General features: G+C 46.7%; 1 protein-coding gene across 1 annotated transcript; it reads left to right on the forward strand.

The window, feature by feature from the left end:
• Positions 1-24572: 24572 nt before the first annotated feature.
• GNB3 (G protein subunit beta 3) lies at positions 24573-113890 on the forward strand. The gene is made up of 10 exons (XM_089661718.1): positions 24573-25009; positions 87555-87621; positions 94087-94125; positions 96172-96278; positions 99748-99811; positions 105059-105221; positions 106810-106876; positions 106956-107157; positions 107775-107991; positions 109712-113890. Exons 2-10 carry the CDS (start codon positions 87565-87567, stop codon positions 109816-109818), a joined length of 1023 nt encoding a protein of 340 aa, XP_089517844.1. The 5' UTR covers positions 24573-25009; positions 87555-87564; the 3' UTR covers positions 109819-113890.
• Positions 113891-119684: the final 5794 nt, after the last annotated feature.

A 119684-nucleotide genomic window follows, 5' to 3' on the forward strand; every position in this document is an offset into this window, starting at 1 on the left:
TAAGCCGGGTTCACATATATGCGGTGCGGTACGTCCAGGGGCGGACTGACAACTCATGGGTCCCCCGGGCAATAGGGGATCATGGGGCCCCAGTGTCCTTGCCCACACTCAAAAAAGCCTATGAAAAAGGTACCAGGGGCATCTCGTGGGGCCCCCTACTGACCCCGGGCCCTCGGGCAGTGCCCGAGTGCTCGAATGGTCAGTCCGCCCCTGGGTACGTCACATGTGATTCGCACAGGAACCGCGCCGCATTCCTGTACCAATCGCATGCGATTTGTGTGCGGTGCGATCGGAGCAGTACATTTTGTATGGCTCTAATTGCACCGCACCCGCAGCAAAAACATGCAGGACCCCTTTTTTGGGTCCATAATAGAATCAGATCGCACGGGTATTCACACCCATGCGATCCGATTCTGCACATCGCACAGCATTTTGCGGACCGCTTTTGGGGTGTTAACATACACACCTGCAGGGGTTCACATGAACGGGGTGCGATTCCAATGCGGTGCGGAATTCGCACAGAAAACGCTGAGAATCCCGCACCGCGTCCGTGTGAACCCGGGCTGAGTCTCAAAAGTCAGATTCTTGCATAAGCTCAATGCTACATTTGCACACAGCAGAAGTGCTTGTTTTCAGACAATGGCATTTCTCAATGTGTTGGAAAATCGCTGTGATTATTTCGCAAACCTTTCCTTTTTGTTGTAGAATAAGAAGCCAGCTTTTAACCCCGTGTGTTGGAGAAGAGAAAAGGTCACCCTGTGCTTCTGGGGTTGGGGGGGGGGGGATCTCTAAGCATCTGCCAATAAAACATACAGTATACAATGCCTTGAAAAAGTATTCATACCCCTTGAAATGTCCCCCATGTTGTCATGTTACAATGTATTTTATTGGGATTGGATGTGATAGACCAACACAAAGTGGCTCATTATTGTGAAGTGGAAGGAAAATGAGAAATGGATTTCGCAACTTTTTACAAATAAATCAGTGAAAAGTGTGGAGGCATTTGTATTGAGCCCCCCCAAGGTCAATATTTTGTAGGACCCCCTTTCGCTGTAATTCCAGCTGCAAGTCTTTTTGGGGATGTCTCTTTGCACATCTAGAGAGGGACATTTCTGCTCATCCTTCTTTGCAGAATCGCTCAAGCTCTGTCAGATTGGATGGAGAGCGTCCGTGAACAGCAATTTTCAAGTCTTGCCACAGATTCTCCATTGGATTTCAGTCTGGACTGTGACTGGGCCATTCTAACACATGAAGATGCTTTGATCTGAACCATTCCATTGTAGGTCTGGCTGGATGTTTTGGGTCGTTGTCCTGCTGGAAGGGGAACCTCCACCCCGGTCCAGGGGCGGACTGACCATTTGGAAACTCGGGCACTGCCTGAGGGCCCGGGGTCAGTAGGGGGCCCCATGAGATGCCCCTGGTACCTTTTTCATAGGCTTTTTTGAGTTTGGCCAAGGACACAGGGGCCCCATGATCCCCTATTGCCTGGGGGCCCCATGAGTTGTCAGTCCGCCCCTGCCCCGGTCTCAAGTCTTTTACAGGCTCTAACAGGGTTTCTTCTAAGATTGCCATGTATTTGGCTCCAACCATCTTCCCATCAACTCTTACCAGCTTCCCTGTCCCTGCTGAAGAAAAGCATCCCCACAACATGATCCTGCCCAGGGGCGGACTGACCATTTGAGCACTCGGGCACTGCCCGAGGGCCCGGGGTCAGTAGGGGGCCCCATGAGATGCCCCTGGTACCTTTCATAGGCTTTTTTGGGTGTGGTTTGAGTGTGAGCAAGGACATAGGGGCCCCATGATCTTTTATTGCCCGGGGGCCCCATGAGTTGTCAGTCCACCCCTGATCCTGCCACCACGTTTCACGGTGGGGATGGTGTGTTCAGGGTGATGTGCAGTGTTAGTTTTCCGCCACACATAACATATTGCTTTTAGGCCACAAAGTCCAATTTTGGTCCCATCTGTCCAGAGCCCCTTTTTCCACATGTTTGCTGTGTCCCCCACATGGCTTCTTTCAAACTGCAAACGGGACATCTTATGGCTTTCTTCCAACAATGGCTTTCTTCTTGCCAGTCCTCCATAAAAGCCAGATTTCTGGAGTGAAATTAAAAAGATACTTTTGTACTGTAATAAACATTACAAACTACTTTAGTTCCGAGATGGAAGAAGACATTTCTGGGGGCAGTTCTGATGATAATAATCTGTTTTAAAATGCTGATTATGAATAAATCACACTGGTTACACCACATTGTAACACCTTCCCCCATCCTGTTCCATGTCCTTGGCCTAATAGGTGGTCATTTCCGGGAATGGTGGACAGCAGTTGACAGTTCTGGCTACTGTATTCTTGGATGTGGAAGAGCTTGAGAAGGAAAAGCTGGGGCACTTTGGCATCTTCACCTTGGTGCCAGAGAACCTCGTCCCAGCACCGGTCACCTTGGCCCTCTTTCTACAATGAAATGATGTATGAGAGTTCAGGAAATGAAGAGTTGGCACAATTTGGCATCTTCGCCTTGTGTGCCAGAGGACCATATCCTAGTACTGGTCACCTTAGTCCTCTTTCACCAATGAAATCATGTATAATAGTTCCAGGAAGGAAGAGTTGGCACACTTTAGCATCTTCACCTTGGGTGCCAGAGGACCTTTTCCTAGGACCAGTCACTTTGGTCCACTTTCTACAATGAAATTATGTATAATAGTTCAGGGAAGGAAGAGCTGGCACACTTTGGCATCTTCAACCTTGGGTGCCAGAGGACCTTGTCCCAGCACTGGTCACCTTGGCCGTCTTTCTACAATGAAATGATGTATAAGAGTTCAGGAAATGAAGAGTTGGCACAATTTGGCATCTTCGCCTTGTGTGCCAGAGGACCATATCCTAGTACTGGTCACCTTAGTCCTCTTTCACCAATGAAATCATGTATAATAGTTCCAGGAAGGAAGAGTTGGCACACTTTAGCATCTTCACCTTGGGTGCCAGAGGACCTTTTCCTAGGACCAGTCACTTTGGTCCACTTTCTACAATGAAATTATGTATAATAGTTCAGGGAAGGAAGAGCTGGCACACTTTGGCATCTTCAACCTTGGGTGCCAGAGGACCTTGTCCCAGCACTGGTCACCTTGGCCGTCTTTCTACAATGAAATGATGTATAAGAGTTCAGGAAATGAAGAGTTGGCACAATTTGGCATCTTTGCCTTGTGTGCCAGAGGACCATATCCTAGTACTGGTCACCTTAGTGCTCTTTCAACAATGAAATCATGTACAATAGTTCACAGAAGGAAAAGTTGGCACACTTTAGCATCTTCAACCTTGGGTGCCAGAGGACCTTGTCCTAGCACCAATTACCTTAGTCCTCTTTGTACAATAAAATGATGTATAGGAGTTCGGGAAAGGAAGAGTTGGCACAATCTGGAATCTTTGCCTTGTGTGCCAGAGGACCTTGTCCTGGGACTGGTCACTTTGGTCCACTTTCTACAATGAAATTATGTATAATAGTTCAGGGAAGGAAGAGCTGGCACACTTTGGCATCTTCACCTTGGGTGCTAGAGGACCTTGTCCCAGCATCGGTCATTTTGGTCCACTTTCTACAATGAAATTATGTATAATAGTTCAGGGAAGGAAGAGCTGGCACACTTTGGCATCTTCAGCTTGGGTGCCAGAGGACCTTGTCCCAGCACTGGTCACCTTAGTCCTCTTTCTACAATGAAATGAAGTACAAGAGTTCAGGGGAGGAAGAGTTGTCACAATTTGGCATCTTTGCTTTGTGTGCAAGATGACCATGTCCCAGCATTGGTCACCTTAGTCCTCTTCCTACAAGGCAGTCATCTACAAGAGTTCAGGGAAGGAATTAGTCCACCATAAATATGGTACAGAGGGAGTTAAACCGTTTCCCTGAACTCATTTGCAAACAAAATGTTTCTGGTTTGTATAACCAAATCACCAACACGCTCTTCTTCATCCATATATTTCTCTGATGTCTTTGTGTGTTTCAGCTGACTTGCTTTTTGATTTCTCCTAGAACTTACAGCGGCCCCAGAGGCCTCTAATTTCCCAGAATCCCCAGGTCCATGCTAAGCATTCACAATGTCCTTGAAAACTCATTAATTATTTATTTCAGGTACTTATATAGCGCCATCAATTTACTCCGCGCTTTACATATATATTGTACATTCACATCAGTCCCTAACCCTCAAGGGGCGTACAATATAAGGTCCCTAACTCACATTCATACATACACATACTAGGGACAGGATTCAATTAACCTACCAGCATGTCTTTGGAGTATGGGAGGAAACTCACACAGGCACAGGAAGAACATGCAAACTCCAGGCAGGTGGTGCTGTGGTTGGGATTCAAACCAACGACCCCAGTACTGCCAAGCGGAAGTGCTAACCATTTAGCCACTGTGCTGCCCATTAATAATTCAACATTTCAGTGGAGCTCAAACCAATTCTCAACCAATCATATTAGGTAATTATAATAAGAAAATCGAAGTGGACCCCTCACATGGTGTAGGATTATAACTTTTTTTTTTAACCCCCCTGGAGGTATTCCTGAGTGTAGCTCGGGGTAAAGTTTCAGCACCACAAGCGGTAACCCCCCCCACTGAGCTACACTCGGGAATACACTGCAGCATTGCTCCGGGATCTCTTCTTCACTTACCTTGTCCTGCGCTCCCGCGATGTCCCCCCTGCAGTGTCCCCGGCAATGTCTTCCGGCTGATGCCGGCATCTGTCGTTCCCTATGACGTCGGGACGTACGGGGGACGGAACTGGCGGGAAATCTTAAAATTTTAAAAGTGGCATTCACTAAATACACTAAAATCACATAGTATAACATTCCTGTATCAAACCATTTCACATACATGTTGTCCCGAGTGCTTTGTCCGGCGCCCTGCCTGCATTTTTACTGTTCTTTCTGCCTGGAAACTGAGAAACGTCCATGGCGTCCAAAAAGCGTCCCTTTAGGTCAGACGCGGTTTTAGACCGGCTAGAGAACAGCGATAGTAAATCAGAACCACTTGCAGAATTGAGTGATAATGATTTGTGGGGGAAATTCCTCATCGGACACTGAAAACGATTCTGCGACTTTACTCAGTGATGTGCGAACTTGGCGCTATATTTCACATTTCAGTGTTTTTGGTTTGATTATATTATTGAATTAATTATTATTATATTATTATTTTTTATGATTATTATAATATAATTTATGATTTTGTGTTTCAAGTTTTATCATACCCGGGGTGAGTTATTCCTAAAATTTACAGGCCTACAATAACAAAACAACATATTTTCAAGCAAAAAAATGTATCGCTTTGAGCACAGAAATACTGACATAATCAGACCGCTAGAGAGGTTAATGGTTGAACTGGATGAACTTTTGTCTTTTTTCAGCCAGACTATGTAACATTCATACATACACATACTAGGGCCAATTAGACAGGAACCAATTTACCTACCAGCATGTTTTTGGAGTGTGAGAGGAAACCAGAGTACCCAGAGGAAACCCACGCAGGCACAGGGAGAACATGCAAACTCCAGGAAGGTGGTGCCGTGATTGGGATTCAAACCAACAACCCCAGTGCTAGAAGTGCTAACCACTTAGCCACTGTGATGCCCAGCACAGGGTCACTGGAGGATGTCCCCACCAGTACCACTTGCTTAGTTTCCTTCACTCTCCTGCTAATCTAATATCCTGTGGGGAGCAAGCAAAACCCCCTGTGTAAGCTCTGTAGACCAGCGTCACTTAGGGCTGAGGGGAAGGCTGGAGCAGGGGTGGACTGACCATTCGGACACTGCCCAAGGGCCCTGGGTCAGTAGGGGGCCCCATGAGATGCCCCTGGTACTTTTCATAGGCTTTTTTGGGTGTGGTTTGAGTGTGGACGAGGACACAGGGGCCCCATGATCCCCTATTGCCCAGGGGCAGTGGCGTCCCGAGGCAGGTGCGGGGGGGGGGGGCACTCCGCACTGAGTGACACCCCGACCCGCTCCAGGAAAAGGTAAGTTGTAAAGCAACTTTCAAGGGTCCGGTGTCACCCCATATAGGTTGCATGCCGACGATCCCCGCAGTGTGACGAGGACACAGGGACCCCATGATCCCCTATTGCCCGGGGCCCCATGAGTTGTCAGTCCGCCCCTGGGCCGGAGTTCGGCTTTAAAGCAAACCTGAGCAGGTGGTAAAGACAGTAAAAACAACTTAAAAATATGCGTCCAAGTCAAACACACCATACTTTCTCGTTAGGGTGGCCTGATAAAAACAGGCTGAACAACAAATTCTGCCGTCACTTGTGACAGCCGGGGATTAAATAGAGCTGGGATGGTGACATCCAAGCCTTAGAAGTGCCCTTTATGACATAAAGATACCCCCCCCTCAAAGGTGGCCGACTCTCCTATCCCCTGACTCGTCCTAATCACTCAGACCAGTCAAGGAACCTTCTCATTAGTGATTTGGAAGCATTCATTAGCTACACTTGTGCTTTGGGGGGGGGGGGGGTGCTCATACATCCTCTTAAAGTTTATATAAACCCTAAGGGGGGTGTTCTGTAGTCCTGTCCTAAGTGACAATGTTACAGTCTGACTGTACAACATCTACACAATCTCCTTTTGGAATGAACAAAATCATGTAATATGAGGACCGAACTAAACTTCCCATTCAATCTCTATACAGGGTCGGAGATACTTTTTTTCATGGGGGGGAGAGGGGGTTCAGCCTCAGATCTTATCCTCAATCCACTAGTAAAGATTCCCCCCCAAGAACAAATCTCACCCTTGATACAGCTTCTGCACCAGCACAGATATCTACCCAAGACAGCTCTCCACCCAGAGCAGATCTCCATCACCCCCCCCCCCATTATAGATTTACTCCCATAGTAGAGATTACCCTTCATTACAGATTCACCCCGCAGTACAGATCTCCCCTTATTACAGATTCCCTCCCCAATACAGTTATCTCCTAGTACATATCTCTCCCCAGTGCAGAATCCCCCAAGTAGAGACCCCCCTACCCAGTATAGATTCCATCCCACAGTACAGATCTCCCCCCCCCCCAATTACAGATCCCTTCCCTCAGTACAAATATCCCCTTGTACAAATCTTCCCACAGCCATATGGATCTCCCCCAGCATAGATTCCCCTCCCCCCCGAAGTACAGATCTCCCCTATTACAGATCCCCTCCCTGAGTACAGTTATCCACTAGTACAAATCTCCCCCATTATGGATTTCCCCCCAGTATTGCTCCTTCCCCCTCCGGAGTACAGATTTCCCCCAATTACAGATCCCCTTCCCCAGTACAGTTGCCCCCATGTACAAATATCCCCTTGTAAAAATCTTCCCCCAGCAGTATGGATTTCCCCCCAGCAGTACAAATCTCCCCCATTACAGATCCCCTCCCCAGTACAGTTATCCACTAGTACAAATTCCCCCCCCCCCCCAGTATTGCTCCCCCCCCCTCCGAAGTACAGATCTCCCCCTATTACAGATCCCCTTCCCCAGTACAGTTATCCCCTAGTACAAATCTCCCCTCAGTACAGATTCCCTCATGCAGTACAGATGTCCCCCATTACAGATCCCTTCCCTCAGTACAATTATCCCCTTGCACAAATCTCCCCCCACCCCCTGTACAGATCTCTCTTTATTACAGATCCTCTGCCCCAGTACAATTATCACCTTGTACAAATCTTCCCCCAGTATCGACCCCACCCCCGCCAGTACAGATCCCCCAATATAGATACCCTCCTGCAGTACAGATCTCCCCCCATTACAGATCCCTTCCCCTAGTACAAATCGCCCCCAGCATAGATCTACCGCCCCCATTATAGATTCCCTTCTTTAGTAACAATATTTCCCCCCTTCCACCCCAGTACAGAGCTCCCCCTATAATAGATCCCCTCTGCCAGTACAATCATCCTCTCCTTAGACCAGCTTACCACCAGTACAGATCTCCCCTTCAAGTATAAGTCTTCCTCTTTCCCCCCCACTACAGATCTATACTCCCAAGTATATATCCCCCCCCCCCCATCCAGTACAGATCTCCCCCCAACCCCTACCTAGTACAGATTTTCGCACCATACCATTAGTACATTTCCCTGCCAATATAGCTCTCCCCCCTCCATGCTATCCACCAACCAGACCAGGCATTTCAGGGTGAGAGAAGTCCTCCCTCCGTTGTATCCTGCAATTGGTGGCAAAGAAGGGATAAGAAGGGCCTCCCTCCCTCTGAACTGCAGTTACCTTTCTCAGAGTTTTGACAGCTGGCAGAAGTGGCAGTTGCAGTGTTTCTGCTGTGCAGTGACTGTTATCGGTAGCTGCAGAACATTTTCAAGTAACTTTAAGAACATTAAACCATGAGAGGAAATACCGTAAAACATTCAATTCCAAGGGAAGGTACCCTAAGGGCATTAAACCACCAGAGGAAATACCCTATAAAAATTTGTTCTTAAGAGAAACTACCCCAAGGGCATTTAAGCCTAGCAGAAAATATCCTAAAAATATTCAATCAGAAGAGAAAATACCACAAGAACATTCAGTCAGAAGGGAAAAAACCCCAAGAATCTTCTCTCCTAAGAGAAAATATCCTAAGAACATTCAAGCCAAGAAGAAAGTACCCTAAGAACATTTGCTCCTAAGAGAAAATACCTTAAAAACATTCATGCCTGTGTGAAAATACGCTAAGAACATTCCAACAGAAGACAAGCTACCCTAAGAACATTAAACCAGAAGAGGAAATACTCTAAAACATTTAATTCCTAGGGAAGGTATCCTAAGATCATTAAACCAGAAGAGAAAATACCCTATGAACGTTCGTTCTTAAGAGAAACTACCCTCAAGAGAATTTAAGCCTAGCAGAAAATATCCTAAAAATATTCAACCGAAATGAAAATATCACAAGAACATTCAATCAGAAGGAAAAACACCCGAAGAATCTTCTCTCCTACTAACATTCAAGCCAAAAAGAAAGTACCCTAACAACATTCGCTCCTAAGTGAAAATATCCTAAGAACATTCATGCCTATGTGAAAATATGATAAGAACATTCCAACAGAAGACAAACTACCCTAAGAACATTAAACCAGAAGAGGAAATACCCTAAAACATTCAATTCCAAGGGAAAGTACCCTAAGAACATTAAACCTGAAGAGGAAATACCTTATGAACGTTCGTTCTTAAGGGAAACTACCCCAAGAGCATTCGAGCCTAGCAGAAAATATCCTAAAAATATTCAATCGGAAGAGAAAATACCATAAAAACATTCAATCAGAAGGGAAAAACACCCCAAGAATCTTCTCTCTAACATTCAAGCCAAAAGAAGTACCCTAAGAACATTCGCTCCTGAGAGAAAATACCCTAAGAACATTCATGCCTATGTGAAAATATGATAAGAACATTCCAACAGAAGACACACTACCCTAAGAACATTAAACCAGAAGAGGAAAAGCCTAAAACAATCGATTCCAAGGGAAGGTATCCTAAGAACATTAAACTATGAGAGGAAATACCCTAAAACATTCAATTCCAACGGAAGGTACCCTAAGAACATTAAACCATGAGAGGAAATACCCATGACATTCAACTCCAAGGGGAGGTACCCTAAGAACGTTAAACCAGAAGAGGAAATACCCTAGACATTCAACTCCAAGGGAAGGTACCCTAAGAACATTAAACCAAAAGAGGAAATACCCTAGACATTCAATTCCAAGGGAAGGTACCCTAAATATTAAACCATGAGAGGAAATACCCTAGACATTAAATTCCAAGGGAAGGTACCCTAAGAACATTAAACCAGAAGAGGAAATACCCTAAAACATTCAATTCCAAGGGAAGGTACCCTAAGAACATTAAACCATGAGAGGAAATACCCATGACATTCAATTCCAAGGGAAGGCACCCTAAGAACATTAAACCAGAAGAGGAAATACCCTAGACATTCAATTCCAAGGGAATGTTCCCTAAATATTAAACCATGAGAGGAAATATCCTAGACATTCAATTCCAAGGGAAGGTACCCTAAGAACATTAAACCAGAAGAGGAAATACCCTAGACATTCAATTTCAAGGGAATGTACCCTAAATATTAAACCATGAGAGGAAATACCCTAGACCAGTGGTCGGCAAGCCGTGGCTCGTGAGCCACATGCGGCTCTTTACAAACTTCAATGCGGCTCTTCTGTGTGCCGGGCGCCCGCTCCCCTCCCTCCCCTCCCTCCTCTCCCTCCCCTCCCTCCTCTAGGGCGGCCGCCCCCTCCCCTCCCTCCTCTCGGGCGGCCGCCCCCCCCCCCCTCCTCTCGGGCGGCCGCCCCAAAAGTCAGGACTCTGCAGCTGTCAGGATGTAGGCGGGGCAGCCAGGATGTAGGCGGGGCAGCGTGACGAACTCCTCTCCTCTCACAGTCCGCCCTGAAGACCAGAACGGCGTGGGAACACAGCGAGAGGAACGTGCGGAGCAAAGGTAAGTGAATTGACACGGGGGGACTTACTATATGGGGGATGAATTACTATAGGGGGGATGAATTACTATATGGGGGATGAATTACTATATGGGGGATGAATTACTATATGGGGAATGAATTACTATATGGGGGATGAATTACTATAGGGGGGATGAATTACTATATGGGGGATGAATTACTATATGGGGGATGAATTAATATGGGGAATGAATTACTATATGGGGAATGAATTACTATGGGGGATGAATTACTATATGGGGGATGAATTACTATATGGGGGATGAATTAATATGGGGAATGAATTACTATATGGGGAATTAATTACTATGGGGGATGAATTACTATATGGGGGATGAATTACTATATGGGGGATTAATTACTATGGGGGATGAATTACTATGGGGGATGAATTACTATAGGGGGGATGAACTACTATATGGGGGATGAATTACTATATGGGGGATGAATTACTATATGGGGAATGAATTAATATGGGGAATGAATTACTATATGGGGAATGAATTACTATGGGGGATGAATTACTATATGGGGGATGAATTACTATGGGGGATGAATTACTATAGGGGGGATGAACTACTATATGGGGGATGAATTACTATATGGGGGATGAATTACTATATGGGGAATGAATTAATATGGGGAATGAATTACTATATGGGGAATGAATTACTATGGGGGATGAATTACTATATGGGGGATGAATTACTATGGGGGATGAATTACTATATGGGGGATGAATTACTATGGGGGATGAATTACTATATGGGGGATGAATTACTATGGGGGATGAATTACTATGGGGGATGAATTACTATGGGGGATGAATTACTATATGGGGGATGAATTACTATAGGGGGGATGTATTACTATGGGGGATGAATTACTATGGGGGATGAATTACTATATGGGGGATGAATTACTATGGGGGATGAATTACTATGGGGGATGAATTACTATATGGGGGATGAATTACTATATGGGGGATGAATTACTATGGGGGATGAATTACTATATGGGAGATGTATTACTATATGGGGGATGAATTACTATATGGGGGATGAATTACTATGGGGGATGAATTACTATATGGGGGATGTATTTTCAGTTTTAAAAATGTGGCTCTCAAAATAAATTTCAATCGTGGTTTTGGTGAGATTTGGCTCAGTTGAAAAAAAAGGTTGCCCACCACTGCCCTAGACATTAAATTCCAAGGGAAGGTACCCTAAGAACATTAAACCATGAGAGGAAATACCCTATGAACATTCATTCTTAAGAGAAACTACTCCAAGAGCAATATCCTAAAAATATTCAATCAGAAGGGAAAAACACCCCAAGAATCTTCTCTCCTACTAACATTCGCTCCTAAGAGAAAATACCCTAACAACATTCATGCCTATGTGAAAATACGAACATTCCAACAGAAGACAAACTACCCTAAGGACATTAAACCAGAAGAGGAAATACCCTAAAACATTCAATTCCAACAGAAGGTACCCTAAGAACATTAAACCAGAAAAGGAAATACCCAATGAACGTTTTTAAGAGAAACTACCCCAACAGCAGGGGCGGACTGACCATTTGGAAACTCGGGCACTGCCTGAGGGCCCGGGGTCAGTAGGGGGCCCCATGAGATGCCCCTGGTACCTTTTTCATAGGCTTTTTTGAGTTTGGCCAAGGACACAGGGGCCCCATGATCCCCTATTGCCCGGGGGCCCCATGAGTTGTCAGTCCGCCCCTGCCCAACAGCATTCAAACCTAGCAGAAAATATCCTACGAACATTCAATCAGAAGAGAAACTACCCTAAGGACATTCGATTCTGCTCCATTCGCACAACAGCCACAGATTTATACATTGTGCACCCCCCCCCCCCCATCATACTAGTGAGTGAATGCTGGCTGATTCACACACAACGAATGTATAAGCAGTTTCCGTGGGTGAATAGCTCTGCAGATTTTCTAGAATTAGCCCCCTTTGTGTGTGTACTGCTGGCTGAGCGGCATTTCTTGCCCCACCTGTCCCCGGCTGTGATCGCTCTCCTTCTCCTTGGGTGTCTCTCCTAATCCCATAAGTATAATCTGGAGGCTTTTACTGCTTTTATCTCCCCGGACTGCCCTCCCCCGCCCTGTACAGGCTGTATATAGATACAATATATACTGTGCAGCGCCTGAGCAGGAAGAGTTGGGTTTTCTTTGGGCTTTTAGCCCGACGGTACTTAGCGCCTCCGAGATTCGGGTCACATGACTCTTTTTCGTTCCTTAGATCGCTACAAATTTTAAAGTGTATTCAAAGATAAGAAGAGAATCTTTAACATTGTATCTTCCCATTCCTGGATTTCTTTTGTTTTTCAGGTAGAAGCAGGTGCGGACTGACCATTTGGAAGCTCTGGCACTGCCCGAGGGCCCGGAGTCAATAGGGGGCCCCATGAGATGCCCCTGGTACTTTTTTCATAGGCTTTTTTGAGTGTGGGCGAGGACACTGGGGCCCCATGATCCCCTATTGCCCGGGGGCCCCATGAGTTGTTAGTCCGCCCCTGGGTAGAAGTACAGAAAATACCTGGTGATCCTGCCAGCCCGTCACTTCCTGTGCACCAAACTGCAATGCAATCTCAGTGCTATCAGCTGTACCAGCTATCTGCTGTGAACTACAAAACACCTCGCACCCAGGGTATGGACAAAGGTTTGGGGATTGTAGTCCTGTCCTAAGGTGACAATGCTGCTCCTCCATAGAAACAGGCTGGTGTGTGACAGGGGCGGACTGACAACTCATGGGGCCCCCGGGCAATAGGGGATCATGGGGCCCCTGTGTCCTTGCCCAAACTCAAAAGAGCCTATGAAAAAGGTACCAGGTGCATCTCATGGGGCCCCCTACTGACCCCGGGCCCTCGGGCAGTGCCCGAGTTTCCAAATGGTCAGTCCGCCCCTGGTGTGTGAGCATTTCTACCCTAGGATAGGAAGTGTGTTAGGACTACAGAACACCTCCCCAATGTTATGGAGATGGGGGGGGTTCTGTAGTCCTGACACATTTCATATCTTAGAGTGATATCTCCATAGACAGAGTATAACAAGTGAGTGTTGTCATCCTAGGACAGATAGTGTGTTAGGACTACAGAGCATCCCCCTTCATGTTATAGGGATGGGGAGAGGGGAAGGTGTTCTGTAGTCCTGACACATTTCATATCTTAGAGTAATATCTCCATAGACAGAGTATAACAAGTGAGTGTTGTCATCCTAGGACAGGCAGTAGGTTAGGACTACAGACCATTCCCCTTCATGTTATAGGGATGAGGAGAGGGGAAGGTGTTCTGTAGTCCTAACACACGTCTCCTTCCAAGTTATGGGGATGGTAAGAGGGGGAGATGTTCTGTAGTGCTAATACACTTTCTATCCTAGGGTGACAACACTTCTCCTCCATAGATACAGTACAATGAGGGAGCGATGTCATCCTAGGACAGGTAGTGGGTTAGGACTACAGACCATTCCCCTTCATGTTCTAGGGATGGGGAGAGGGGAAGGTGTTCTGTAGTCCTAACACACTTCTCCTTCCATGTTGTGGGGATGGTAAGTGAGGGAGATGTTCTGTAGTGCTAATACATTTTCTGTCCTAGGGTGACAACACTTCTCCTCCATAGATACAATACAGTGAGTGAGTGAGCAATGTCATCCTAGGACAGGAAATGTGTTAGCACTACAGAACATCTCCCTCACTTACCATCCCCACAACATGGAAGGAGAAGTGTGTTAGGACTACAGACCATTCCCCTTCATGTTCTAGGGATGGAGAGAAGGGAAGGGTTGTCAGACTAGAACAGAAAGAGTGTTAGGACTACAGAACACCTCCGCATTTTGTGTATTTGTGAACAGGGTGAGGTATTGCTGGAGGAGAATAGCTGTCAGCCTAGAACAGAGAGTGTTAGGACTACAGAACACCTCCCCATTTTGTATAGCTGTGAACAGGGTGAGGTATTGCTGGAGGGGAAGGGCTGTCAGCCTAGAGCAGAAAGAATGTTAGCACCACAGAACAACTCCCTCTTGTCCAGTCCTGTGAGTGCACACTGTCACTTCAGGATAGGAAGTGTGTTAGTACTACAGAACACCCCCCCCCCCCATGTTGTGTAGATGGGAGGGGGTGATGTATTGCTGGAGGAGAGGGATTGTCAGCCTAGAACAGAAAGAGTGTTAGGACTATAGAACACCTCCCCATTTTGTGTAGTTGTGAACAGGGTGAGGTGTTGCTGGAGGAGAAGGTCTGTCAGCCTAGAAAAGAAAGTGTGTGAGGACTACAGAATGCCCCCCCTTCTAGCTCCATACCATGGGGGATGTGTTTTGTAGTCCTAGCACACTTTCTATCCTAGGGTGGCAAAGCTCACTCACTGTACTGTGTCTGTGGAGGAATCAGGTTTTCACCCTAGGAGACGAAGAGTGTTAGGACTACAGAACACCTCCCCATTTTGTGTAGTTGTGAACAGGGTGAGGTATTGCTGGCGGAGAAGGGCTGTCAGCCTAGAACAGGAAGTGTGTGAGGACTACAGAATGCCCCCCCCCCCTTTCCTAGCTCCATACCATGGGGGAGGTGTTCTGTAGTCCTAACACACTTTCTATTCTGGGGTGGAAATGCTCACTCACTGTACTGCCTCTTTATTGGAACAGCATTGCCACCCTTAGGACCAGGGACGGACTGACAACTCATGGGGCCCCTGGGCAATAGGGGATCATGGGGCCCCTGTGTCCTTGCCCAAACTCAAACCACACCCAAAAATGCCTATAAAAAAGGTACCAGGGGCATTTCATGGGGCCCCCTACTGACTCCGGGCCCTCGGGCAGTGCCCAAGTGCTCGATTGGTCAGTCCGCCCCTGCTTAGGACGGACCTATAGCGTGTTGCTGGCAGGATCTCCAGGTGAAAATAAAGGGGGAAAAAAAGCCTGAAAAAAGAAAGATAACGCAGTCACCACATCTAAGCTGCCATTTGTGAGAGCGATTTCTAGTATTTTTCTACTGAGCCCCACACACACAGTCACGGTGACGCTCATGGTCTGCTGTCCTCACCGAGATCACACATCTCCCATCCACAAGCCAGCTCCCCCCCCCCCCCCAGTACGCTTTAACCCAGATTCCCTGCAGTTAGTATGAGGGATGGGAACTGAGCCCATGATCCCCGCACCGTAAGGCGTCATGGCCGGCCGGTAAGCCAGCCCTGGCTGTGCAGAGTAAAGGTAGGGTCGGCCAGAGCTGCTAGAGGAGAGGTAGGACAGGGCAGGCAATCCTGGGGTTATGGAGTATTATCTGCTTTGCTCAGGATAACAGCAGGTTCAACAGATGCAGCTCAAGAGGATTTAGCAGAAGCTAAAATCAGAAAGCAGAAATCGCAGCGGCACAGACCTGTCCTACTAATCAGGGCGCCTCTAATAGCCTCTTCTCCCAGCACCTCCTCATTCACAAACAAAAAACCGCCATCTCTGAGCCCTCCGAAACCACAAACACCAGAGGTGGCCACTGCAGATCCACTGAGTTATCGAATGTAATCATGTATCGAAACTGATAGAAAAGTACAGAAAATGTATCTTCATATACAAAATATAAAAATACAGAAAATGTATCTTCATACATAAAATATAAAAATACCGCAAATGTATCTTCATATATAAAATAAAAAATATACAGCAAATGTATCTTCATCTATAAAATATAAAAATACAGCAAATGTATCTAAATATATAAAATGTAAAAATACAGCAAATGTATCTTCATACATAAAATATAAAAATACCGCAAATGTATCTTCATATATAAAATAAAAAATATACAGCAAATGTATCTTCATCTATAAAATATAAAAATACAGAAAATGTATCTAAATATATAAAATGTAAAAATACAGCAAATGTATCTTCATATATGAAATATAAAAATACAGAAAATGTATCTTCATATACAAAATATAAAAATACAAAAAATTTATCTAAATACATAAAATATAAAAATACAGAAAATGTATCTTCATATACAAAATATAAAAATACAGCAAATGTATCTTCATATATAAAATGTAAAAATACAGCAAATGTATCTAAATATACAAAATATAAAAATACAGCAAATGTATCTTCATACATAAAATAAAAAATACAGAAAATGTAGCTTCATATACAAAATGTAAAAATACAGCAAATGTATCTAAATATACAAAATATAAAAATACAGCAAATGTATCTTCATACATAAAATAAAAAATACAGAAAATGTAGCTTCATATACAAAATGTAAAAATACAGCAAATGTATCTAAATATACAAAATATAAAAATACAGCAAATGTATCTTCATACATAAAATAAAAAATACAGAAAATGTATCTTCATATATAAAATGTAAAAATACAGCAAATGTATCTTCATATATAAAATATAAAAATACAGCAAATGTAGCTTCATATACAAAATGTAAAAATACAGCAAATGTATCTAAATATACAAAATAAAAAAATACAGCAAATGTATCTTCATATATAAAATAAAAAATACAGAAAATGTATCTTCATATACAAAATATAAAAATACAGCAAATGTAGCTTCATATACAAAATATAAAAATATAGCAAATGTATCTTCATATACAAAATATAAAAATACAGAAAATGTATCTAAATATATAAAATAAAAAAAATACAGCAAATGTCGCTTCATCTATAAAATATAAAAATACAGCAAATGTATCTACATATATAAAATATAAAAATACAGCAAATGTATCTTCATATATAAAATATAAAAATACCGCAAATGTATCTTCATATACAAAATATAAAAATACATAAAATATATAAAAACACATAACATGAATCTCAGTGTATATATATAATATAAAAACACATTAAATGTATCTGAACTACAATATAAAAATACATATAATGTACCTAAATATATATCATATAAAAGCATTAAATGCATCTAAATATCTATAATATAAAAATACAAAAAATGTATATTTATATTGTAGTGTAGTAGTTTAGATATATTTTATGTGTTTGTTATCTCTCTATATATATGAGAGATAAAAAATACATAACATATATCCAAACTACTACACTACAATATAAATACAGTCTATCTAACTACAATATGAAAATATATAAAATGTATCTAAATATAAATATATATATGTGTGTGTATATATATATATATATATATATATATATATATATATATGATATAAAATACAAAAAATGCATCTAAACTACAATATAAAAATACAAAAACAAACTACAATAGAAAAACTACAATAGAAAAACACGGCTCCAGAAGGACGGGCTGCTGATCAAGTGACCACTGTGACCTGTCCATTCCACTGATGAGTGGAGTACTAAGGCAGGGTACTGTGATGTTTCCAGAAAGCTATATACAGCACCCTGCCAGCCCCTCCCACCAGCCATGATCTGTCTACTTTGCATAGAGAAACACAGAGACCTGGTGATGACATCACTGAATCTAAAATAAGATATGTCATTAAAAAATATTTTTTTTTTAAGTGTTACTAAACCCCAGACCCTGCACTTACTATATTTGCTCTCCCCGGACCCTGCATTCACTATATCTGGTCTCCCCGGACCCTGCATTCACTATATCCGGTCTCCCCGGACCCTGCATTCACTATATCTGGTCTCCCCGTACCCTGCATTCACTATATCCGCTCTCCCTAGACCCTGCATTCACTATATCTGGTCTCCCCAGACCCTGCATTCACTATATCCTCTCTCCCCGGACCCCGCATTCACTATATCTGCTCTCCCCGGACCCTGCATTCACTATATCCGCTCTCCCCGGACCCTGCATTCACTATATCTGCTCTCCGGACCCTGCATTCACTATATCTGGTCTCCCCGGACCCCGCATTCACTATATCCGCTCTCCCCGGACCCCGCATTCACTATATCCGCTCTCTCTGGACCCTGCATTCACTATATCCGCTCTCCCCGGACCCTGCATTCACTATATCTTGTCTCCCTGGACCCTGCATTCACTATATCTTGTCTCCATGGACCCTGCATTCACTATATCTGGTCTCCCTGGACCCTGCATTCACTATATCCGCTCTCCCCGGACCCCGCATTCACTATATCCGCTCTCCCTGGACCCTGCATTCACTATATCCGCTCTCCCTGGACCCTGCATTCACTATATCCTCTCTCCCCGGACCCTGCATTCACTATATCTGCTCTCCCTGGACCCCGCATTCTCTATATCCACTCTCCCCGGACCCCGCATTCACTATATCCGCTCTCCCCGGACCCTGCATTCACTATACCCGCTCTCCCCTGGCAGTGCTGATTGGCCCTGTGCACCTTCCCAAAGAAAAAAAAAACCTCTCTAGTAATACACGCTAAACCGAGCATGCGCAGAGGGACTCCTAGAGCTCTGTACTATCAGCAGATGGATTGGGGACAGTAGAAGAAGGAGAGGATCAGAGAAGACAGGAACAAACAGCATTTTTTACATACTGCAGAGGGTTAACCCCTTAGGTCCCACAGTGAGTATAACAAGCATGCTTTACTGCATCTACAGACTGATTGTACTGTTGGGGGTTTAGTAACACTTTAATATCATTTGCATGTTGATGAGGGGGGAGGGGAGAAGCCAAGGAAGGCCAAATATAAGCAGATTAACTTCAGCTTAAAAAAAAAAAAATGAAACAGGATTGTTTTGATTGTAGAAAACCAGCAGCAAAAGATCCTAGTTGTAGGCTGGGTGTTTGTCAATCCCGTGAGGGGGGTGAGGTAGTATATTGGGCAATCCACCATCAGAGGGCTACGATCCCCCGCTGTGACTGGTTAAACAGGTCTAGTTAACCACATAACACATACAGTGTGCGGCTGAGAAGAGGTGGCCTTCAATGCTCAAACAATGCACATACTGTACGCCTCGCTAGGCGGATGATGTCACTGCGCAGAGACCGAGCTGTCAAAGACAGCACTCGGTCCACACTAATGCCGGCCATAGACGGGTCAAAAATCGGCCAATTTTCGCACTGTTAGCGGTTTAATTGGTCGGCCGTTTTTCGGGATTTTTGCACATTTTTTTATCGGTCATGTTGGAAAATTTGCGGCCGATTTTGACAATCGGCCGATTTTCCCGGCAATGATTGGCAAATTTTTATCGATAAAAAATCTGCGCATGAGCCGTGACCTGCAAGAAGAAGAAAAAAAAGAAGAAAAAGAGGAATAGGAAGAGAAAGAAGTAGAAGAAGAAGAAAAAGAACAAGAAGAATAAGAAAATTAACAAGAAGAAGAAGAAGAAAAAGAGGAAGAAGAAGAAAAAGAATAAAAAGACTAAAAAGAAGAAGAGGAAAAAGAAGAAGAAGAAAAAGAAGAAAAAGAAGAAGAAGAATAATAAGAAGAAAATAAAAGGAAGAGGAAGAAAAGAAGAAGAAAAAGAAGAAGAAGAAAAATAAGAAGAAGAAGAAAAAGAGGAAGAAGAGGAAGAAAAAGAAGAAAAAGAAGGAGAAAAAGATAAAGAAGAAGGAGAAAAAGAAGAAGAAAAGAAGAAGTAGCAGAAGAAGACAAAGAAAAAGAAGGAGAAGAAGAAGAAGAAAAGAAGAAGAGAAGAAGAAGAAGTAGAAAAAGAAGAAGAAGAAGAAGAGAAGGAGAAGAAAAAGATGAAGAAAAATAAGAAGAAGAAGAAGAAAAAGAGGAAGAAGAAGTAAAGAATAAAAAGAAGAAAAAGAAGAAAAGAAGAAGAAGAAAAGAAGAAGAAAAGAAAAAGAAGAAAAGAAGAAGAAGAAGAAGCAGAAGAAGTAGAAGAAGAAAAAGAAAAAAAAAAGAAAAAGAAGAAGAAAAAGAGAAAAAGAAGCAGAAGAAGAAATTTTATTCTGCTAAAATGAATTGATCATAGAAATGGGAGACACCTGAATCCTTCCTACGAACTGGAAGTCCAGTCCGCTATTATATTTTATATGAAAGTCTTGCGGTTGCAACAAATGTATCCATTTGTATCCAAATAAAACCATTGTAATCCAAATAATGTGTTTGTATTGCTGTCACATTGTATGGTGCGCTCCCCTGTCTCTGTCTAATGCCGGCCATACACGGGTCAAACATCAGCCGATTTTTTTTAACGTTGGTGGTAACATCGGCCGATCGAATGACCGATTTTTCGGGTTTTTTTTTTTTTTTTTAATCGGCCGATGTTCGACCCGTCTATGGCCTGCTTAATGATCAGTGGCCGATGGGAGCGGCTCCCAATCATGTAACAGCCAATCACAGTGCTCACATGATCACTGATCCTTCCTGGCCTCCCGGGCATTCAGAACTTTTTAAAAGGGGCACTGGAGCAGATGGGAAGGGGTTAAAGGCTACAATAGTGGGGGGAAAAAAGCCCTTTATTCTTTTCAATGAGACAAGGAGCTCTGTGATTGGAGATGAATGTCATGGACCTCCCTCCTCCGATCACATAAAGCCTTGCGTTCAATGAAAAGAATACAAGGCTTTTTCTGAATGGAGGAGGTGCTGAGCAAGCGACAGAAGTCACACAGCTAGACATTGGTTGCCGTGAGTGAAGTGCAGAGAGGAATAAAACGAAAAGTTTAAAAGTGACAATAATCTCTGATTAAGAAAATTTGTATTCCAAATTCCTCTTTTTTTGCTGCTGCGATCTGACTTCCTGTTAGAGGGTGGCTACGTCCGTTCTTCATGGTCCCACTGTATGTAGAAACGTAGCTCACCCACCCCCAACCACATATGGACTATGGGATTGTAGTACATAGAGCAGTGCACAGGCTCATTGCAAACAAATGGAAGTGAGGGGGAGAAGGAGAGGATCAGGAGCTCACAGAGGACATTTCGAGAGGCAGAAAAACACAGAGGGAAACAATTTCATGAAAAATGGATTACAGGGGCATTAAGTAGTGGCTGCGTATGGATTATTTTTGGAAAACAAGGGCTACATTAAAGTCCAATACATTTACATGGGACAAATAGTACAACGATTGGCAACAGTTTCGGCCCAAATGCATTTGTCAGACCACAAGATACGTGGAAACAGATAACAATGTATCTCTTTTCATGGGAGATCAACTGTTGCCAATCGTATTATTTGTTCCGTGTTAATCTATGGGACCTCACTGGTGCCTGTTTCCTTTACATACCTATACTGGCTATTATTACATTGGCTATTATCGGAAAAACAAAGTAGCCATTGAACACGGTCTTCTGACTTGTTGGGCCCTTATTTAACCTCACGGTCCTCAGCTGGAGGCAGGGGCGGACTGACCATTTGGAAACTGGGGCACTGCCCGAGGGCCCAGGGTCAGAAGGGGGCCCCATGAGATGTCCCTGGTTCCTTTTTCATAGGCTTTTTTGAGTTTGGGCAAGGACACAGGGGCCCCATGATCCCCTATTGCCCGGGGGTCCCATGAGTTGTCAGTCCACCGCTGGCTGGAGGTCTCTATGTGGGGTATCAGGTACCTCACAGATCAAAGATAATCAAAACCACTGTGTTGGGTGACTGCCATCTCTTGGCTATGGGTACCTTTTCCAATCAAGGCACTTCACTCACCTCTGATTAATAGGGTGCAGGTCCTCGGGCTTGCCTTGAAAGTCTTGGGGGGAGGGCACGTGGCATAATGGTCAGGTTCTCCCCCAACCAATGGGTCTCCTTTCTGAGCCCCATCTATTACATGAGTAGACCTTGCTTCAGAAGAAAGGGATCTGCCTGGTTTCATCTGAACCCCAGTCCCCATCAGGAGTCTGGCACCTTGGGGGCCAGGGTCCTTTCTCTTTGGAGGAGGCTCATATGTGCACTTTTTTGTGTGCTCACTTTTTTTTTTTTTGCACCCAGTCTTAGTTTTGAATGTGCCCACCGCAACACGGAACCTCTTTCAATAAAGGCCCTTTATTCAACTCTATTTAGTAGGGAGTAGGTCCTCGGACATGTCATGAAAGGGAGGGGAGAGCATGTGGTCCTCTGGTCAGGTTCTCCCCCTCCTATGGGGTCTCCCTTCAGGGGAACACTACCTAGTACTTGCGTGGATCTTTCCTCAATAGGTCCCCTAAAGCATGGGGTTCCCCTGGTTTTGGTCAGGTGGACCCTGCGTTCCCCAGTCAGGAGTCTTGCGCCTTGGGGGAACAGGGCCAGGATCCTTTCTCTTTGGAGAAGGACTATGGGAATACCTTGCGCACTTTTTTGCGTGGTCAATTTTTTTTCACACTTGGTGTTAGTTTCGAGTGTGCCAACACAACATGAAACCTCTTGCAATCAAGGCATTTTACTCAACTCTGCTTAGTAGGGTGTAGGTCCTCATACTTGCCCTGAAAGGGAGGGGAGAGCATGTGGCCCTATGGTCAGGTTCTTCCACTCCCATGGGGTCTCTCTTAAGGGTGATCTCCACCTAGTACTTGGTCGGACTTTGTCTTGGCAGGTCCCATGAAGAATGGGGTCCACTTGGTTTCAGCCAGGTGGACTAGGAGAACCCCAGTTCCTGCTAGGAGTCTTGCACCCCAGGGGATCAGGACCTTCACTTAATTTCAGCCAGGTGGACTAGGAGAACCCCAGGGGATCAGGGCCTTCACTTGGTTTCAGCCAGGTGGACTAGGAGAACCCCAGTTCCCGCTAGGAATCTTGCACCCCAGGGGATCAGGGCCTTCACTTGGTTTCAGTCAGCTGGACTAGGAGAATCCCAGTTCCCGCTAGGAATCTTGCACCCCAGGGGATCAGGGCCTTCACTTGGTTTCAGTCAGCTGGACTAGGAGAACCCCAGTTTCCGCTAGGAATCTTCCACCCCAGGGGATCAGGGCCTTCACTTGGTTTCAGCCAGGTGGACTAGGAGAACCCCAGTTCCCGCAAGGAATCTTGCACCCCAGAGGATCAGGGCCTTCACTTGGTTTCAGTCAGCTGGACTAGGAGAACCCCAGTTCCCGCTAGGAATCTTGCACCCCAGGGGATCAGGGCCTTCACTTGGTTTCAGTCAGCTGGACTAGGAGAACCCCAGTTCCCGCTAGGAATCTTGCACCCCAGAGGATCAGGGCCTTCACTTGGTTTCAGTCAGCTGGACTAGGAGAACCCCAGTTCCCGCTAGGAATCTTGCACCCCAGAGGATCAGGGCCTTCACTTGGTTTCAGTCAGCTGGACTAGGAGAACCCCAGTTCCCGCTAGGAGTCTTGCACCCCAGGGGATCAGGGCCTTCACTTGGTTAAAGCCAGGTGGACTAAGAGAACCCCAGTTCCCGCTAGGAATCTTGCACCCCAGAGGATCAGAGCCTTCACTTGGTTTCAGTCAGGTGGACTAGGAGTACCCCAGTTCCCGCTAGGAATCTTGCACCCCAGGGGATCAGGGCCTTCACTTGGTTTCAGCCAGGTGGACTAGGAGAACCCCAGTTCCCACTAGGAATCTTGCACCCCAGAGGATCAGGGCCTTCACTTGTTTTCAGTCAGCTGGACTAGGAGAACCCCAGTTCCCGCTAGGAATCTTGCACCCCAGGGGATCAGGGCCTTCACTTGGTTTCAGCCAGGTGGACTAGGAGAACCCCAGTTCCCACTAGGAATCTTGCACCCCAGGGGATCAGGGCCTTTGAAGGAAGACCACGTGTACCCCCCGTGCACTATTTTTTTATTGGTGTCAGTTTCCAATGTGCACACCACGCCACAAAGCTTGAAAACCTCTTCCAGTCTAGGTTGTGTAGAAACCCTTTTAAGTTAGGTTGGAAATGTTCAGCCAACAGCCACTTGCTCTTCATTGTCTGTGATAGAGTAGAGTGAATCAAGACATTAAACCCACATTATTCCATCCATTGCAAATGTTTTTGAATATTATGCTCCAACCCATTGGCTGCTCTACTGGGCAGAAAAAAAAAAGCATTGAAATGACCGCTAAACATACTCGCATGGCGCGGCGAACTCTGTTATTGCTCTCTTACACAAATACTATTAATAATGGTAATAGGCATTCAAACACGGCCGCGTACACAAACACAAATGCACACACATCCACACCCCTCCCCGCTTTCCTGGCTCCTATTCTCCCATTTGCAAACTGCTTTGCATTTAAGCATTTAACTCCAAATCGGCTTTTAGCCTCATTCCTCCTCCTGTTGTCAGCCTCCCCCCCCCCTCCTGTCTGCCTCCCCCCTCCCCCCTGGAGCACTTTCATACCTTCACAGCCCATAGACATACACACAAGGCAGGTGGGAGCCCAGGACTGCAGAGGGGGAGCCACACTGAGGGCCACTGACCCCAAACATAAGGACCATTGGAAAGGTGGAGGGTGCAGGAGACACGGAAGGGGAGGGAGGCTGCGAAGTGTCAGACTTGGGAGAGTGGGCAGGGGGGGCAGATTTGGAGGTAAACAAAACAGGGCCGGGCAGAAAAGTACTATAGGTGGCCGATAGCTAAGAAACAGGTGGATACAATACAGGAAAAAGTATTCAGAGAGAAACCGAGATTGAGGAGAAGGTGTGCTGGAGAGAAAAGTTTGATCGCTTCGAGAACTTGGATAAAAGATTCAACCAATCACAGGAAAAAGACAGAGTAACAGCGCAGAAGAAGGAAGAATCCTTTAATCAACAGGTAAGCGATTACTATATATATAATATATATATATATATATATATATATAAAATGTTTCATAGATACAATGAGATATATAGTAGATACATTCAGTTTTTTGTTACTTATTTCTTTTAAACTGACAAGTCTGTTTGCTTTGCTTACCTTGAGCAGTGATATATATATATATTTCTTTTGAATAAGGCTATAAACCTAAGCAATCATGAATGAATGACAATTATACTAATCATAATACAGTACTATTATACTCTATACATGGAACACTACACCCCCAACATGACCCACCACTGGACATAATAATACAATTCTATTACACTCTATACATAGAACACTACACCCCCAACATGACCCACCACTGGACATCATAATACAATTCTATTACACTCTATACATAGAACACTACACCCCCAACATGACCCACCACTGGACATAATAATACAATTCTATTACACTCTATACATAGAACACTACACCCCCAACATGACCCACCACTGGACATCATAATACAATTCTATTACACTCTATACATGGAAAACTACACCCCCAACATGACCCACCACTGGACATAATAATACAATTCTATTACACTATACATAGAACACTACACCCCCAACATGACCCACCACTGGACATAATAATTCAATTCTATTACACTCTATACATAGAACACTACACCCCCAACATGACCCGCCACTGGACATAATAATTCAATTCTATTACACCCTATACATAGAACACTACACCCCCAACATGACCCACCACTGGACATAATAATACAATTCTATTACACCCTATACATAGAGCACTACACCCCCAACATGACCCACCACTGGACATAATAATACAATTCTATTACATTCTATACATAGAACACTACACCCCCAACATGACCCACCACTGGACATAATAATTCAATTCTATTACATTCTATACATAGAACACTACACCCCCAACATGACCCACCACTGGACATAATAATTCAATTCTATTACGCTCTATACATAGAACTCTACACCCCCAACATGACCCACCGCTGGACATAATAATACAATTCTATTACACTCTATACATAGAACACTACACCCCCAACATGACCCACCACTGGACATAATAATACAATTCTATTACACTCTATACATAGAACACTAGACCCCCAACATGACCCACCACTGGACATAATACAATTCTATTACACTCTATACATAGAACACTACACCCCCAACATGACCCACCACTGGACATAATAATACAATTCTATTACACTCTATACATAGAACACTACACCCCCAACATGACCCACCACTGGACATAATAATACAATTCTATTACACTCTATACATAGAACACTACACCCCCAACAAGACCCACCACTTTACAATTCTTGTTCATACGTATGTCCTATCATTTACTTGTATGCATTGGAAATTTGCACATTTACCTTTCTGTTGGACAGGTATTACGAATACATGGAAAAGTTTGTTGTGGTGATATTGCGTATGTAGCTGTATAGTTGACAGCCCATGACAGTGTGTAAACACTTTTAGCCCTTTGGAAGTCATGATCCTATTGATATAGCTACGTAGACAAACACAGCTCTTAAAGCTAATATTTGAAGGCAATCCTTGCCCTCCAGAGCTTACAGTCTAATGGAAAAATAGGTTTGCATCATTCTACGAACTGTGCTTTCTGCCTCTTTTCTCTCGAATTTTTCATTTAATATTTGTGCTAGAGTTTTTAGGATTAAAAGGAATTCATGAATGGATATGGTATTATGATTCATTGTCTGTTTAATCCAGTCTGGTCCTGGGCCTCTTTGCAGTATGGCATCATAAAGTCATTTTGTGTGGATCCCTGGGATGTCCTGGTGGTAATTGTAGAGATGTCATCAAATGTTTGGATATATAATAAATGAAACTTCCTGACAAATTAAATAAGCCAGGTAAAAAGTATCATGGTCAGTAATACAGAGAACAAGTATAGATGTCTACAGCAACCAATCCGTTTTCATTTTTACCTACTACATATATAAAACTTAATTTTGTTTAAAATAACGTTAGGAAAACTCCCAAAAAATTGTTTTTTATGACTATAAATGGTAACGACCGATAAACCCAAAAGTAGAAACGATCCAAATAGATGAAACCTTGACTAAAGTGACTCTCACAATAATTAGAATTGAAATAACAGCTATGCCAGTAAAGAAGAGAGTAAATACTCTTGAAGAGGAATTGATTGTTGAAGTTTCCACAGAATCCAACATTCTGGGAGTGTTGGTGCAGCCATTCTCAACCAGGATTCCATAGAACCCAAGGGTTCCTCCAGAGGTTGCTAGGGGTTCCTTGAGCTGTGGCCAATTGACCTCTTATTTGGTGATGCCTATAAAGTTATGGGGTTTACACCACTTGTCAGAACCAGCTGCGTGAATCCAATGATCTTTTTAGCGGTCTATAAGGGTGACATTCTGACCACCACTTGAAGGAGGACATTCTTGCCACTAGCCATCAAAGTAAGGGGCATTTTCTTTCAATGGCCAACAATGAAATCGTTTTTGCAAGGGTTCCCTGAGACCTGAAAATTATTTCATGGGTTCAAAGAATGAGACAGGCTGACCAAGTGCATCCCCTGCTGTATTCTGTGGTTCCTCTTGGTGGCCTCCACATTAGAGCTGAACACAGTAGTGACGTAGGGTTGGCAGGAAGAACCACTGAGAACAGGACACTGGAGACTACCTGTTTCTGAAGAAAGAGGGTGATTTGTCTTCATCAAAGCTGTGCTTGGCGGTGCGGGCAGCAGAAGAGGTAAGTATATACTTTCTTCTTTACAGGTACAGCTGTTATTTCGACTTTAATTTTTGCAACCTAGTTGGTTTAATTCCCGTTTGGTTTACCAATAATGGTCACTCAAGGGACTTGAGTTTAAGTTGAATGAATTGTTCAGAAGGCATGTTTCTTGGAAATTTGGACAAATGGATTACCATTACCGTCTACTTGTACAACGATTTACCAACAGTTGTGTAGCGCATGAGTCTATTTCTGAATCTACTTAATCTGTGCAACTTCTATCTAGTCAGGTAGGTGCCTACACCACATCTGAATGGGATTGTACAATCAGCCTGTAACATATGTGGCCAGCTCATGGATTCATGTCAGTGGGCGTAATCAGCTTTCAAGGGATACAGAAGAACCTCAATTCACCTTTGCAATAATGGACATTCCTGTACATGCACAGTGATAGTCTGTGCTAGGGCCCACTGTGTAAAGGTGACCTCAGGGTCTTTTGTATCCATAGACAGCCACTGATAGCAGTCAATCCAAATGGGTCAAAATGTTCATCAAGACTGAGGAAATAGTGGTGGAACACGACTGAACTGTGGAACTTGGAAAGATCTACTATTGGACCTTTGTTTATTAAAATAAAAAATCAATATGTAAAGTGTACTATAAAATAACAACCTATCAGCAGTCATCTGTCGTTCTAACTGCTTTGTTCTACAGACAGATAATATTTGCATGATAGATATTTGTTTATGCGCCTTGCACATCATCATTTTCTGTTTATTTTTGCGTTGTATTAAGATTTCCATAGACACGATAAGTGTTACCTGGTCTGCTTGACCATGATCATATGGGGCAAATAGTTGTGTACAGGGGCGGACTGACCATTTGGAAACTCGGGTACTGCCCGGGGGCCCCATGAGATGCCCCTGGTACCTTTTTCATAGGCTTTTTTGAGTTTGGGCGAGGACACAGGGGCCCCATGATCCCCTATTGCCCGGGGGCCCCATGAGTTGTCAGTCCGCCCCTGGTTGTGTACTTATGGCCACTCTGCACCTTTTAAAAGCCATGATATCCAGTCTTTGGGGAGAAATTGATCATTTTATCATTGGAACAGTTGTATTTGTTCTCTCGAAAAAAGACTTTGACCAATGTCTACGTGAAGCATAAACACACAAGCTGACCATGTATATTATGCCACTATTGTTGTACAGAATATTTATGTGATATTCATATCTTCGGATCACCACCTCATGTTTATGACTGGCACAGGCCTCTTTGTATGGCTGTAATGGGGCATTCTCTAGTTCAGGTGGATCTAGAAGTCGTCCAAGTATCAATGTACCAATGGCCAGTATAGCCTTGTCCCTCATTAAAAGAAACATATTTTGCTTCCATTAAATTAAAGACAATCCTGCATTGTCCTTCACCAGCGTTACCAGCAATGAATAACATCATCCCGAAAGGCTAGGAATGTTATGCTACCTTGAAATTTCTCTTTCTTGGGTCTTTATATGCTGAAGACCCACCAAGTCCTTATCCATGTCTAAACTGTACAGCCAATTTTTTTAATTGTAATTATACATAATATGTATTATATGTAATTTTGGATAAGGAAGCATTGAACTACCTGTCGTGGTTTTAGTGATGTCTATATCGCGGCTAGGTAGATTCAGCCTCTTCGATTGTCCTGGTGACAATTGCCACCAAGACTAAAACGTGTTGAGAACTAGGTGATGGAAAATCAACCAATGGGGACACCTCTTTAAGCAACAACTGTCTAAGAAGGATATTCCCTTCAGTTTTCTTGAGATTTTCTCCCATTTCCTGTTGAGTCTTTGGGACAGGAAGTGAAATAAGATCTCTCTAACGGGGCACAGACAGCAGTAAAAGAAAAATTGAAAGAAGTTTTTACCCTTTCCCTGGCCTATGCAATACAAAATGAAAAAAAAAGTTTTATTATTATTAATATTAATAGTAAAAAACTTTATTTTATATAGTGCCTTTAAAAGGTAGCTTCTCAAAGTGCTTTAAAAAGAAAACACAAGAAATACACAGGATAAAATAAAGGGAAAAAAAGGACAATCACATGAAAGCTTGTCTAAAGAAAAAAGTTTTTAGATTTGATTTGAATAAGTTTTTAGATTTGAATGAGTCCTCTGATGTTCTTTGGAAGAGAATTCCAGAGTTTTGGGGCGTAGCAGGAGGCTCTGTCTCCCATCGAGTGTAGGTGAGTAGGTGGGACACACAGAAGACCAGAATTTGAGGAGCGGAGGTTATGGGGGGGGGAGGGTAAGTTGATAAAAATTCAGAGAGATAATGGGGTGACAAGCCATGAAGAGACTTATAGGTGAGCAAGGGGTTCTTAAAGTCCATACAAAACCTGACGAGTAGCCAGGATAGGGATAATATGGTCACTTGTACCAGACCTAGTCAGGATTCTGGCTGCAGAATTTTGTACATATTGAAGTCGATTAATTATGGATTTAGGTACACCATTGAATAGAGCATTGCGGTAGTCAAGTGTGGAGAACACGAATGTATGGATCAGCGTTTCAGCTACAGTGTATGATTGCATAGAACACAGCCAAGCTATGGTTCTCAAGTGGAAAAAATGATGTTCTGACAACATTTTGTACATGTGGACCAAAGGTTAAGCTAGCATCAAACATCACCCCTAGATTTTTAAATTTTTGACTATAAACTCACTTTAATTCTGAATTTTGGAAAGCAATTTATTTATCAATACTACTACAAATGCCAGTGGTATTATGTTGGCCCTTCCATTGCCTTTCTGGTGATGTTTCTACACAAAAAACTGACATAAATACAAAGTCACCATGTCAGAATGATCAAGCCTATCCCATACAACTTGACAAATCATGGTAGACTGCTGGCAATGGAAAGGCCAACATAACTTTCAACAAGAGACCGATCTGCAAGGTTCCTATAGTCCATAGTCTAAACCAGCGGTTCCCAGCCAGGGTTCCTCCAGGCTTTGCTAGGGGTTTTTTGAGATGTGGCTGATTTACATCCCATCTGATGGTGCCTATATAGATTGTGAGCCAGTTCCACACGGCAGAGCCAGTGGTGTTACACTGAAGTGTCTTTATGAGGGACACTCTGAGCACCACTGTAAATAAGGCATTCTTCACACTAACCACCAATGTAAGGGGCATTCTTCCCTCTGACCACTAATGAAAGGGGCATTCTTCCCTCTGACCACTAATGAAAGGGGCATTCTTCCCACTGACCACCAATGTAAGGAACATTCTTACCACTAACCACCAATATCAGGGACATTCTTTTCAATGACCATTATTGTAAGGAGCATTCTTCCCACTAAAAACCAATGTACGGAACATTCTTCAGACTAACCACCAATGTAAGGGGCATTCTTCGGTCTGGCCACCAATGTAAGGGGCATTCTTCCCTCTGGCCACCAATGTAAGGGGCATTCTTCCCTCTGACCACCAATGTACGGGGCATTCTTCCCACTGACCTCCAATGTATGGGACATTCTTCACACTAACCACCAATGTAAGGGGCATTCTTCCCACTGACCACCAATGTAAGGGACATTCTTCCCACTGACCACCAATGTAAGGGACATTCTTCCCACTGACCACCAATATCAGGGACATTCTTCCCACTGACCACGAATGTAAGGAGCATTCTTCCCATTAACCACCAATGTAAGGGGCATTCTTCCCACTAGCCACCAATGTAAGGAACATTCTTCCCATTGATTTCCAATAAATTCATTTTAGCAGGGGTTCCCTGAGATCTGAAAAGTATTTTCCTCAGGGGCAAAAAGTCTGGTCTAAATGCAAAATCAGGGCCATCCACTTTTGGGACACATAATAATGGGCCTCCCCATAGGAATACATAGAAATTCTTCTTTGCATAGCCCAGCCAGGAGACCTCTGCAATGGTGGCTCTGCAGTTTACATCAGGCTGCACAGTGAAGATCCTGAAGCAGCAAGGGTAGGTGGGTATTACACTTGAGAGAATTGCTAGGCGGAAGGGGAGTGGGTCATATAAAGGATTACTGGACTAAAAGTAAAGTTATCCTTTAACCTCACACTTAACCTCTAAAGCCATAAATGAAACCCCTTCCTCCTGACCCTGACCCTAATCCTAATCTAAATCCTAATTATAACCCCCAACAATCCACCAAATCCAGTCTTACCTTGTAAAGTACTGGGCTATCCTGAGTCCATACCTCCCAGTCTGTGGCACAGAGAAGGAACTTTAGCTACCCATATCTCTGGATCTAGTGATTGCTTTGACATGTGGCTTTAATTGAAGGCTATGTGTTTTTTTCAGCACATACTTGGTGTAAAACGCTCATTGTTGTGCAGTTTATCTCACCATTGAAAGCATGGAGGTTAAAAAAACTTCAGCACTGCAGATCAAATCTGCAATTGACTTTCACAGCTCCAGTTGATTATTTAAGGTCATTTGTGCTCCAAACATAACTTGTGTTTTTATAAAGAGCCTGTCATTAACCTTAAAAGTGCCCAAACAAATACACTGCTAAAGGAGACCATAAATAGTTGTCTTATTGCGTCATGGACAGGGGTGGACTGACAACTCATGGGGCCCTCGGGCAGTTGGGGATTATGGGGCCCCAGTGTCCTTGCCCACACTCAAAACACACCCAAAAAAGCCTATAAAAGGTTCCAGGGGCATTTTATGGGGCCCCCTACTGACCCCGGGCCCGACTGCTCGAATGATCAGTCCGCCCCTGGTCATGGAACATCGTTCTGTTCAAGAGGACTGGTTCTCCAATGTCTGCTGGGAAACCAATACTTCCAGGAGTGTCAGCCAGTCGCCAGTGCATTGTTACACAATGTCAACAATTTCCTATAGCATCTGGCTCCAGCCAACAGCCAACACTGAGGATTTTATTGCTGGTTGTGCCAGAAGGAGAAGCACCAAGAAGGAGGAGCACCAAGGTGCAGAAGGAGGAGCACCAAGTTGGAGGAACACCAAGGTGCAGAAGGAGGAGCACCAAGAAGGAGGAGCACCAAGAAGGAGGAGCACCAAGGTGCAGAAGGAGGAGCACCAAGAAGGAGCACCACCAAGGTGCAGAAGGAGGAGCACCAAGAAGGAGGAGCACCAAGAAGGAGGAGCACCAAGGTGCAGAAGGAGGAGCACCACGGTATCAGTGGTTCAGGGGGACCCCATTTACATAGACGTTGTCAGTTTGCCCTAAATAGCCAATAGGGATGAGCGAATCTGCATGGGTTCAGTTCCTGAACAGTTCTGCCAATCTCCTTCAAAGGCATGGGAAATTGGGCCATAGGGGACAAGTACCAAGGCCAACATTTGAAAAACCCATCTCTCTCCCTTCACAGAACTGTCAGCTCCCCCTGACAGTCACAACACACACCAACAATATGGCTGCTGTAAGCCCACCCTTTTAGGCACTAGGCATGCTGGGTGTTCACCTCCAGTGTATGTGGCTCCAGCAACTAGGTATGGGTGTAGGCCACAGGTGCACCAGCCAGCCCCATTGGTTGCTGGCAACTCGTCAAACATTTTGAGAGGCTGATAACTGCTGCGCCTGGATTGGGCTGCATGGTGCACCTATTGGTACGTGAACGGCTCCCAGGGATGGACAGAAAGCAAGCAGGGAAGACCCCTTGAGTTCCGGGCATTGGGTGCATACTTAACAGCTCTGCTCTTATCATATACAGGTGTACCTCGGGTTATGAATTTAATTTGTTCTGCTTTTTGTACTGCGAAAAACTCGTAAACCGAAATGTGGCTTCCCATAGGAATGCAATGAAAACAAATGAATCTGTCCCATAGGTCAGAAAAAAAGTATTATCTGTTCAAAACTCTTTATAAAGTGCACTTTAAAGGCATAAATACTCTACAGGGACATGATAAAAAAAAAATCGTAAATGCATTGAAAACCAATTAATCCATTCCAGAGGTCAGAAGAAAGTAAAAAAAAGTCTTTTAGCTGTTCAAAACTCTATAAAGTGCACTTTAAAGGCATAAATACTATACAGGGACATGATTAAAAACGAATTTGTAAATGCATTGAAAACCAATTAATCTGTTCCGGAGGTCAGAAAAAAGTAAAAAAAAAGTCTTATCTGTTCTAAACTCTTTATAAAGTGCACTTTAAAGGCATAAATACTGTACAGAGACATGATAAAAAAAAAATTTGTAAATGCATTGAAAACCAATTAATCCGTTCTGGAGGTCAGAAAAAAGTTAAAAAAAAAAGTCTTACCTGTTCAAAACTCTTTATGAAGTGCACTTTAAAGGCATAAATACTGTACAGGGACATGATTAAAAAGAAAAATTCATAAATGCATTGAAAACCAACTAATCCATTCCGGAGGTCAGAAAAAAGTAAAAAAAAGTCTTATCTGTTCAAAACTCTTTATAAAGACATACTACTGTACAGGGACATGATTAAAAATGAATTCGTAAATGCATTGAAAACCAATTAAACCGTTCTGTAGGTCAGAAAAAAGTAAAAAAAAGTCTTTTATCTGTTCAAAACTCTTTATAAAGTGCACTTTAAAGGCATAAATACTGTACAGGGACTTGATTAAAAATTAATTTGTAAATGCATTGAAAACCAATTAATCCATTCTGGAGGTCAGAAAAAAGTAAAAAAAAAAGTCTTATCCAGGGGCAGACTGACAACTCATGGGGCCCCCGGGCAATAGGGGATCATGGGGCCCCTGTGTCCTTGCCCAAGCTCAAAAAAGCCTATGAAAAAGGTACCAGGGGCATCTCACGGGGGGCCCCTACTGACCCTGGGCCGTCGGGCAGTGCCCGAGTTTCCAAATGGTCTGTCCGCCCCTGGTCTTATCTGTTCAAAACTCTTTATAAAGTGCACTTTAAAGGCATAAATACTGTACAGGGACATGATTAAAAAAAAATTTGTAAATGCATTGAAAACCAATTAATCTGTTCCGGAGGTCAAAAAAAAATAAAAAAAAGTCTTATCTGTTCAAAACCTTTTAGAAAGTGCACTTTAAAGGCATAAATACTGTACAGGGACATGATTAAAAAACAATTCGTAAATGCACTGAAAACCAATTAATCCGTTCGTATAATTTGTAAACCGGGGCATGATGGTCAATGGATTTTCATTCGTAAACCGAAAATGACGTTAACCGAGGAGTTTGTAAACCGAGGTGCGCCTGCACATCTTATCTAGTAATACATAACTTACAAAATTCAGTCCTCGTGCTGAATAGTCCAATGGGGTGAAATAAGTGCCGTCCATACACAAAGTCAGGGGCAGACTGACCATTTGGAAACTTGGGCACTGCCTGAGGGCCCGGGGTCAGTAGGGGGCCCCATGAGATGCCCCTGGTACCTTTTTCATAGGCTTTTTTTGAGTTTGGGCAAGGGCACAGGGGCCCCATGATCCTCTATTGCCCGGGGGCCCCATGAGTTGTCAGTCCGCCCCGCACAAAGTACAATAGTGCCATGACTTTGGATGGTGCAGGGGGACGTGCTGTGCTCCCCTCCTTTGCTCCCCCCGCTCACCAGCCGATGTTGACCCTTCAACAATAAGAGTCAAAATGCACTTGAACCAACAACGTTAGGTGCAGGTTCTTCTCTCCATCGTCCCTCCAATTCCCAGCAGGATTCACAGATAATCAATACAAAGAGGATCGTATAAAAAATATTCTGTTATTTTATTAAAATGGTTTAAAATCAGGATACACTCACAATGATATGGATTATAAAGGCATGTCGTTCTGAACCAGAAGTGCCGCTACGGAATGCATTCCGCTGATCAGATGTGACGTCACCGGATGCCCCTACCTAACGCGTTTTGCCCCTCCCATAGGGTGTCTTCAAAGCTTCTGCCTGTGCAGCTATTTCACTTTATTGGACCATCAGTGGCTGCCAAATCGCCCTGTGTGCATGAGGAGTTAAGCACGTGGACTGAATTTCATAAGTTATGTGCTTCTAGATAAGATATATACAGTGTGATAAGAGCAGTGCTGTTAAAGTGTTACTAAACCCACAACAGTACAATCAGTCTGTAGATGCAGGAAAGCATGCTGGTTATACTCACTGTGGAACCTAAGGGGTTAATCCTCCACATTGTGTAAAAAGGATATTGGATCCTGCCTTCTCTGATGCTCCCCTTCTTCCAGTGTCTACTATCTCCTGACAGAACAGAGGCTCAGGGGCAAGCTGCACATGATCATTTTGGTGTCTGTTGCTAGAGAGTTTTTCTTTTTTTTTTTCTTGGGAGAGTACATGTGATCAGCACAGGGCCAATCAGCACTGTCCAGACAGAGGTCAGGGGTCCTGCACCCTCTTCCTACAGGAGAATGAAAACTCCTCCTACAAACTATAACGTGTGCTCAGTTGGACACTGATAGAAGTTACAAGACTGCTATATACTGCTGATGAGAAAAGGTATTTAGCAGTTTATATTTACAAAAATAATTGCTTTTCCATGTTGTGTGTACATTGGCAGAGCAGATATAGTGAATGCGGGGTCCAGGGAGACCAGATATAGTGAATGCAGTGTCCAAGGAGACCAGATATAGTGAATGCAGGGTCCGGGGAGAGCGGATATAGTGAATGCAGGGTCCGGGGAGAGCGGATATAGTGAATGCAGGGTCTGGAGAGACCAGATATAGTGAATGCAGGGTCTGGAGAGACCAGATATAGTGAATGCAGGGTCCGGGGAGACCAGATATAGTGAATGCAGGGTCCGGGGAGAGCGGATATAGTGAATGCAGGGTCTGGAGAGACCAGATATAGTGAATGCAGGGTCCGGGGAGACCAGATATAGTGAATGCAGGGTCCGGGGAGACCGGATATAGTGAATGCAGGGTCCGGGGAGACCGGATATAGTGAATGCAGGGTCCGGGGAGACCGGATACAGTGAATGCAGGGTCCGGGGAGACCGGATACAGTGAATTCAGGGTCCGGGGAGAGCGGATACAGTGAATGCAGGGTCCGGGGAGAGCGGATATAGTGAATGCAGGGTCCGGGGAGAGCGGATACAGTGAATGCGGGGTCCGGGGAGAGCGGATACAGTGAATGTGGGGTCCGGGGAGAGCAGATATAGTGAATGCGGGGTCCGGGGAGACCGGATTTAGTGAATGCAGGGTTCAGGGAGACCGGATATAGTGAATGCAGGGTCCGGGGAGAGCGGATATAGTGAATGCGGGGTCCGGGGAGAGCGGATTTAGTGAATGCAGGGTCCGGGGAGAGCGGATATAGTGAATGCAGGGTCCGGGGAGACCGGATATAGTGAATGCAGGGTCCGGGGAGAGCGGATATAGTGAATTCAGGGTCCGGGGAGAGCGGATATAGTGAATGCAGGGTCCGGGGAGACCGGATATAGTGAATGCAGGGTCCGGGGAGAGCGGATATAGTGAATGCGGGGTCCGGGGAGAGCGGATTTAGTGAATGCAGGGTCCGGGGAGACCGGATATAGTGAATGCAGGGTCCGGGGAGAGCGGATATAGTGAATTCAGGGTCCGGGGAGAGCGGATATAGTGAATGCAGGGTCCGGGGAGAGCGGATATAGTGAATTCAGGGTCCGGGGAGAGCGGATATAGTGAATGCAGGGTCCGGGGAGAGCAGATATAGTGAATGCAGGGTCCGGGGAGAGCGGATATAGTGAATGTAGGGTCCGGGGTGACTGGATATAGTGAATTCAGGGTCCGGGGTGACCGGATATAGTGAATTCAGGGTCTGGGGAGAGCGGATACAGTGAATACGGGGTTCTGGGGAGACCAGATATAGTGAATGCAGGGTCCGGGGAGAGCGGATATAGTGAATGCAGGGTCCGGGGAGAGCGGATATAGTGAATGCAGGGTCCGGGGAGACCGGATAGAGTGAATGCAGGGTCCGGGGAGACCGGATATAGTGAATGCAGGGTCCGGGGAGATCGGATTTAGTGAATGCAGGTCCGGGGTTTAGTAACACTTTAAGTTATAAATCTTGTGGTATTATAAGGTTTCATACTTTACAAGCAGCGGCAGCCACAGAATTTTCTGCTATTCATATAGCAATTTATTGATCCTTTATTATTGGTATGAGTAATTTAGTATATTAGAAATGTTTCATATTACACTTTGGTTGGTATTGGCATTAATGTACCATAGCGCGGGGATATAATATACAATTTGGTGCATACTGCCTTAAGCATTAGTACTGCTCTTGAAACCCAGCTGACCTGGGGCAAAGGATCTTGTATGGCATCAATTCCTACTCCTCATGGCAGTCCTTGTAGACTTCAATGGGGTCTCCTGCAAAGTTCACCAACTTTGAAAAAAGTGTGATTCCAGGCAGACTCATCAAAGATTACAAGTACTCAGGAGCACAGATCCTCCTGTGTGCCACAGTATTATCATTATACAGGATTTATACAGTCACCGGCCACTGTATTAGGTCCACCTGTTCCATTGTTTGGTAACACAAATTGCTAATCAGCCAATCACATGGCAGCAACTCATTGCATTTAGGCTTCTAGACGTGTGAAGACAACTTGCTGAAGTTCAAACCGAGCATCAGAATGGGGATTAAATGGGATTTAAGTGACTTTGAACGTGGCATGGTTGTTGGTGCCAGACGGGCTGGTCTGAGTATTTTAAAAACTGCTGATCTACTGGGATTTTCACGCACAACCATCTCTAGAGTTTACAGAGAATGGTCCAAAAAAGAGAAAATATCCAGTGAGCGGCAATTGTGTGGAGGAAAATGCCTTGTTGAGGTCAGAGGAGAATGGGCAGACTGGTTCGGGATGATAAAAAGGCAACAGTGACTCAATGTCAATATGGACCAAAATCTCTGAGGAATGTTTCCGACACCTTGTTGAATCCATGCCACGAAGAATGAAGGTAAAGGGGGACCAACCCGGGACTAGCAAGGTGGACCAAATAAAGTGGCAGGTGAGTGTATAGTGCCAACACAGAATATAAAGGGAGACAGTACAGTTACAATACAATAAAATTCAAGTGAATTAGGCAGGCCCTGCTCACAAGAGCTTACAATCTAATAGGGTGGGGGCAAGCGGTACAAAAGCTAATAACTGTGGGGGAGGAGCTGATGGAAGTGCTTAGCATTCAGTCAGGTGGAGGTGTGATAGGCTTCCCTGAAGCAATGAGTTTCAGGGATTGCCCAAAAGCAGGGGTGCTCAAACTCTTGAAGGACAAGGGCCACTTAATTGATTTGTTAACCGGTCACGGGCCACAATGAAATGAAATAGTTCAGAATTTGGAATTTGATATTTTGAATAGCATAATGAGCATTTTCCTCCTTTCAGCAAACACACCAAACCTGCAGGGTATAATAGACGTTTGCTTCCCTAGTTTGAGGTTAAGGGCCACATCAGATGGCTTTGAGGGCCACTGGTTGAGCACCCCTGGCCTAAAGGCAGCTAGAGTAGGAGGTAGCTGGGCAGACTGAGGTAGAGAGTTCCAATGGACGGGAGAAGCTCTGGAGAAGTCCTGGAGACAAGGTATAAAATCCGAAGTGCATTCTGGCACCTGGGGAGTCACAGGAGCCATGTACAGCCACCAATTATTATTATACAGGATTTATATATACAGTTTGTGCAGCGTTTTACAACGTGAGGGCAGACATTACAACTGCAATACATTTGGAAACAGAGGGCCCTGCTAGCGTATCTAAAATATACAAGTGATTGGCTGTACACAGCCTTGCTTGGGTAGACAAAGATGGCTTCTGCTTCGGTGTGTACCCACGCAAGCTCATATGGCGCTTCTGCCCAAATGCAAAAGTGGGCAGAAGCGCCGTATGCACATGCCTACATAAACGGCAATGCAGAAGCATGGTTGGTACAGCTATTCACTTGTATTGGTGGCTGTACCGTGTCTCCTTAAAGAAAACCTATATTCCAACATAATTGTAGACTGCCATTGGCGACCTGGCTACCGTTGACCTCACCCTTTCTCGGGTACTGACCCAGATAAATAGGCAAAGAAGTCCCAATATCTGACCTGTATACCGGTTCAACAGGACAGCCAGGGAAGCGGTTTTTTTTTTTTTTTTAAAGGTCAGCCATAGCAGCAAAAGTGGCACCCTCGGGGAAAAGCGCAGTATGCACATGCCTACGTAAAACAGCAATGCAGAAGCCCGAGCATGGTTGGTACAGCTATTCACTTGTATTGGTGGCTGCAGGAGCGGACTGACAACTCATGGGGCCCCCCGGGCAATAGGGGATGATGGGGCCCCTGTGTCCTTGCCCACACTCAAAGCAAATCCAAAAAAGCTTTAAAAAAAAAGGTACCAGGGGCATTTCATGGGGTACCTGCAGGGCTGTTTGCAGGAGGACCTGGATTTATTTACACAAAAGCGTTACTTTTGCTGATACCATGTGAGTGGGAGATCAGAAGCTCATTAAACATTTTTACTCAGGATAAGACACTATGTTTCTTTTTCCCTTTCCTATGTATGTATCGTTCATGGAGGAATAAGCCAAGCAGATAGAGGAGAAAGTCCTAATTGAGAAAAGCTGAATTGAGGAGAAAGGAGAGGAGGAAGGAGAGAGAGGTTCATGTCATGAACATAGACTTACCACGCCAATCAGATTGATTCACATTACCATCTCAATTCGTATGAACTGAACTATTTTTTATATTTTTTATATTTTTATATTTTCATTATATATCATTATATATTTTTTCACTTTTGAATAGTTTTTCAGGCACGCAGTTTTTTTTTGCATTGATTTACAAATATTAATGGAATTTTTTTGACTCACTTCAATTATGGATTCAAGTATTATGCAATTATGAATTTAAGTATTATGGATATAGATTTTTATTGAATTTTTAGTTATATACTATATTTATTTATTTATTTAGAGCACTTAGATTTATTAATTTTGGAGCGCGGTACAACATAGATATATGAAATTAACATCCATACACCTGGAGAGGGTGTAAAAAGTACCTGGCGATCTAAATACTTAATTATTTAATCAAGCACGTCAATTGATTTATTAGTCGTTCACTTTATTCATAAATTCAATATTATTAGTATTTTTATACACTGAATTGATTGCTTTATAAGTAAGAAAACTTCTAGTGGCTCACAAGTATTTCATTAATTTGCAGTTTTGATTTCATGGGGCCCCCTACTGACCCCGGGCCCTCGGGCAATGCCCGAGTGCTCGAATGGTCAGTCCACCCCTGGGTGGCTATATGTGGCATGTGCTCCCTAAGCATCAGAAAGCGCCGGAACTTCACAGATCCCAGGGATTCATTGCAAGCCCATGGTAGCGGTGAACCTGAGCCGTGTCCCACGGGGCAAGCTGACCGTGTCTCTTTAAAGGAAACCTATATTCCAACATAATTGTAGACTGCCATTGGCGACCTGGCTACCTCTGACCTCAACCCTCTCTTTGGCACTGACACAGATAAATAGACAAAGAAGTCCCAATATCTGACCTGTATACCGGTTCAACAGGACAGCCAGGGAAGCTGTTTTTTTTTTTTTAAAGGTCAGCCATAGCAGCAAAAGTGGCACCCTCGGGGAAAAGTGCCGTATGCACATGCCTACGTAAACGGCAATGCAGCAGCCCGAGCATGGTTGGTACAGCTATTCACTTGTATTGGTGGCCGTATGTGGCATGTGCTCCCTAAGCAACAGAAAGCGCTTGAACTTCGCAGATCCCAGGGATTCATTGCAAGCCCATGGTAGCGGTGAACCTGAGCCGTGTCCCACGGGGCAAACTGACCGTGTCTCCTTAAAGAAAACATATATTCTAGCATAATTGTAGACTGCCATTGGTGACCTGGCTACCGTTGACCTCACCCCTTTTTCAGACACTGAACCAGATAAATAGGCAAAGAAGTCCCAATATCTGACCTGTATACCGGTTCAACAGGACAGCCAGGGAAGCTGTTTTTTTTTAAAGGTCAACCATAGCAGCAAAAGTGGCACCCTCGGGCAGGGGCGGACTGACCATTTGGAAACTCGAGCACTGCCCAAGGGCCTGGGGTCAGTAGGGGGCCCCATGAGATGCTCCTGGTACCTTTTTCATAGGCTTTTTTGAGTTTGGGCAAGGATACAGGGGCCCCATGATCCCCTATTGCCCGGGGGCCCCATGAGTTGTCAGTCCGCCCCTGCCCTCTGGGAAAAGCGCCGTATGCACATGCCTACATAAACAGCAATGCTGAAGCCCCAGCTTGGCTGGTACAGCTATTCACTTGTATTGGTGGCTGTATGTGGCATGTGCTCCCTAAGCATCAGAAAGCGCCGGAACTTCGCAGATCCCAGGGATTCATTGCAAGCCCATGGTAGCGGTGAACCTGAGCCGTGTCCCACGGGGCAAGCTGACCGTGTCTCTTTAAAGGAAATCTATATTCCAACATAATTGTAGACTGCCATTGGCGATATGGCTACCTCTGACCTCAACCCTTTCTCGGACACTGAACCAGGTAAATAGGCAAAGAAGTCCCAATATCTGACCTGTATACCGGTTCAACAGGACAGCCAAGGAACCTGTTTTTTTTTTTTAAAGGTCAGCCATAACAGCCTGCATTCCCCACAGTACAGGTTTTCTGTAAACAGGACAGTGACGGCGTTGGGAGCAGAGAAAGGAGGGCTGAGTGACAGCAGGGGGATTTTGTAATTAAGGCAGGCTTTAGAAAGCACTTATCTGCCTCTGACGTACGTGACTCCGGTGGCTACTTCCAGGAAAAGTTAAGAAGGACAATTAAGAAGATCAGGGGATCTAAATAGGCCTGTTTGTTCCATGGAGGCAAGCAAGGCATTTGCAAAGGGCATCCTGATTTAAAGTGGACCTGTCATTATAATTCACACTTAGCATAAATCCACAGGTCAATGCCAAACCATGAGTTAAAGTCAACCTTCAACTTGTAAAACAGCCCATTTTGTTTAAAATAGAAATGAAATTAAAGGTAAAACATTTGTGTATAGATATAAAAAAAATTATTAAAAACTTTTTTTCCCTTCTTTTTTTTTATAAGTGATCGCATACCCTCTGTAGTGCTATCCGCGAAAGAGCCGCTGGGTTTCAGGCCTTTTCCCCCCACACAGCACTCACAGCCAGGCAACTGTAATTTTCCACACACTCCAAATAGCTCCAGAAAGCAGTCTCTGGGTTTTGGTTTAGGTTGTTTACTTTAAGTCATCTGCCCTATAGCAGAACTATCGCTACAGGCAGGGGCGGACTGACCATTTGGAAATTCGGGCACTACCGAGGGCCCGGGGTCAGTAGGGGGCCCCATGAGATGCCCCTGGTACCTTTTTCATAGGCTTTTTTGAGTTTGGGCAAGGACACAGGGGCCCCATGATCCCCTATTGCCCAGAGGCCCCATGAGTTGTCAGTCCGCCCCTGGCTACAGGGTGGCACGACTGCATAAAACCATGCATATATACGTGATTTTCATTTCCAGCCATGGGACACGAGCGCTCCGCCCTACTTGTGCCGCTATTGGGGGCTAAGGATGTCAATCACCAGGTCCCGGCTGGCACTCGGTGATCGTCGTACTGTGCCCTTCTACCTCCCCTGTACTGTGCCTTTCTACCTCCCCCCGTACTGTGCCCTTCTACCTCCCCCGTACTGTGCCTTTCTACTCCCCCCCGTACTGTGCCCTTCTACCTCCCCCGTACTGTGCCCTTCTACCTCCCCCGTACTGTGCCTTTCTACCTCCCCCCCGTACTGTGCCTTTCTACTCCCCCCCGTACTGTGCCTTTCTACCTCCCATGTACTGTGCCCTTCTACCTCCCCCGTACTGTGCCCTTCCACCTCCCCCGTACTGTGCCCTTCTACCTCCCCCGTACTGTGCCCTTCTACCTCCCCCGTACTGTGCCCTTCTACCTCCCCCGTACTGTGCCCTTCTACCTCCCCCGTACTGTGCCCTTCTACCTCCCCCGTACTGTGCCCTCTACCTCCCCCGTACTGTGCCCTCTACCTCCCCCGTACTGTGCCCTTCTACCTCCCCGTACTGTGCCCTTCTACCTCCCCCGTACTGTGCCCTCTACCTCCCCCGTACTGTGCCCTTCTACCTCCCCCGTACTGTGCCCTTCTACCTCCCCCGTACTGTGCCTTTCTACTCCCCCCCGTACTGTGCCTTTCTACTCCCCCCCGTACTGTGCCCTTCTACCTCCCCCGTACTGTGCCCTTCCACCTCCCCCGTACTGTGCCCTTCTACCTCCCCCGTACTGTGCCCTTCTACCTCCCCCTGTACTGTGCCCTTCTACCTTCCCCGTACTGTGCCTTTCTACTCCCCCCCGTACTGTGCCCTTCTACCTCCCCCGTACTGTGCCTTTCTACTCCCCCGTACTGTCCCTTTCTACTCCCCCCCGTACTGTGCCTTTCTACTCCCCCCCCGTACTGTGCCCTTCCACCTCCCATGTACTGTGCCCTTCCACCTCCCCCGTACTGTGCCCTTCCACCTCCCCCGTACTGTGCCCTTCCACCTCCCCCTGTACTGTGCCCTTCCACCTCCCCCTGTACTGTGCCCTTCCACCTCCCCCGTACTGTGCCCTTCCACCTCCCCCGTACTGTGCCTTCTACCTCCCCCGTACTGTGCCCTTCTACCTCCCCCGTACTGTGCCCTCTACCTCCCCCGTACTGTGCCCTTCTACCTCCCCCGTACTGTGCCCTTCTACCTCCCCCGTACTGTGCCCTCTACCTCCCCCGTACTGTGCCTTCTACCTCCCCCGTACTGTGCCCTTCTACCTCCCCCGTACTGTGCCCTTCTACCTCCCCCGTACTGTGCCCTTCTACCTCCCCCCGTACTGTGCCCTCTACCTCCCCCGTACTGTGCCCTCTACCTCCCCCGTACTGTGCCCTTCTACCTCCCCCTGTACTGTGCCCTTCTACCTCCCCCTGTACTGTGCCCTTCTACCTTCCCCGTACTGTGCCCTTCTACCTCCCCCGTACTGTGCCCTTCTACCTCCCCCCGTACTGTGCCCTTCTACCTCCCCCCGTACTGTGCCCTTCTACCTCCCCCCGTACTGTGCCCTTCTACCCCCCCCCCGTACTGTGCCCTTCTACCTCCCCCCGTACTGTGCCCTTCTACCTCCCCCCGTACTGTGCCCTTCTACCTCCCCCTGTACTGTGCCCTTCTACCTCCCCCGTACTGTGCCCTTCTACCTCCCCCGTACTGTGCCCTTCTACCTCCCCATACTGTGCCCTTCTACCTCCCCCCGTACTGTGCCCTTCTATCTCCCCCATACTGTGCTCTTCTTCCTCCCCCCGTACTGTGCCCTTCTACCTCCCCCATACTGTGCCCTTCTACCTCCCCCGTACTGTGCCCTTCTACCTCCCCCGTACTGTGCCCTTCTACCTCCCCCCGTACTGTGCCCTTCTACCTCCCCCCGTACTGTGCCCTTCTATCTCCCCCATACTGTGCTCTTCTTCCTCCCCCCGTACTGTGCCCTTCTACCTCCCCATACTGTGCCCTTCTTGAGAGTAGGTGTGTACATTGGGGCAGGGGTAAGGGTCTCAGTAGTGCATTACTTTGCCCAGGTGCCTATGATGCTATTAAGACAGCCCTGCTCATGCCTAGTGTGGTCAGTTTTTAACAGGAGAGCAGAGGAACTGACAGGAACACCAGGGTTTTCACACAAAGGAAGCAATACAAAGAGAACAGGAGACTTTTTCATACAAGTACATGGTACAGTAGGGCACATATCAGGAATAGGAAATGTTGGGTTTACATTAGGAAAATTATCTTTTTTATTTTTACATTATTGAGACAAAGTACATGTAGTAACAGTCTCTAACAAACTGAAAACCTCACAATGCTCCTGGTAGATCAATAAAGAGACCATGTGATCTTTGCCTAGGCTTTAGATCAGCCTTTCTCAACCTTTTCAACACAGAGGAACCCTTGACATAACTTTCCAGTTTCAAGGCACATCGTGCTAAAAATGATGCATCCGTGTGATGGCCAGTGTGAAGAATGCTCCTCCCACTTGTGGTCATTGGGAAGAATTACCCCTTATAAATAGCTAAAAATATTATTATTATTATTATTATTATTATTATTATTAATATTAATATTATTATAGAGAATTTATATAGAGCCAACAGTTTGCTCAGCACTTTACAATATAAAGGGGGAAAATACAGAAACAATATAGTTCAATACAAGAGGGTTAGGAGGGCCCTGCTCCTTGGAGCTTACAATCTAAGAGGGAGGGGTTGGTGGTACAAAAGGTAATAACTGTGAGAAATGGACTGGTAGGAGGAACAAAAGATTCCATTATCAGGCTTCCCTGAAGAGATAGGTTTTCAGAGATCGTCTAAAAGTGGGCAGAGTAGGCAATAGATTGAGGTAGAGAGTTGCACAGGATGGGGGAGGCTCTGGAGAAGTCCTGGAGATGAGCATGGGAGGAGGAGACAAGGGAGCTAGAAAGCAGGAGATCGTGGGAGGAGCAGAGAGGACGGTTTGGGTGATATTTGGAGACAAGATTGGTGATGTAATTTGGGGCGGAGTTATAAATGACTTTATATGTTATTGTTAATGTTTTGAATTTTAATCATTGGGCAATGGGAAGACAGTGGAGGGATTGGCAGAGAGGGATGGAGGACACTGAGTGGAGGCCAGTGGAGGGATTGGCAGAGAGGGATGGAGGACACTGAGTGGAGGCCAGTGGAGGGATTGGCAGGGAGGGATGGAGAACACTGAGTGGAGGCCAGTGGAGGGATTGGCAGAGAGGGATGGGGGACACTGAGTGGAGGCCAGTGGAGGGATTGGTAAAGAGGGATGGAGGACACTGAGTGGAGGCCAGTGGAGAGATTGGCAGGGAGGGATGGAGAACACTGAGTGGAGGCCAGTGGAGCGATTGGCAGAGAGGGATGGAGGACACTGAGTGGAGGCCAGTGGAGGGATTGGTAGAGAGGGATGGAGGACACTGAGTGGAGGCCAGTGGAGGGATTGGTAGAGAGGGATGGAGGACACTGAGTGGAGACCAGTGGAGAGATTGGCAGGGAGGCATGGAAAAACACTGAGTGGAGGCCAGTGGAGGGATTGGCAGAGAGGGATGGAGGACACTGAGTGGAGGCCAGTGGAGCGATTGGCAGAGAGGGATGGAGAACACTGAGTGGAGGCCAGTGGAGGGATTGACAGAGAGGGATGGAGAACACTGAGTGGAGGCCAGTGGAGGGATTGGCAGAGAGGGGTGGAGGACACTGAGTGGAGGCCAGTGGAGGGATTGGTAGAGAGGGGTGGAGGACACTGAGTGGAGGCCAGTGGAGGGATTGGCAGAGAGGGATGGCAGATATGGAACAGTTAGTAAGGTGGATGAGTCTGGGCCTAGGCTTTGGACCAGCATTTCTCAACCTTTTCAGGACAGAGGAACCCTTGAAATAACTTTCCAGTCTCAAGGAAGCTTGTGCTAAAAATGACTATATCTACAACTCATGATGCATCCGTATGATGGCCAGTGTGAAGCAAGCTCCTCCCACTTGGGGGAAGAATTACCCCCTTATAGATAGCTAAAAAGATCAATGGTGTCAGTGGGAACTTTTCTGAAAAGCAGAAACTTCTCATTGCTCAAGGAACCCTTAGAAACCTCTGGAGGAACCCTAGGCTTCCATGGAACCCAGGCTGAGAAACCCTGCTTTAGACACTTGGAAACAACAGTTTTATATTTATGGCCAAAAGAAAAATTTATTTTTTTTTTAAAGAAGAATTACCACATGCTTTTTACATGATTGAGTTCCTAATGGGACAAAATGCATGTAGTTCTTTGTTCCATCTCCCTGGGTGCTGTGATGTCAGACTTGGCTTCAGCAGCCCAAGAGCCTTCAACAAAGACCTCATGACCAGCACCCTGGCATTGGTCACATGACTGATTTCTGGAAGGAGTCCACATTCCTGTATTTTTCGTTTGTTTAGCAAAAGAGGTGCGTTTTCACACCCTGAAATGGTATTGATTTTGAAATATCTATACATGGTGTTTAATATATGCTTGCTTTAGGAGTGAGCCCTTCTAACTAACACCTACACTGGTGATGTTTCAGAGAAAGAATAACCCTTCGTGCTCTTTATAGGGTCCCTATGCTTCCAACGGTCTGTATAGAGCAGTCTCTCTGTATTGAACAGTCCTTGCACTGTGAAGTCTCTCTGTAGGAAGCAGTGTCTGTATAGAGCAGTCTCTATATGGGGCAGTCTTTGCACTGTGAAGTCTCTCTGTATGGGGCGGTCTTTGCACTGTGAAGTCTCTCTGTATGAAGCAGTGTCTGTATATAGCAGTCTCTCTATATGGGGCGGTCTTTGCACTGTGAAGTCTCTCTGTGTAGAGCAGTCTCTATGTACTATGCAGTCTCTCTGTATTGAGCAGTCTTTGCACAGTGCAGTTTCTGTATACAGCAGTCTATCTGTATAAAGTAGTCTCTCTGTATGAAGCAGTCTCTGTATAGAGCAGTCTCTCTGTATGAAGCAGTCTCTGTATATGGGGCAGTCTTTGCACAGTGCAGTCTCTGTATAGAGCAGTCTCTCTGTATGAAGCAGTCTCTGTATAAAGCAGTCTCTCTGTATAGAGCAGTCTCTCTGTATGAAGCAGTCTCTGTATTGAGCAGTCTCTCTGTATGGAGCAGTCTCTCTATATCGGGCAGTCTTTGCACAGTGCAGTCTCTCTGTATGGAGCAGTCTCTGTAGCGTGCAGTTGCCTCTCTCTATACAGCAGTCTCTCTGTATGGTACAGTTTCTCAGTATGGAGCAGTCACTATGAGGATGTCTCGCTGTATAGTGCATTCTCTCTGAATGGTGCAGTGTCTATGGTGTTTTCTCTCTGGCAGTTTGTAGTATGGAGCGCTCTCTTTATATAAAGCAGTCTCTATGATACTGTCTGTATGTATGGTGCAGTCTTTGTGGGGCACAGTCTCTCTATATGGTGCAGTCTCTGTAGGGCACAGTCTCTCCATATGGTGCAGTCTCTGTAGGGCAGTCTCTCCATATGGTGCAGTCTCTGTAGGGCAGTCTCTCCATATGGTGCAGTCTCTCTAGAGTGTACTCACTCCATATGGTGCAGTCTCTGTGGGGCACAGTCTCTCCATATGGTGCAGTCTCTCTAGGGTGTACTCTCTCCATATGGTGCAGTCTCTGTGGGGCACAGTCTCTCCATATGGTGCAGTCTCTGTGGGGCACAGTCTCTCCATATGGTGCAGTCTCTCTAGGGTGTACTCTCTCCATATGGTGTAGTCTCTGTGGGGCACAGTCTCTCCATATGGTGCAGTCTCTGTAGGGCACAGTCTCTCCATATGGTGCAGTCTCTGTAGGGCACAGTCTCTCCATATGGTGCAGTCTCTGTAGGGCAAATTGATTAAATACTTGTGAGCCACTAGAAGTTTTCTTACTTTTAGAGCAATTAATTCCGTGTGTAAAAATATTTATAAATAATAAATTATGTGAACTGCTAATTAATTAATTACGTGCTTAACTAGATATTAGATCGCCATGGTACTTATTACACCCTCTCCAGGTGTATGGATGTTAACTTAATATATCAATATTGTACCGCGCTCCAATATATATAACTATGAGTGCTATGATAAATTATAAATAGCTGAAGTGTAACACCAATAATTCAATAATATTCTAAATCCATAATACTTGAATCCATAATTGATATAAATATATAAATTAAAAAAAACCAATTAATATTTTTAAATGAGTGCAAAACACTAATAAAAAGTGAAAATATATAAATGACAAAGTGAAATATGAAAAATAAAATAAAATAAAAAAAATGAAAAAATTAGAAAAAATTAAAAATGGGAATGACAGTTCAGTTCATACGAATTGAGATGGTATTGTAGTTCAATCTAATCTGCGTAGTAGGTCAATGTTCATGGCATGAACCTCTCTCTCCTTCCTCCTTTCCTTTCTCCTCAATACAGCTACAGGGACTACATCCCCCAGAGGAAGCTACGAGTCCCTGTAGCGTAACGCGTAGGGGAGGGGCGGTGACGTCATCACGCATCCACAGAGGAACGGCGAGTATATCGAGTGAACACACACACACCTGCAAGGCTGTTTGCAGGAGGATTTGGATACATTATATACAAAGCGCTACTTTTACTTATACCATGTGAGTGGGAGATTAGAAGCTCAATAAACAATTGTTACCCAGGATAAGACACTATGTTTCTTGTTTCCCCTTCTCTGTATGTATCGGCTATGGAGGAATAAGTCACGCAGCTAGAGGAGAAAGTTCTTATTGAGAAAGCTGTATTGAGGAGAAAGGAGAGGAGGAAGGAGAGAGAGGTTCATGCCATGAACATTGACCTACTACGCAGATTAGATTGAACTACAATACCATCTCAATTCGTATGAACTGAACTGTCATTCCCATTTTTAATTTTTTCTAATTTTTTTCATTTTATTTTATTTTTCATATTTCACTTTGTCATTTATATATTTTCACTTTTTATTAGTGTTTTGCACTCATTTAAAAATATTAATTGTTTTTTTTTAATTTATATATTTATATCAATTATGGATTCAAGTATTATGGATTTAGAATATTATTGAATTATTGGTGTTACACTTCAGCTATTTATAATTTATCATAGCACTCATAGTTATATATATTGGAGCGCGGTACAATACAGTCTCTCCATATGGTGCAGTCTCTGTAGGGCACAGTCTCTCCATATGGTGCAGTCTCTGTGGGGCACATTCTCTATAGGGTGTACTCTCTCCATATGGTGCAGTCTCTGTAGGGCACAGTCTCTCCATATGGTGCAGTCTCTGTGGGGCACAGTCTCTCCATATGGTGTAGTCTCTGTGGGGCACAGTCTCTATACGGTGTACTCTCTCCATATGGTGCAGTCTCTGTAGAGTACATTTTGTCCATATGAAGCAGCCTCTCAGACGATGTCTCTCTGTACTGAGCAGCCAAGAGACACCAACAGGTACATCAAGTAGCATAAAATAACCAAATACATGAAAAGAAGCAAGAGTCCATGGAAGATGACAATACAAATGTAATGTGGTTCTGGAGAAGCACTTCATATACAACAGAGCTGCAGCGCCCTCAGAGGACTGACTGGTAAACACAAACTTAAATACACAAATAATAAGGGCGCAGCTAAGTGCAGTAGAAACGGCTTTATTAAAATTACTTTATTTCATTATTTTAAAAAAAAGTTTCTACTACACTTAGCTGCGCCCTCCCTGGTTGTGTTTTATTCTGTGTATGGTGCAGCCTCTATGACAATGTCTTTCTGTACGGAGAAATCTCTCTGTAATTCAGTCTCTCTGCATGGGAAAGGCTTTATGACGAGGTCTTTCTGACAGTCTATGTGCATGGAGCAGGCTCTATGCATGGTGCTGTCTCAGTATGGAGCAACTTGTATGATGATGTCTCCCAGTATGGAGCAGCTTCTAGGATGACGTCTCCCAGTGTGGAGCAGCTTCTAGGACGATGTCTCCCGGTATGGAGCAGCCTCTAGGATGACGTCTCCCAGTATGGAGCAGCTTCTAGGACGACGTCTCCCGGTATGGAGCAGCCTCTAGGATGACGTCTCCCGGTATAGAACAGCTTCTAGGACGACGTCTCCCGGTATGGAGCAGCCTCTAGGATGACGTCTCCCGCTATAGAACAGCTTCTAGGACGACGTCTCCCGGTATGGAGCAGCCTCTAGGATGACGTCTCCCAGTATGGAACAGCTTCTAGGACGACGTCTCCCGGTATGGAGCAGCCTCTGGGACGACGTCTCCCGGTATGGAGCACCCTCTGGGACGACGTCTCCAAGTATGGAACAGCCTCTGGGACGACGTCTCCAAGTATGGAACAGCCTCTGGGACGACGTCTCCCAGTATGGAACAGCCTCTGGGACGACGTCTCCCAGTATGGAGCAGCCTCTGGGACGACGTCTCCCTGTATGGAGCAGCCTCTGGGACGACGTCTCCCTGTATGGAGCAGCCTCTAGGACGACGTCTCCCAGTATGGAGCAGCCTCTAGGACGACGTCTCCCAGTATGGAGCAGCCTCTAGGACGACGTCTCGCATTATGGAACAGCCTCTAGGATGACGTCTCCCGCTATAGAACAGCTTCTAGGACGACGTCTCCCGGTATGGAGCAGCCTCTAGGATGACGTCTCCCAGTATGGAACAGCTTCTAGGACGACGTCTCCAGGTATGGAGCAGCCTCTGGGACGACGTCTCCCGGTATGGAGCACCCTCTGGGACGACGTCTCCAAGTATGGAACAGCCTCTGGGACGACGTCTCCCAGTATGGAACAGCCTCTGGGACGACGTCTCCCAGTATGGAGCAGCCTCTGGGACGACGTCTCCCTGTATGGAGCAGCCTCTGGGACGACGTCTCCCTGTATGGAACAGCCTCTGGGACGACGTCTCCCTGTATGGAACAGCCTCTGGGACGACGTCTCCCAGTATGGAACAGCCTCTGGGACGACGTCTCCCTGTATGGAACAGCCTCTGGGACGACGTCTCCCAGTATGGAGCAGCCTCTGGGACGACGTCTCCCTGTATGGAGCAGCCTCTAGGACGACGTCTCCCAGTATGGAGCAGCCTCTGGGACGACGTCTCCCAGTATGGAGCAGCCTCTAGGACGACGTCTCGCAGTATGGAACAGCCTCTGGGACGACGTCTCCCAGTATTGAGCAGCCTCTAGGATGACGTCTCCCAGTATGGAGCAGCCTCTAGGACAACGTCTCCCAGTATTAAGCAGCCTCTAGGATGACGTCTCCCAGTATTGAGCAGCCTCTAGGATGACGTCTCCCAGTATGGAGCAGCTTCTAGTATGACGTCTCCCAGTATGGAGCAGCCTCTAGGATGACGTCTCCCAGTAATGAGCAGCCTCTAGGATGACGTCTCCCAGTATGGAGCATTTTCTAGGATGACGTCTCCCAGTATGGAGCAGCTTCTAGGATGACGTCTCCCAGTATGGAGCAGTCACTGTATAGTGCAATCATTTCATACAAAGCAGTCTCTGTGCACAGTGCAGTCTCTCTGTATGGGACAGGCTCTATGACAATATCTCTTGGCAGTCTTTTTGCACTATTGGCAGTCCATATCTGGCATTCTTATATAACGTTTAAAGGGCTGTTGGTATAGTCAGGCCTGGGTGGGCTAGTACTTGTATAGGGCTGGCAATACATACTGTATCTCCATATTGTTGCTAGGATGGCACTTGCTGCTGATGGTGGTGGGGGGAGGGGGCTACTGCTGTCAATCAGTAGTACAAAGCTGGAGAACTGAGCCAACATCTCCGTCCAAGGTCTGGCAAGTTCCTGGGCTACAACTAGACATAAACTGAAATCAGAGTTTGCAACTACTCTGAGCAGGGCCGGAATGAGGGGTGGGCAGGAGGGGCGGCTGCCTTAGGCACGATGGGAGTTTTGGGGGCTTGTGCTATAATGGGTGATTTGGAGGGGGGGATTTGTGATGGGGGGGCTACTGCTGTCCGAGATCCGGCAGGATCATAGTTGGCCCAAACAAAAAGGGCCACAACTAGACCAAAACTGAAATCAGTGTAGGTCCAGGATGAGGGGTGAGCCAGGGAGCGGCTACCCTCTAGAGATTTTTGAGGGTTGTGCTAGAATAGGTGATTTGGGGAGGGGGGATTTGTACTTGGAGAGTGAATTTCTGTTATGAAGGGGTATTTGGGGGGGGGGATTTGTGCTAGGAGGGAACATTTTTTGGGGAGGAGGTTTAGTGCTAGGAGAGGTGATTTGGGGCAATATATGCCGGGGGAAGGGGATTTGGGGGATAGGGGAGAGAATTTATTCTTAGAGGGGAGATTTTAGGAGTAGAGGATTTGTGCTGGTGGCAGGGGCGGACTGACAACTCATGGGGCCCCCGGGCAATAGGGGATCATAGGGCCCCTTTGTCCTTGCGCAAACTTGAAAAAGCCTATGAAAAAGGTACCAGGGGCATCTCATGGGGCCCCCTACTAACCCCGGGCCCTCGGGCAATGCCCAAGTTTCCAAGTGGTCAGTCCGCCCCTGGCAGGGGGGGTGGATGTGGGACGCTGCAAGACATGTGCGATGTGACGCTACAAGGCACTGCGTAGTGACACTGCAAGACATGCACGATGTGACGCTACAAGGCACTGCATAGTGACGCAGCAAGACATGTGCGATGTGACGCTACAAGGCACTGCATAGTGACGCAGCAAGACATGTGCGATGTGACGCTACAAGGCACTGCGTAGTGACGCTGCAAGACATGTGCGATGTGACTCTACAAGGCACTGCGATGTGACGCTGCAAGACATGTGCGATGTGACGCTACAAGGCACTGCGTAGTGACGCTGCAAGACATGTGCGATGTGACGCTACAAGGCATGTGCGTAGTGACGCTGCAAGACATGTGCGAAGTGACGCTACAAGGCACTGCGTAGTGACGCTGCAAGACATGTGAGATGTGACGCTACAAGGAACGTGCGTAGTGATGCTGCAAGACATGTGCGATGTGACGCTACAAGGCACTGCGTAGTGACGTTGCAAGACATGTGCGATGTGACGCTACAAGGCACTGCGTAGTGACGCTGCAAGACATGTGAGATGTGACGCTACAAGGCACTGCGATGTGACGCTGCAAGACATGTGCGATGTGACGCTACAAGGCACTGCGTAGTGACCCTGCAAGACATGTGCGATGTGACGCTACAAGGCACTGCGTAGTGACGCTGCAAGACATGTGCGTTGTGACGCTACAAGGCACTGCGTAGTGACGCTGCAAGACATGTGCGATGTGACGCTACAAGGCACTGCGTAGTGACGCTGCAAGACATGTGCGTTGTGACGCTACAAGGCACTGCGTAGTGACGCTGCAAGACATGTGCGATGTGACGCTTCGAGGCACGTGTGTTGCCTTAGTACCTTGGGATGCAAATTAAAATGAACAGCAACACCAGTAACATATTCACGCATTTTGGCAACAGTTAATGTGCGCACTCCTATAACTTATAGATGTAAATGAGCCCTGATGAAGGGTCCAGGTGGCCTATGTGGCCTATGTTGTTCATTCACAATGCAGATTGTACAGTGAACATCTGGCCAGCAGTTGGGCTGTACGCCAACCATCACGTCTGCTGAGTACTCGTCCTGTAAGGTCACAGGTAGAAATGTCACGTTTTGTAGCCCAATACAACACTTCAGGATGTAAGACCTGTTTATCGTGCTGAGCCTGTACAGGGGGAGGTTTGACTTTTACTTCCAGCAATATATGCAGATGAGAAGGATTTAGCAAACAACTGGTGGTAGCCAAAAGGATCCTGTAATGGCCTTGGGTTCATCTTATTTATTTTGTTTCTTTTTACCAATCTTTTCTTTTTTGCTAATTGTAGCGCTCACCCTCGAAAGGACCCACTGATTTGGTCCCAAGGTTCTTAAATAAATAAATAGTAATTAACCCCTAACCTTAAAAAAAATGAAATAAATTATTATTAATAATATTAATTATAATAATTTGTTATATTTTTATAAGGGTTAGTGGTTATTATTTATTTATTTATTTATTTACTTATTAACACCTAGTATTTATTTATGATGATTTTTTTTACTTGTGTATTTATTTTACATTTGTTTATTAATTTTATTGGTATTATTATTATTATTAACCTAACAAAAAATAAAAAAATTATTAAGTTATTATAGATAATAAGTAAAATACTTTAAATAGAATAATAAATAAATAATAAGAAAATAATAATTAAAATACTAATCCCAACCCAAACCCAACTCTAACCCTAATCTAATCTTAACTAACCACTTACCCTGACAATAAATAAATAAATGAATAATAATAAAAAAAAAAAGCTGATGGAAAAACTAAAAAAAAAGAAAAAACTAGCAACAAATCCCAACCCAAACCCAATCCTAACCCTAATCTAATCTTAACTAACCCCTTACCCTAACAAAGAATAAATAAATACATAAATAAATAATAATAAAAAAAAGCTGATGGAAAAACTAAAAAAAAAGAAAAACCTAGCAGCAAATGATGCAACAGATGATATTTTTCTCTATTGGCCAATAAAAAGCCAAAGTTCAAAAACGCCTAAAAACCGCTGTATGAAAACGCGCAAAAACGATATGCTCAGATGTGAATGAAGCCTAAGAGTCGCTAAAGATTTGGGTCCCCCTAAAGTCCTGCACAGCCAGGCAACACACATTTCCTTCCAGCCTTGCGCTCCAAAGACAGTATACAGTCCTTGAACTTGGTTTTTTGGATTTGTTAGGGGATTTAGATTTGGACAGGGATGAGGGATACATGGGATGCCCAAGGAACTGTTTAACTAATGATAACCCCCTGAAGCTATTTACAAGTGCTCAGAAGGATTCTCTTCTCTTAGAGAGCTAGCCAGCCTCTCCTGGTGTAGAAATCCCTGGACAAGGAGATCTAGAGTCTGACTCTTTAAAAAGCACAGTCCAGCTGGGGCTAGTCAGGTTTCCCACCCAAGTGCCCTTTCCCCTATTCCCATCCAGGGAGTGTAGAGTTACTCACTGTCCCTCTTCTGCACGTTGCAGGTTGGTAGCTGCTTTCAGGCCTCAGCTCCTTCCTTAGCTCCACAGATGGTCCTCTCTCAGGTGGCCGATGAGGTCCAGCTTTCCTTCTGTCCACAGCTCTTCTGGAGGCAGGCCCCTTTCCTTGGACTCCTCCCAGGATCCAAGCTCCAGCTCCCGCTATCACATCTTCCACCCAAACTCTCCTGCTACTGAGCAGGTTCACTCTTAAGGGTTGTCCTGACCCCATGCCAAGCCTCTTGCTTGGGGATTGGCCAAGATCCCTTGAAAGTGCAAATTAGCTCCTCCTCACCAGTGCCCACTGAATACTAGAGACTTCTCCAAGTCTCTAGATCAGGGGGAGTTTCAAAGAGCTGAGCTGAACAGCTTCTCAACCCTGAGACCAAATTTGACTTTCTGTCTATTGCACAGGCTGCTATTCAGCCTCTAACTGAAAAAATAACTGGTAGAGGTTGGATATCATTGTACGCACTGAGGGCTCTCATTGGGTTGGGGGGAGGGGTACTATGGGGGAATGGGGTCTCTCTAGAGCACAGGCGTCAAACTGGCGGTCCTCCAGCTGTTGCCAAACTACAAGTCCCATTAGGCATTGCAAGATTGACAGTTCCAAGCATGACTCCCAAAGGCAGAGGCATGATGGGACTTGTAGTTTCACAACAGCTGGAGGGCCACCAGTTTGACAGCCCTGCTCTAGAGGCTGAGCTCTTTGCAGGGGCACTGTGAAAGACTATAAGGCCCTGCAGGGGCTGGGGGGCATTGTTGGAGTTTGGAGAACCTTGAGAGAACTAGAGGCTCTGCAGCAAACTGGGGTCATTGCAGGGCACTGGGTGGCATTGGTCAAAGTTGGGGGTATATTGTACGAGCTGAGTGCTTGGAAGGTGTCAGGGAGCACCATGGGAGATTGAGGGGAACTGCAGATCACTATAGGAACTTGGAGTCACTGTAGGAGGTTAGGGGATCTGCATCTGAGTGGAAGATCGGAAGGAGGGAGGTTGAGAACCACTGGTCTATACTGCTGATATACACGTTAGCCTGACACATCCAATTAAGATGGCTGAAGATCCCAAACCCTGAGATTCCTGGAGGGGAGGTGAGTATAGTTCTACTTTAACCCAAGGAGAAGTATCTTTATTTTAGTCATGTGACTGTAATTTCCAATCTCATTGGACTCGAAGGGAAATAACAATCACTTTTTTTTTTTTAGATGTACTTGTCCCTGGTGCATTAGCTTCATGAATTGAGCCTATTGTGGCCAGGGGAGAACCCAGATAGACAAGAGGCAATAATGCTGGTGTTTGAGGGGCTTCAGGGATGGCCTCCAGGGGCCTGCATGTGGTTTCTGTGTGTGTATATATCCTACCCTAGTTAAAGCTGAAGTTTAGGTATGGTCATTTTTATATTAGTTTGGACTCAGTAGGCTCAGTTTGAACCAATGTAAGTGTGTATGTGCCATACCTATCGGATCCCCAGGAAACTTGGAGATCACTGTAGTAGCTGGAAGCTAGTGGAGATCACTGCGGTAGCTGGAAGCTAGTGGAGATCACTGCGGTATCTGGAAGCTAGTGGAGATCACTGCAGTAGCTGGAAGGTAGTGGAGATCACTGCAGTAGCTGGAAGGTAGTGGAGATCCCTGCAGTAGCTGGAAGGTAGTGGAGATCCCTGCAGTAGCTGGAAGCTAGTGGAGATCCCTGCAGTAGCTGGAAGCTAGTGGAGATCCCTGCAGTAGCTGGAAGCTAGTGGAGATCCCTGCAGTATCTGGAAGCTAGTGGAGATCACTGCAGTAGCTGGAAGGTAGAGGACGTTAATGTAGTAGCTGGAAGGTAGTGGAGATCACTGCAGTATCTGGAAGCTAGTGGAGATCACTGCAGTAGCTGGAAGGTAGTGGAGATCATTGCAGTAGCTGGAAGGTAGTGGAGATCACTGCAGTAACTGGAAGGTAGTGGAGATCACTGTAGTAGCTGGAAGCTAGAGGAAGTTAATGCAGTAGCTGGAAGGTAGTGGAGATCACTGCAGTAGCTGGAAGGTAGTGGAGATCACTGCAGTAGCTGGAAGGTAGTGGAGATCCCTGCAGTAGCTGGAAGCTAGTGGAGATCCCTGCAGTAGCTGGAAGCTAGTGGAGATCCCTGCAGTAGCTGGAAGCTAGTGGAGATCCCTGCAGTAGCTGGAAGCTAGTGGAGATCCCTGCAGTAGTTGGAAGCTAGTGGAGATCACTGCAGTATCTGGAAGCTAGTGGAGATCACTGCAGTAGCTGGAAGGTAGAGGACGTTAATGTAGTAGCTGGAAGGTAGTGGAGATCACTGCAGTATCTGGAAGCTAGTGGAGATCACTGCAGTAGCTGGAAGGTAGTGGAGATCATTGCAGTAGCTGGAAGGTAGTGGAGATCACTGCAGTAACTGGAAGGTAGTGGAGATCACTGTAGTAGCTGGAAGCTAGAGGAAGTTAATGCAGTAGCTGGAAGGTAGTGGAGATCACTGTAGTAGCTGGAAGGTAGTGGAGATCACTGCAGTAGCTGGAAGGTAGTGGAGATCACTGCAGTAGCTGGAAGGTAGTGGAGATCACTGTAGTAGCTGGAAACTAGTGGAGATCACTGTAGTAGCTGGAAGGTAGTGGAGATCACTGTAGTAGCTGGAAGGTAGTGGAGATCACTGTAGTAGCTGGAAGGTAGTGGAGATCACTGTAGTAGCTGGAAACTAGTGGAGATCACTGTAGTTGCTGTGGCTACTACAGTGATCTCCACAAGCTTCCAGGTCCTGTGCCCAGTGAACTGTTTTGCCTGATGTGTGTGTGAAAGCTCTGGATCGATAGAAGTGAATAGTGGTTCCGATGGATCTTTCATAAACTGATTTTTCCTTCAAAGAATCAGATCTGTGATTGAAGTATAGTATGGGTGAACCCTGTTCTGGTCCTAGGCTGCTGCCACTCTGATGTAGACAAAGGAAGCGCTCGCCAGACTGCAAATCTTGAATGTATACAGAGGAACGGTGCAAGAGTTCATCTCACTTGAAGGAATTTTTGAAACATTTAATTAAAGAGCAACAGATACAGTCAATGTGTTTTGGGGGAAAAAAGTCTCCCTTTCTTCAAGACTTGAGCAGTCAATGTCAATAACATCACAACATAATGCACTAAGGCGGGGGTCTCCAAACTTCCTAAACAAAAGGCCAGTTTACTTTCCTTCTGACTTTAGAGGGGCCGGACTGTGGGCAGTGGGAGTAGAAAATGTCCTGGTGTCAGTGGGCACAATCAATGCCCTATCTTTGGTATTAGGGGTAATAATGTGCCATTGTTGGAACAGTGGCCCATTGTTGGCGTCTGTTAGAGGAACAGTATCCTATGACTGGTTTCAGTGGGAGAAATACTGCCCCATCATTGGTGTCAGTTTGTACGAATAGTGCCCCATCATTGGTATCAGTGGGAGGAATAGCGCCCCATCATTGGTGTCAGTGGGAGGAATAGTGCCACATCATTGGTTTCAGTGAGAGGAATGGTGCCCCATCATTGGTATCAGTGGGAGGAATAGTGTCCCATCATTGGTATCAGTGGGAGGAATAGTGCTCCATCATTGGTATCAGTGGGAGGAATAGTGTCCCATCATTGGTATCAGTGGGAGGAATAGTGTCCCATCATTGGTATCAGTGGGAGGAATAGTGCTCCATCATTGGTATCAGTGGTATCAGCAATCACTGTCACTACTCCCGTCAGCCTTGTAACAGAAGGAAGGCGCTTTTATCCCAATAGCAAACCATTGCGCCCAGTGCAGCCGCCCCACCCGCCCACCCCTTGTCCATGCCCTGCCTGGCAATGTCCATTTAAACAACAGTGCAATTGATTTCAACAAAAAGGTTTCCTAAATCAAGGACCGGTAGCCATAGAGCCATCAGCTTAGTCAACGCCCTATTGGGGACCTGAGGTGTGGATAGAAGTTGTCATAGAAGGACACAAGTGTTAGGAATTAACTTCAAGTTTACTTAGTAGCTCACCAGCATTTTTTCAGTGTCAACTGATCTTTTTTGGAATATAAGATCTCAGGACTTAAGAGTTAATTCTAAGCCCCTCCACTCTCCCAGTAGGGATGAGGTGAACATACCTGGGTTCGGTTTGAGGCAGGTCCAAGGAACAAACTTGGGTGCTGATTCCAAACCCCACTTTGGTCCATGGGAGTCGAGTGATAAAAAACAGTTTTGGCCATTTTCTAGGCAGATAGACAAGGAATTGTTAAACAAATGGCATTGGCAGTTGGGAACTGCCCTGGGAGACATGCATCAAGGCAAAAATATTGTATTTCAATTCTGTTTTGGCAGGAAGTAGAAATTTTATTAACGCTTTAAAAGCTACATTAATAAAGCAAAATTACTTTAAATACCATGCCTGGAGGATGCTTTTAACCTTCCTATGAAATGGATCTGCTGTACGATGTATACAACCTACCTTTTAAATTGCCAGTAAATGACAGCTTTAGCTGCTTTACTTCTCTTTGTAAACAAACAGCTAGGTATTCCCTTCATCTACACCAGATTCATATCCTACATGATGGTCTGATATAGACATCAATGGGGAACCCCCCCCCCCCCATGGTCTGCTATGGCTGAAGTTACACCATTGTCCTGTGAATAATGTTTTGCCATAGTTACATAGTTAGTCTGGCTGAAAAAAGACAAAAGTCCATCCAGTTCAACCATAAAAAAAAAGTTATCACCCTGTACCCATAGTTGATCCAGAGGAAGGCAAAAAAAAACCCCCAGCAAAGCACGATCCAATTCGCTCCTGCAGGGAAAATAATTCCTTCCAGATCCCCAGAGAGGCAATCGGATATTCCCTGGATCAACTTTACCTACAAATGTTACCAGACAGAGAAGTGAGAAGAACTCTCCAAGAAGGTTGAGGCTCAGGGTCACCACTACCATGGGTTCGCATTGCATCATCAGGATTTGCTAAGGTTGTGAATTGCTAAATTTTGGCCAAAAAGGTTTTCAGGTTCACCACCGGAAATTAGGAACAACCTCAAATGCAATGCAAAGCCTCTCACACATTTAAAGGATTAGACCATTTCTATAAAAGGGTGGGCTTACAGAAGCCATGCTGACAGTGAGAGTTGGACTTCTTAGTGAGAGTTGACAATTCTCTGTAAGAAGAGATGTCATTTTTGTTTTGTTTTTAATTTTGGCTTTGGTACATGTCCCCCTTAGCAGTCTCTGGCTTCCCATGCCTTTTGTTTGACAATAGCTTGCTTATTAACCCCATAAGTGGCCAGAATTGCATAACAAGACTCCAGTAGGATTTGCTGCAAAGTGAGAGGAGAATTATTATTATTATTATTATTATTATACAGGATTTATATTATTATTATTATACAGGATTTATGGCGCCAACAGTTGCTCAGCACTTTACAATATAAAGGGGGACAATACAGCAACAATACAGATCAATACAAGAGGGATAGGAGGGCCCTGCTCCTTGGAGCTCACAATCTAAAATCTCTCTAACAGTGCCCTGGATGACAGTTAAAACCCAACAGGGGCTCTAATCCTTGCCCATTCTATTCAAAAGTAGAAATTTTCTTTGTTGGCTTTTTTCTCTTCCCAATCAGGGGTCTCTCTTTTGAAGAGCCCTTAACAGGTACTTGGAGGTCCTGCTTGGGCAAGTCCCTAAGATATAGAGCCCATCTGACTTCAGCCTAGGTAGACCATAGTACGCCTTGCCTCTATCAAGAGCCTTGCACCCTGGGAAGGGGGTTCAAGGATTGAGGCCCTTCTGCTTCGGAGATTGCAATACCCTTCATTCACTGTTAGTGTGCTGTGACTTCACAATTCACAGTAGCACCCTAAGGAGCTGCTGGAATGTTGGGTTCCGCTGCCTTTCCCAGTGGTGACCCACCCTTAACTGGACCTGACAACTTACCGACACACCAGTAGTAACAAAATGGGCTTCATTTCAACAAGAATAAGCCTTGCAAGAGACATATTGGTTAAGCAATTTGAACAATGGCAGGGTTAACCCAATATTAAATACTGAAACAATAATAAGCGCAACAAAGTAAATACTATTCGGCTCCCTAGCTGCCGGTGAAATGGCCCTGTCAGAGCTCCAAGGGGTGGAAGAAAGGGAACCATCCATTCTAAGACAACAGCAACAGCAATAACAAGTACATACCCTCCTAACATCAGATAATAAAGGTGATTATGTGGCCTAGCTACAGTGTTCATGCCTGCCCAGCCATTGAACAGTTGAATAATAGAACACGTCTGCCAGCGGTGGGGCCTTTGGTGATGGAGTGCTCAGCTGCCAAGTGAGCATATTTGTAATCCAAAAGTAAAGGAAAAGTGATAGGGTCCCCTTTACGCAGAACTCTGCTGGTGGCAGAAATCCTCAAGGCAGCAACAATTTCAATAGATATAAGGGTGGCCAAGGGCATCTCACTACGCCGATACTGTGTAGATGTCCCCCAATTAGCAGAGTGTCTCCTAGGCTGGATGGAGGTGCTAAGCAGGTAGACTGCACTGCCCTGGCAGGATGATGGTGGGTGGAAGGTAGGGTCCATTAACTGGCTGTGGATGTGTCTCTGGTGGCCTCCACACTGCTGGCATATCCTGGGGGGAGGGTGGTAGGTCAAGAGGTAGCCTCCATGGCTTGCTACCAACTATCTGTTTCTGGGCCTATTCTGAGATGCACAGTGCCTCTTCGCTGGAATGAGGGCAGCTTCCTTCCCCTGCTGCCGCTCTCCTCGGGATTTCCTTGCTCTTTCGGGAGTCTGGTGGCTGAGACTCCAGTCTGAGGGCCCCAGATGCGGCCAGTCACAATGCTGCCCCTTCCCTTCTAATGGGGGCCTGTCAATTAAGGGCCAAGGGAGAAAAGGGAGGAAATCCTGCGGAACGATTGTGAAGAAAATAGTTCCTTAGCTATGCAGCTTCCACTGGTTTAAGGGGCAGCCAACCAGGGCTGTATAAGCTTTGCTGAGGTGTTAATGTGGAATTCCAGCCAAAACCTTTTTCCTAGTTTTGGGCATGTCTAGGATAAGTCTGGTAAGCTCTCTTCTCAGACTTAGAGGGCAGGTAGAAGGCACAGTACAGGGGAGGTAGAAGGGCACAGTACATGGGAGGTAGAAGTCACAGTACGGGGAGGTAGAAGTCACAGTACGGGGAGGTAGAAGGGCACAGTACAGGGGAGGTAGAAGGGCACAGTACGGGGGAGGTAGAAGGGCACAGTACAGGGGAGGTAGAAGGGCACAGTACGGGGGAGGTAGAAGGGCACAGTACAGGGGAGGTAGAAGGGCACAGTACGGGGGGAGGTAGAAGGGCACAGTACGGGGGAGGTAGAAGATCACAGTACATGGGAGGTAGAAGGGCACAGTACGGGGGGAGGTAGAAGGGCACAGTACGGGGGGAGGTAGAAGGGCACGGTACAGGGGAGGTAGAAGGGCACGGTACGGGGGAGGTAGAAGATCACAGTACATGGGAGGTAGAAGGGCACAGTACGGGGGGAGGTAGAAGGCACAGTACGGGGAACGTAGAAGGGCACAGTATGGGGGAGGTAGAAGGGCACAGAACGGGGGAGGTAGAAGGGCACAGAACGGGGGAGGTAGAAGGGCACAGTACGGGGGAGGTAGAAGGGCACAGTACGGGGGAGAAGAAGGGCACAGTACGGGGGAGGTAGAAGGGCACAGTACGGGGGAGGTAGAAGGGCACAGTACGGGGGGAGGTAGAAGGGCACAGTACGGGGGAGGTAGAAGGGCACAGTACGGGGGAGGTAGAAGGACACAGTACGGGGGAGGTAGAAGGGCACAGTGCGGGGGGAGGTAGAAGGGCACAGTACGGAGGGAGGTAGAAGGGCAAAGTACGGGGGAGGTAGAAGGGCACAGTACGGGGGAGGTAGAAGGACACAGTACGGGGGAGGTAGAAGGGCAGAGTGCGGGGGGAGGTAGAAGGGCACAGTACGGGGGAGGTAGAAGGACACAGTACGGGGGAGGTAGAAGGGCACAGTACGGGGGAGGTAGAAGGACACAGTACGGGGGAGGTAGAAGGGCACAGAATGGGGGAGGTAGAAGGGCACAGTACATGGGAGGTAGAAGGTCACAGTATGGGGGAGGTAGAAGGGCACAGTACGGGGGGAGGTAGAAGAGCACAGTACAGGGGGAGGTAGAAGGGCACAGTATGGGGGGAGGTAGAAGGGCACAGTACGGGGGGAGGTAGAAGAGCACAGTACAGGGGGAGGTAGAAGGGCACAGTATGGGGGAGGTAGAAGGGCACAGTATGGGGGGAGGTAGAAGGGCACAGTACGGGGGGAGGTAGAAGAGCACAGTACGGGGGGAGGTAGAAGGGCACAGTATGGGGGGAGGTAGAAGGGCACAGTACATGGGAGGTAGAAGGGCACAGTACGGGGGGAGGTAGAAGGGCACAGTACGGGGGAGGTAGAAGATCACAGTACATGGGAGGTAGAAGGGCACAGTACGGGGGGAGGTAGAAGGGCACAGTACGGGGGGAGGTAGAAGGGCACAGTACGGGGGAGGTAGAAGGGCACGGTACAGGGGAGGTAGAAGGGCACGGTACGGGGGAGGTAGAAGATCACAGTACATGGGAGGTAGAAGGGCACAGTACGGGGGGAGGTAGGAGGGCACAGTATGGGGGAGGTAGAAGGGCACAGTACAGGGGAGGTAGAAGGGCACAGAACGGGGGAGGTAGAAGGGCACAGTACGGGGGAGGTAGAAGGGCACAGTACGGGGGGAGGTAGAAGGACACAGTACGGGGGAGGTAGAAGGGCACAGTACGGGGGAGGTAGAAGGACACAGTACAGGGGAGGTAGAAGGGCACAGTACGGGGGAGGTAGAAGGACACAGTACGGGGGAGGTAGAAGGGCACAGTACGGGGGGAGGTAGAAGGGCACAGTACGGGGGAGGTAGAAGGACACAGTACGGGGGAGGTAGAAGGGCACAGAACGGGGGAGGTAGAAGGGCACAGTACGGGGGAGGTAGAAGGACACAGTACAGGGGAGGTAGAAGGGCACAGAATGGGGGAGGTAGAAGGGCACAGTACAGGGGAGGTAGAAGGTCACAGTACGGGGGAGGTAGAAGGGCACAGTACAGTACGGGGGAGATAGAAGGGCACAGTACGGGGGAGGTAGAAGGACACAGTACGGGGGGGAGGTAGAAGGGCACAGTATGGGGGAGGTAGAAGGGCACAGTACAGTACGGGGGAGGTAGAAGGGCACAGTACAGTACGGGGGAGGTAGAAGGGCACAGTATGGGGGAGGTAGAAGGGCACAGTACGGGGGAGGTAGAAGGTCACAGTACAGTACGGGGGAGGTAGAAGGGCACAGTACGGGGGAGGTAGAAGGACACAGTACGGGGGGGAGGTAGAAGGGCACAGTATGGGGGAGGTAGAAGGGCACAGTACGGGGGAGGTAGAAGGGCACAGTACGGGGGAGGTAGAAGGGCACAGTACGGGGGAGGTAGAAGGACACAGTATGGGGGAGGTAGAAGGGCACAGTACGGGGAGGTAGAAGGGCACAGTACGGGGGAGGTAGAAGGGCACAGTACGGGGGAGGTAGAAGGGCACAGTACGGGGGAGGTAGAAGGACACAGTATGGGGGAGGTAGAAGGGCACAGTACGGGGGAGGTAGAAGGACACAGTATGGGGGAGGTAGAAGGGTACAGTACATGGGAGGTAGAAGGGCACAGCACGGGGGAGGTAGAAGGGCACAGTACGGGGAGGTAGAAGGCACAGTATGGGGGAGGTAGAAGGACACAGTACGGGGGAGGTAGAAGGGCACAGTACGGGGAGGTAGAAGGGCACAGTATGGGGGAGGTAGAAGGGCACAGTACAGGGAGGTAGAAGGCACAGTACAGGGGAGGTAGAAGGCACAGTACGGGGGAGGTAGAAGGGCACAGTACGGGGAGGTAGAAGGGCACAGTACGGGGGAGGTAGAAGGACACAGTACGGGGGAGGTAGAAGGGCACAGAATGGGGGAGGTAGAAGGGCACAGTACATGGGAGGTAGAAGGTCACAGTATGGGGGAGGTAGAAGGGCACAGTACGGGGGGAGGTAGAAGAGCACAGTACAGGGGGAGGTAGAAGGGCACAGTATGGGGGGAGGTAGAAGGGCACAGTACGGGGGGAGGTAGAAGAGCACAGTACAGGGGGAGGTAGAAGGGCACAGTATGGGGGAGGTAGAAGGGCACAGTATGGGGGGAGGTAGAAGGGCACAGTACGGGGGGAGGTAGAAGAGCACAGTACGGGGGGAGGTAGAAGGGCACAGTATGGGGGGAGGTAGAAGGGCACAGTACATGGGAGGTAGAAGGGCACAGTACGGGGGGAGGTAGAAGGGCACAGTACGGGGAGGTAGAAGGCACAGTATGGGGGAGGTAGAAGGGCACAGTACGGGGAGGTAGAAGGCACAGTACGGGGGAGGTAGAAGGGCACAGTACGGGGGAGGTAGAAGGGCACAGTACGGGGAGGTAGAAGGCACAGTACGGGGGAGGTAGAAGGGCACAGTACGGGGAGGTAGAAGGGCACAGTACGGGGAGGTAGAAGGGCACAGTACATGGGAGGTAGAAGGGCACAGTACGGGGGAGGTAGAAGGGCACAGTACGGGGGAGGTAGAAGGGCACAGTACGGGGAGGTAGAAGGGCACAGTACGGGGGGAGGTAGAAGGCACAGTACATGGGAGGTAGAAGGGCACAGTACATGGGATGTAGAAGGGCACAGTGTGGGAGAGGTAGAAGGGCACAGTATGGGGGAGGTAGAAGGGCACAGTATGGGGGAGGTAGAAGCGGCACAATACTGGGAACAGGAGGGCACAGTACAGGATCTGGGATGCTGCCCGTGCCATCCCAGGACAGCTTGGTAAAAAGCGTGACTGTCCCAGCAAATCCGGGACAGTTGGCAAGTATGATGTAATGTAAGATTATCAAGGGGCCCCCTGCTGCACCCCAAATGTGACAGGAGCGATAGTTTTTGGTCTGGGTAGTAAAAGCAAAGCATTGTAACTATGGCGTGTAAACAACCATGTCTGCTGCCTTTACAACTCAAGGGGGAGGGGGGGGGGCGGTTGGGGGGTGTCAAAGATGAGACTCAAGCATGCATTTTTAAACCCCCCCCCCCCCCCACACACACACACTCCAACCGCAAGTCTAAACAAGTTCTTAATGCTACTGAAAGAATTATAGAAATGATTTTTTATTTTGCCTATAGTTCAACAGTTTAACACAATTCATTCCCTAGTCTCCGATAATTGATTTTATCTCGGCAGTCGTTCGGCAAGGATGCTCAGCGCAACCTCTTCTATAGCGACTAGGAAAAACACCCACCGATATGTACATAAAATACTACTACGAAACTATGGTGCAGCAAGCAGGACAAGATGTAAGGTGATAAATGGCTTCCAGGTAAAGCTTCCAGTAAGGAGCGGCGTTGCGCGCTAGATGAGAGCGTTGCGTGATTTCCCTGTGGCTGAAGCGTGCTGCTCTGTTTTGCTCTCACCTTAGCTTGGCAGCATGCTATGATACGTCATTTCCATAACCCTCGTCTCCAGTAATCCAGCTTTAAAATGACACAGTTAAAATACGCACATGTTGAGGATTTTTAAATGCCCTATTTGCATCCCACGAGCGACCCAGTGTGCAGCTGCTGGGCTCCTTTCCGCCTTCGCTCACATGCTGCGCCTGCAGAAAACAAACATTGCCAGGGATTGGGGGCCACGTACTAGACTGGACGCCAGAGAGAGAAAGAACAGCTGTGGGGCCCTAAATATAATCTGGGGCCCTCTATATCGCCAAAATAAATCGTTACAACGGCATTCAAAATGTTGCAATGAAAGTCCAGGAACAAAAATGCAACACATTGCAGCTCGACATTCCGATCTGTGGGAGTACATTTGCACGCATGTCGCCGACAGGGCGGCCCGTTCCTATCTGCGGGAAAGACGCGGACAGAAGTCCCTGGCCCTTTTTTTTGATCGCTTCTTGACCGCGCTGTAGCCCAGTGACGGGTGCAGCGCGGTCGTCCAGTTCTGGGAGGGCGTCATATGACGTCCTCCCATAACATGTCCCCAGTTCCGTAAAACCGGCGCTCTCTGTGACCGTTCTGTGCTTTGGGCACAGCTGATCACATGACATGGTAAAGGGACAATCACAGCAGCCTTTTACCACGCGATCAGCTGTCTCCCATCTGTACCCATAAGAAATTTTTATCATTTTTTTCACACAGATAGAGCTTTGTTTTGGTGGTATTTAATCACCTCGGGGATTTTTATTGTTTGCTATATAATCAAAAAAAGAACAAAAATTAAGAAAAAAAAAGTTTTTCTTTGTTGTTATAAAATTTTGCAAACATTTAATGTTTATCCTTCACTGATGTGCGCTGATGAGGCTGCACTGATGGGCACTGATAGGCAGCGCTGGTGGGCATTGATGAGGATGCACAGATAGAGAAAGAGAGAACACAGCGGCTCCACTCTGAGTGTAGATGTGTTAAAACCAATGAGGATGCACTGATGAGGCTGCACTGATATGTGGCACTGATGGGAACTGATAGGCAGCACTGATGGGCACTGATGAGGCAGCGCTGGTGGGCATTGATGAGGCTGCACTGATATGTGGCACTGATGGGCAGTGATAGGCGGCAATGATGGGTACAGCATTGATGGGCACTGATGGGCACTGATGAGGCGGCACTGATGGGCATTGATGAGGATGCACTGACGAGGCTGCACTGATGGGCAGTGGTAGGCGACAATTATGGGCACTGATAGGCAGCACTGATGGGCACTGATGAGGCAGCGCTGGTGGACATTGATGAGGCTGCACTGATATGTGGCACTGATGGGTAGTGATAGGCGTCAATGATGGGCACTGATAGGCAGCATTGATGGGCACTGATAGGCAGCATTGATGGGCACTGATAGGCAGCACTGGCGGGCATTGATGAGGATGCACTGATGAGGCTGCACTGATATGTAGCACTGATGGGCAGTGATAGGCGGCAATGATGGGCACTGATAGGCAGCACTGATGGGCACTGATGAGGCGGCGCTGGTGGGCATTGATGAGGATGCACTGATGAGGCTGCACTGATATGTAGCACTGATGGGCAGTGATAGGCAGCAATTATGGGCACTGATAGGCAGTATTGATGGGCACTGATAGGCAGCATTGATGGGCACTGATGAGGCAGCGCTGGTGGGCATCGATGAGGATGCACAGACAGAGAAAGAGAGAACACAGCGGCACCACTCTAAGTGTAGATGTGTTAAAACCAATGAGGATGCACTGATATGTGGCACTTATGAGCAGTGATAGGCGGCAATGATAGGCACTGATAGGCAGCACTGATGGACACTGATGAGGCAGCGCTGGTGGGCATCGATGAGGATGCACAGACAGAGAAAGAGAGAACACAGCAGTGCCACTCTGAGTATAGATGTGTTAAAACCAATGAGGATGCACTGATATGTGGCACTGATGGGCAGTGATAGGTGGCACTGATGGGCACTGATAGGCAGCACTGAAGGGCATTTACTGGCAACACTGAGTGGCCACACTGACTGACAGAACTGACTGGCAGCACTGATGGGCGGCACTGATGGGCAGCACTGTTGGGCACTTTTTGGGCTGCACTGATAACCAGGCCATTGATAATCAGTGCCCTGATTATCAGTGTAGATGTCTGCTTTCACAGTTGCCGATCAGTGGCAGTACTTTCCTCAGGAGGCAAGTGCAGCCGATAATGGGCAAGTGTATTTACATGGCGATCAGCTGTGATTGGTCCCTTAACGAGCCATGTGATCAGCTGTGTCCAAAGGACACAGAGATCACAGGCAGCGCCAGGTGCGTGGGGGGCGGGGCGTGCTCTGGGAGGACATCATATGACGCCCTCCCAGAACTGGATGAATGACGGCTACAGCGCGGTCAAGAAGAGGTTAAAGAAAAATCCACAGGGATCTGAAAGAAGTGTGGGTTCTGAGCCCAGTGATGTGACTGGGCTCAGGTGATGCACAGAGATTAAACAAATCCTCCTATAAGTTGTACCTGTTTATCTACATCCTCCTGTCCCTGACATCCATTCAAAGTGCAGAATTTACACAGGATCTCTCAGCTCTGAAAATCAGGGGGTCGGGGAGCAAAAGTTACATCAGTGAGAGCTGATTGGAGGGAAGGGACACACCCTCCATCACACAGGAACAGAGCTGAAGCTGTCAATCACAGGCTGTGCCCTCCCCTGTCACCATTTTTCTCCTAATGTAAGGAAAACTTGTCAGAAGTGGCTAATGCCGATTGCAGAGGAAGGAGGCAGCAGACAGAAATGACACTTAGTGCTCTGGATTGAGACAAGCACACACTAGAGAGGGATGTGCTTTGTTCATATTTAATATCTGAGGTTTACAACCCCTTTAAGGCCTCATGGACACGGCTGACATTTTTCGGGCTTTTGGTGTTTTTTTTTTGCCTGGGCCCCTGAACACACCTCAATAAAAGCCTATGGGGGTTTATTTACTATAACTGGAGAGCGCAAAATCTGGTGCAGCTCTGCACAGAAACCAATCCAAGTTTTATTGCCAAAGCCTAATAGAGCAAACTTAAGTTGGAAGCAGGGGCGGACTGACAACTCACGGGGCCCCCAGGCAATAGGGGATCATGGGGCCCCTGTGTCCTTGCCCAAATTCAAAAAAGCCTATGAAAAAGGTACCAGGGGCATCTCATGGGGTCCCCTACTGATCCCGGGCCCTCGGGCAGTACCCATGTTTCCAAATGGTCAGTCCGCCCCTGGTTGGAAGCTGATTGGTTTCTGTGCAAAACTGCACCAGACTTTGTACTCTTCAGGTTTAGTTACATAGTTAGTCTGGTTGAAAAAAGACAAAAGTCTAAAAAGTTCAACCATAGAAAAAAAAAAAAGTTATAATTCTACACCCACAGTTTATCCAGAGGAAGGCAAAAAAAAACAGCAAAGCACGATCCAATTTGCTCCTGCTGGGAAAAAAATCCCTTCCTGATCCCCCGAGAGGCAATCGGATATTCCCTGGATCAACTTTCCCTATAAATGTTATATCCAGTTATATTCTGTGTATCCAAGAAAGAATCCAGGACTTTCCTACAGCAATCCACTGAGCTGGCCACAACCAACTCTTGAGGGAGTCTATTCCACATTCTCACAGCTCTCACTGTGAAGAAACCTTTCCGTGTTTGGAGATTACATTTCTTTTCCTCCAGACGTAAAGAATGAGCCCTCCCTAAGGGGTTAATTTACTGATAGCAAATAGACTGTGCACTCTGCAAGTGCAGTTGCTCCAGAGCTTAGTAAATGAGGGGAAGCTCTGCTGACTTCCATCATCCAATCACGTGCAAACAAAAATGCTGTTTTTTTATTTTTCTTACATGTGATTGGGTATTCATTGCAAAGTGAAGTTTCAACCCATTTACTTAGATTGTACGCTCCTTGAACGTTAGGGACTGATGTGAATGTACAATATATATATATACAGGTGTACCTCGGTTTACGAATGCATCACTTAACGTAATTTTCGGTTTAGAAATAAAATGCATTGAAAATAACGGCTCAGTTTATGAATGTTTTTCACAATACGAACGGATTAATTTGTTTTCAATGCATTTACGAATTTGACACCTACGATGGGGCACTATTCCTCCCACTGACACCAATGATGGGGCACTATTCCTCCCACTGACACCAATGATAGGCACTATTCCCCCCCCTGACACCAATGATGGGGCACTATTCCCCCCACTGACACCAATGATGGGGCGCTATTCCTCCCACTGACACCAATGATGGGGCACTATTCCTCCCACTGACACCAATGATGGGGCACTATTCCTCCCACTGACACCAATGATGGGGCACTATTCCTCCCACTGATACCAATGATGGGATACTATTCCTCCCACTGATACCAATGATGGGGCACTATTCCTTCCACTGATACCAATGATGGGGCACTATTCCTCCCACTGACACCAATGATGGGGCACTATTCCTCCCACTGACACCAATGATGGGACACTATTCCTCCCACTGACACCAATGATGGGGCACTATTCCTCCCACTGACACCAATGATGGGGCACTATTCCTCCCACTGACACCAATGATGGGGCACTATTCCTCCCACTGACACCAATGATGGGGCACTATTCCTCCCACTGATACCAATGATGGGACACTATTCCTCCCACTGATACCAATGATTGGGCGCTATTCCTCCCACTGATACCAATGATGGGGCACTATTCCTCCCACTGATACCAATGATGGGGCACTATTCCTCCCACTGACACCAATGATGGGGCACTATTCCCCCCACTGACACCAATGATGGGGCACTATTCCCCCCACTGACACCAATGATGGGGCGCTATTCCTCCTACTGATACCAATGATGGGGCACTATTCCTCCCACTGATACCAATGATGGGGCACTATTCCTCCCACTGATACCAATGATGGGGCACTATTCCTCCCACTGACACCAATGATGGGACACTATTCCTCCCACTGACACCAATGATGGGACACTATTCCTCCCACTGATACCAATGATGGTACACTATTCCTCCCACTGACACCAATGATGGGGCACTATTCCTCCCACTGATACCAATGATGGGGCACTATTCCTCCCACTGACACCAATGATGGGGCACTATTCCTCCCACTGATACCAATGATGGGACACTATTCCTCCCACTGATACCAATGATGGGGCACTATTCCTCCCACTGACACCAATGATGGGGCACTATTCCTCCCACTGATACCAATGATGGGGCACTATTCCTCCCACTGATACCAATGATGGGACACTATTCCTCCCACTGATACCAATGATGGGGTAATATTCCTCCCACGGATACCAATGATGGGGCACTATTCTTCCATTGACACCAATGATGGGGCACTATTCCTCCCACCGACACCAATGATGGGGCACTATTCCTCCACTGATACCAATGATGGGGCACTATTCCTCCCACTGACACCAATGATGGGGCACTATTCCTCCCACTGACACCAATGATGGGGCACTATTCCTTCCACTGATACCAATGATGGGGCACTATTTCTTCCATTGACACCAATGATGGGGCACTATTCCTCCCACTGATAACAATGATGGGGCACTATTCCTTCCACTGACACCAATGATGGGGTACTATTTCTTCCATTGACACCAATGATGGGGCACTATTCTTCCATTGAAACCAATGATGGGGCACTATTCCTCCACTGATACCAATGATGGGGCACTATTCCTCCCACTGACACCAATGATGGGGCACTATTCCTCCCACTGACACCAATGATGGGGCACTATTCCTCCACTGATACCAATGATGGGACACTATTCCTCCCATTGACACCTACGATGGGGCACTATTTCTTCCATTGACACCAATGATGGGGCACTATTCCTCCCACTGATACCAACGATGGAGCACTATTCCTTCCACTGACACCAATGATGGGGCACTATTTCTTCCATTGACACCAATGATGGGGCACTATTCCTCCCATTGACACCAATGATGGGGCACTATTCTTCCCACTGACACCAATGAAGGGGCACTATTCCTCCCACTGATACCAACAATGGAGCACTATTCCTCCCATTGACACCTACGATGGGGCACTATTCCTTCCACTGATACCAATGATGGGGCACTATTCCTCCCACTGATACCAATGATGGGGTACTATTCCTCCCACTGACACCAATGATGGGGCACTATTTCTCCCACTGATACCAATGATGGGACACTATTCCTCCCACTGATACCAACGATGGAGCACTATTCCTCCCATTGACACCTACGATGGGGCACTATTCCTCCCACTGATACCAATGATGGGGCACTATTCCTCCCAATGATACCAATGATGGGGTACTATTCCTCCCACTGACACCAATGATGGGGCACTATTTCTCCCACTGATACCAATGATGGGGCACTATTTCTTCCATTGACACCAATGATGGGGCAAAATTCCTCCCACAGAAACAAGCCATGAGGCACTATTCCTCCTACTGACACTAACAACGGGGCACCATACTTCCCACTGACACCACCGATAGGGCACTATTTCTCCAACTTACACCAAGAATAGGGCACTATTCCTCCCTAATGCCAAAGATGCATCGTTTACTCCCAATGATGTAGGACAATTTCTACACCCACTGGCCACAGTCCGGCCCCCCTAAAATATGAAAACCAGTAAACTGGCCCTTTGTTTAGAAAGTCTGTAGACCCCTGCCGTACTGCGTACTCCTGATCCCAGTACCCCAGTATTGTGCCCTCCTGACCACCCCCTCCTCCAGACTGCGCCCTTCTGCCTCCCCCATTCCCTGGTATTTTGTGTCCTTTGTGTTGATTAGCCTTTGATTTATGGCATATTTTCATATTGTTTAACCCCTCGCCTCCCAGGCACTTATACCCCCTTCCTGCCTACCGGGAACTTATACCCCCTTCCTGCCTACCGGGAACTTCTACCCCCTTCCTGCCTCCCAGGCACTTATACCCCCTTCCTGCCTACCGGGAACTTCTACCCCCTTCCTGCCTCCCAGGCACTTATACCCCCTTCCTGCCTCCCAGGCACTTATACCCCCTTCCTGCCTCCCAGGCACTTATACCCCCTTCCTGCCTACCGGGAACTTCTACCCCCTTCCTGCCTACCGGGCACTTATACCCCCTTCCTGCCTCCCAGGCACTTATACCCCCTTCCTGCCTCCCAGGCACTTATACCCCCTTCCTGCCTACCGGGAACTTCTACCCCCTTCCTGCCTACCAGGCACTTCTACCCCCTTCCTGCCTACCGGGCACTTCTACCCCCTTCCTGCCTGCCGGGCACTTCTACCCCCTTCCTGCCTACAGGACACTTCTACCCCCTTCCTGCCTACAGGACACTTCTACCCCCTTCCTGCCTACGGGGCACTTCTACCCCCTTCCTGCCTGCCGGGCACTTATACCCCCTTCCTGCCTACAGGGCACTTCTACCCCCTTCCTGCCCACCGGGCACTTCTACCCCCTTCCTGCCTACGGGGCACTGTCACCCCCTTCCTGCCTACCGGGCACTTCTACCCCCTTCCTGCCTGCCGGGCACTTCTACCCCCTTCCTGCCTACCGGGCACTTCTACCCCCTTCCTGCCTGCCGCGCACTTCTACCCCCTTCCTGCCTACCGGGCACTTCTACCCCCTTCCTGCCTGCCGGGCACTTCTACCCCCTTCCTGCCTGCCGGGCACTTCTACCCCCTTCCTGCCTGCCGGGCACTTCTACCCCCTTCCTGCCTACCGGGCACTTCTACCCCCTTCCTGCCTACGGGGCACTGTCACCCCCTTCCTGCCTACCGGGCACTTCTACCCCCTTCCTGCCTACAGGGCACTTCTACCCCCTTCCTGCCCACCGGGCACTTCTACCCCCTTCCTGCCTACGGGGCACTGTCACCCCCTTCCTGCCTACCGGGCACTTCTACCCCCTTCCTGCCTACCGGGCACTTCTACCCCTTCCTGCCTACCGGACACTTCTACCCCCTTCCTGCCTACAGGGCACTTCTACCCCCTTCCTGCCTGCCGGGCACTTCTACCCCCTTCCTGCCTGCCGGGCACTTCTACCCCCTTCCTGCCCACCGGGCACTTCTACCCCCTTCCTGCCTACGGGGCACTGTCACCCCCTTCCTGCCTACAGGGCACTTCTACCCCCTTCCTGCCCACCGGGCACTTCTACCCCCTTCCTGCCTACAGGGCACTTCTACCCCCTTCCTGCCTACAGGGCACTTATACCCCCTTCCTCTCCAGGCCAATATCCAGCTTTCAGCACTGTCACACTTTGAATGACAATTGCGCGGTCATGCAACACTATACCCATATGAAATTTTTATAATTTTTTTGTGACAGATAGAGCGTTAATCACCTCTATGATTCTTAAACCAAAAACCACTGAAAATTTGAAAAAAAAAAAAAAAAATTCTTAGTTTTTGTTATACAATTTTGTAAATAAGTGATTTTTCTCCTTCACTGATGTGCGCTTGTGAGGCTGCAGTGATGGGCACTGATAGGCTGCACTGATGGACACTGATAGGTGGCACTGATGGACACTGATGAGGAGGCACTGGTAGGTTGCACTGATGGGCATTGACAGGCATCACTGAAGGGCACTGAAAGGCAGCACTGATACATGACACTGATACATGACACTGATATATGGCACTGATAGGCGGCACTGACTGGCACTGATAGGCGGCACTGACTGGCACTGATAGGCGACACTGACTGGCACTGATAGATGGCACTGATTGGCAGCACTGATAGGTGGCACTGATTGGCATTGACTGGCACTGATGGGTGACATTGAAAGGAAGCTCAGATGGGCACTGATATGTGGCATTGATGTGCACTGGTATGCACTGATATGTGGCATTGATGTGGCACTGATGGGCACTGACAGGTGGCACTTCTGGGGCCACACTGATCATCAGGGCACACTGATCATCAGTGCTCTGATGATCAGTGTACATGTCCCCTCCGCGGAAAGCCGATTACCGGCTCTCCTCTCCTCTGTCAGCGTGACAGCTCGAGAGGAGAGAAATGCCGATAACCAGCATTTCCGTGTTTACATGTGATCAGCTGTGATTGGAAACAGCTGATCACATGACCGAGCCGACATCTTTCCGCATGCACGCTCCCTGAGCCGCGCATGCGCAGTGAGGATGGTAGGAGTCATATGATGTCCTACCAGAACAAGAGAACCACCTTGCGCCCGTCATTGTACTATAGGGCGGGTGGAAGGTGGTTAAAATCTATTCGATTGAAAGTACTAATAAATAGATGTTGAATTCTATCAACTGTTTATACTTTGATTCTTGAGAGTGGGTGCGGGGCAGGCTGATAGGGGTCCCAGTGCATTCCTTCACCCAGGGGCCTATGGTGCTGCTAAGACGGCCCGGAGTGCAGCTGCTCCAGCACTTAGTAAATGAGGTGAAGCTTCCCTTTGCCAAGAATGCCCAATCGCATGCAAGGAAAAGAAAAAAAACTGCATTTTTGCTTGCACGTGATTGGATGATGGAAGTCAGCAGAGCTTCCCCTCATTTACTAAGCTCTGCAAAGTGCACGTTCTAATTGCCTTTAGTAAACCAACCCCATAGCATGCGTCTTCTGCTGTAAGCAAAGGTTCGGAGCAGGCACGCGATAACGATCGGGTAAACGCACAACGTTTGTGACTTGCGTTTGGGATGTTGTTAACACCCGCTGCAGATCACAAGGGCAGTGCGATTTAAATGCAGTGCGGGAAACGTGCACAGATTTCCAGTTTCCCGCACCCCATTCTAGTGTGAACCAAGGTCAAAGAGCTGCCTGCTTCCTGCTTTTTTTTATTACGTTCAGTTCCACTTTAAGGGCTTATTTATACCTGTGACTGAGGGGGGTGGTAAAATTAGGTGGCTGAGTCATGGTTTAACAGCCACTTTAAGCTGCTAAGGCCTCAGGATGAGGTTGCACCCATGCTGTGGCCACAAAGAAAGGTTTTGCAACTGCGGCATGTGTACAACACTGTCCACCTGCTTTTGCCATATAAGAGGGTAGTCCATGGGCGGTAAATCGTAAGAATTATACCTCACTGTTGCATTTGGCGCTGGCCTGCCTCCTTCCCTGCTAACAGGTTGTCTTTCCCCAGTAGGACAGTGGAGATCCTTCTGTCCATTTTCATCCTGTAGGCAGACCCTCCTCCTTTGGGGCCCCCTCCCAGGCTCCACACTAGCAGCACTTCCTCACTCCATCTTCCACCCAATTCCCCTGCTGACCAGGCTCTTTCATATTTAAGGGAAATCCTAGCCACCATGCCAGGTCTCCTGCCTGGGGATTGGCCAGATTCCCCTAAGCAGGGCTTTTTTTCTCAGAGAATAGGTGCACCCCTTGTCTCCATCCTCTTACCCACATCCAAGCACAGTCCTCTACAGCCAGGAACAATAGGCCCCCTCCAGCAATGATAGACCCAACCGCTCAGCAACAATAGCTCCCCCAGAAATAATACACCACCAGCATCAAAATATCCCCTCCCCCAAGAACAATATAGGCCCCCCGCAATAATAGACCCCCAATGTAACAATACAGTAGGTCTGCCAGCATCAATAGACCCTTCAGCAGACAGCAACGATAGACCCCTCCCTCAACAGTAGATTCCTCCCAGCAACAGTTGGTCCCTTGGCAACATAAGATCCCTCCAGTAAAAATATATCACCCACTAGCAACAATAGATTTCCACAGCCACAAATGATCCCCCCAGTGACAATAGATCCCCCAGAAGCTGGCATCAGTAGACCCTCCGGTAAACCCCAGTGATGGAGGTGCCGGAAATGCATTCATCCATGTTTCCACTGAAAAAAAGCCCTGCCTCTAAGTATGTAGATCAGCCCATCCTCACCTCTGCCTACTGCTTCTAGAAAGTTCTCTAAGTCTCTAGAGCAGGGGGAGGTATCGGAGAACTGGCCTGCAGAGCCCTCCAGCCTAACCTGAAGTAACCTCTCTGACTCCTATACAGGCTTCTAGCAAGCCTCTAACTAAACACAGAAACCCCTATATACACTAGAAGGCGTTACAATAGTGAGGAGGTGGCATGTCACCTCCCAGCCGTCTGTCAACCGCCCTTTGAAAAGCATTGGTAGTGCATGTTTTCCAAGTGTTTTTGGCAGAGGAAGGACAAGTCTTTGAAGAACCGAAACAACTTGTTGCACTTTTTACACTGCAATGCAATGGTGTGAATTATCATCAGCTACTATGGATTCTGGACGGTCTATGCCACAGGTGTCAAACACAAGGCCCGCGGGCCGAATCCAGCCCTCCGGGCCATTTCATGTGGCCCTTGCACCTCTCCTGCAGATACCCCCTGGTCTCTGCCCCCGCCTTGTCTTAGCAGTCGGCAGCAGAGAGGAGAATAGAACTCCTCTGCCAAATCCTGCACCTCTCAGTGCAGCTGCAGCACCCCCTCATCTCTGCCTCCCCTGGTCTCAGCATTCAGCAGACTCTGATAACTGACTCCACTCCTCCTCTGGTCCTCCTCCAGACTCTGCACTTTGTGCTTTCCAGCTCCAGGGTACATGGTGATGTTAGGGAGGGTGTGGGATTCTTGACATCTGATGTAATGGGGGGTGGGGTGCACTGTAAATCTAGTCTTACAGATACAACCGGCCCTTGGAGGGCAACCATAACACTGATATGGCTCGCGATGAAATGGAGTTTGACACCCCTGGTCTATACAATGGGAATGCATTTGGTGTGAATGGACCATAATGGTGGACATAGATCTGGAGGGCGGATAATGATTCAGACAGGCTAACCCACAGGTGTCAAACACAAGGCCCGCGGGCCAAATCCGGCCCTGCAGAGCATTTCATGTGGCCCTTGCACCTCTCCTTCAGGTACCCACTTGTCTCCGCCCCCACCTTGTCTCAGCAATTGGCAGCAGAGAGGACAATAGAACTCCTCTGCCAAATCCTGCACCTCTCAGTGAAGCTGCAGCACCCCCTCATCTCTGCCTCCCCTGGTGTCAGCAATCAGCAGATTCTGGGTCCTCCTCCAGACCCTGCACTTTGTGCTTTCCATCTCTTCCTACAGAGGGAATGCACAGTGATGTTAGGGAGGGTGTTGGATTCTTGACATCTGATGTAATGGGGGGGTGGGGTACTCTGGACATCTAGTCTTACAGATACAACCAGCCCTTGGAGGGCAACCATAATACTGATACGGCTCGCAATGAAATGGAGTCTGACACCCCTGGGCTAACCCAATAGACACCACATGACCAAAGTCCTAGGACAAGTACTGGAGGAAGCTTTTGTCTGCATTTGTTCCAGGAAAGGTGTGCTACTTCGTATTTATCTGTCCCAGCCCACCACAGGCTCCTTGATCTCTCTATTAACTGATCCCTGATATTAAAATGAATGTTAGGAATGGGTTTCCCACAACCACCAGTCAAAGTCGGACCTGTCATGGAGATTATATTGGGGTTGGTGATCAGAAAGAGGAGGTCACAAAGCACAGACTTCGGACAGGACACTCCCAGGGACCCTGTGAGGTGCTTTGTGGATTCTTGCTGTACTGGATTACACTTTTAGCACAGCTGCAGCGTCTTCTGGAAAGCTTCAGTAGCTCAATGATTGCTTTCTTAAAAATTCTCGATCAACATCGATTATTATTAATCCTGATGCTGCTAACATTAGTAAATAGATAGGAAAGTATATAATATTGACTTGCTTTTAAACTTTTTTTTTTTTTACATTTCTTCAGTTACTTCCTGGTTTCTTGCCTAGGCAAACAATGTCATACATCCCAGGCGTCTTCGGGAGGGGTTTTCTCAGCTAATCAAACCCTCCTGCATGCATGCCTGAGCTAAGGGCAGATGAATTCCAGGAAGTAAATGCTACATGAATCATCTGCCCTTACACAAGTTGGCCATGGGGGGAGGTTTCAAAGTGATTTCTCAGCAAAATAAAGCAGAGACCTGGATGGATGGGGGAGTTTGCTTTGAATATTAAAATTGAATTAAGTAGTGTTTTTGGCAGTGGCGTCCCGAGGCAGGTGCAGAGGGGTGCGCACCGCACGGGGTGACACCTACCGCATGGGGTGACACTGGACCCGCTCCACGAAAAGGTAAGTTGTAAAGCAAGCCGACGATCCCCACAGGATGGATCGGATCTGTGGGTTGGGGAGGATAATGGATCAGACTCCGATCCATTATGCTCAATACGCAGATCCAAACCATCCTGCGGGGATCGTCAACATGCAACCTATACGGGGTGACACCGGACCCGCTCCACGAAAAGGTAAGTTGTAAAGAAAGCCGATGATCCCCGCAGGATGGATGGGATCTGCGGATTGGGGAGCATAATGGATCGGACTCCGATGCTCAATCCGCAGATTCGATTTATCCTGCGGGGATCGTCGGAGGGGGTGTCACCAAGTGTTATCGCACCGGGTGACACCAACCCAAGGGAGACCCCTGGTTTTTGGTTTAAGGCGCTCAGATGCAGTGTAGTTCCACTCAGGGGCGGACTGACAACTCATGGGGCCCCCGGGCAATAGGGGATCATGGGGCCCCTGTTTCCTTGCCCAAACTCACAAAAGCCTATGAAAAAGGTACCAGGGGCATCTCATGGGGCCCCCTACTGACCCCGGGCCCTCGGGCAGTGCCCTTGTTTCCAAATGGTCAGTCCGCCCCTGGTTCCTACTTTAACCCTTTTGCTGCCAGGTCCGTACACCCTGACAGGGGGTATTACACATATTCCGATGGCTGCAACCACCGGGATTGTGTATAAAATCGACTGGCAGAAGCAGTCGGGCAGCTGCACTGCTTTTCGATTGCCTCCACACACCCCTGGTAGCGCCCCCCCCCAGCATGTGCACCCCTGCTATCTAATCCTGCCTTTGTTTGGCCCGAGGCCGACATGGTGGGTGCCGGTGGGCATAGGGAAGGGAGATCCCCCTGCTGTGACCCGAAAAGCTATGTGCATGACATCACTTCTAGGTCACCCCTGTCACTTTTCAAGCCTGGGAGGAATGTATTGCAATGCGATCTGCCTGGGGAGAGCCTTGGCGGGTGTCGGCGGGTGGTGGGGTGAGAGGAAAGCAGACGAATGTGACCCAAAAGGCAATGTGTGTGACGATCAGGGGCGGACTGATCATTTGGAAACTCGGGCACTGCCCGAGGGCCTGCGGTCAGTAGGGGGCCCCATGAGATGCCCCTGGTACCTTTTTCACAGGCTTTTTTGTGTTTGGGCAAGGACACAGGGGCCCCATGATCCCCTATTGCCCGGAGGCCCAGGGGCGGACTGACCATTTGGAAACTCGGGCACTGCCCGAGGGCCCGGGGTCAGTAGGGGGCCCCATGAGATGCCCCTGGTACCTTTTAGGCTTTTTTGAGTTTGGGCAAGGACACAGGGGCCCCATGATCCCCTATTGCCCGGGGGCCCAGGGGCGGACTGACCATTTGGAAACTCAGCCACTGCCCGAGGGCCTGGGGTCAGTAGGGGGCCCCATGAGATGCCCCTGGTACCTTTTTCATAGGCTTTTTTGAGTTTGGGCAAGGACACAGGGGCCCATGATCCCCTATTGCCCGGGGGCCCCATGAGTTGTCAGTCCGCCCCTGGTGACGATGCAATGAATTGCAATGCGATCTGCATTGCAATACATTGAGTGGAGCCCAGAGGAGACATGTAGGGTCTTTTAGACCTGCATGTCTCATTAAAGAGAACCTGTCACCTACAAATCATCACATAGGGAACCCCTATGTGATGGGAAAAGAAAGTTAAGCAAGAAAAAAAAAGTTACACCCAAGCACATACCATCCCCCCCCAAAACAATGTTGAGGCCGCCCACATGTATGCACGTACGAACATAAACGCACATGCTGGGGGCACCCACGCATGACAACAGCAATGTCCATGTTACACATTGCCGCGCATGCCGGAGTGAGAGCAATAATTCTAGCACAAGACCTCGACACTAAACTTTTGAAGTGTCACCCATAGAAAACATAGGGTACTGAAGTTTGTCAGGCGCACACAAAAGCTTTGACATGTTGGGTATCTATTTACTCGGGGCAACCTCGTCTTTTATATTTTATCAACAAATTGGGTCAATTATTGCATTTGTTTGCCCCAAAATACACTTTAGTGTGTTTGTTACTGACATTTTGGGTTTCCTAGATCTTTGGGGTAATATCGTGTGACCTAAAATATTGGAAGTACCACTATTTTATTCTGGAGGGTGTCTGCTTTCAGAAACAATACAATGTTTGGGGGTTTGGTGTCATCTTAAGCCCTAAAATTATTTTTTAAACGTGTGCAAAAAAAATGCAAAAACAGCTCTGGCAGCAAAAGGGTTAAGTTGCATGGAATTTCCTTTTAAAGTAGATCTAAACCCAATCACTTAACTCCCATAGGCTTTAAAATGTTAACGTCATTTGTTAGTAATCCTTTGAAATCTTCAGCTCACTTTGAAATAACATTTGGTGATTCTGACATGAAGGTCTATATTTCCTGTTAGAGGGTGACAACTATTTCTTAGTAATTTTTTTTTTCTGCTAAAGAGTGCTGGATTGTCAGAGCAAGTTATTGTTTTACTATGAAAAGTTATAAAAAAAAAGTTAATGTAAAGTTTTGTAAAGATATATATATCTATATATATACATATATATATATATATGTATGTATATATTATGTATACTGCTAAAAAAATATGAAAGGAACACTTTGTAATCAGAGTCTAGCATCAAGTCAATGACACTCCTGGGATATTGATCTGGTCAGATAAGTCACAGAGGGAGTTGTTAATCAGCTTCAGCTGCTTTGGTGTTAATGAAATTAATAACAGGTGCATTAGATGGGCAACAATGAGACTACCCCCAAAACAGGAATGTTTTTACAAGTGGAGGCCACTGATATTTTTTTCCTACTCGTCTTTTCTGATTGTCTTTCACTCGTTTTGCATTTGGCTAGGGTCAGTGTCACTACTTTTAACATGAGGCCATACCTGGACCCTACAGTTGCACAGGCAGTCCAACTCCTCCAGGATGGCACATCAATACATGCCATTGCCAGAAGGTTTGCTGTGTCTCCCAGCACAGTCTCAAGAGCATCGAGGAGATTCCAGGAGACAGGCAGTTCCTCTAGGAGAGCTGGACAGGGCCGTAGAAGGTCCTTTACCCATCAGCAGGACCGGTATCTGCTCAAGGAGGAACAGGATGAGCCCTGCCAGAGCCCTACAAAATGACCTCCAGCAGGCCACTGGTGTGAATGTCTCTGACCAAACAATCAGAAACAGACTTCATGAGGGAGGCCTGTCCTCTAGTGGGCCCTGTGCTCACTGCCGGGCACCATAGAGCTGGATTGGCATTTGCCATTGAACACCAGAATTGGCAGGTCCACCACTGGCACCCTGTGCTTTTCACAGATGAGAGCAGGTTCACCCTGAGCACATGTGACAGACATGAAAGGATCTGGAGAAGCCGTGGAGAACATTCTGCTGCCTGTAACATGGTTCAGTATGACTGTATTGGTGGTGGGTCAGTGATGGTCTGGGGAGGCATCTCCATGGAGGGAAGCACCGACCTCTACTGGCTCTACTGGCTAGACAATGGCACCCTGACTGCCATTAGGTATGGGGATGAAATCCTTGGACCCATTGTCAGACCCTACGCTGGTGCAGTGGGTCCTGAGTTCCTGGGTTCCTCCTGGTGCAGTGGGTCCTGGGTTCCTGGGTTCCTCCTGGTGCAGTGGGTCCTGGGTTCCTCCTGGTGCACGGCAATATCCGGCCTCATGTTGTGAAAGTATGCAGGTGGTTCCTGGAGGATGAAGGAATTGATACCATTGAATGGCCCCCACACTCACCTGACCTAAATCCAATAGAACACCTCTGGGATGTCATGTTTTGGTCCATCCGACGCTGCCAGGTTGTACCTCAGACTGTCCAGGAGCTCAGTGATGCCCTGGTCCAGATCTGGGAGGAACTCCCCCAGGACACCATCCGTGGTCTCATTAGGAGCCCCCCCCAACGTTGTCAGGCATGAATACAAGCACGTGAGGGCCACACAGACTACTGAGGACCATTCTGAGTTGCTGCAATGACATTTCAGCAAAATGGACTCGCCTGCTGCATCATTTTTTCACTTTGATTTTCGGGGTGTCTTTGAATTCAGTCCTCTGTAGGTCGATCATTTTCATTTCCATCAAACAATGGGGCGTCCTTACGTTCCTCACACATTACCCCGTCCATGTCAGTATAGAGATCCAGCAGGAGATTCCTCCCCATTGAGATCTGATGGGTTTTCAAAGTGTTCCTTTCAATATATATATATATATATATAGTAAAAAGTTAAAGTTATTGTTTTTTGTGACATTGTTATAGTTATTATGCTTTTGTGTGTTTCTTATTTCCACTATTTTAGTTACTAAACATACAACAGAAATGCAAAACAAAACAAATTCACAACAAAACTTATGCAAAAGAACCTTAACCAAACCCTTTTCAACCTTTTCATCTATGACATGGGGGGGAGGGGAGGTCATAGTTTAAGCTGGCCCTAAACTGTGAGAATTTCGTCTGAAATGTTTAGTTTTAAGAACGTTCAATTTTCTAATTGTTAGTGGGGTCAAACTGACATTAGTTTCGACTATACCATAGTGAAAATTTGGGTTTTGGTCAGGAAATTACATTTATTCCAAAGTCAGATGTTAAAAGCCAACAAAACTTTGAAGTAGTCCAGAATGACGTTCATCAAGTCATTGAATGTACTGAGAATTACGAATGTTCGTTCAAATATCTACCAGTGTATGGCCAGCTTTGAACCTGTTGATCCTTTTTTCTGTACACACCATATGACTAAAGTCCTACAGTTGTGGCCAAAATTATTCAACCCCCACTGAAATTGAGTGTTTTGGCCAGTTTGACATTGCTTTTGATCATTCAGTCATCTTGCTTACATTTACATTAAAGAGGCACTTGTAGGTCAGACAAATATAACATAACAGTTATAATGAAATAACCACAAATGTCTTTTCTGTGCTCACAGCATTATCAGTTTTATTCAACCCCCAAGTGACATTCAATCTTAGTACTTAGTACAGCATCCTTTTACAGTTATAACAGCTTTTAAACGTGAAGCATAGCTTGACACAAGTGTCTTGCAGCGATCTACGGGTATCTTCGCCCATTCTTCATGGGCAAAGGCCTCCAGTTCAGTCACATTCTTAGGCTTGCGCACTGCAACTGCTTTCTTTAAGTCCCACCAGAGGTTCTCAATCGGATTTAAGTCTGGTGACTGCGATGGCCACTCCAAAATGTTCCAGCCTTTCCTCTGCAACCATGCTCTAGTGGACTTGGAGGTATGCTTGGGATCATTGTCCTGTTGAAAGGTCCAACGTCTCCCAAGCCTCAGGTGTGTGACGGACTGCATCACGTTTCCATCCAATATCTCCTGGTACTGAAGAGAATTCATGGTACCTTGCACACGCTGAAGCTTCCCTGTACCTGCAGAAGCAAAACAGCCCCAAAGCATGATTGACCCTCCACCATGCTTCACAGTAGGCAAGGTGTTCTTTTCATCATAGGCCTTGTTCTTCCTCCTCCAAACATAGCGTTGATCCATGGGCCCAAACAGTTCTAATTTTGTTTCATCAGTCCACAGAACACTATCCCACAACTTTTGTGGTTTGTCCACATGGCTTTTGGCATACTGCAGTCGACTCTTCTTATTCTTTGGAGACAGCAAGGGGGTACGCCTGGGAGTTCTGGCACGGAGGCCTTCATTACGCAGTGTGCGTCTTATTGTCTGGGCTGAAACTTCTGTACCCACATCTGACAAATCTTTTCTCAGTTCCTCAGCAGTCACACGGGGACTTCTCTCCACTCTACGCTTCAGGTAGCGCACAGCAGTCGAAGTCAGCATCTTCTTTCTGCCACGACCAGGTAGCGTTTCAACAGTGCCCTTTGCCTTGAATTTGCGAATGATGCTTCCTAAGGTGTCTCTTGGTATGTTTAACATCTTTGCAATCTTCTTATAGCCATTGCCCTTCCTGTGAAGAGAAATCACCTCTTCTCTTGTCTTCCTGGACCATTCTCTTGCCTTCACCATGTTTGTAACCACACCAGTAAATGTCTAGAAGGAGCTGAGTATCACAGTCATTTTAAAGCTGCCTAATTGGTGCTTATTATGCTTGATTGCTGCTCGGTGACATCCACAGGTGTTTTCAATACCTGATGGAAAGCACCTGTATGAACCTCTGTTCTTCAGAGTGGTAGTCTTTAAGGGGTTGAATAATTGTGGCAATGAAGAAACCACATAAGAACCATTTACTACTGTATTACATAAACAATTGATGTCATTTTAGTTGCATTTGGGTAGTTACAACGTCCTTGTAGGATTTGATTCTGAATACAATTCCAAATGTACACTATAGTCCCTAAACCCCTTTACAGCATTGGGGGTTGAATAATTTTGGCCACAACTGTAGGACAGGCACTGGAGGGAGCTTGTAGTAGCATTTTCTCCAGGGAAGGTATGTGTGCATGCCTTTTCTATTTAAGCAATACTGCTTTGTGTGAAGTATTTGGGATACTGGATGGTTGTGACTATCATTTAGGAGATCTGTTGAGAATAAAATTGGAATTCTCTAGAATTGACACAATTATTTCATTATTATTGTACAGGATTTACATATATAGTCCCAACAGTTTGTGCTGCACTTTACATTAAGCGTCCTCTTCTCCTAATTCTCAGTGGCTGTACACCCTAATCTGTCCCTCTTTATCTTGGCAGTGCTGTCAGGATGGGGGAACTCGAGGAGTTGCGCCAGGAGGCGGAAGCACTGAAGAAGCAGATAGCGGTAAAATTGCTTTTATAATTGTATTGGTGTCTTTTATCAAGGATTATTTGTGTTATGTAGATCAGTGTTTCTCAACCACCGGACCAAGGCCTTCCTCCATCCAGGCCTCCAGCCAGTTGCAGATCCCCTAACCTTGCCCAGTGTCCCAGGTCCCATATTGCCACCCAACCTTTCCTGGTGCTCACCAACCTTGCACAGTGCCACCTGACTTCCCCCAGTGCTTGCCAACCTTGCACAGTGTCACAAAAAGGTCCTCCCGTGCTCGCCAACCTTGACCAATCCACCCAACCTCCCTCAGTGCTGTCCTATCTCACACAGTGCCAGCCAACCTCTCCCCAGTGCTTGCTAGTCTTGCGCAATGCCACCCAACCTCCCCCACTGCCCTCCTACCTCACACAGTGCCACCCAACCTCTGCCAGTGCTCGCCAACCTTGCCTAATCCACCCAACCTCCTCCAGTGTTCTCCTACCTCACACAGTACCACCCAACCTCTCCCCCGTTCTTGCCAACCTTGCACGATGCAACCCAATCTCCCTCATTGCTCTCCTACCTCACACAGTGCCACCCAACCTCCCCCACTGCGTGCCAAGCTTGCACAATGCCTCCCAAGCTCCCTCAGTGTTCACCAACCTCACAAATTACCACTCAACTCCCCCAGTGCTTGTCAACCTTGCACAGTGCTACCCAACCACTGCCCTCCTACCTCACACAGTGCCATCCAACCTCTCCCAGTGCTCGCCAACCTTGTCTAATCCACCCAACCTCCTCCAGTGCTCTCCTACATCACACAGTACCACCCAACCATCCCCCAGTTCTTGCCAACCTTGCACAATGCCACCCAATCTCCCCCACTACTCTCCTACCTCACACAGTGCCACCCAACCTCCCCCAGTGCTCACCAACCTTGTCTAATCCACCCAACCTCCTCCAGTGCTCTCCTACCTCACACAGTACCACCCAACCTTCCCCCAGTTCTTGCCAACCTTGCATAATGCCATCCAATCTCCCCCACTACTCTCCTACCTCACACAGTGCCACCCAACCTCCCCCACTGCTTTCCATCCTTACACAATGCCTCCCAACCTCCTCCAGTGTTCACTGACCTCACACAGTACCACCCAACTTCCCCCAGTGCTCACCAACCTTGCACAGTGCTACCCAACCTCCCCCAGTGCTTTCCTACCTCACACAGTTCCACCCAACCTCTCCCTAGTGCTTGCCAATCTTGCACAATGCCACCCAACCTCCTCCACTGCTCACCTACCTCACACAGTGCCACCCAAGGTCCTCCAGTGCTCACCAACCTTGCCCTATCCACCCAACCTTTCCCAGTGCTATCCTACCTCACACAGTACCACCCAACCTTTCCCCAGTTCTTGCCAACCTTGCACAATGCAACCCAATCTCCTTCACTGCTCTCCTACCTCACACAGTGCCACCCAACCTCTCCCACTGCTTGCCAACCTTGCACAATGCCTCCCAACCTCCCTCAGTGTTCACCAACCTCACAAATTACCACTCAACTTCCCCCAGTGCTTGCCAACCTTGCACAATGCTACCCAACCTCCCCCACTGCTCTCCTACCTCACACAGTACCACCCAACTTCCCCCAGTGCTCACCAACATTGCCCAATCCACCCAGCCTCCCCCAGTGCTATCCTACCTCAACAGTGCCACCCAACTTCCCCCGGTGCTCGCCAACTATGCACAATGCCACCCAGCCTCCACCAGTGCTATCCTACCTCACACAGTGCCACCCAACTTCCCCCAGTGCTCACCAACTATGCACAATGCCACCCAGCCTCCCCCAGTGCTCTCCTACCTCAAACAGTGCCACCCACCAACCTTCCACAATGCCACACAATATCCCCCACTGCTCTCCAACCACACACAGTGCCACCCAACCTTCCTCAATTATTTCCAAGCTCACACAGTGCCACACAGTCCTCTGCAGCGCCCCCAGCATATGGCAGAGCCTTAGGGGAGCAAAAATAGAAAAAGGTAGCCTGGCTGCCGCACACCTCACCCGGCCTGAGTGGTAAGCCGATAAAAGCAGCCTCAGCTCGATCGATTATGGGTGCCTCCACCCATAATGCCTCCAACATCCAACAGTGTCCCACACTGCCCCCCAACCTCCCACAGTACCTCCCTTCCCAGCCCCAGCAACACCTTCATGTTTCCCACAGTGCACCTAAAAAGTCCTCAGCCTCCAGGAGAAACCCCAAGCTCTAAGCAGAGGCCATATACTCAGCTGTGTGCCCCCCAACTGCCACCAGAAACCTCATTAAATACAGGGCTACTAGGTCTGCTGGAGGACAGTCTATATTTTCCATATCACATTCACATTTCTTTCTATAAAGTCATGATCACAGCCGTTTGAAGCTTCACCAGGAACATTTCCATTATAATCAAAAGCGTGTGTTCTTGTGGCCTGTCCAAGATCTCTGTCCCACCAGCTTATCATAGGGCCATCAGAGGACCAGAAGGCCTTTGATGACCTCTATGACTGTCAGGAATGGACTTGCCATTGGTGGTGGGACTCACCTGCCTTCTGGGCTGCAGTACCAGGGCTGGCCAGCGGGTGCTCTCAGCAACCAGAGGCTCACTCCTGCAATGAGCCATCACTTGATGCTGATTACAGCAGGTGTATTTAAGGAATGGCCAGGCCTGTGATCAGGGCCTTGGTGTATGTTTCCCATGAGCCCCTGTACCTGCATCCTGTCTGCTTCCTGCCTGATCCTGATTCCTGCTTTAATCCTGACTCTGCATGAACTCTGCCTGTCCTGACCTCGGCTATTCCTGACTACGCTTCCGCATGCTCCTTGTACCTTGCCTGCCCATTTGCTACCGACCCGGCCTGCCCGACTACGTTTAGTATTCTTCTTATTGTTATCTGTTGGAGGTTTGGTTGCACTGTGTTTATGTTTAGTCTTGCACTGCGTTTATGTACAGTTGTGTCCAAAATTATTCAACCCCCAATGCTGTAAAGGGGTTTAGGGACTATAGTGTACATTTGGAATTGTATTCAGAATCAAATCCTACAAGGACGTTGTAACTACCCAAATGCAACTAAAATGACATCAATTGTTTATGTAATACAGTAGTAAATGGTTCTTATGTGGTTTCTTCATTGCCACAATTATTCAACCCCTTAAAGACTACCACTCTGAAGAACAGAGGTTCATACAGGTGCTTTCCATCAGGTATTGAAAACACCTGTGGATGTCACCGAGCAGCAATCAAGCATAATAAGCACCAATTAGGCAGCTTTAAAATGACTGTGATACTCAGCTCCTTCTAGACATTTACTGGTGTGGTTACAAACATGGTGAAGGCAAGAGAATGGTCCAGGAAGACAAGAGAAGAGGTGATTTCTCTTCACAGGAAGGGCAATGGCTATAAGAAGATTGCAAAGATGTTAAACATACCAAGAGACACCTTAGGAAGCATCATTCGCAAATTCAAGGCAAAGGGCACTGTTGAAACGCTACCTGGTCGTGGCAGAAAGAAGATGCTGACTTCGACTGCTGTGCGCTACCTGAAGCGTAGAGTGGAGAGAAGTCCCCGTGTGACTGCTGAGGAACTGAGAAAAGATTTGTCAGATGTGGGTACAGAAGTTTCAGCCCAGACAATAAGACGCACACTGCGTAATGAAGGCCTCCGTGCCAGAACTCCCAGGCGTACCCCCTTGCTGTCTCCAAAGAATAAGAAGAGTCGACTGCAGTATGCCAAAAGCCATGTGGACAAACCACAAAAGTTGTGGGATAGTGTTCTGTGGACTGATGAAACAAAATTAGAACTGTTTGGGCCCATGGATCAACGCTATGTTTGGAGGAGGAAGAACAAGGCCTATGATGAAAAGAACACCTTGCCTACTGTGAAGCATGGTGGAGGGTCAATCATGCTTTGGGGCTGTTTTGCTTCTGCAGGTACAGGGAAGCTTCAGCGTGTGCAAGGTACCATGAATTCTCTTCAGTACCAGGAGATATTGGATGGAAACGTGATGCAGTCCGTCACACACCTGAGGCTTGGGAGACGTTGGACCTTTCAACAGGACAATGATCCCAAGCATACCTCCAAGTCCACTAGAGCATGGTTGCAGAGGAAAGGCTGGAACATTTTGGAGTGGCCATCGCAGTCACCAGACTTAAATCCGATTGAGAACCTCTGGTGGGACTTAAAGAAAGCAGTTGCAGTGCGCAAGCCTAAGAATGTGACTGAACTGGAGGCCTTTGCCCATGAAGAATGGGCGAAGATACCCGTAGATCGCTGCAAGACACTTGTGTCAAGCTATGCTTCACGTTTAAAAGCTGTTATAACTGTAAAAGGATGCTGTACTAAGTACTAAGATTGAATGTCACTTGGGGGTTGAATAAAACTGATAATGCTGTGAGCACAGAAAAGACATTTGTGGTTATTTCATTATAACTGTTATGTTATATTTGTCTGACCTACAAGTGCCTCTTTAATGTAAATGTAAGCAAGATGACTGAATGATCAAAAGCAATGTCAAACTGGCCAAAACACTCAATTTCAGTGGGGGTTGAATAATTTTGGACACAACTGTATTGTTTAGTAAATTTAATAAATTGTATTGTTTATACTATACCTGGAGCCTGTGTTTCCCTGTGTCAGTCCACACATTTCTGGTCATACCCGGATCCCTAACAATAACGTAGAAAATCGGAAGCAACGAGTACTATTGTCACTTCTGGTTTCCATAGAAGTAAACTGCTCCATTACAGGAAAGAATGTGATTACACCGATCTTGGTGTGATCAGATGCTTTTAAGGGCAGAGGAAACATCTGGGGTCTAATAGACCCCAGATCTCTCCATAAGGACTGCCTATCACAGGCCTATTGCTGTCACAAGGGATGTTTACATTCCTTGTGACAGCATTAAAAGTGATCAAAAAAAAAAAAAGAAGTGTAAATAAATAGAAAAAGAAAAAAACAATTTTTAAGCATCCCCCTTCCCCTCTGCTCACATGCAAAGATGAATGCACACATCGATCATGCAATCATGCATGCATACGTAAACGGCGATCGCACCACACATGTGAGATACTGCCACAAGTGGAGATTTATAAATAGCATGTTTGGTGCCATTCCACAAGCATGTGCAATTATAAAGCATGACATGTTTGGTATCTATTTACATCTTTTAAATTTTACCAAAAAATTGGGTATTATGTTGTGTTTGTGTGCATTAAAATTCATGAAAGTGTATTTTTTCCCCAAAACTTACATTCGAAAAACAGCTGCGCAAATACCGTGTAACATAAGAAATAGCAGAACTCACCATTTTTTTTTATCTCTAGGGCCTCTGCTAAAAAAAAAAATATTGTTTGGGGGTTCTAAGTAATTTTCTAGCAAAAAAAATACTGGTTTTTAAATTTAAACAAAAAGTGTCAGAAAAGGCCGGCTCTTCAAGTGATTAAGGTCCAACCCTTCAGTTCAGCATTTCAACATATCTGGCTATTGTGTTCCAAGCATAAAATTTACTGGGACTCCATATTTGAAATAATATTAAAAGTGCTTAAAAAAAAAGTTGGATATAGAAGAAAAAAATATTTTTATTCATACACAAATTTAGAATTGTATCAGCTGAAATGTGTATTGCTAATTCCATACTGATAGCAGCAAAATCATTAGTAACCAAACAATGGAGACTTGAAATCAATCGCACGTCATTATTATATATCATTATATATATATATATATATATATATATATATAAATTTTAATTTATTGTCATTTATTTATTTAAATACCTCAATCAGGAAAATACTGCCTTATGGCCACTAGTTGGAGTTGATGATCATAGGAAATCAATGTATTAAGCAAAATATGGCCAGAATTCGTAATGGCTGACTTTTTATTTTTTAATAAATCGACCCCAAAAGTTTTCTCTCATAACTTTTTTTGGAATATTTTAAAGTGTTAATATAGCTCCCAAATATGACTTTTTATAGATTTTATCTTTTTATTTCTATCCTATTATTCTACAGAATTTCATAGAGCAAGGTTGCAGAGGGCTAGCTACTTTACCTCTTTATATGTTGTATTGATTTTATATTGTGATTACGTTTTCTTTATTATTCAGCTATAATGTTCTCCGATGTCTGTAAGTTTATTTTAATTCTAATTATTAAAAATATAATTTACAAAAAAGTATTGCATACTTGGGCTGTGCATGCTTTCAGAAACGTTGTGGCTGCAGAGTCAAGCTGGGTTTAACCAATCAACTGTTGCCTATGAATCCTTCATGGTGTATGTACCTGGGGGGAAGGATGGGGCGTGCCCTCCATCTGTGTTGGGAGGTGTGAGCCTATTGGATGCATTGTTCCATTACTGCTGTTTAGTGCCTCAACTCACCTCCAATGTCCTACTTACCTGATGATTAGATGTAATATACATTTTGTTTATCTCTAATCTTTTATTGTCATTTTCTTTATTTTTCAGGATGCCAGAAAACAATGTGCAGACACAACTTTGGACCAGGTACATATTTACCTACAGTACCTATCTCTCTCTCTCTCTCTCTCTCTCTCTCTCTCTCTCTCTCTCTCTCTCTATCTATCTATCCCCCCATCCACAGCTCACTTCTGCACCTCCTTATCCTTAGTTCACCTCTGCATTCCCCCATCCACATCTCACCCCCCATCCCCAGCTCACCTCTACAACCCCATCCACATCTCACCTCTTTACCCCCCTTCCTCCCATCTACAGCTCACCTCTGCACCCCCCCCCCCCCCCCAGCCACAGCTTATCTCTGCCGCCCCCCATCCCTAGCTGTACCCTGCACCTCTGTACCCCCAACCACAACTCACCTCTGCATCTATATCTACAGCTCCCTGCTGCAATTCTTATTCCCAGCTCACCTCTGTACCCCTCATCCATAATTCACCTATGCACTCCCAACCACAGCTCACCTCTCCACCACCCATCCCCATCTCACCCCTTTGCACCACCCCATCTACAGCTCACCTCTGCACCAGCCAATCCGCAATTCACCTTTGTACCCCCCATCCACAGCTCACCTCTGCATCCCCCATCCCCAGCTTTCCTCTGCATCCCCATCCAAAGCTCTTCTCTGCCCCTCCCCTGTCCACAGCTCACCTCTCCACCACCCATCCCCATCTCACCCCTTTGCACCACTCCATCCACATCTCACCTCTGTATCCTAATCCAAAGCTCACCTCTGCACTCCCAACCACAGCTCACCTCTGCCCCCCTCCCCTGTCCACAGCTCACCTCTCAACCACCCATCCCCATCTCACCTTTGCACCACTCAATCCACAGCTCATGTCTGCACCCCCCTATCCACAGCTTACGTCTGCACCCCCCCCCATCCACAGCTCTCCTCTGCACCACTCCATCCATAGCTCACCTCTGCACCACTCCATCCATAGCTCACCTCTGCACCACTCCATCCATAGCTCACCTCTGCACTCCCCATCCACAGCTCACCTCTGCACCGCCCCATCCACAGTTCACCTCTGCACCGTCCCCATCCACAGCTCACCTCTGCAACCCCCATCAACAGCTCACTTCTACATCCTCCATCCACAGGTCACCTCTGCACCCCCCATCCACAGCTCACCTCTACATCCTCCATCCACAGGTCACCTCTGCACCCCCCATCCACAGCTCACCTCTACATCCTCCATCCACAGGTCACCTCTGCACCCCCCATCCACAGCTCACCTCTGCACCCCCCATCAACAGCTCACTTCTACATCCTCCATCCACAGGTCACCTCTGCACCCCCCATCCACAGCTCACCTCTGCACCCCCCATCCACAGCTCACCTCTACATCCTCCATCCACAGGTCACCTCTGCACCCCCCATCCACAGCTCACCTCTGCACCCCCCATCCACAGCTCACCTCTACATCCTCCATCCACAAGTCACCTCTGCACCTCCCATCCACAGCTCACCTCTGCACCCTCCATCCACAGCTCACCTCTACATCCTCCATCCACGGGTCACCTCTGCACCCCCATCCACAACTCACTCACCGCCCCTCCATCCACAGCTCACTCCCCCCTTCTCATCCACAGCTCAGCTCTACACCTCCATCCACAACTCACCTCTACACCTCCATCCACAGCTCACCTCTACATCCTCCATCCACGGGTCACCTCTGCACCCCCATCCACAACTCACTCACCGCCCCTCCATCCACAGCTCACTCCCCCCCCCCCCCTCATCCACAGCTCACCTCTACACCTCCATCCACAACTCACCTCTACACCTCCATCCACAGATCACCTCTGCACCCCTCATCCTTACCTCACCTCTGCACCCCCCATCCACAGCTCACTTCTGCATTCCAACCCATCCACAGTTCAACTCTGCACCCCCCATCTACAGCTCACTTCTGCACCCCCTATCCACAACTCACCTCTACACTTTCATCCACAGATCACCTCTGCACCCCTCACCTTTAGCTCACCTCTGCACCCCCCATCCACAGCCCATATACCTGTATATCTATCTATCTTTGTTATTATTATCATCATCAACATTCTGTACACTTTCAGGTCACCGGTGGGATGGAGGTAGTTGGACGAATCCAGTTGCGCACAAGAAGAACGTTGCGTGGTCACCTGGCTAAAATCTATGCAATGCATTGGTCAACTGACTCAAGGTGCCATATCAGCTACTGTTTTTACAAACCATATAAGTACTAATACATGTAATTTACTATTAAATATGTACATTTGGAAGTATAGAGGTTACTAAAAGTGTCCATAATAGAACTTTTTAGAGAAATTAGGGGTTCTGTTGGTTACTGTAGGTTTATGCACTTTACTTTGTCCTGTAAAATGCCTTCACGTTTATGTGAAGATGTTGTTTTTGCAATGCCTCCTTACCAGTTTTTAAGTGCCATGCCCTCCATCCAAAGAAGCAAACATGTCAATGTTTACAAGACTGAAATATGTAGTAATACTCAGGGGCGGACTGGCAACTCATGGGGCTCCCGGGCAATAGGGGATTATGGGGCCCCTGTTTCCTCGTCCACACTCAATCTACACCCAAAAAAGCTTATGAAAGGTACTAGGAGCATTTCATGGGGCCCCCTACTGACCTTGGGCCCTCGGGCAGTGCCCGAGTTCCCAAATGGTCAGTCCGCCCCTGGTAATACTCAATTTAATTAGTGTGCTTTCAGTCAAGTGTACCCAAATAATGTGATCCCTGTTGACACCAAATCCCTATTTTACGCTTTAGATATACTATCATATATAATTCAGGACTTTAAAGGTATCAGGCATGACATCATTATATATTAAAGAATTTGAGTTTATTTGATGGAATCACATAATAATTTATTTATTTTATTTATTTATTTTTACTAAGAAGGATTAAAACATATAATAGAAAGTACAATGATCAAACAACAACCAGACTGGCATGGACGCAACATAGACAGTAGAAACATAATACATTCATTTAAATAAATTTAAAAAATGTTTTGCCTTCCTCTGGATTACTGTGGGTACAGGATTGTGTATATACCTTTTGACCATTCCTATTGATGATGGAACAGAATGTGCAGCCAATAGTTATGAGGTGTGACAATTTAATTCCCAGAATAGACTGGAAAAAAAAAAGTTTGGTTACCTACAGTGGGGCAAAAAAGTATTCAGTCAGCCACCAATTGTGCAAGTTCTCCCACTTACAAAGATGAGAGAGGCCTGTAATTGGCATCATAGGGAGACCTCAACTATGAGAGACAAAATGAGAAAACAAATCCAGACAATCACATTGGCTGATCTGGAAAGAATTTATTTGCAAATTATGGTGGAAAATAAGTATTTGGTCACCTACAAACAAGCAAGATTTCTGGCTCTCACAGACCTGTACCTTCTTCTTTAAGAGGCTCCTCTGTCCTGCACTCATTACCTGTATCAATGGCACCTGTTTGAACTTGTTATCAGTATAAAAGACACCTGTCCACAACCTCAAACAGTCACACTCCAAACTCCACTATGGTGAAGACCAAAGAGCTGTTGAAGGACACCAGAAACAAAATTGTAGACCTGCACCAGGCTGGGAAGACTGAATCTGCAATAGGCAAGCAGCTTGGTGTGAACAAATCAACTGTGGGAGCAATAATTAGAAAATGGAAGACATACAAGACCACTGATAATCTCCCTCGATCTGGGGCTCCACGCAAGATCTCACCCCGTGGGGTCAAAATGATCACAAGAACAGTGAGCAAAAATCCCAGGACCACACGGGGGGGGACCTAGTGAATGACCTGCAGAGAGCTGAGACCAAGGTAACAAAGGCTACCATCAGTAACACACTACGCCGCCAGGGACTCAGATCCTGCAGTGCCAGACGTGTCCCCCTGCTTAAGCCAGTACATGTCCGGGCCCGTCTGAAGTTTGCTAGAGAGCATTTGGATGATCCAGAAGAGGATTGGGAGAATGTCATATGGTCACATGAAACCAAAATAGAAATGTTTTGATATTGACCAAATACTTATTTTCCATCATAATTTGAAAATAAATTCTTTCCAAATCAGCCAATGTGATTGTCTGGATTTGTTTTCTCATTTTGTCTCTCATAGTTGAGGTCTCCCTATGATGCCAATTACAGGCCTCTCTCATCTTTGTAAGTGGGAGAACTTGCACAATTGGTGGCGGACTAAATACTTTTTTGCCCCACTGTATATACTAGCTGCTGTTGTCACCTTCAAAGTAGTCTCCTTGTGAAGGGATGCACTTTTCTAGATGACTATGCCAGTTCCAGAAACATTCTTGAAGTTCGTTTTCCGGAGCGCTGCGTAGTATCTTTGTCACAGTGCACTGGTTGCCTGGGATGTCATCAAATCTGTGTCCTTTTAAGGCATTTTTTTTTTAATTTTGGAAAAACAAGCAAAATTCGAACTTTCGAAACTTTGAACTTTCGGAATGGATTTCTGGGCCAGGAATTCGGGAACACTTCGGCAACACATCATGTGCAGGAGCATTGTTGTGGTGGAGAATCCACTTTTTAGGCCAGAGTTCCAGTCTTTTCCTCTGAACAGATTCCCGTAAGCTTTTCACTTTCCATATTTGTATTCTTCCTTTTGAGTTTTTGGCTGCCCATTCCTTGCGTCATCGTGGACATCTTCCTGCCCATCCTAAACCACCTATACCATTCAAAAACACTTGATTCTTCATGGAATGTTCACCATAAGCCTGCACCCCCCCCCCCCCCCATCCACAGCTCACCTCTGCACACCAACTCATCCACACCTCACCTCTACAACCGCCATCCACAACTCAACTCTGCACCCCAACCCATCCACAGCTTACCTCTGCACCCCAACCCATCCACACCTCACCTCTGCACCCTCCATCCACAGCTCACATCTGCACCCCCTTACTACACCTCACCTCTGCACTCCCCATCCACAGCTCACCTCTGCACCCCCCATCCACAGCTCACTTCTGCACCCCAACCCATCCACAGCTTACCTCTGCACCCCAACCCATCCACACCTCACCTCTGCACCCTCCATCCACAGATCACCTCTGCACCCCCTATGCACAGCTCACTTCTGCACCCCCATCCATCCACAGTTTACCTCTGCACCCCAACCCATCCACAGCTCACCTCTGCACCCCAACCCATCCACAGCTCACCTCTGCACCCCCCATCTACAGCTCACCATAGCACAGTGCTCACAGCACACCATAAGCCTGCTGTAACAGAGCTAAAGTCTCACTCGCACTTTTGCCAATTTTCAACAAAATGTTATGTTAGTCCACTGCTCCAGATTCTTGCCACTCATTTCCCAACAGCGCAACACACACATGTGTTATTTCTTCTACTACATGTCAGAAAACGCTTGAGTGTGAATGGCTGCGTGACTCACCACCATAGTGCTACACCACGGGCATTATGGGAATTAAATTGTCACATCTCATATACAGAGACAATCTTCCTCTACCATCTACAGGCACCTTCCTAGCGTGTCTAATGGTAAATCTGGCCCTGGTTCCTGCACTTTACATATCATTCCTACTCTCGGCAAAGCTTTGTTGAAAGAGCCCGCTTACTCGTGTTTTTATTATGTAGAAGTCACATCTTGGATTCTCACTTATAAATGTTATTTTCCATAGACTTCTGGTCAGCGCCTCCCAAGATGGTAAATTAATTGTGTGGGACACATATACAACTAACAAGGTGAGTTTGCATTCTTCTGTATTGTGCTTTTATTTGACTGTCCTTAAAGTAAACATGAAAGGATGTTGCTGCTCAAAGAAATACAATTTCCTCAAATCTCACTGGTGGTTGGTCATTTCCAGAGAGGTTCTCTACACCTATTCCTCTTTCTCCAACACAAGGTATGGGCAGACATGAAATAGTTCCTCAATATTCAGGTTTTCCCAATATATGTCCCTGTGGCACATTCTGTTCCTTCAGGAACTCTCCAAACTTGAGGGATTTGAGAAATGGCAAGCAACTGGACTGATATCATTGTATTAGATGTTCCAAGGCAACACCCTTAAGACCTACCAAACCCTTCAGGAAGAATTCTCTCCACCTAGGCAGACTTTTTACCAATACTTTCAGGTGAGACATGCCATCCAAACACAAATGGGCACAACTCCATTATCTTACCATTCATCTTTGATCTTTACTAATATATATATATAATTCCCTGCTCTCCTTTATCCCAGTGGTTCTCAACCACAGGGCCATGGCCCACTGCCTCTCTGCTTCTGGGACCCTAGCTAGCTGCAGATCCCCTAACCTCCCATAGTGTCTCCCAGTTCCCATAGTGCCACCCAACCTCCCATAGTGGTCTACAGTACTCCTCAATTGTGCTCCCAGGTTCCCTAAGAGCCCTCAGCCCCCACAGTGCCTTTTAACTTCCCACAGTACTCCCCACAGTTTTGTATGGATTGCTGCAGAGCCCCTAGACCCCCATATTGCCCCAACAAGCTCCCACACTGTCCTTCAGCCTCCACAGTGCCTTCTGATCTCTCACATTGCCCCTACAAAGCTCCCAACATTCTGTAGAGACTCCCAACAGAGACCTCACCCCCATAGCTGCCTCAGCTCCCTCCAGAAACCTTATCCCTTCAATAAAGTTGAGGACCATTGTTCCAGCCAAAGAAAGCCTACAAGAAAAAGTGGGGAATGATGGAGACAAGATCTTGGAATTGGCAATGGCCCCAGAAAACATACCAGCTACCTCCCAGTCACCATCACATAAGCTCGCTCAGCTTTTCATTCTCCAGTTTACCATACACAACAAAGGACATTTCAGTCATTTCAAGGGTGTATTACCTCCCCTGCTTATACCAACTGTGGCCAGGATTCAGGAATATTCATATGTTCTGGAGATGCCCAAAAACTTTTCAAGCATTGAGAATCTATTTTTCAAACCATAAATATGCAGTATACCAAGATAGGGATGGTAAGCATTCTACCCAAGAACTCAATTATAGACCACATTCATTATTGACTGCCAGAATTTTCTTTATAGTCCGAAATTTAGACATCTCCCATACCAGTCAATGGAAAACTGATGTTAACCCTCTACTAGAAAGAGAGAAACTTAACTGCCAACATAGGGGATGCGCATACCAATTTCAAAAAGTATGGGAGGCTTGGTTTGGTTCACCTGCATTGCATGAACACTGTGACCAAATCCATAAGGGAGGAATGTTCGTTCAATGCCGTTTGCAGGTACTAGAATACTTAACTTTCCTTGCACCTTGTTACACTGCTGTATTATTATCCTCATTGATTAATCCGCACTGTGGCTGAAGATTGCAGAGTGGGATCGAGATTGCTGTGTTATTTTCTTTTGTACTGCTTGTTGCTATTAAGTCTTTTCCTGACCCCGTATCATCTTTGTCATTTTCTGTACTGAATGTTTTCTTTTTCTCTGTGTACCTTACTTGGATGGATGCTAGATGGATGGTGTCACTGCTCCTCACATAATGGTGTTGGGGCCTAACAATTGACTGTTTTGGCATGAACACTGTCACATGGGGGAGGTCAATACCCCCCCACCCCCATACCCAGAAGCCCTACCTTGTTAGAGAAATGAATTGAAGACTCTATTGGAGCGAGGATGCTATAAAAAAGTATGGATGGATGGATGAGTATACTTTGCTGCAGGGGTGGGCTACCATGAGCCCATGTTACTCTGTTCTGAATGGGTGCCTCCCTAGAATGGTGGTCAGTGGAGAAGGGTCCCCTCTACATTGGTGATCCGGGCAAAGGATGCCACTTGCCAAAAAAAAAGGTTGGCCGCAGTAGCAGAATAAAATCCATTATTGGAATCTTCACAAACAGTGTAATAAGAACATCACAGCTCCAAGACTGGAAACGAGAAACAGTAAATGCGTTTCACACAAACACGTGCTTAGTCATTACTAATGTGTACAGTTGCAAGAAAAAGTATGTGAACCCCTTGGGATTACGTGGAGTTTTGCATGAATTGGGCATAAAATGTGCTCTGAACGTCATCTAAGTCACAACAATAGAAGAACACAGTCTGCTGAACATAATACTACACAAACATTAGATGTTGCCATGGTTTAAACTCTGGAATTCATTTTCCCATCAATGACAACAATCCGTCCAGGCCCTGAGGCAGCAAAGCAGCCCCAAACCATGATGCTCCCTCCGCCATGTTTCACAGTGGGGATGAGGTTTTGATGTTGGTGTGCTGTGCCTTTTTTTTCTCCACACATAGTGTTGTGTGTTCTTCCCAAACAACTCAATCTTGGTTTCATCTGTCCACAGTATATTTTGCCAGTAGTGCTGTGGAACATCCAGGTGCTCTTTTGCAAACTTCAAACGTGCTGCAATATTCTTTTTGGACAGCAATGGCTTCCTCCGTGGTGTCCTCCCATGTACTCCATTCTTGTTTAATGTTTTCCTTATTGTAGATGTGTCAACAAAAATGTTAGCATGTGCCAGAGATTTCTGTAGGTCTTTAGCTGACACTCTGGGATTCTTCTTTACCTCATGCAGCATTCTGCGCTGTGCTCTTGCAGTCATTTTTACAGGATGACCACGCCTAGGGAGAGTAGCAACAGTGCTAAACTTTCTCCATTTGTAGACAGTCTGTCTTACCGTGGACACATGAACATCAAGGCTTTTGGAGATACTTTTGGAACCCTTTCCAGCTTCATTCAAGTCAACAATTCTTGATCGTAGGTCTTCTGAGAGCTCTTTTCTGCGAGGCATGGTTCACATCAGACAGTGCTTCTTGAAACCAGTAAACCCAAAACAGGTGTGTTTTTTAAGGACAGGACAGCTGTCAGCAACACATCCAATATCATCACACTGATTGGAGTCAAGGTTGGCTCACTCCTTGCTCCAATTAGCTCGGGGAGAAGTCAATAAGCTAGGGCCTCACATACTTTTTCCTCCCTGCACTGTGAATGTTTACATGTTATGTGCAATTAAACCATGGCAACATCTAATGTTTGTGTAGTATTATGTTCAGCAGACTGTGTTCTTCTATTGTTGTGACTTAGATGACGTTCAGAGCACATTTTATGCCCAATTCATGCAAAACTCCACGTAATCCCAAGGGGTTCACATACTTTTTCTTGCAACTGTATGTGTAATGTGTAATGACTAAGCATGTGTTCCTGAGAAACACGTTTACAGTTTCTCTGTCTATTCTTGGAGCTGTGATGCTATTACACTGTTTGTGAAGATTCCAATAAAGATTTTTATTCTGCTACATCGTTGCTAGTGTGGCCAACCTTTGTTTCTTGGCATTGTTCCTGCAATCACGGATCGGGCCGGCACCGATGTCTATGTGGAGGGGCTATATATTTCCAGCACTCACATGGAGCCGTCTGTTGCCACTTACATTGGTGGTCATTGGAGAAGGGCACACTTAGACTGCTCATCAGGAGAAAGAAAGCCACTTATGTTGGTGGTCAATGGAGAAGAACAAATTGGGCATCTGGTGGGTAGAGGAAAGAATTCAGCAAAGAATGACCCTCTTAAATTGGTCATCAGGTAAAAGATTGCCCTTTACATTGGTGGTCAGTGGGGATGGAGAAGGGCCTTCCTAAATTCATGGTCAGTGGAGAGGTGCCCTCTTACATTGGTGGGCAGGGGAAAGAATGCCCCTTACATTGGTGGTCAGTGGGGATGGAGAAGGGCCTTCCTAAATTCATGGTCAGTGGAGAGGTGCCCTCTTACATTAGTGGGCAGGGGAAAGAACGCCCCTTACATTGGTGGACAGTGGAGGAAGACCCACTTACATCGGTGATCAGGGGAAAGAATGCTGCTTACTTTGGTGGTCAGTAGGGAAGGACCCTCTTACATTGAAAGTCAGCGGAGTACTCCTCCCTTGCATTGGTATTCAGTGGAGAAGGGCCCCTCTATGTTGGTGATCAGGGGAAAGGTTGCCACTTACATTGATGGCCAGTGGAAAAGGGCACACTTAGATTGCTCATCTGGGGAATGAATGTCACTTATATTGGTGATTAATGGAGAAGGGCAAATGTTATCTGGTAGTTAGGGGAAATAATTCTGCTTACATTGGTGGTCAGCAAAGAATGACCCTCTTATATTAGTCATCAGGTCAAAGATTGCACTTTACATTGGTGATCAGTGGAGAAGGGCACACTTAGATTGCTCATCAGGGGAAAAATGCCACTTATATTGGTGGTCAATGGAGAAGAGCAAACTTAATCTGATGGTTAGAGGAAAGAATTCTACATTGGCAGTCAGCAAAGAATAACCTTCTTATATTGGTCATCAGGTAAAAGATTGCCCTTTACAGTACATTGGTGGTCAGTGGGGAAGGGCCTTCTTTAATTTTTTGTCAATGAAGTAGGACACATTGGTAGCCAGTGGGATAGGGCTCATTTACATTGGTGATCAGGGGAAAGAATGGCACTTACATTGGTGGTCAATAGGGAAGGACCCTCTTGCATTGGTGGTCAATGGAGAAGGGCCACCTTACATTGGTGGTCATTTGAGAAGGGCCCCCCTTACATTGGTAGCCATTTGAGAAGGGCCCCTTTACATTGGTGATCAGTGGAGAAGGGCCCCCTTACGTTAATGGACAGTGGAGAAGGGTCCCCTTACATTGATGGTCAGTGGAGAAGGGCTCCCTTACATTGATGTTAAATGGAGAAGAGTCCCCTTACATTGATGATCAGTGGAGAAAGGCCTCCTTATATGGGTGATCAAGGTAGACATGCTTCTTACATTGGTGGTCAGTGAAGAAGTTAAAATGATTGTTGGTATGTGTTGAGTGGGTATGAGTGTTTTATTACCTGGGAGCCAAGAGAAAAGTCAAGTCCGAAATAAATTCACCACTACTCACTGCTCAAGGAAAACCAGCAACCTTTAGAAGAACCCTAACTGAGAAGGACTGATTTAATGTTATCCTATACCAGTAGACAAGCTCTAATATCGTGCCAATTTACCATCCAGGTTCACGCTATCCCCCTGCGCTCCTCTTGGGTGATGACCTGCTCCTATGCACCTTCCGGGAACTTTGTTGCTTGCGGTGGACTGGACAACATGTGTTCCATATACAACTTGAAGACACGTGAAGGAAACGTCAGAGTGAGCAGGGAGCTTGCAGCCCATACAGGTCAGGCTTCACCCATTGTGCTAATACAGAATTGTAATATAGAGTTTTACCATTTTTTCTTTGAGATCTCTCAAGCTGAACCAGGTTTTTCTTTCTACATGACCCAGTCATTGCAAAAGATATGGCAGATTCCAGCATTATCTAGAGCTTTTCCTTGTCCCTGGCCCACCCCTTTCATTCATTGGATTTCAGTTCTTTCAGTCATGGAAGCTCAGCATCTTTTGTGGGTGTTCCCTAGGGTGGTCTGTATGCAAATATAGCAGAACTCCCACTCCTCCAGATTGACACCCACCAAAGCATTTTCATATTTTCATAATTCCTTTCAAAAGCCGGCCCACTGCTTGCATCAGAACTGAGGGCTCTTGAGGGGAGTACTGAGGCAGGGTGCCTCACCATTATTATTAAACAGCACTCATTATACCTGATCAGATATGTCCCTTCACTCTGTGCAATACATGTCTGTGTGAGTACAATTGTGATGAAGGGTGTGGCTGCTATTCAGCTCTGCCAGCATAGAGCACTGGAGCGGGAGTGACAATCCTGTTGCAACTGTTGTGCAGGAGGTATAAATATGATTCCGTAATCTAATAGCCACTATTATTAGGAATTGGACTCAGACACGTCCCCTCTCTGTCTGCAATACAAGCCTGTGTGAGGACATTTGTGATGATGGGTTTGTTCCTGTTACTCAGCTCTGCCAGCACAGAGCATTGGAGTGAAAATTCTGTTGCAGCTATTTTTCTATATATGATTGTGTAGTTCAATGTACACCATTATAAGTAATCAGCACCCAATAACATAGTTTATCAGACACACCCCTCCCTTCTTTTACAATAAAAGTCTGTGCAAGGGCACTTCTGATGAGGGGTGTGGCTGTTACTCTGCTCTGCCAGCATACAGCACTGGAGTAGGAGTGGCAATTCTGCTGCAGGCTGTCTAAATATAATTGTGCATTCTAATAGACACCAGTATTGGTAATCAGTAACATACCTGATCATACATGTTACCTCAAGTCTTATGTTATAGAGGTCTGTGTGAGGACATTTGTAATGAGGGGTGTGGCTGTTACTCAGCTCTGCCAGCACAGAGCACTGGAGTGGAAGTGGCAATTCTGCTGCATGGTGTCTAAATATGATTGTGTCATTCTAACAGACACCAGTATTAGTATTCAATAACAGTAAGTATGTGATCAGACATGCCCCCTCAAGTATTCTGTAGTAGAAGTCTGTGTGCAGACACTTATGATGAAGGGTGTGGTTGTTACTCAGCTCTGCCAGCACAGAGCACTGGAGTGGAAGTGGCAATTCTGCTGCAGGGTGTCTAAATATGATTGTGTCATTCTAACAGACCCCAGTATTATTCAGACCAGTAAGTATGTGATCAGACATGCCCCCTCAAGTCTTCTGTAATAGAAGTCTGTGGGCAGACACTTGTGATGAGGGGTGTGGCTGTTACTCAGCTCTGCCAGCACAGAGCAATGGAGTGGAGTCAGAGGTTCTAAGCCTTCCTCACACTAACCCAGACTTGAAAATAAACTTTTTTTTCTGGCAGTGGATATACTTTAATTCTCTCTCTCTTTGACCCTCAGGTTATCTTTCTTGCTGTCGATTCCTCGATGACAACCAGATTGTGACCAGCTCCGGTGACACCACCTGGTGAGAAAAGCGTCCAATGTGATTTTATTGAAAGATGTATCATCTTCACCTTGCTTACAAGTTCCCTTCCCCTTCCCAGCGCCCTCTGGGACATCGAGACGGGTGCACAGAAGACGGTATTTGTGGGTCACACGGGTGACTGTATGAGCTTGGCTGTGTCTCCCGACTTTAACCTCTTCATCTCTGGGGCATGCGATGCAAGCGCCAAGCTGTGGGACATCCGACAAGGCGAATGCAGACAGACGTTCACTGGTCACGAGTCAGACATCAATGCCATCTGTGTGAGTATTCTGGAGGCAAAAAAAAAAAATGACTATCAGATGAATGTGCAAATTGGGAATGAGGCATAAGAGCAGAAATCTATAGTCAATGGCTATATGTGCCATTACAGGATTGTGAATGTGGCTGGGTGAATAGCTTGGGGTATGTATACCATGTACTGAGAAGCAGAGGCGCCCCTAGGGTAGGTGTCACCCGGTGCGGTGACACTTGGTGACACCCCCTCCGACGATCCCCGCAGAATGGATCGGATCTGCGGATTGAGCATAATGGATCAGACTCCGATCCATTATGCTCCCCAATCCACAGATCCGATACATCCTGCGGGGATCGTCAGCTTTCTTTACAACTTACCTTTTCTTGGATCCTCGTCGGCATGCAACCTATAAGGGGTGACACCACACCCGCTCCACAAAAAGGTAAGTTGTAAAGAAAGCAGACGATCGTCGGCTTGCTTTACAACTTACCTTTTTGTGGAGCAGCTCCGGTGTCACCCCGTGCGGTAGGTGTCACCCGGTGCGGCGCGCACCCCCCGCACCTGCCTTGGGACGCCACTGCTGAAAAGGTTCTATCACATGTATACCCATTCTTATCTTCTCTGCTTTCCTTCGGTATACAGTTCTTCCCCAGCGGTCAGGCTATATGTACGGGATCCGATGACGCCACCTGCCGCCTGTTTGACCTACGAGCTGACCAGGAGCTCAGCGTCTACTCCCAAGACAGCATCATCTGCGGCATCACCTCCGTGGCGTTCTCCCGCAGCGGGCGCATTCTCTTCGCTGGATATGATGATTTCAACTGCAACCTCTGGGACTCGCTAAAATGCGAAAGAGTCGGTGAGTTGAAAGACTATATTTTTCAAATAGGGGTGGAGTAGATCGGAGATCTTCATTAAAACTTAAAGTGTATAAAAAGGCATTTTTTTGAAAGTTTTGGATAGAGTGGGTAGGGGTCAGATCCATCGTCAAATGCTGATACCATCCAGGGATAACCCAACAAGTAAACATATAATGGTGGAGACTGATGCCTTCACTGTTATTATTATTATACAGGATTTATATGGCGCCAACAGTTTGCTCAGCACTTTACAATATAACGGGAGACAATACAGTAACAATACAGTTCAATACAAGAGGGTTAGGAGGGCCCTGATCCTTGGAACTTACAATCTAAGAGGGAGGGGCTGGTGGTACAAAAGGTAGTAACTGTGGGGGATGGACTGGTAGGAGGAGTAGAAGATTCCATTATTAGCTGATGGCAGGATAGGCTCCCCTGAAGAGAGAGGTTCTCAGAGATCGCTGAAAAGTGAGCAGAGTAGGCGATAGTCTGATAGATTGGGGTAGAGAGTTCCAGAGGATGGGGGAAGCTCTGGAGAAGTCCTGAGACTAGCATGGGAAAAGGAGACAAGGAAGCTAGAGAGCAGGAGGTCGTGCGAGGAGCGGAGAGTACGGTTTGGGTGATATTTGGAGACAAGATTGGTGATGTAATTTGGGGCGGAGTTATAAATGGCTTTATATGTGATTGTTAATGTTTTGAATTTTATCCGTTGGGCAATGGGAAGCCAGTGGAGGGATTGGCAGAGGGATGGAGGACACCGAGTGGAGGCCAGTAGAGGTATTGGCAGAGAGGGATGGAGGACACCGAGTGGAGGCCAGTGGAGGGATTGGCAGAGAGGGATGGAGGATACTGAATGGGGGCCAGTGGAGGGATTGGCAGAGAGGGATGGAGGACACTGAGTGGAGGCCAGTGGAGGGATTGGCAGAGAGGGGTGGAGGACACTGAGTGGAGGCCAGTGGAGGGATTGGCAGAGAGGGGTTGGAGGACACTGAGTGGAGGCCAGTGGAGGGATTGAGGACACTGAGTGGAGGCCAGTGGAGGGATTGGCAGAGAGGGGTGGAGGACACTGAGTGGAGGCCAGTGGAGGGATTGGCAGAGAGGGATGGAGGACACTGAGTGGAGGCCAGTGGAGGGATTGGCAGAGAGGAGTGGAGGACACTAAGTGGAAGCCAGTGAAAGGATTGGCAGACAGGGGTGGCAGATGCAGAACGGTTAGTGAGGTGGATGAGTCTGGCAGCAGCATTCATAATAGACTGAAGAGGGGATACCCTGCGATGAGGTCGGCCAATGAGGAGGGAGTTACAATAGTCAAGGCGAGAGGGGATAGCCTGCGATGAGGTACTACTATGAACTTAAAGCATACAGAATGAGAGAGCCTCGTGTTTATGACAAGTGCAGTATAGATTTATTAATCTTGATAGAACAATAATATATAAATTCAACGCATTTCGGGGGCTCACAACTTCCCTTTCATCTGGGCTTATATGTTGGAGGTTCTAGGAGAAATACTGGACAATGTGATCGAAGAATCAAGGACTAGTACAATGTTCTTGCTGGTTGTCAGACTGGTGCCCTCTAGCAGGTTCTCCAAATACATAGAGAACGCACCAGGAGGTGACACCAGAAGATGAGCTGAAAACCCAATCACATTGCAAAATGTCTTTTAGGTTAGGAGAAATGTATATGTCCATTTTTTAAAATGGTGGTGATTTTCCACAGGTGTCCTTTCCGGCCACGACAATCGCGTCAGCTGTCTTGGTGTCACCTCGGATGGCATGGCTGTGGCGACAGGATCATGGGACAGTTTCCTCAAGATCTGGAACTGAATACTTGCAATGCTATTTAATGCAGCAGAGACATAACCACTCCCCTCCCCCCTTCTTCACCCTATTCATCCCTATAAATGTACCTTCATTGACCCCCAACCTGCTCACCCTAGGGCTCCAGTCAGTGTTCCCGTTTCCTTCCCATCATTCTTTAGGGATTGTTTGGTGACATTGAGCCTTACGCTCACCAGGGTCTGCAGGAAGTCCTCCTCGTTGGATGTAGCAACCAGAAGCCCTCTATTTTATCTTTTCTTCCCTTGCTGCACTATAAAGACAACCTGGGAATCCAGTTGTTATGGACAGCAAAGACAGTTCCTCGTAGAGATACTCGATCCTCAGAGGGTACACTCCAGTCCTATACGACACACCATCTGCTGATTGCCTCCATTGTACGTTCATCTTCTGCACCTTCTCTGCTGGCTAAATACATTTCATTGCCGTATTCTCATCTTTTGAGCCCAGGAACAGGGCCGGGCAGGTTGTTCCCTGGTTCCAACCCTAACCTAGCTCTGAGCATACTACAGCTTCACCCACACACATACACCAGAGCCTAAGAGGGAGGTTGCACAGTATAGAGTCATGTACAGGCAACAGCCCCCAACAAGAATCTTTCTGTGATGCAAGTAGATTATGGCTGCAAAGGGTTATAAAAAGAATATTTAAATCTGATATGTGGCACTGACCCCCTCGGGAGCTGCTAAGTTTTTATGGGCCCTCGTAACCTCTCTACCAATGATTCGTCCCAGAGTTGCACCCAAACACTCACTGGGTCACCAGTGGCAACCAAATGACAGACTTATACTGAATCTTTTTTTTTTTTTTGGTTTAACGTCCGGGGGGAAGAGAGTTGGGGGTACAGGATACCCCAAAACAGCAGCAAAAACTCCTTCCACTCAATAGATTCTTCTAGTATTCTTGGCTTCCGCTAAAGGTTAATATAGAATTCTTTTATCCTCTGTCACTGGCGAACGTAGATTTGATAGGCCAGACAGACAGCGACATTTACTAATCTTCAGCCTTCAGAGGATAGTTAAGGCATGACTGGCAATCTTTAGTAGTGGACCTTCAAGTCGGGACCCGTAATGTGTAGTAGTGGACCATTCAACTTGGACTGGCAATTTGGCTTTTTTAAATCCTTTAGCCAAAACCATCAATCTGTACTAGTGGACCTTTTGCACCAGGGCTAGCAACTTGGCTTTCTTAAGCCCTTTAGCTGAGATGGGTAATCTGTAGCTGTGGACCTGTAAATCAAGACCAGCAATCTGTAGTGGTGGACCTTTAAGCCTGGACTGGCAATCTGTAGTGGTGGACCTTTAAGCCTGGACTGGCAATCTGTAGTGGTGGACATTTAAGTCGGGATTGGTAAAGTTTAGCAGTGGAGCTCTAAGCCGTGACTGACAATTTGTCTTTGTAAGACTTTAGTCGGGACCAGCAATCTGTAGTAGTGGACCTTTAAGCAAGGACTGGAAATGAGGCTTTGTTAAGCCCTTTAGCCAAGACAGGCAATCTGTAGTAGTGGACCTTTAAGCTGAGACCAGCAGTCTTTAGTGGTGGACCTTTAAGCTGGGAGCAGCAATCTGTCATAGTGGCAGTCTGTAGTAGTGGACATTTAAACTGAGACTAGCAATCTGTAGTAGTGGACCTTCAAGTCGGGATTGGTAAAGTTTAGCAGTGGAGCTCTAAGTAGTGACGGGCAATTTATCTTTTTAATATTTTAGTTGGGACCAGCAATCTGTAGTAGTGGACCTTTATGCCAGGACTGGCAGTTTGGCTTGGTTAAGCCCTTTAACCAAAGAAGGGCAATCTGTAGTAGTGGACCTTTAAGCCGAGACAAGCAATATGTAGTAGTGGACCTTTAAGTCGGGATTGACAAGTTTAGTAGTGGAGCTTAAAGCCAGGACTGGCAATTTGCCTTTGTAAGACTTTGGGTTGGGACCAGCAATCTGTAGTAGTGGACCTTTAAGTAAGGACTGTCAATTTGGTTTGGTTAAGCCCTTTAACCAAGATGGGCAATCCATAGTAGTGGACCTTTAGGTCGAGAATGGTAAAGTATAATGGTAAAGCTTTAAGCCTGGACTGGAAATTTGTCTTTGCAAGACTTTAGGTTGGGACCAGCAGTCTGTAAGAGCAGGCCTTTAGGCCAGGACTGGCAATTTGGTTTTATTAAGCCCTTTAGCTAGGACCGGCAATCTGTAGTAGTGGACCTTTAAGCTGAGACCATCGATCTTTAGTGATTTACCTTTAAGCCAGGACCGGCAATCTGTAGTGGTGGACCTTTAAGCTGAGACCATCAATCTTTAGTGGTGGACCCTTAAACCAGGACTGGCAAATCCCCAGGAATGAGAGTCGGGCTGTGCATACACCGTCATGAAACCCACAGCCTCTCTCGGAACCCACCAGGTCCCCTTGCCACGTGTGTCCCTTCTTCCATCCCTTCTTCCAAGGGGCAGTGCTGCCCCTCCTGAAAAGTGCTGCCCTAGGCAAATGCCTTGTTTGCCTTGTGGTAAATACACCCCTGAGGACAGGTAGCGGGTGAAGAAGACTGGAGGAGATCGGCACTGAAAAAGTTGAAGCAAGAGGCAATATTTATAACACAACATGTTTTAGCAAACAAAATGTCCTAAATGTCATTCAGATTAGGGTTGTGGGTCTATGCTAAGCTCCTAGCAGTGGCCATGTGCATGATATCTCAACATTAAGAAGATGATGGGCCCATCTTTCCAAAATACTCCTCGTCATAAAAAGAAAAACCAGGCAAGGCCTAGCTATTCTAGCCACCTTCTTCAATGTATATTATTTTCTCTGTAACTACAGGTGTACTTTAAATCTGACCTTCCTCTTAGTCTTGCCCAGGGGTGGACTGACCATTTGGAAACTCGGCACTGCCCGAGGGCCCGGGGTCAGTAGGGGGCCCCATGATATGCCCCTGGTACCTTTTTCATAGGCTTTTTTGAGTTTCGGCAAGGACACAGGGGCTCCATGATCCCCTATTGCCCAGGGGCCCCATGAGTTGTCAGTCTGCCCCTGGTCTTGCCCTGTTGTACTGGCATGACTTGCTCTGATTTCACTGCACACCAGGGGTGGACTGACCATTTGGAAACTCAGGCACTGCCCGAGGGCCCAGGGTCAGTAGGGGGCCCCATGAGATGCCCATGGTACCTTTTTCATAGGCTTTTTTGAGTTTGGGCAAGGACACAGGGGCCCCATGATTCCCTATTGCCCGGGGGCCCCATGAGTTGTCAGTCTGCTCCTGCTGCACGCTCTGAGCTTTTCACAATTGTGCATTAGAAGCTGCAGCCAGAAGTCAAGCCTGAAGACAGATAGGGCCCCTCTAATTTCCTCCCCCGCCTTATCCCTGGCCCGCCCCTGGATTTCAGTTCTGTCAATCATGGAGGCTCAGCATCACATGTAGGCCTTACATAGAAAGCTCTGAATGCAAATGAAGCCACTCTTCCAGACTGACACCAACCCAACAAGGCATTGCGATAACTTCCCCCAACAACCAGCCCACTGCTTGCATCACGACTGGGAGCTCTTTGAGGAGTACTGAGGCAGGGTGCTGTGACGTTTTTAGGAAGCTAACTACAGCACCCTGTCGACCTTTCCCACCAGCCATGATCTGCCTGCATCGCATAGAGAAGCACAGAGACTCAGTGATGAGATCACTGGGTCTAAAATAACGTATGCCATCAGATCAGAACGTTTTTATTTCAAAATTGAATTAGCATGTTGATTTTGAAGGGAAGGGGGGGGGGTGACCAGGGAAGGCAAAATATAAGCAGATACAATCTCAGTTGTAAAGTCTTTGTTGACCCCCCCCCCCGTCCTTGTTGTCCGCTCTCCCTCCATAAGTCCCTCAACAACACCAGAATCCAATACCTACCTTAACCCTTTCATTAATAATGTAGCCACCCCACCCGCCACGACACAACACTACTTGCTGCAGATGCTACACCTGTGTGTATATCTATTTTATTTATTATACTGAAGCCTTCCTCCCTTTTTCTGTCACTTTTTCAAATAAGTGTGTTTTATAGAAAGAGGAAAATAAAATCTATTTTAGGTCACGACAGCTAAAGTGTTCATTTGGCATCATTCAAAGGAGGGGAGATGCTTGAAGCTACCATCAGCGATCGCTGAACCAACGCAAAGGCTGACTCTAATGTTGTCTATGAAGGTTCTCCCTGATCCAGGTCCTGGTATAGCTAGAAGTCACATTCAGCCGAAATTGTTCTGCAATGTTGAAGACGTTTAGCTGCTTATCCAAAGAGTTTCCTTAAAACACAACTAAACTTGCAGCTTAAAGGGGTTGTAAACCTCAGACATGAAATATGAACAAAGCATATCCCTCTATTGTGTGTACTTGTCTCAGTCCAGAGCACTGGAATCTGCATGAGCCACTTCTGACAAGTTTTCCTGACACCAAGAATAAAAAGGTAGGGAGCTCCAGCGCAAAACCTGTGATTGACAGCCACAGCTCTGTTCTTGTGCGCTGTGTGGAGGAGGGGAGGTCCCTTCCCTCCAATCAGCTGTCAGAGCTCTTTTCACTGAGCTCTGCAGAGTGTAATTTCAGCTTCCCACCCAGGGGCGGACTGACCATTTGGAAACTTGGACACTGCCCGAGGGCCCGGGGTCAGTAGGGGGCCCCATGAGATGCCCCTGGTACCCTTTTCATAGGCTTTTTTGAGTTTGGGCAGGGACACAAGGGCGCCATGATCCCCTATTGCCCGGGGGCCCCATGAGTTGTCAGTCCGCCCCTGTTCCCACCCCTTGCTTTCTGAAAGCTTAGACAAACTGGATACATTCTGGGCTTTGAATGGATGTAGAGAAGACTGCAGATAAACAGATCTCTGTGTATCACCTGAGGCCAGTCACTTCACTGGGTATATGGAAGGGTTTTCAACCACTTTAAATTGGCAGGATACACGGCTCAAAAAAATGAAAAGAACACTTTGAAAACCCATCAGATCTCAATGGGAAGGAATCTCCTGCTGGATCTCTAAAGTGAAAAAATGGTGCAGCAGGCGAGTCCATTGTGCTGAAATGTCATTGCAGCAACTCAGAATGGTCCTCAGTAGTCTGTATGACCCCCACGTGGTTGTATGCATGCCTGACAACATAGGGGGAGGGGGGCTCCTAATGAGACCACGGATGGTGTCCTGGAGGAGTTCCTCCCAGATCTGGACCAGGGCGTCCCTGAGCTCCTGGACAGTCTGAGGTGCAACCTGGCGGCGTCGGATGGACCGAAACATGATATCCCAGAGGTGTTCTATTGGATTTAGGTCAGGCGAGCGTGGGGGCCATTCAATGGTATCAATTCCTTCATTCTCCAGGAACTGCCTGCATACTCTCCCCACATGAGGCAGGGCATTGTCCTGCATCAGGAGGAACCCAGGACCCACTGCACCAGTGTAGGGTCTGACAATGGGTCCAAGGATTTCATCCCGATACCTAATGGCAGTCAGGGTGCCATTGTCCAGCCTGTAGAGGTCTGTGCGTTCCTCCATGGATATGCCTCCCCAGACCGTCACTGACCCACCACCAAAACGGTCATACTGAACCATGTTACAGGCAGCAGAACGTTCTACACGGCTTCTCCAGACCCTTTCATGTCTGTCACATGTGCTCAGGGGGAACCTGCTCTCATCTGTGAAAAGCACAGGGTGCTGATGGTGGACCTACCAATTCTGGTGTTCAATGGCAAATGCCAATCGAGCTCTATGGTGCCGGGCAGTGAGCACAGGGCCCACTAGAGGACGTCGGGCCCTCAGGCCACCCTCATGATGTCTGTTTCTGATTATTTGGTCAGAGACATTCACACCAGTGGCCTGCTGGAGGTCATTTTGTAGGGCTCTGGCAAGGCTCATCCTGTTCCTCCTTGCACAAAGGAGCAGATACCGGTCCTGCTGATGTGTTAAGGACCTTCTACGGCCCTGTCCAGCTCTCCTAGAGTAACTGCCTGTCTCCTAGAATCTCCTCCATGCTCTTGAGACTGTGCTGGGAGACACAGCAAACCTTCTGCCAATGGCACGTATTGATGTGCCATCCTGGAGGAGTTGGACTGCCTGTGCAACCTCTGTAGGGTCCAGGTATGGCCTCATGCTACCAGTAGTGACACTGACCCTAGCCTAATGCAAAACTAGTGAAAAACAGTCAGAGTAGGGAAACAAAGGTCAGTGGCCTCCACCTGTAAAACCATTCCTGTTTTGGGGGTCATCTCATTGTTGCCCATCTAGTGCACCTGTTGTTAATTTCATTAACACCAAAGCAGCTGAAACTGCTTAACAACCCCCTCTGCTACTTACCTGACCAGATCAGTATCCCAGGAGTTTCATTGATTTGATGCTAGACTCTGATTAAAAGTGTTACTTTAATTTTTTTGAGCAGTGTACATTCCATGGGCATCAAAAGAAAAGGCGGGCAAAGTCTTACAGTTCTTTTTCATTAAAAAAGCAGCCACAGTTGGAGATAAAAAAAAGTCTGGCCCCTGCCAGCATGCTGCTGAGAAAGACCCTTGCTCTGTGTGTGGAAGCAGCGGTCCCTCTGCAGAGGTCTGATGCTATAGCTCCCCAATCAGCTGATACTCCCTGTTGACTGGAGAGCTATGGAGTTGACTCAGCAAAAAGAAAGGTTTTTATCGTGGTTTCCTGTTGGAACAGTTTCCCTTCATTTATTATCCTGTGACAACACCAGGACAGAAAGCGAAGGGAAAATCTCTGGAATGGGACCAAATACAACACAAAAAGAAAGACAAGGGTTTGAACTGTGTCTTATGCTATCCAAACCTAGCGTGATCATACACATAGCAACTTGTGACTGGTTTAGGTACAAGCGATAGCCAACAATTCATTATTGATTAAAATATCGAGCAATGTAACACATACTGTATAAAATGAAAATATCATTCATCAGAAACAATCTATTGAACACAAACATTTCATTGATCTGTATTATGATCGGTTGTCTGGCACACAGGCAAATATTCATTTGATCGATCAATAAAATTCTGCCATCTCCCAGATGGAACTCTGAACTCTTTTGAAACCTCTAGAAGGGCTCATACTGGAAAGTCAGCACCCCTCACTAGTGCCCTGCTGAGATTCTGCGTGCAAGCCTACCAGCCAACAAAGCGCGTGGTGTGGGTTATGCTTGAAGCAGATTCTGCAGAATAGAAGTTCCTTGGTGTGCCTGCATAATTCACTTCAGGGATATTTAAATAGTTTCCTTGAACTCCGGACTCAAGGTCTATCCAAAAACCTTTCCCCAAACTCAGGACTCCAGGGTTATCTAAAAGCATTTACCCAAACTCAGGACTCCAGGGTTATCCAAAAACCTTTCCCCAAACTCAGGACTCCAGAGTTATCCAAAAACCTTTCCCCAAACTCAGGACTCCATGGTTATCCAAAAACCTTTCCCCAAACTTAGAACTCCTGGGTTATCCAAAACCGTTTCCCCAAACTCAGGACTCCAGGGTTATACAAAACCGTTTCCCCAAACTCAGGAGTCAAGGGTTATCCAAAAACATTTCCCCAAACTCAGGACTCCAGGGATATCCAAACCCGTTTCCCCAAACTTAGGACTCCAGGGATATCCAAAACCGTTTCCCCAAACTCAGGACTCCAAGGTTATCAAAAAGCCTTTCCCCAAACTCGGGACTCCAGGGTTATCCAAAACCATTTCCCCAAACGTAGGACTCCAGGGTTATCCAAAACGTTTCCCCAAACTCAGGACTCCAGGGTTATCCAAAACATTTCCCCAAACTCAGGACTCCAGGGTTATCCAAAAACCTTTCCCCAAACTCAGGACTCCAGGGTTATACAAAAACCTTTCCCCAAACTCAGGACTCCAGGGTTATACAAAAACCTTTCCCCAAACTCAGGACTCCATGGTTATCCAAAAACCCTTCCCCAAACTCAGGACTCCAGGGTTATCCAAAACCATTTCCCCAAACTCAGGACTCCAGGGTTATCCAAAACCATTTCCCCAAACTTAGGACTCCAGGGTTATCCAAAATGTTTCCCCAAACTCAGGACTCCAGGGTTATCCAAAACATTTCCCCAAACTCAGGACTCCAGGGTTATCCAAAAACCTTTCCCCAAACTCTGGACTCCAGGGTTATCCAAAACGTTTCCCCAAACTCAGGACTCCAGGGTTATCCAAAACCATTTCCCCAAACTCAGGACTCCAGGGTTATCCGAAACCATTTCCCCGAACTCAGGATTCCAGGGTTATCCAGAATTGTTACCCTGAACTCAGGACTCCAAAGTTATCTGAAATAATTTTCTAGAAATTAGGACTCCAAGACTATCCAAAAAGATTTCCCCGAACTCTGGACACCAGGGCTACTTGATATCATCTCCCTAAACTCAGGACTCTAAGACTATCCAAAATCATTTCCCTGAACTCAGAACTCCAGGTTTATTCAAATTTGTTTCCCTGAAATCTGGATTCCAGGGCTATCTGCAATGATTTCCATCAGCCTAAGGATTTCAGGGATATCTGAAATCGCTTTCTAGAACTCAGGACTCTAAGACTATCCAAAATCATTTCCCAGAACTCAGGACACCAGGGCTATCTGAAATCGTCTCCCTAAACTCAGGACTCCAAGATTATCCAAATTTGTTTGCCTGCACTCAGAACTTCAGAAGTATCTGAAATCATTTCCCAGAACTCAGGACTCGAGGGATATCCAAAATCATATACCTGAACTCAGAACTTCAGGATTATCCAAATTCATTTACCTGAACTCAGCATTCCAGGGCTTTCAGAAATTGTTTCCCCTGAACTCAGGACTTTTGTTATTTTTGGTCCCTGGTGGGGAGATCAAATCCTGAGACCAAACAGCAGTCTTCTAACTAGACTAACTGGAGCTCTCCATGTCCTAAACTAGGGATAAAATGTCCCACATACGTGAGTATTTGGCCATCACAGTGGGCACTAAGATAGCATCCAATGGTTTCACCCTACAGGGACCTGAGGAGCCTCCAGCATGACAAAAACTCAGAGTAGTCTACATCACCACTCTGAGACCACTCCATAACTAATAACCCCGTTCTCCTCCTCTCTCAGGTTCTTGTATTGGGTAAATGTTCTCAATGACCATCTAGATCAGAAAATGGTTAACATTGTAATCTTTATTTAGTAGAGACTTTGGGGCAATTCCAGCACGGTGGTCCATTTCTTCCTCAATACAGACAGTGATGCATCACATCCTTCTTCCACAGTGTAACCAACATAGAATTATCCATTCAGGGAAACGATTTCTGAATTCTTTAAGGTGTCCTTTATAGGTACGAAGAGGAGAGCCTTAGTACCCACATTTGGCACCCAGCAAAAAGTACATTGTCTCTTTCAACATGACTGTCTCCTTCTACATCCTAACTCCAGCAGTGAGGAACCCCTCCTTGTACCCCAAAGGAGAAACTGTATATGTACATGTAGTTACATTTTAGCACAGATGGTCTTCACCCCAACAGAAAACCGTATCCTCCTTCCTCAAACAAGGCCTACTTCACTTCCCAACCAACCAACCCTCCCCCACTTCCCCACAAAGGACCTAAATACTACCCATGCCATGCTCTCTAGCAACATACTGGGGGAGTCTCACATAAAAGGAACCTACACCCTGGTACAAGCAGGCCTTCCACTAAAATGCAAACTACACTTATTTTGTTATAAAATGCTGTGCTATAGGAAAAAAATACTTTGGGAGAAACTCATAAAAATACTTACCTGCCTTGGTGAGGTGGCATGCCTTGGTGAGGTGGCATGCCTTGGTGAGGTGGCATGCCTTGGTAAGGTGACATGCCTTGGTGAGGTGGCATGCCTTGGGGAGGTGGCATGCCTTGGTGAGGTGGCATGCCTTG

The sequence above is a fragment of the Staurois parvus genome, unplaced genomic scaffold (assembly GCF_062004578.1).
Source record: "Staurois parvus isolate SC_StPar_1 unplaced genomic scaffold, SC_StPar_1.0 ptg001376l, whole genome shotgun sequence".
Taxonomy (NCBI): domain Eukaryota; kingdom Metazoa; phylum Chordata; class Amphibia; order Anura; family Ranidae; genus Staurois; species Staurois parvus.

Excerpts from the sequence above, each read along its gene's own strand:
- GNB3 (XM_089661718.1), top strand. The coding sequence starts at position 87,565 with ATGGGGGAACTCGAGGAGTTGCGCCAGGAGGCGGAAGCACTGAAGAAG. Across the intron at positions 94,126-96,171 it reads CAGACACAACTTTGGACCAG|GTCACCGGTGGGATGGAGGT; the intron begins GTACATATTTAC and ends GTACACTTTCAG. Across the intron at positions 96,279-99,747 it reads CATTGGTCAACTGACTCAAG|ACTTCTGGTCAGCGCCTCCC; the intron begins GTGCCATATCAG and ends TATTTTCCATAG.